The 120,163-nt window shown below is 38.8% G+C and overlaps 1 protein-coding gene across 11 annotated transcripts; it reads right to left on the bottom strand.

Annotated features, from left to right (window-relative positions):
* Window positions 1-7,489: 7,489 nt before the first annotated feature.
* STK38L (serine/threonine kinase 38 like) lies at window positions 7,490-119,683 on the bottom strand. 11 transcript variants are annotated; one of them, XM_074006457.1, is made up of 17 exons: window positions 86,266-86,357; window positions 85,031-85,085; window positions 48,541-48,654; window positions 33,656-33,800; window positions 29,333-29,384; window positions 25,892-26,150; window positions 23,405-23,527; window positions 22,809-22,892; window positions 19,405-19,528; window positions 17,751-17,905; window positions 17,284-17,386; window positions 17,045-17,106; window positions 14,950-15,067; window positions 14,388-14,511; window positions 12,992-13,087; window positions 10,346-10,437; window positions 7,490-10,252 (listed from the first exon to the last, which is right to left on the bottom strand). In XM_074006457.1, the coding sequence occupies exons 8-17, from the start codon at window positions 22,848-22,850 to the stop codon at window positions 10,125-10,127; spliced, it is 1,044 nt and encodes a 347-aa protein (XP_073862558.1). In that variant the 5' UTR covers window positions 22,851-22,892; window positions 23,405-23,527; window positions 25,892-26,150; window positions 29,333-29,384; window positions 33,656-33,800; window positions 48,541-48,654; window positions 85,031-85,085; window positions 86,266-86,357; the 3' UTR covers window positions 7,490-10,124. The 11 variants fall into 11 exon arrangements, with proteins under 11 accessions (XP_073862558.1, XP_045220830.1, XP_073862560.1 ...); XM_045364895.2 differs by lacking the exon at window positions 25,892-26,150 and having other exon boundaries at window positions 85,031-85,090; XM_074006459.1 differs by lacking the exon at window positions 48,541-48,654 and having other exon boundaries at window positions 85,031-85,090.
* Window positions 119,684-120,163: the final 480 nt, after the last annotated feature.

Genomic DNA, 120,163 nt, shown 5'->3' with positions numbered 1-120,163 from the left:
GAAGGGCTTAGCTGCAGAGACGAGGGTGTAAATAACAGAGAGAGGGTCCCGAGGAAGCCGTTTTGCCGCGTGGAACGGTTGGGTAAATCCAGAAACATGATCTTTTGGGGATCACTTGACAGCCCTACATCCTATGGCCACGTGTCTAGAATACACTGGTTTGCTGCCCTCCCACTGGTCCCTAGACCCATTCCTTGGTAATCTAGTAGGAGTAAAGGGAAGGCACAGTAGAGAAGACACCAAATCAAACTTTGCAACCAGCCTAAAGGTAATAATTTTCCTACAAGGACTCAATTCCAACGTCTTAACCAGCACCTTATGTGTCCTCAGGGCAGTACTTAAGGCCATTGTGAAAATCTGGGCAAGGGGTTTGGAAGTGTGTTCCCAAGCGGAAGTGGGCATGACAGGAGAAAACTGTTGCAGGCTTAAGCAAGGGACTAGGACTTTATGCAGCTAGAGGTAAGGGAGACGTCCTGAAAACTGTGCTGTCCTCAACACACACCAAGACACGTCCCTAATCAAAACCATTCTTGAAACGTCTCATTCCTAGCTTTGACTTGGAACTCCACCCCAAATTCTACCAACACCAACTTCTCCTGTCAGCTCAGAAACAGTAATTCCATACAGGGCTCCTCGAATGTGATCAAACCTTGGCTTTCCAGACAAGTGTACGCTATTTTGAGGTGGTTTACCAAGGGGTAACAGGTAGAATCAATTAGACCTGGGCTTTAAGATCTTGGTTAAAATGTAAATACTATTCTATACATGGCCTTGCTTACAATGCATTTTACCCCTTATTGGCTCAGTGAGCCTCACAACCTCTTTCTTAATTCCTGTCTTAGTAGGGAAACAGAAGTTCAGAGATGATGAGTATTTTGGCCAGGATCACTCAGCTAGTAGACAGTAGAAGCAAGACCATGAAAGTCAGGTCTCCTTCTTAGGAGTTCGTATTGTGGTGTCCAGTAAGCTTGCCTGTGAATCATTGCAGTCCCCGTTTCTTAGAAACGATGATTCACTTCCACCAAAGCCTGAAAGCAAGAGAAGGGGAATCCAGAATCTAAAATACAAAAGCAGGAAGGGTAATGCACAAGCAAAGCCGACCCACAGGATTCCATGGGGCACAACCCTTTCATTGTTTAATCGGTATTCCCCTTATTGCTCAGGTGTAAAGCCTGCTTGCTCTCTTTTTTTCGTTATGCTCTGGAGCTTTACTTTCTAAGACATGATTTTTTGTTTTTTAAAGAGTAGCTATATAACCCATGGGATGAGGCAGAGAGACACACAGTGTCTTGCCAGATGGATAGGAAGATAATCTCTCATTTCCAATGAGTGGTTTTCTCATATTTTCAACCTGGAAAAAAAAAAACGTGAGAAAGGTGATTGGATGATTTGTGCAATAGAATGCAAGAGCATTTGTAGAGTAGAATGCACACAGTTCCTTCTGGTCAGCATGGTTCGCCTGCCAAAGCCCTGGGGCTGCCTTGCTCTCCAGGAATCATTGCTTCCCTGTCACTAATTGTTCATTAATTTTCTTTCACTGCTAAGTACTTAGGCAAGAACAAATATTTTAAAGGTGGAACAAATATTCCTTTGTCCATCTGAAATTAGGAACAACTGCCTCACAAGCTGTAAACTCCTTTTAACCTCCTGCTGGGATTGTAACAATATAACTTAGTCTAGAGAGGGGTCCCTAAAGCCACTTAGATATTTTATTTGGTCCAACAACAACAACAACAACAAAACCAAAACAAAGCAAAACAGCAACAAAAAACCACACCTGCTTCAGAGTGTAGTTAAATTGAAGATACTATATCCAATGATGCATAACAATAAATAACGCAGAAGCCAGGAAGGGGAGAGAAGAGGGGGTGGAAAACAATAGCGGGGGAAAAAGGCTATATATATATTTATTACTATTGAACTGTACACTTAAAATGGTAAAGATGGTAAATTTAAAAAAAAAATTACATAGGCCAGGTGTGGTGGCTCACACCTGTAATCCCAGCACTTTGGAAGGCCACGGTGGGTGGATCATGAGGTCAGGTTATAGAGACCATCCTGGCTAACACGGTGAAACCCCGTCTCTACTAAATATGCAAAAAATTAGCCGAGTGTGGTGGCACATGTCGGTAGTCCCAGCTACTTGGGAGGCTGAGGCAGGAGAATTGCTTGAACCCAGGAGGCAGAGGTTGCAGTGAGCCGAGATCACGCCACTGCACTCCAGTCTGGGTGACAGAGCAAGACTCCATCTCAAAAAATAAATAAATGAATAAATAAAATTAAAATTAAATAAATAGCAACTACCCATTATTGATTTCCTAAGTGACTGGGGGAAATAAATTATTAGTGTTTAAAACTACCTTTTCTTCCTACCCTGCCCCCAGCATCATGTGGAGGGTGAATTCAGGGGAAGATGCTTGGATTTGCTGGGCAGATTGATGAGTGCAGTTTGGACAAACAAGGAGGCCAACACTCTCCCGTATGTTTAGAGAGAGAAGGGGGCCTATGGTGGGCTTCTGGTACAGGCAAGATCAGCTTGAGTGTGGCCTAAAGAAAAGAAGAGAGGTAATTGGAGGACAGTGCACTCCTGAGAGGTGGTAGGGCGGTAAAAGGGATGGTGGCAGCTGCCATGAGGAGAGGAAATTTGCATCTTTTTTTAATATATATATATATATTTTTTACACAGAGTCTCACGCTATCGCTCAGGCTGGAGTGCAGTGGTATGATCTTGGCTCACTGCAACCTCTGCCTTCCTGGGTTCAAGCGATTCTCATGCCTCAAACTCCCGAGCAGCTGGGATTACAGGCATGTGCCACTACACACAGCTAATTTTTTGTATTTTTAGTGGAGACGGGGTTTCACCATGTTGGTCAGGCTGGTCTCGAACTCCTGACCTCATGTGATCCGCCTGTCTTATCCTCCCAAAGTGCTGGGATTACAGGCATCAGTCACTGCATCCGGCCAGGAAATTTGAGATATCTTAAAGGGGTATTTAGGGAACTTCACTGTGTAATGCAAACCCTCTTACATTATTTCCTTAGAAAATAACAACTTCAGCAAAATATGCATTCCTTTTCTCAATGCTTTTGGAGTCGTATTTAGGTTTTTATTAAAAGTGAAAATATTTTGAGATTGGCCTTAGGTGGAAAGCAGGGCCACCCACAAAAAATCATTTAATTCACTTGTTCGCAAGTATTTATTGAGCGCCTACTGTGTGCCAGGCACTGTTGTAAGTACTGACTTCTGTATTTTACCTACTGTGCATCAGTTACTTATATATATTTTCTCACAAAAACCAATGAGCAGGTATTAGTTTCTTTTTCTGTTAGCTTAGTGTTTCCCAGAATTCACTGTGCATGAGAATGTGCGCAATTTTAGACCCACCCCCAGAGACTGATTTAGTAGGTTTGGGGTGAATCACACTAAGTCCTTATTTCAAATGTACCCTGTAGCTGATTTTGAAAGTTGCTGTGAGTACTCTAGGAAATACTGCTTTAACTTGTCAAAAGTGAATTTTCTTAAGCCTGGGTTGTTGTAGTATGGTATGTACAGTGGGGAAGTGGCGGGGAGAGAAGCAGTATTTCTTAGAGAACAGGAATAGCAATATACTAAAATTCTGAGCAAACTGCAAGGACGGACAAAACTTAGGACAAGAATGAGGGAATAGTTGTGCACACATCTCTTTTTATGTGGAGTTACTTACACTTCTTTTTCCCTTAGGGATTATGTGTTTGTGTGCGTATATAAGCATCAATGACTCAACTAATGTTTACTTTTATAGGTTTTAAACACTCTTAAAGCAGGTATGGTATCCCAAGTCTTCCTTAGTCCTCTTGGTATTATATAGAATTGTACAATAGGGTTCTCCAAATTCTGTTCCTGATTTTTTTACCCAAGAAGACAAAAAGACTGGGCGCAGTGGCTCACGCCTGTAATCCCAGCACTTTGGGAGGCTGAGCGAGCACATCACTGAGGTCAGGAGTTGGAGACCAGCCTGGCCAACATGGTGGAATCCCGTCTCTACTAAAGATAGAAAAGTTAGCTGGGCACGGTGGCAGGCACCTGTAATCCCAGCTACTTGGGACGCTGAGGCAGGAGAATTGCTTGAACCTGGAAGGTGGAGGTAGCAGTGAGCCGAGACCACGCCACTGTACTCCAGCCTAGGTGACAGAGTGAGACCCCATCTCAAAAAAAAATGTTAGGCTGAGTATTGACAGTTTACCTTTCCTAAAGGTAAGTGTTGACAGTTCCTAAAGGTAAGTATTGACGGTTTCCTAAAGGTAAGTATTGACAGTTCACCTTTCCTACCGTGATTTTCTCCCTTTGGAAGACACTTAAAAGTCTTCCTGTGTTTAGGAGTTTGATCATGAATGTTTTAATGAGGAGGTAAAGTAATTCAGGTAACTTGATGGTAGTTAGCAATCTCACCTGAGAAATGTTTGATTTTCATTAGCCAGAGATCATCTTCCCAATTTTGACAAAGCAATTGAGCTAACAGTAATTAGACCACCCCACCCTTGGCTGGATCTTGGGAGAAAATAAGTTGATGAGGGTGCCTATTTCTGATACGAGCTCTAGAGGAGATGAACCAACAGATTATCTACTCTGATGAATAGTATCTGGGAGGAATGGAAAAAGCACGAAAAAGACCAAGGCCTGTTTGTATGATGTCCATCCTGCTGTATGATGTCCAGAGACCCAATCCTGTTCTGTGAAAAATGTTAATGGACCAGCCTTCAGTTCCGATGTAGGCAATAGCAGATCCAACACCACAATCTAGGTGCAGTGGCTTCAGGTACGAATCATTGCAATAAACCTGTGTGGCATCGTCTTGATTACCTTGTAGTTGTCTAAAGCACCATAATTTGGTTCTGGTATCATGTGGCCATGTTCTTTAGGTTAGCCTCATCCCAGTAGAAGGGACATGATGCTTGACTAGTTTTAAATCAATTGCCCATCAGGTACTGGTTTAGGACTATATGGATGGCATAGTCATGGACAATAAAAGGTAAGGGTTACTTTGCTTAGAATGCTTCTGGAAAAGATTTTCCTTGCTCTTAAAAAGTGGAGATGGAAGGCCGGACACGGTGGCTCACACCTATAATCCCAGCACTTTGGGAGGCCAAGGGAGGTGGATCACCTAAAGTCAGGAGTTCGAGACCAGCCTGGTCAACATGGTGAAACCCTGTCTCTACTTAAAATAAATAAATAAATAAATAAAAATAAAAATAAATTTAAAAAAAAACCACTAAAATTAGCTGGGCGTGATGGTGCACACCTGTAGTCCCAGTTACTTGGGAGGCTGAGGCAGGAGAATCACTTGAACTCAGGAGGCAGAGGTTGCAGTGAGCCAAGATCGCACCACTGCACTCCAGCCTGGGCAACAGAGTGAGACTCTGTTTAAAAAAAAAAAAAAAAGTGGATATGCAGAAGTATTTCTCTTTTTAAGGCCTTACATGTTGTGTAAGGATTTGATGCTTAGAGTCTCTGTAGTCATCTAGCTTCTCTGAGAAAACAAGACCAAGGACAAAGCCAACACCCTTGTCATGACAAAGTAGAGAAATGGAAAACAGGGTCTTGCTATGGTTGCCCAGGCTGGCCTCAAGGGATCCTCCTGCCTCAGCCTCCTGAGTAGCTGCGACTACAGGTGCATGCCACTGCTCTTGGATTCCTTGATGTTTCTGAGATGCTAAAATGACTACTCTAGAAGCTATCTTGTGTCTTAGTGTTACATAAGATACTCACTTTCTTTATCATTGAAGCCATTTTTACTTGTGTTTTCTGTCACTTGTGGTCAAAAGTATGCAAAGTAATAATCTGGCCCTATCATTCCATGTATACTCCTGAGATCCCAGAAGCATATGAGTTAATTTGTCAGTGAAGCTCACTCTATGATTTGGAGGAGTAGGGAACACTGGACTTGGGTTCAAGGGCAATTTATTACTTGTGTTTTAGGCAAGTCACAATCACTCAGCCTCATGTTCATCATCTATAAAATGATAGTAATTATGTAATTACAGAATAGTTGTAAAAAACAAGTGAAGGCATTTTGTGTACAAATATAAGTTCTTTGTATCACTAGATGTTTTTGAAAGATGAATTTAGAGTCTCCAAGTTTACTGTAATGCCCAAATTTTAACATTCGGTGTTTTCACTGTTGTGTCTTACAGTGGCATTATTGAAATGATGTATGTCAGGGAACAGCTGGAGAACAATGAGGCTGAATGGGATTCCCAGTGGCTCCCTCGAGGCTCAGTGGAAAAAGTCATGATGATTGTCAGTGTCTTCCACAGAACAGGAGGTAGTGGAACCTGGGCCACATATTCCTATGCTATTTTGAGGCATTTTCAACTTAGTGCTTGCTAATTGGTTTTGACCAAGTTGGGTAGTTGTATATAAGCTATACATCCAATAAGTACCTAAAAGTATAGCACAGTTTGTGTAGCCTATATGTTTTAGCTACAGATTTGAATGGAGATTTTAAATATAAACTTCAAATATTTTGTTCTTGATGTGATTTTCAAGTGTAAAAGTCAGTAATTTACATTCACTAAATAGTCTTTCTTGAGTTTTGGGTAACACCTATCTCAAAACTAAAAAATAAAACCAAAAAACCTCACCAACAGAAATTTTGTAAACATAGTTTTTATTCTTATCTTACCTTCAATGGAAAAGTCCTCATGCCACCAAAACATTTTTGAAACTCAGTAACTGAACACCAAACTCAGTAGCCTGATGATTACTTTTCTAGACAATTGCTGAATTATATTGCTTTAAAAAAATAGCTAAGATATATTTTTATTACTTTATTCCTTTTTAAAGCAGCAATATCCCCACATTTTTTTCATAAAAATCTAAAATATCTCTAGTAGTCCCAAGTGTCTTATATTTATGTTTGTTCTAAGCATTTGTTTCATTCAGATTTTTCAGAAATAAGTGCACTTCTAAAGAGAAAATAAATTTAAATAAAGACAGCAGGAAAATAATCATGGTTGTAGCAAAACAGTTACTTTGAATGTTCTGAGTTTTAACAATTCAAAGGAGAATGTGTTTGGTAACCAGGGACCTCTACGGACTAAATTCTCAATTCATTTATTTGTAGATCAGCAAAAGACAGATAGCTGCTGCTCCTGTCAGGAAGGACTGACTGATTGATTGTCTAAGGTTGTATACAACAAAACACCAAAAATAAATGTACTTAAAAATATTTTAAATTTAGAGATTTACACAAAAAGATGCAGGTGTTTAAAAAACAGAAAAAGTATAGAAATAAATGCAACCCTATCTTAGGCCTTACCAACCAAAGAACATTTTTAATACTCCACACTTATTTGCCATTCACTAACTAGCTTATTAAATCAGCTATCTACGGTATTCAGAAGTGGCTGGTTTATAAGCAATTCCTTATTTTCAGACAGCACAATGTTCAATACATTTAAAGATTTAAAGCTATGTTAGTAATAAATGCATAAAAGAAAAATAACATAACTTGCTTTAATACAAAGGTTTTTAATAAAAAAGTCAAAGTCTACATTAAATCAGGAAATCGATAAATCTGAATTATACAAGCTTTCTATATACTTAGAAAAACCAAAAACACAGTTTATAATAAAACTCTTTTAATTCAAAATAGAGTCTAATTTAAAGAAAATGTCATTATGCCCAGTTGATTAGATAGGGTTTTGTCATTTAAATTAAATTATTCACCTGAAGTATGGGAAATGTGTAATAGAGAAAATTCAATCTCAAGGGTACTTTGCAAATTATCTAGTTAATTTGCATCATGAATTCTTAGCTTCCAAAGGGCAGACACAGTCTTTAATTGCTTTTAGATAGGCACTTAAGAAATGCTTTTGATGAGGAGAAAACCCCAAAGATTGTGAATCACTCTATTAACTCCAGGGAAGAATGAGACTCAACAAAGTAGCTTTCCAGAACTACCCTTCCAGTGCCAAGAAAGTAAAACTATTTGCAAGCTCTTTCTCGTAATAAGAATGAGGGAACTCAAAACAAAAAATGCTCTATTATGCAATTAAAAAGTAAACTTAGGTAAATCAGTTTCTTTTTATCAATCTCTGTCAATTTGAATTAATGGTATTTTTCAGTACCATTTCAAGAATAGTTACCATACTAGAACTAGACAATGTTGCAATTATTTCATATCTTACCTATTCATTATCACACTAGCAAAACAGTCCTTTTTTTAAAAAGGGGAGTGATGTGGGGTGAGAAAATCTCATAAACCTCAGCAAAAGTTAGTATTATTTAATTAAAGGCAGTTATAATTAGAAAAATTAGAGTTAGTCAAATTGAGAAATCCACAGAGTTTTTAATAGCTCTCTCCCCTAAATACTCAAAAACTCCAGACTAGAAAAAATGGAAGTGAACTGTTAGATAAACACATAAGTACTCAACAAATATTTAAAAAGAAACAAACCAAAAATGGGAGAGTTGGGGGAAGCAGGATGGTCTTTTGAAAACACTGTGGAGCTACCTAGCAGCAACATTTATAAAAGCTTTTGTAGATTTGCATAATGCTCCTATGCAATCCTTCCCCAATAGGAAGACATTCCTACAAATAATTCATCACGTTAGATTTTGATCACAGATCATTTATAATGGGTATCACGGTTGTATCTTTAAAAAATTTCATCCATTAACAGTTAAGACAAACATTAGGCCGTTCTTTGCTAGCATATTATTCCTCAGCTACTACTAATGAAACCAAAACCTCAGAGAGTTGTTTGAATTAGAATTAAAATATTAAGCTAGAAAAGATTATTTAATTCTTAGGGAGATACCCAAAGAATTTGATGCTGATATTCTCTCTCCTCTCATCACAACCCCCTGGCCTGCATTTACTTCCTTAATTCCATCTATATTCACCACAGTGATGTAGCTAAACATGAACAATATTGCCCTTTAATAAGCTGACCTCTATCAAAGATCTGTCAGGTCTGAATACACCACGCCCACAGGAAAGGAAAATTCTACTCAGTTGTGAACATCCATTCTGTTCAAGATCTTTGGTACATTTGGAGCATAAGAAAATAATGGCACAATAATACAAGTACTATCAAAGGAAAAATTTTCATCAAAAGAAATAAAAGTTAACCAGCCATGATATGTAACAACTTTCTAGAAAACCAAAGTAAATAGCTTTTTGTTCTCTGCAAGTCCATTTACATGATAGAAGTTTGACATTTAAAAAAATAGTTTAATAAAAATACACTAATTCTACAAGCAGCCTTCATGGTCATTTCTTAATTTCAACTCACCATAATCAAATTAAAATAATGCCATGTCCTCTTGTTAAAAAAAGAAGTCCTCTTGTCACAAGAAAATCAACTTTACATGTTATATAATACAGTACATCTCCCTATGAGTATACAGACTACATATATAAAGGTCATCAGTATTTCTGAATGCAACGTAAATATATTAGTGGAGTGCTTGAGTGAAGGTGTTAAACTTTCTCTTCCTTATTATAAACTTGTCACTCCTTACTGTGGAGTTCGTGTAATAACTTGATGATAAATTCTATTTTTTAAAGAACCAGTGAATTTCTTTTTAAATCTCTTAAAACCATCACAGAAATTGTCTTCATATATATTCTACAGATGTCCAAACCAATAGGGCAATGTTCTAACACCAACTATGGAAGATGGCTTTTACTGATTATCTAGACCCATAAGATTTGCAGTAAAACATCAATACTGCAGTGTTACCTACAGGTTAGCCTATGTTGCTTTAAATGATATGTGTTTCTCCTGAATTAATTAGAGGTGTTACAGTTCAAAGCCACAGCACACACAGGCAGAATGGACCTTAAGACGCACGTAGGCAGTGCAGTTAGAAAGGGATGTCCGTTCCTTTTATTCCAGTACCTTCGTATAATAAAGTTAACAAAAATAATAAAATATTAAAAAAAAAAAAAGAGCCAGCTGGCACTGCCAACCAATTCCTATAGTAGTCTCAGAAATCCTAATCCTGTAGAATTTCCTCTTGTAGTCAATAAGCACCACCGTCTTCAGGAGTATTTCAGTGTATTGTTATCTACGCCAAGCAAGCCTGGTGATGCAGCTACCTGAGTTCTCTTGGTTATGGGTGAATGTTATCTTCATTCATAATTTCCCAGCTTTCATGTAGGTAGGAATAGAGCCACGTTGAGTCAACCCTTCAAACCTTTTATAGGTATAATTGAGAAAAACCCAGTCTTTGGATTTGTAGTCCGGTTCTGTGGTATTTGGCACTAGAAAGAGAAAAATTAAAGGAATTTCATTAGTGAAATGCCATCATCTTCACAGACTTTTAATAGTGGTAGTTACATTATAGATTGTCTTACCTGGTTGTAAAATATCAGACTCAGGGAAGTCATCAAAATTTGAAGTATCATCAATGCTTTTGATTTCTATAGGGATTGCTGCTGGCCTTTCCCTATAAAAAGGTATGGAGTAGGCATGAATTCTCAATTTCCAACAAATAATTCTACTTGTAAATTCTGCATACCATTTTATAGATATTAGAAAAGCCAAGGAAATTTGTTGTGGATTTGAGAATAAAGGGAGTTCAAAATAGTTGAGTATAATTTTTTATTAAAATGTTTTCATTTACTTAGAATTTAAAATTTTTTTTTAATTTTTGTGGTTATGTTGTAGGTATATATATTTATAGGGTCCATGAGATGTTTTAATACTGCCATGAAATGGGTAATAAGCACATCATGCAGAATGGGGGGTCCATCCCCTCAAGCATTTATCTTTTGAGTCACAAACAATCCAATTACATTCTAAGTTATTTTTAAATGTACAATTATTATTGACTATAGTCACCCTCTTGTCTATTAAGTAGTAGGTCTTATTCATTCTGTTTTCTTTTTGTACCCATTAAGCATCCCCACCTACTTGTCATTTTTATATCTCTGTACCAAGCCTTTCTCATACTATTTTTTTTAAGAGGAAAAATGAGCTAATGAAAAGTAAAAGAAGAGGTTTTATTTAAAAGATTGTATAATTGTATAAAGTATGTGAGATATTATGAGGACGGGATCCTTCTTAATTGATTTAGGAATAGAATTCTACTAGTAGACAATCCATAAAATGTCATTTGGGAAAATAAGGGGCACATAGGTGAAGGAACTATATATTTGTGATGAAATCTGCATGTAAAAATTTCTGTCATATAAATTTTAAGAGAATCAAAGATACTCAGTTAAAAAGAAATCAGTCAAGAAAATGCCTTCTTATCATGCTAAAAAGTTTAACTACAGAAATGGTCAAAAGAAGCTATCAGTTTTTATTGCTTCTGTTTTTTCAACAAATATTTATTGGATTTATTAGGTGCTAAGTTTACCAAATTATGTAAAACCATATATATTTTTTACCTGAATTATTCCAAGTTTATACTTAGTATACTACTTTAATAAACCTAGTTTAGAGGAAAGAACCCTGGAGGCCTGAGATCTGACCTTCTTTGTTATTAACTAGCAGTATGACCTTAGGCAGCCAAGTCCCTGCTCCATGACTGTTCCCTCCTTATAAAACCAAAAGAACTGACAGTCTCTAAGCATCCTTCCCACTGTAAAATGGGGGGTATCATAGTTCTATTGAATTAAGTTGTGTGTGTATAGTATTATACAGCATAGTGGTTTAAGAGGCCTCCACACTGTGGCACTATAACTTCTCTGTGCCTTAGTTTCCTCACTTGTAAAACAGGGATAATAACAGTTCCTATTTTATAGAGCTTATATGAAGATAAGATGAGAAATGCAAGTAAAGTACTTAAAACAGTGCTGGACACAGTAAATGATTTTTAAACATTAGCTATTATTACAACAGGCAGAGTGGGCTGGGCGCCTGTAATCCCAGCACTTTGGGAGGCCAAGGCAGGTGGATTGCTTGAGCTCAGGAGTTCAAGACAAGCCTGAGCAATTGGGCAACATAGTGAAACCCCATCTCTACAAAAAAAAAAAAAAAAAAAAGCAACAAAATTAGCTGGGTGTGGTGGCACGCGCCTATAGTTCCAGCTACTTGGGGGGCTGAGGTGGGGGGATCATTTGAGGCTGGGAGGTCAAGGCTGCGGTAAGCCATGATCATGCCACAGCACTCCAGCCTGGGCGACAGAGTGAGAGACCCTGTCTCAAAAAAATAAGTTAATAGTAATAGGCAGAATGCCTAGCACACAGCAGGTTCTCCAGTGAAGAGCTGTACCAAGGAAATGACACACAAGCTATCTTGGAAGATGCAAAGGAGCCAGCTAGGCAGGGTAGGGGTAGAGGCAGCGGGGAAAGGGCATTTCAGTCAGGATGAATAGCAAATGGCAAAACTTAGAGGTGGGAAGAGGAGTAGGAAAGGCCATCCAAGATGCAACTTCTGCAGATGAGGCAAGCGCTATATCCTGCAGTCCTAAGAAAGCAGTGAAGGCTTCTTAACTGTCTTCCAAGTGCAAAAGGATGCAGCAAAGTGGCATGGCCAGATTTATGCTTCTAAACTGTTGCTGTGTGGAGAACAGATCAAACCTACTGACGGCAGTTTGGCCATAAACTGAAAAAAAGCCAATGCTCACAATTAACAACTGTAAGCAAATTCTTAAAAGTTACTTGTATAATGCCCAACCAATGTTTAAAGAAGGTACCTTATTATAAATTAATTAAGGAGACACTGTGCTATATTACAGCAAGGACAAAAATGAGGGGTCACTGTGTGAAATGTAAATACATCTTTCACGTGCTAACAGCCTTCACTGTGAGTATGAACGTGAGAATTTAAAAAGGTGCCCAATGTTCTTCCCTGAAAGTGGATGTTAGCCTAAAATGAGTCATTTGGCTGTAGCCACAATAGTCCCATTCACTTACATAATCCAGAAAACACTGCACCAATGACATTATATGTTACTTTTGTATTTAATCTAGCAGAATCAGAGGTAAATTAATTGTCAACTCTAGAAATTTGTTTTTACTCAGACCTTTCCCATTCAAAGCCTAGGAACATACCTTATGTGCTCCCAGTCGACACCTTCAAAAAAGGGATGACCTTTTATTTCTTCTACTCCACTATTTCCAATTCTGTTTTCAGAATCAATACAAAATCTACAACATGGAAGCAGAGAAATTATCATACAAAAGTTACATCTAAAGTATTCTAGCTGCATTACTTCAAATATTTCTTTTTTAAAGCAATATGTTTTTCTTTTATTGATGTTAACTATGTTTATTGTAGGAAATGTGGAAGAAAATAAAAATCATCTGTAAGCGCATTATTTAGCGATAACTACTGTAAATATTCTAATCTAATCTTTTACAATATTTAAATACTGTGTTGCTACCATGGTTACTATGTTAGGTCTACTTTTTTTCACTTGATATACTGAGAAAATTTGCCAAAGTCATTAAATATTTTTCAAGAATTTTTTTTTTTTTTTTTGTGAGACAGAGTCTCACTCTGCCGCCCAGGCTCCAATGCAGTGGCGCGATCTCGGCTCACTGCAAGTCCCACCTCCCAGGTTCACACCATTCTCCTGCCTCAGCCGCCCGAGTAGCTGGGACTACAGGTGCCCGCCACCACGCCCGGCTAATTTTTTGTATTTTTAGTAGACGGGATTTCACTGTGTTAGCCAGGACGGTCTCAATCTCCTGACCTCATGATCTGCCCACCTCCGCCTCCCAAAGTGCTGGGATTACAGGTGTGAGCCCCTGTGCCCGGCCAATAAACTTGTTTTCTAAAACTTACAAATAGAAATATTATAGCCAGTCTACTATTGAGCCAGTCCACTATTGTTGAACAGTTAAATAGTTTTCGATTTTCACTATTAAATACCATGATAAACATATTGTACTTAAATCTTTATACATATCTGATTATCTGCATAAGCGAAATCCCTCGAACTTCTGGGTCAAAGGTCATATATAGTTTAGGGATTTTAAAAAAATAATATGCTGCCAACTGCTATTCCCACAAGTTGTTCCAATTTATATTCCTTCCAGCCATTCACAGCAGTACCAAACACTTCATATTAGTTGAGGAACACATGGAATTTTTTGCTTAGAAGATTTCACATATATACTTTTCATGACAGGAATCTGCTATTAACATTTTCCCTCTTCTCTTTAATGGAATCAGGTCATTGCATTCTAACAGAAGTGACCTTCTGCTTTTATATATATCAGTAACTGAAGCAATACAAGACCTCCTCCCTCTTTTTAATTCCTAATTTTTTTTCCATATACTTCCTTTTAAGAGTTTACATTTTTAAAAACACCTTTATTGATCTCTTTGACTGTATACATCAGTGTATACATCCCCCCTTCCCCCACAAAAGTGAAATGAGTCTTTTAGGTTGTTAGGAAATTTTAAGACACTATGAACTCCTCTAGGAATTTAACCACTAACCTGAGAATTAAGTCCTTGGCTTTCTCAGATATAGGTACCTCTGGAGGAAATACCAGAGTTTCTTTCCAGTTCATCACTTTTCTGTATGTTTCTTGAGGTGTTTCAGAGCAGAAAGGTGGATATCCTAGGTATCAAATAAATAAAAAACGTTTCATCAGCTTTGTGATCAGTGAAGTTATACCCACCAAACATGTGCTACAAGAAACCAAACAACCCTGAGTGCCTATTTAATAGTCAAAAATGCCACCATTCATCAATTTACAATAACATTGCTAATAAAGTCAATAAAATAAAGGATTTAAAGCACTGCCTCCCCTTTTACCTGAAAAGCTATGAAGATAACCACTTTTATACGTGGGAGTCTGGGTTAAATACCCACCTTCCTGAAACAGGATCCCTGGAGAGCTCACTGGTATTGATCAGTATGTATTTAACATTGGGGGAGCATCAGAATTAAGTTTAAAAGACCTCAAATATTTTAGTCAATGATATCTGTAATATATTCAAACAGTGGCACTCAAGGAAATATACGTTTTGTACATAAATGAATGATAAAACATACCTATTAGCATTTCATACATAATCACTCCCAAAGACCACCAGTCACACAATTTGTTGTAACCAGTCTGCATGAATACTTCTGGAGCAATGTAATCTGGTGTCCCAACTGTGGAATATGCCTACAAAGGAGCAGCTTGTCAAACCAGCATTCTTAACATTTAAAAACTATCTATCTGAGGATGGCTTAGTACTAGAAAAAGCAATATATAGAGGAGTTAAATTTTCACTTATATTTATTTTGCATTTAATCATGTGCAAGGCTTAGTGGTAGGTAGTGAGTCAGATAATATGTTATAGCCTATTATTTTTCAGTCTGTTGACTTTCCTGAGGGAATGCTGAATTAGTTTTCCTTTCCCCACTTGGTTGAACAAATATTTATAGAGTGTCCATATGTGCCAGGCATTTTAAAAGAATATATTATTTCTGCCCCCACAAGAAGCTCAATGAAGTTTTTTTATATATAGCCTTCAGTCTATTTCAAAAAGAATGAAAAAGTTGAACCTAGAAGACCTGGCTCCCCCACTCACTACTAATGTGTTCTTGGGCAAATTATTTAATTTCTCTGAGGCTCAGCTTCTGCTTACATAAAACTGGAATAATAATACCTGCCTTAATAGAGTTGATATGAAGATGAAATGATAAACGGATGTGTTTTGTACACTACCAACTATAAAAATAAGCATGAGGTATTTTCATTATAAATGTAGTTCCAGGGTACTGCTTATCTATTAGGAAGCTATGCAGTTTTTAATTCTTAATTCATATAAAATCTTACAAAAATGATTTCTACAAGGCAGTAATTGTCAACTAGGGGTAGTACTCTTGGGGCCATGGCAAAATGTATGACTGCAGATTTTGTCATCTCAGTGACATGACTGGCATTTAGAGGGCAGGGGATCCAAGTGCTAAAGAAATTTCCTGCCCCAAACACTGAGTCCTCTCTACTTCTCCCTTGGGAAACACTTGATCTAAGGCTTGGCAACTACTGGCCATGAGAATAATAAAACACATACCTGAGTAATCACCTATGAATATTTTGTAAATGGGGGGGTACAGAATTCCCCCACCATAATTTTAAGCAGTATTCAGTTTTTCCCCTTTAAAAATAGGGAATATTGCAATTATTCTCAATCGCAAAACCTAATCTAAAACTGACACATTTTAAAAGTAAAACAAAGTGTCTCTCCTTAATGTGTAACTGAATACATTTAAAAATACTGAAATGTTTTTACAAGCATAGGAAGTTTGCAGTTACTTAGGTTAATGATATTATAAACTCAATAATGCAAAGGTCATTTTATTTGGTTTTAGAGGGTATTAGCCTGTTATTTTTCAGTCTATTGACTTTCCTAAGGGAATGGTGAGTTTTCCTTTCATCACTTGGTTGAACAAATATTTATAGAGTGTCTGTATGTGCCAGGCACTTTATAAGAAACGAGGAAAACAAAATCCAAAGGCACATTCTTAAGCTGTAGACAGTTCATGGACCATGTTAACAGGACAAAGGGAAAGAGGAGGAAGGGGAAGCAATTATTCTATCTGCTCAGTTACAGAGAGGAAATAGTATAGGGTGAAAAATCATGTAATTCTATATTAAAGGGGTAATTAAATTTATCTGTGGCAAAGCCAGCTTTTTCAAATTTTATCTGTTTTATTGTAACAGTTTACATCCCAAACTTCCTGTTTACTTTGTCTATAAAGAAGTTCTTAGAAACTCACAACCACTTTACTTGCTGATTGATATTTGTTGTATCAGGATTTATAACACAGGTATGAAAAATGGAAATCACAAGGCATTCATTACAATTGCATTCACCTCAGTGAGTTTTATTTAAAGTGCTAATTACTAGTAAACAGCTTACTCATAGGTATGCTCAGTCAAGTACTCTAAAGTTATAAAGTAAAAACCAACACTTTGCTTTACAGGCAAGGAAACTTAACAGAGAAACTAAGAAAACCGTGTGATTCCAAAACAAGCGCTTCATTGTTACGAAGTAAATACTAATTATTATAAAGATACAAATAATCAAATTAAAACCAGTTAAGATTTTAGAACCAAGGCACAAAATTCTTTCTTAAAAACTGGTTGACTCACCAGTTGTCTCCTGTTCTTCTTCCAAGTTTCTGCTTTCCTCTTTGAGTTCATGTTCTGAAATGCTAATTTCAACAATATGGAATTGTAATCACGAGAGAAAAATGCTCTCCACAAAAACAAAATCACATATACATCTAAAACACAGTGGATTAAGGAGTGGGGAAAGGGAAAGAACCTTCCGTTCTCTACAGTATCTTAACCAGGGAAAAAACAAAACAAACAAACAAAACCAAACTTACAGAAGTCACTTGGTGGGTTGTGTGTGAGATTTCTATAAAATTCAGTCCTGTGAGCTTTCTTTAATCCCGTACACAAACCAAAATCGGATAATTTTACATGACCCTAAAAAAAATCCAGTAAAATTAGATTATATTAACTTTGAAAACAAAAAGCCTTGTTATAAACTCCTCTGTTAAATGCCAATTGTTATAACAATTCTTAGCTTGGGATTTATACAAGTAAAATGTAAAATTATAAGTATCTGATGATGATGATTTTTAAAAGTAGAAAATGGAGGGAGATAAAAAGAGAGCCATATTCCCTGTTGTCATTTCATTCTCAAGTTGTCTCCTAGTACCTTATCATACAAAATAATGTTGTTTAGCAATATTCTAAATTGCAGTTGCTGATATCCACTCACAAAATCAGCTCTACTGCTCTAAAAAAATAATCAACAGCCTAGTAATTCACCAGTTTATTCACATGCCTTGGCATCCAATAAAAGGTTGTCTGGCTTAATATCCCGATGGATGAAACCCAACTGGTGGATCGCATCTATTGCCAGAACAGTCTCTGAAATGTAGAACTGTGTCTCCTCTTCTGTCAAGGTGTCTTTCTTCATTAGCAATGTCATCATGTCACCTAAATAAAGGGAAGTCAAATATATTATTATTAAAAATGTCTCAAAGGTGGAATACCTTGTAAAAGCTTTCCTGAATTTTTTTTTTTTTTTTTTTTTGAGACAGTCTCACTCTGTTGCCCAGGTTGGAGTGCAGTGGTGTGATCATGGCTCACTGCAACCTCCACCTCCTGGGTTCAAACAGTTTTCGTGCCTCAGCCACCCAGGTAGCTGGGATTACAGGTGTGTGCCACCACACCCAGCTAATTTTTGTATTTTTAGTACAGACGGGGTTTTGCCATGTTGGCCAGGTTGGTCTCAAACTCCTGGTTTCAAGCTATCTGCCTGCCTCAGCATCCCAAAGTACTGGGATTACAGGCATGAGCCACCATGCCCAGCTAGCTTTCCTGAGTTTGCATTTTATGATCTACCCAGTATATTTCTAACCATACCTTGGGCCAAATAAAAGTGCCATTGCATAAGCAGAAATTTCATGACTTTTAATGGTTTTAAGGCAGACGCCATGTGAAATCAAATCACGAAAGAGCTGATAATGAAATAATATATACCACTCAACTAACTGCTGAGGAAAATGTCAAACTGCAAAAAAATCAGAATAGTGCGCCTGGAAACCAAATATATTCTTTTGGAGTTTAGTGGGACATTATCCCACTAAAAAAAGGCACCTGCAGACATTCTTTTATTTTCAAGGAATTTTAAAAGTTTTAACAGTTTTAACTGTTGTAAACACTGGTGCACTTACAACACAGAATTGACAACTGATTACATTTTCTTCATATGTTTTTTGAGGCTTAAAAAAAAAATAGGGGGGTGGGGGCAGTGGCTCACACCTGTATTCCCAACACTTGGGAAGGCTGAGGTGGGTGGATCACTTGAGGTCAGGAGTTTGAGACCAGCCTGGCCAATATGGTGAAACCTTGTCTCGACTAAATACAAAAAAATTAGCTGGGCATGGTGGCAGGCGCCTGTAATCCCAGCTACTCAGGAGGCTGAGGCAGGAGAATCGCTTGAACCAGGGAGGCAGAGGTTGCAGTGCGCCAAAATCATACCAATGCACTCTAGCCTAGGCAACAGAGCGAGACTTCATCTCAAAAAATAAAAATTAAAAACAAAACAAAACAAACAAGCAAGTATTCTTTGCCCTCCATTGCCATTCTTTTCCCCTTGCCCTCTTTGCTGAGCAATGATTAAACCTGTTTTCTTTATAAATTACACAGTCTCAGGTATTTTTTTTGTAACAACACAAAAGAAACTAACATAACTTCACTAACCATCAGTGAACCCAGAACGGTAATATTTAAAATGTGCTAACTTTATCATTCCTTTAAAACAATCTGTTTGTGGTAAAAATGAGCATCAATATGGTAGTAAATATTTCTAAACTATGACACTGTAAAGCCTCAGAGCAAGGAATATAAAAGTAAACCTCACCAATAAAATTATTATTGCATATAAAGATGTGCTTGTATCAGTCTGTCATTGATACAATGTTTCCTTTTACCTCCAGGGAGAAATTCCATGATTAGATAAAGATTCCTCTTATCCTGAAAACTGTAAAACATCTTCACCACCCAGGCACCATCTGCTTCTACCAAAATATCTCTTTCTGCTCGGATATGGGCCACCTAGATGAATATATTTTTGAAAAAAAAAATCGTAAGCACATCACACATTTGTCAAATTCATCTCTTACACTTATCCATCCATAACAGTTAATGAAGAAAAGATGGAATTTCAGAAGATTTGATACATATATGAATCATCATATTCTCATCAAATATGGAGAATCTCAAGAAATAGTTTATTTTAGCTTATATCTTTAGGTCTAAAAAGGTGAGGTCCACAGGTATATTATGTGAGGCTAAGGCCTCTGAGGTAGAGCAAGAATCATTCTAACAACTTTTTAACCAGAATCTCTACCCAGCCTAGGATCCTGGCTTTGTCATATAAAAGTCATAGTGTGACTTTTAAAGTTAAAAGTAGTAAGCCGGGCTGGGCACAGCGGCTCACGCCTGTAATCCCAGCACTTGGGAGGCCAAGGTGGGCGGATCACGAGGTCAAGAGATCGAGACCATCCTGGCTAAAATGATGAAACCCCGTCTCTACTAAAAAATACAAAAAATTAGCCAGGCGTGGTGGCATGCGCCTGTAGTCCCAGCTACTCGGGAGGCTGAGGCAGGAGAATCACTTGAACGTGGTAGGCAGAGGATGCAGTGAGCTGAGATCACGTCACTGCACTTCAGCCTGGTGATAGAATGAGACTCCATCTCAAAAAAAAAAAAAAAAAGGAGTAAGCAATGCCCTGTAAATTGGTATAGCAAAGCCAAGGTTGGCAAAAAATAGCACACTATTTTTAATTGTTAAAGGTCCCAGCTTGATCATTATTTGGTGTTTTTTTAAGAAATAGTGACAATTATAGTAACTTTATATTATATTTAGTATTATAACATAAAACCTCTATCGTATCTATAAATGTTAGCTACAGCAAATTCGTGTAACTTTTGGGGATTTTGCCACTGATTTCTCGGACACATAATTACTAGAGATATTATTATGTGAAAATGTTATAGACTGGAAAATTTTATAAACTGGATAATTTATGGGGTTGGTATAACTGGTCAGTTTGCAGAAGCTTTTGCATTAATATATTTACACACTTTTTCCAAAGGTTAATAATAAGATCTGATTTATACTTTTGCTATTTTCACTGTGAAACATTATAAACTCTGGTCCAAAGCACATGAGAACATACATTTGTAAACCGTTTTATGATAATAAAATATGATCTGCTTAAAGTGTCATATTTGGAATTACTCCTAGTGCAGTAAATATTCTGAGATCAAAGCATAAGAGTTGAGGAGTAAGAACTTGTTTTCTGGCATGAAAATACTTTATAATTTCTGTGGATCTGTTTCATTAAGTGAAAAGTGGTAGCAAGAGTGCCTCACTATTACCTTTCATGAAGCAATTTAAGGTGGTAAGGGAAAGCCCTAAACTTTGGTGTTGCATCTGGTGTGTAAGGAAAACAGCTACAACATAAATATGACTTGATTATTGTTAAATGGTTTAAAGCCAAATTACAGGATCTCTTTCCAAAACAGGATGCAGAGGTTGGAAAGTATGACCTGTGGTAATCTGGTACAACAATAGTGGGGAGATCAGTTGCTACTTAATTTTGCGGGGGTGGTTTGCATTAAAATAAATGTGATAAAAGTTAAAATACTGCTGTATTAGAACTAAGTAGAAAAAAGCTTTCTAAGACAAAATTCAGTGGTAACAAATGCAAATTAATTTATACAGGGGTAAAAACCCCAAAATGCAAAAGCAACTAAACGTTGGGCTACAGTGAGATTTCCGCCCCCCACCTCCCCACAGGAAAGAGCAGTGGTCCAGAGGCTCCTTAACTTCCCACAAAATATTCTAGACCAAGGGTTGTCCAGTACAGATGTAACGCAAGTCATATATGTAATTTTTTAATTTTCTAGAAGCCACATACAGAGTGAAATTATTTTTAATAATATAGTTTATATAACCTAATATATCCAAATATTATCACTTCAGTATGTAATCAATATAAAATCATTGAAATATTTTATGGGTTTTTTTTTTTTTGCACCAAGTCTTATTTGCTAGATATCTCAATTTGTGTCCAGCAGCCACATGTAGCTGGTATCTACACTACAGCTGGAACTAACTGCTTCCTTCTGTCCTTCCTATTATACCCTAGTAGGACTAATCCCATTATGGCTAAGTTAGATTCCTGTTGACCTCCTTGTCTCTGAGCCTATGCATCTTTACCCACATCCTTATTCCCATCATTATCTACAGTTCTCTAATCCAACTCATATCTCAACCTTCCTTGCCTTCCAAACCTCTTCCCTCTGGAGAATCATAGCCTGTCATCAACAAAATCCCCTATAACCCTGTCTCCAGATAGTTCCTATTACCTTCCTACCCTAACTGAAACTACGGTGAAAAATCACCCAACTATGCCAATGGGTTTCACTTTAAATTCAGGACTGCAACTCTCAATGAGCCTTCAATTGCATTTCTTTAGCAGGTCTGCTCTCCCACACCTGAAAATGACCATTTCACAATTTCCCTCCTTAAATCTTCAAAAAGCCATCACTCCTTTACTCAAAGACACCCCCTGTAACTGCATTAAGGCACAGGAAACATGGAGAGAGCCCAGAATATTTATAAAGTTACAGATTTTAGAAATATGTAAAATCAGCAAATTTCCAGGAGACTAGTTTTGATTATCTGATATGTGATAGGGATTCTGGGAGCCAAGAACTGTCCTTTATTTTCACTGTAGTCAGAAAAGAAGGTATTTTAGAAGGTACGGACTGAATGTTCATGCATCTACAAAATTCACAGAGTAAAGCTTTAATCTCCATTGAGCCTGTATTTGGAGATGGACCCTTTGGGAATTAATTAAGGTTAAATGAGGTCATAAGGGTGGAATTAGTGTCCTTATAAGAAGAGACACCAGAGAGTTCTCACAGGAGTGTGTGTCCCCGCACACACCAAGGAAAGGCCATGTGAAAACTTAGTGAAAGGTGGCCATCTGCAAGCCAGGAAGAGAGGCCTCACCAGAAACCAAAACCTGCCCGAACTTTCATTTTTGACTTGTAGCCTCCAAAACTGTGAGAAAATAAGTTTCTGTTGTTTAAGCTAATCAGCCTGTTGTGTTCTGTTATGGAAGTCTAAGCAGACTAATACATAGATTTTAAACTTGGAAGAAACCTTAAAAGAATTGAGAAACACTAAAACAGGCTACCAAAAAGTTAATAACTTATGTAGTAAGATGTGTAAATTGCTTCTTAAAAATTCTAATATAAACACTCTTAACACCTCGTCAGTGGATGCTCCTTTATATTACATGTGTTAAAGAACTCATACCTGCTCTTTTTCAAGCATATCAGCCTTTCTCAATATCTTCATTGCATAGATATGGCCTGTATCTTTCTTCTGGACCAACCGCACCTAAAATATAAAAATATATATTATAAATGTTACATAGTCACTACTATTTGTTCAGTAATGAAAAGCAGCTTCCCTTAAAGAAAGCAGGAATTTGCCAGTGTTGGCATTTCAAGAAATATATATATATATTTTTTGAGAAGGAGTTTCACTCATGTCGCCCAGGATGGAGTGCAATGGTGGGATCTCAGCTCACTGCAACTTCCGCCTCCTGGGTTCAAGTGATTCTCCTGCCTCAGCCTCCCAAGTAGCTGGGATTACAGGCACCTGCCACCACGCCTAAGTAATTTTTGTATTTTCAGTAGAGACAAGGTTTCACTGGCCAGGCCGGCCTCAAACTCCTGACCTCAGGTGATCCACCCACCTCAGCCTCCCAAAGTGTTGGGATTACACATTAATATAATGTGTAATGTAACACACATTACATTAAAATGTGTGTTAATATTTTAACACACATTTTAAATTATCTTAAGATACATATTTGTAGCAGTAATGACTTTTAAAAAGAAGCACACCTCTCCAAAAGCTCCTCTTCCTATAACTTTCAGAGACTCAAAGTCATCCAAGCCAAGTCTGGTCCTTTTGAGCCGTAAGAACTCTGTTTCTTTGCGAGCGTGTTGTGATCGACGTAACTTTTTCTATTTAAAAAAAAAGACAATTTAAAAGGATGATTTTATAATCAGGTTTTTTTGAAGGAGCTTCTAGTATTAAAAGATGATGCACATAAAAATAAATGATAGCACTAACATGTAATATACTATTAGGCTAAAACATTTTAAGGAAAATTTTAAAAATTTTTAACAATTGATAAATCTTTACTCTTGAAGTGGATGCCGTTAAATATGTAATCTAGTCCATCATATTTGTCTATATATATGTATAACTTATTCTTTCATCTATATGGTAACTTAATTCCATAAATAAAAATTAAGTGTCAGGAAATTTGAATAGTATTCAGATACTGATTTTTATTGTCAGGCAATCTGCTTTGCTTCAATCCCTTAACTTCCAAAGTTGCTCTTTCACAACTACTGAGACTTGTGACAATAAAGTAACAACATAATCGTAGTGTTTCCAAAGAGATTTACTTGTGATATAATTTACTCTTGGGCAAATTTTAATAAACTGCTTGAGAACTGGCATAAAACTTCCTGAAAATATAAAATTGCAAAAACAATTACAAGAAGAAGTCATTAAAATATCCAAGTCGGTAATTTTATAACTGATTCTACAAAGGCCACAAAAAATAACTTCCATTAATAAGCAACACTGTGAAATACCTGAAGGTTACATTTCGAACAGGCATTTATTTTATTATTCCAAACTTCATTTTTCCCCCCTCACCAATCAAAATTCTGTTTTTTGACACAGTTAGCTCCTCGTAGAGGAAACACTAAGTGGAAAAGAAACAGTATCTGTGAAAAAATTTAACTCCTGTTCATCTTCAACTGAATCCTGTCAAGCTGTTAGTGGTTCAGTTCGGAGGGACAGACAAGTCAAAATGACAGTAACAGCTTAGAAACACTGCTTCTAAATGCAGCTCATGGTATAGCCTCTCCCTACTCCTGTGTATATCTGTTTTTAAAAGGGTTAGGTGAACTATTAATTAGAAATATGTATGTAAACATGTATTATCGATGCAATGGAATTCTGATACTTCTAACAAAGTTCATCTAAGAAGATAAAATTAAGAAATGTCTTCAAACAGCTAAATGAAGTTATACACTAAGGCACACCAATGGGTAAATTACGACAGTAATGAAGATAAAAATCAAGCACATAAATTAACAGGCTTTGCCTAATGTCTTTTTTTAATGTCTTTAATGTCTTTTTCCACATCTGATATTGAGTATAAAATACAATAGTACTATGGAAAAAGTAAGCAAACAACAATGAAATATAATTTTTTTCATTAAGAAGTGAGGCAATAAGCCCGGCACGGTGGCTCGCGCCTTACTGTAATCCTAGGACTTTGGGAGGCCGAGGTGGGTGGATCACCAGGTCAGGAGATCGAGACCACCCTGGCCAACATGGTGAAACCCCGTCTCTACTAAAAATACAAAAATCAGCTGGGCGTGGTGGTGGGCACCTGTACTCAGGAGGCTGAGGCACGAGAATCGCTTGAACCCGGGAGGCGGAGGTTGCGGTGAGCCAAGATCCCGCTGTTGCACTCCAGCCTGGGTGACAAGAGCGAAACTCCGTCTCAAAAATATATATATGTGTGTGTGTGTGTGTGTATGTGTATATATATATATCCTGAAATAACAACATCTTTAAGGGAAGCTACTTAAATATTTTAACGGAGCTAAAATTACATTGATATAATTAAGAAAACAAATGTGGCCTAAAACAACAGTGAAGACTATTTTTTGCTGCTTTTTACATAAATGCAATAACGAATACCTTTTTTTGCACGTATGTATTCAAAAATACCTTTTGAATAATAAATTACTAGTGAAACAAAAGATAGCTCCAAAAAGTATCTGATTTAAAATTTTAAGACTAATTTTTAAAAGGCCACTTGGCGGCGCTATAGTGTCATGTCCTTTAAAGAAGTGCTAAGGAGGGCTTTTTTTATTACATAAATAAGTATAAGAATTTTGAAAGATATTTTGAATCTCTCCCTTTATAGATTATAAAACAGTACAGTTGGATATAGTTGCAGAAATCCTGCCTAATCTGAATGGAAAAGATGACCTCGCTATACACAGTTTCATAAATCGTCTACTAGTTTGTATAATGCAGCACTCAAACAATTTATGTAGTTTTGGCCACAGCCATTTAATAGCAAAAAGAGAGAGTCACAAGTGTATGGAACACATAATTCTATAAAAATGAGCATCACCTATAACATTGTTACATTATTTTTAAAAAATCGATTCCATGATTTTTGTCTTAGAATCAGTGTTGGGGTCCAGAGGTAGCTGAAGCAAATTCATGTTAAACAAACAAACAAACAAACAAAAAAATTGGTGAAAAAGCCTGTTGATATATTTACTCACAATCTGTATAGATTAAGTAGCCTTGAAAGACAAATAGTATCCTTCTGGTAATCGCATCCTTTCCTCTTCAAAGAAGACAACAAAAATCTGTGGATAGCTTAACATTTCACGACTCTCTTTTATAGCTTGATCTTGCCTATTTAGTTTTTTGTTAAATAACAATCCATGTTGAATGGGATTTTCGTAAGTGAGATGAAACTAGAAAGTAATTTTCTTCCTTTCTCCCTTCTTTTTTATATAGGTGCTCCTCAAACTCGATCTGTAGGGTGGCCAGTATTTGTATAAGACAGACATGCATACAAAGTTTTCAGATGTAAAAGCGTTGAGCTAGCAACTTTATCTATTTTATTTTTATGAAACAATTTTATTTTTTATCAAGCCCACCCCATATAAAGATGCTGTAACAGACTTATATTAAGGTTGAGAGAGCTTGTCTATTTTATAGAATTTGATATAATCCAGGCTCTAGCATGGGGCCTAATAATAAGCACTTGTGGAATTAAAAACATTTGTACAGAAAAACATTAGAAGTTTTATAAACTGGAATCATGGGCCACTGACTTTTTATGGAAAAATCATCTCCTATTTTCTACAAGTTATCCAAAAAATTAGAGAAAATAGCTGTAACTGTAGTTACTACTTGCTGATGCGGACCAGAAGTTGCAAACAGGAAGCGACAAACTATATTCAGCCTACAGATATATTTGATTTGGACTGCAAGTTGGTTTTCAAAAACAGGTGATTGGTTATTCCGCAAAAAAATCCAGATTAACAGCTTCTCTGGAAAAACAGGGCTTTGGCCACAGGGCCCAATGGTAGCAATCCCCTTTAGATGAGCCTTGGTTCCCTCATTTGTCAGTCCCCACCACTGATGCCAGTCCCCAGGAGACATGTCCAAGTGGACTGGGACTCTTATTACAGCAATGTGAAAAGTGGCATGTCTTTGCCAACAGATAAACTGTGAGGCTCAATATTTAAGAAAATAATAAATATTTTTTAAAGAGGAAAAATATTAATATATTTCTTTGTGGAAGCAAAAAAATCATATAAGTTGAATATGGAAACAAAGTATATCTGGATCAAAAGAATATATAACCCTAGATGCCACTATGAAACTAACCTGGCCAGCTTGTCTCACTTCCGTCACCTGCTTAATATGCTTGGGCATCTGTTTTTGCGGTCTCTTCCCTACACTTCAAATTAAGATCTGATATTTAAGATTTCTGTATCAATATAATGATGTATAATATATAAATGCAATTATATGGTTATTAATTATAAGAAATTTATAATTCTAATTTTAAAATGAGGAAAGATATGCTCAGTCTTATTTTTTCTCTATAGATTGGAATACAGATTTAAGTCACTACCTTTCTCACTAAAATTTAAAGGACATAAATGAGCTTTTAAAATATTAATGTTATGTAAATAATAATAGATAATTTTAAATGTAAAAACATTTGAGTTTTCTAGATTGAGTCAACTGATTAGCAAAGTTACCACCTTTAGTATAAATCATAAAACACTGTATTGGATTTAAACATTGCAACTATAAGGAACAGGTACAGTCCTAGGAAAGGCACAGGGAAGATTAGATACTGATTTGATTTCAATTAATCATTTGATGATGGTCTACTCTTTAAATACAGAAACTTTTTTTTTTTTTTTTTTTTTGAGACAGTCTCTCACTCTATCAACCAGGTTGGAGTGCAATGGCATGATCTCAGCTCACCGCAGCCTCCACCTTCTGAGCTCAAGTGATCCTCCCATCTGAGCCTCCTGAGTAGCTGGGACTACATACATAGGACACGATGCTTAATTTTTAAATTTTTTTGTAGAGAACAGGTCTTACTATATTTCCCAGGCTGATCTTGAACTCCTGGGCTCAAGTGATCCTCCTATCGTGGCCTCCCAAAGTGCTGGGATTACAGGTGTATGCCACTGCACTCAGCATGTTAAACTAATCAATCTAGGTTGTGACTCCCTATTGCCTAGTACTAAAATATACCTTCTTTAGTAAACTATTCTAAACCTAGCTTTCCATGGTGTGCTATCAACTTACTTCGCTATTTCCTTTTATTGCACCCTTTATAGCTCAAATGTAAACTCATTATTCTGTATACGTATTATTTTGTATACACCTCTTACCTCTAATGTAAATTCTACCCATTCTTTACAATTCAAATCAATTGTTACTTCTTCTATGAAACCTTTTCTGATCCTCTGAATTAGAGGAAAAATCTTCTCTATATTTTCAAAGTTCACCACATTCTATCATGCGTACGTATTTTTACACACACACACTCACTCTGCCTCTCCTAATCTAAAACTCCTGGAGGGCAAAAGTCATTATTCATTTATTCACCAAATATTTGTTTTAGCTCTGCCAGACAGCTGTGGAGATGTAATGCTCAACAAGACGTTACAGTGTCTAGTCTTTGGGAAGACTGTATTTTAAGGCTCCCATGGGGATAGGAACAGTAGAATACAGAAGGCACCTTGAGAGGTTAAGGAAGATTTCCCAGTGGAAGTGATGCCTGAAGTGAGGCCTAAAGCTGCTTCTTTGCCCAGGCTGGAGTGAAATGACGTATCATAGCTCATGGCAACCTCAAACTCCCAGGCTCAGATGATCCTCCCACCTCTACCCTACCAAGTAGCTAGGACTACAGGCATGCCCCACCATGCCCAGCTACGAAAGATTCTTAAGAATAATGGGAGTTGGGTAGGAGTAAGGAAGAGTTCCAAGCAGCAGAAAGAGCATGTGAAAAGGTCCACAGGCAAGACAGGGGACATCAAAGAAATTCATACTTGTCAGCATGAGGGGTGGGTGACAAGAAGTGAGGCTAGAGAGAGAGAAGCAGAGGCCAACTAGTGAAGGGTTGTGTACACCAATGTTAAAGAGCTTGCCCATATCCTGAGATAAGGGAACCAGTGAAGGGTTATTAAGCAAAACAGTGATGTGATCAAATCTATTTTTAGACTGATTACTCTAGCTGCAGTACGCAGAAAAATTAGGGGTGGGAAATGGGGAGACCAGTTGGGGACAGTTATTTTTCAGGTTAAAATATATAGTAGTTTCAACTAGGGTAATAGCACTGAACTAGAGAAATAGATAGCTTTAAAAGAATATTTAGAAAAAATTTTTAGAAGAATTGGCAATTGGTTAATTCCTCCTGTAGCTTGCCTTTCTTGTTCCACACACCTAAAATACAGTAGGCAATGTTCTCTGAATATGTGTTCTTGGAATTAAAAAGAAAAAAAAAAAGAAAACCTGCCTCTTTCTAAAGATATCAATAAAAGAGATCCATGACAGCAACAAAGTAAGAAGCCCATATTCAAATGATAAAATGCACATTATTTAAGTTATAAAATAGCTGATGTCAAATGAATGAAAGGTCACTGGGGGTGCTTTTGTACGGTAACTATAGGTAATGACATTACCTCTTCATCTGCTAATCCTTCTTCTTCCATGGCCACTTCTAGTTTCTTCTGCCTTTTCAAAGGAAAAAAACAATTTAAATTTTAAACACATTCCTAACTATTCCCACTTAAGAAATATACATTTATTTATTCAAGTTAACCACTTCAGCTTGCTAGGCTTAAAAAAAAAAATCTTTCAAGTTGGATCAGGATAATCACTAAGAATAGTTTTCTTTCTCAAAAAACAAACCCAGATTTTGCTTTCTCATATGGCCAAATGAATAATTTACTTCTAAAGCTTACTTCACTCTCCTGCCTAAATGAAATGTTGGCAATGACTGATGTTCTAATATGGAAAACTCTGCTATTTAATGTTCAATCCACGAATATCATTAATATTTCACAATGCTTATATTAGAAATACAAAAAGATGACTATAATGACTAAAAGTATAAAATTTTAAGGTAGATATCCCTGGTTCTAACACTTATTAGCTAAATGAGCTTGGCTAAGTCCCTCACTTAAACTCTAAACTCAGTTTTCCTTAATTTATCAAGGAAAAATGTTCAATGCAATTGCATTTATTTTATTGTATTAAAATTATTTGAAAATTGGGAAGTCATACATGTGTATTTGTAAAAACCCACTAGCGGCCAGGCACGGTAATCTGTAATCCCAGCACTTTGGGAGGCCAAGGCGGTGGATCACGAGGTCAGGAGATAGAGACCATCCTGGCTAACACTGTGAAACCCTGTGTCTACTAAAACTACAAAAAAAATTAGCCAGGCATGGTGGTGGGCGCCTGTAGTCCCAGCTACTTGGGAGGCTGAGACAGAAGAATTGCTTGAACCCGGGAGGCAGAGGTTGCAGTGAGCCGAGATTGTGCCACTGCACTCCTGCACACTGCTCTGGGCGACAGAGCGAGACTCTGTCTCTAAATAAATAAATAAATATTAAAAAAAAAAAAAAACACCACTAGCTACCACAACATTTGCTTTTCTAGGTACAGCCAGGTTCAGTTACTCATTTTTTTTTTAAACAGCACCCTTGAAGTTAGTTAAGCTAAGCATTTGACGTAAGGGCAGTATGGATGAAGTAACTAAAACTACAGAGATGGTTGTGGAACACATTTTGCAACTCATTTCCAAGTGAATATTACTATTTTATTTCTATTGTATTGGTTTTCCCTAAATATAAACCTAGTAGAACTCCTCCTAATTAGTTTTGGAGTGTGTCAGAATAACAGTAACTTTTCAGGATTTAACTGAATGGGTATAAGGGTTAAGGACTGAAACCCTCTCACAACTTTTTTGATATTTGTTATTCATGGCTACATGTCCAAAGGTAAGTTTTTTCCTAAACCATCATTAAGATCACTTATTTTTCCTTCTTATAGAAGAGTTGTAACATTTAAAGGCTGTTGATACATCAGCACCCCACTGGAGAGGATGAGGCCTAAGAGCATATCCTCCATCACATGTTTCCTCAGTGCTTGTCACAGGCACCTACCTTGGTGCTTATTACACTGATTTGTATCTTTTGTTTATGCATTATTTCCCCTAGACCCCAACCCTTAGATGAGAATAATCTCCTAACATCAGCGTCTGTGCTGCCATCACCTACCCCCAGGCACTTCAGTGCTGCTTGTTGAATGATTTTCAGTTTTCTCCTCTGCAGAAAGCATCCAGAGAGTAAGAGGACCATTATTCTGGGAGGAGCTATCAACCTAGAAGCAACTTTATTCTTCTGTTGAATTTCCACTGTCCCTTTCCTCAGTTATTGCCAAGACTAACACTTCATGAAATCATTCCTCATTCTGGAAGAGATACAGTAACTTTTATCCATTTCTACCATATCTAAACAGGAAGATCCATGATTTCTGTTGTACCTTTTTTAAAAATAGTTTTCCACCTAAAATGCTCTTACGCTTTGCTCTGATTAGAAATTTATTGGGCTTATGCATTTCTCCAATTAGTTAAGCCTTAAAAATACAACACATATTTTCTTAAAGTATAAGCTTTTAGAAAATATGAGCTGATTGTTTGACTTCCACTGGCACCAAGCTGAGACGACTTTTTTTTTTTAATAATGCAGATAATTTTATTGTTACTTTCCTTTATTTGGAAATAGAAAGTGAACTGAATTACTTTAACACCGCAGCAAGTAAAGACAATGAACCTTCGAAATTCTGAGGAATTTTTTTAAGTGCCTGCTTTTTCTTCCTTGGTTCTCTTCTACTTTATTCACTCTCCCAGGATGATATGATCACTTCCAGAGACTTTAATTACCTTATCATTCATTTAATTATTGATATATTTATATTTATTTCAAACTTATCTTGCACTTTTTATTTTGGTATTTCATTTTTTCCATTTTTGGTATTTCAGTTTTTCTTTCTCTCTTGCATTCTTTTGAACTGACTTTTTTTTTTCTCAGTCCAATTTTTTCCTTCTGCTAGTCTGGAAATTACAAACTCTATTTTTATCATTTTATGGTTACTCTAGAAATTACAACATAATTTGTCAAACTCTGAAGCTAATCTCTATGCCCTTTCTACTAACATCATTCTAATTACTTCTTTCCTGAATTATATTTTGCTGTTGGAAAATATTATAATTCTATTTTTAATGTGTAAGATATTATTGCTATTATTTCTGTTGCTTTATAGGATTTTTGTTGAGATTTATCCACCTACTTACCATTTAGATCTTCTACTTGTGATCCCTTTCCTTCTGCCTAAATGGAACCTTTTAGAATTTCTGCTGATGCTCTTTTTTTTTATTTGTTTGCCTCTGCTCCATTCTCGTTCCTCTCCTCCCTTTCAAAACTTTTAGAGATATGTCAGCTTTTCTCATGATTCTCTGTGTTTCTCAACTCTCTTTCGCATATTCCTATTTTAGGAATTATGTTTCCTGAATTATTTTCCACTTCACTAATTCTCACCGTACCTGTATCTAATCTGCAGTTAAATCCGTCCAAAATTAAATTAGACTCTTCCTCTCTATTTCATTTAAACTGTACCACCCTCAGTTTGCCCAGGCATGAAATTTCAGTGGCAACATTGACTTATTTCCCTCATATTGCATATCTGGCTAGTAGCCACATTTTATCAATTTTTCTTGTTAGTTCTCTGTTGTCACGATTCTAATTCAAGCCTTCTTTCCATTTACCTGGACCACATCACTAGCCTTTCCTGTTTCTAATTCCCACCCTGACCCCAAACTATTCTCTGTATCACAACTAAAGTTCCCTTCCAGAGAAACACTTGTTTTCATTTGATTCTTCTGCTCAAAAACATCCAAAGTTCTCCACTACCATGAAAAGAGCTACATTAACAAAGAATCCAAGGCTCCCAGGATGTTGAAATCTAGCACATCCTGTGCTTGAGCCAAATTGGTCACTGCCTGACCTGGTGATTTCGTCTGTCTCTAATATCCTTCCCTCCTGCTCTTTTGCCTCTGTCTCCTTCCTTTTATGCATATATAAATAGTTTTCTTCCTTTAGAGCCCTGTTTAAATGCCACCACTATTTACAAAGCTTTCCCAGTTGCCTAGACAAAAGCACATTCTCCCTTCCTTGTACTTATCTTAATATTCTTCACCCTTTCATGTAATATTTATGTGTGTTATCTCCTTTACTATAAGTTTTCTAAAGGCAAAATAACATGTCATTCTTTTTTTATTCTTCTATTCCCACCGATATGCACACAACACTGTAAAAGGTTTTGGAGTAAAGTCAGTCATTCATAAAGCATCCTTTTTGAGTCTCACTCTGTTGCCCAGGCTGGAGTGCAGTGGTACGATCTTTGCTCACTGCAGCCTTGGCTCACTGCAACCTTCAAGCAATTCTCCTGCCTCAGCCTCCTGAGTAGCTGGAATTACAGGCACCTGCCACCACACCCGGCTAATTTTTTGTATTTTCAGTAGAGATGGGGGTTTCACCATGTTGGCCAGGCTGGTCTTGAACTCCTAACCTCAGGTGATCTGCCCACCTCGGCCTCCCAAAGTGCTGGGATTATAGGCATGAGCCACACCACACCCAGCCAGGCGCCCCTTTAAAAGAAAATGTAAAAACATATCATAATTTCCTGTTTGGAAAAGGTTTGTTGAAAACATAATTGACATGTGATATGGGTATATAGATACACAAGACTTGGGGCACCTCAGGAAACTACTCTGTGAAAATAAAACACGTGTTATGTGCACTGTCAGTACAGGAAACTTAAAAACAGCATGCAGGGATCCATAATATTCATATTATTCATGGAAAACAAGTTTCTATTCCACTCACAGCACAACAGCTTATTTAACTAAAAAAAAAAGTTTTGATTAGCCCTTACTATACCTGGTTTCTCTCTCTTCATGCTGTAAAATTAGGTTGCTATAAAAATTCTCCAATGTGAGCTTGGCTACAGTCACTCTTTCCCGGGTATGGTTGCTCATAGGAAAGGTTGTTGTAGTCCCTGCCGTCATTGCCATAGTAACAGAAACTGAAACAACATAGAAAAACAAATTATTCAGTGGGAAAAAAAGCTATCTTTTATAATAAACTCTGGAACTGTTTAATTTCAACTAAGAAAAATTCTACCTTAACAGTTAACACAGCCAAGTATTTCACATGATAAATAATACAAAGCTAGGGAAGAAAGAAAAGCACTATTTCCAAAGCAAGAGAAATTCATTTTGTGGTGGCAAAACCAGGAGTTAATGACAGCAAAGAAGAACTGGCGGCATTCATATATAATATAGACACATTTATATACAAAGGTCACATTCAACAAGCATTCAAAACAAGAAAAGTTCCATCTATTTTGTCATTTCATTACTAAATAAAATCTGTAAGATAGTGCTAATAGTTATGTCCCTGATAAATGTCAGTCTCCTAAGAGTTAATACAGTTTAGTTAAATAGTAAGAAGTAGCTTCTGCCTTATGAATTCTATGAAACATGAAGTGTTGTATCAAATATGCATATAAACACCAGCCTAAAGCAGTTTTTACATATATTGTAGGGGGAAACTACTTTTAGAAACAGGCCCCTTAGGATAGGGCTCATAGCTGCCCTATTTCATTCTGAATTCTGGGTCATTCCAAAAAGTGCTATAACAAGGTATAATATACTTCTCCAGACTGTGCAGCCCATTGCATTTTCAAATGAAACTCAAATGCCTATAGGAACAAAGAAGGAAACAGAAATGTATGAATGAAGCCAGGTAACAATAGGGAAGCTCTGTGGCCTTAACTGGACAATGGATGTCTGCTTAAAGGCATTCCAGTGCCAACGTTTAGAGATCACTGGGCCACACAATCGAAGTACTGGTTCAAAGAAGATAATCTGGACTATTAGATAAGGAGTGTGGCAAAATGGCCACTTGACGGGGGGAAGACTGAACTCTGGTGTCTGCGGCAGGTGAGCACTGACCCTAAGAGACTTGCCTACCGTGGCCACATCTGGATAAAAAGACTAGAACAGTTCATACATTAAAGAGGCTTTGCTTATCTAGATGATGATCATAACAGATCAGTCCAAAGACACAGCCTGCCAAGAGTGACCATCCAAAGCATTCTTAGTTGAAAAGTATTCCCCAAACCTGCCACCTATGCCCCAACATCCATCTTGCTTTAATTATATGAAGATACAGAGTCCTGGATGTGGACCTGAAGTGGACTAGATTCCAGGGTTGATGGAATGAACCAAAAGATGTCAAGCAAGTCAAGTATAGGTTGAAAGCAAACAAGTATCTATGGCAAACTCCCAGTTCTACTGTTGTCCTGTTAGGCGTTTATACCTCAACGTACTGCTTGAGCCTGAGAATCATTATGTCTAAAACTGCATCGATTATTTTGGCATTATAAATTTGTTCCTCTGCTGACTACTTTAAACGAGAAGCTGATCGTGTCACTTGTTTAGAATCAGTCATGGCTCCTCATTGCCTTACTGCAAGTCAAATTAGCTAAACATGATAAAGAAGAACAACTCACATTCACTGAGTGTGGTTATATTTCAGGAACTTTATGATATTTTCTTCACTGATTTCCCCTTTTTTTTTCTCCTGAGGATTTAAGATAGAGGCACTTGCCATGCATGATTGCATTTCATCCTCGTAACAGCCCTGCAAAGTAGGGAACTGAAGTTTGGAGCAGTCACACAGCTAGTGTGATGTGGAGTCAGGACTCTAACTTGCTATCCTTATCTGTTGCTTTTAATCTTTTCGATCCTTATCTGATGCTCTTCCTCACCACTCATTCTTTTCCCAACATACCCAGCTCCTTCATGCCTCCAAGCTCTTGCATGGCCTATCCCTAAAGCACTTATATCTACCAGTGATATCCACCACTGTCTCTGCAGGAATCTGCTGATCCCTTATGGCCCAGTTGAGCTGAAATCTTACCGTGGTGACTTCTCTAACATGCTCTACCGGAAGAGATATCACATCTCTCATTTTTTGGGTGCATATTCTCTAACATTTGTAGTCAGGTACCGGTGCTTATCACTCCTAAGAAAAATTCAACCCTAACGGTTATTCCACCAAACCAGGAACACCTCCAAGTAAGAACTCTTTCTGATTCATTTTTCAAAACACCACACCACCACTGCATCTGACTCAGAGTAGCCATGAATGAATGAATGAGACAACCTATTGACTGGGGGGAGGGAGGGGGCGCAGTAGGAGTAGTTGAAAGAATTAGCCAATAGTAAAGTACTCTACAAAGACTGGCTAATAAGCAACTGTGGAAAAAGAAATTACAGAAGGTAGAAGTCAGAAATTAAAAGATCTAATCCTAGCCTTGTTGCTAAATGATCATATGGTCTTATTCAAATCACCAGAACACCCTTAACTCAAGTCACTTTTCCCGAAACAGGGTTTAAAATATTTGCTCTGCTTGGTTCACAGGCCTAGTCTATGGCCATCTGAGATAATACACAGGAAAGCCACAATGGCTTATACAAATGTAAGATACTATTCTAGGCACCTAGTTTAATCTTTGTATTGTGCTAAATGCTTTAATAATAATGAGCATTATTTTTAAAACAATAAATAGTGAAAAATAAACTCAAGAATTATCACCGCCAAGTGATTTTTAAGGATTAAGCTGCTCTTACTGGATTGCTAAGACAATGCTGCCAAATCATTTTTGGAAATTTCAGAATCATTGGGTTCATGTTCTATGTTTCAGGATCAGATGCAGAAAGGTCAAAGAATGCCAGGCACAGTGGCTCATGCCTCTAATCCCAGCACTTTGTGAGGCCAAAGTCACTTGAGGCCAAGACTTTGAGACTAGCCTGGGATCTCCTCCTCTCTACGTTTTTTTTTTTAAATTAGCTGCGTGTGGTGGTGCACACCTGTAGTCTCAGCTACTCTGGAGGATGAGGCAGGAAGACTGCTTGAACCCTTGTTCAAGGTTACAATGAGCTGTGATTGCACCACTGCACTGCAGCCTGGGTGATGGAGCAAGACCCTGTTTCTAACTGAAAAAAAAAAGAAAAAGAAAGGTCAAAGAAGGAAAAGTGAAACAGGGATGGTGCACAGAAAACATCTCTGAAATCAAATCACATTTGTTAATTGGGGCTTGGGGTGGGAGAGGAGAGATGGACTGGAAATTGAGGAATTTAAGTAAATTTAAGAAACCCAGACTACACAAAGTTAAATACGTTTCTTACTATAAGATTTCCCAGCACTTTTTTTTTTTTTTTTTTTTTTTGACAATTTCACTCTGTCGCCCAGGCTGGAATGCAGTGGTGCGATCTCCGCTCACTGCAACCTCCACCTCCCGGGTTCAAGCAATTCTCCCACCTCAGCCTCCCGAGTAGCTGAGATTACAGGTGCACGCTAACGTTTGTATATTTAGTAGATATGGGGTTTCACCAAGTTGGCCAGGCTGGTCTCAAACTCCTGACCTCAAGTGATCTGCCTGTCTTGGCCTCCCAAAGTGCTGGGATTACAGGCACGAGCCACCTTGCCCAGCCTTCCCAGCTTCTTTAATATGCTAACATGCATCCTGAATCCTCAAAAGGAGGACAGGTATACAATTTGCAGTAGTATTCCAATGAACCTTCCCTAGGCATATAAAATTGAAGTTCATGGATACTTTTCTTCAACTGCCTGTTACTTTTTCAACAAATATTTGGGGGGGAACCTTAAAAGTTCCATTAAAGAGCAACACCCTACGATTGTAGAATGATTTCTGACTTGCCTTATATTTGTTCTAGCAAGCAGATATTAATGAACAGAGAAAATGTCCAGAAGATCTGTAGCTAATAAAAATTTATAAAGTGGTTTGCCACTTTATAAGTTTGCCTTTACAAAAGGTCAAGACCCAACTCTAGTTGTCCAAGGCCTTATATAGTCCTTTCAAAAAATGAATGGTGAAAAACATAAAAAACCTTTTATAATGCCTCTTGAAAAAAGCAAAGAAATAACACATCACTCACAGAATTATGCTGTTCACAGTTACGCTTGCAGAAGTTGGAGAGAAAGATGTATGTTGAACTTGGGGTGTGGCCTTGGAGGGAGCTGACTGCCAAGGGGCCTTGTCGAGCAGGCTGCCCTGCTCAGTCTGCCAAGTGGCAAGGTCTGGCCCTCAGCTGCCAGTGTCTCAAGGCAATCAAATTCTGGAAGCCACTTTATCCTAACAAAGTTCACAAAAGACAGATATACAAGACAGAATGGCAGTTTATTGATTTACACAGTAAGAAACTGAGTCACAAGAAATTAGGTTCAGAAGATTGCTTGGTGAGCATGGCATCAAAACAAAGAGAACTGTTATTCAATTTAAATGTTTAATAGTATCAGGATAAGGTGGAATCTAAAACACACAAGGCTGATGGCTATCTTGCCCAGGGCGCCTATGCCCACTGGAAAGTGGCTGTAGGAGATGGTCTGCTACCGACCAGGCCTTCCCAGAAGGAAGCCAAATTGGGGGGCCAGAGGTGGACAAAACTTTTGAGGAACATTATTGAGCAAAACTTTTGAGGAAATTTTTGTGAAACATAAAGAAGTGTTAGGGAATTCAAAACAATTCCAAACAACAGAAATTATCTGCATTTAACAGTATAAAAATAGGGCCAGGCATGGTGGCACATGTCTGTAGCCCCAGCTACTTGGGAGGCTGAGACCGGAGGGTCATCTGAGCCCGGGAGTTCAAGGCTGTGGTGCACTATGGTGACGCCTATGCATAGCCACTGGACTCCAGCCTGGGTAACAGAGCGAGACCCAGGCTAAAAAAACAAAACACCCAACAGTATAGAAATACATATGAGGTCATTTTACATAAATATTTATGAACCTGAGGTCTTCAAAAAAGAAGGTAAACAGAAGATGTGGTTTCTTCCATCACAAAAAGGTGTAATGAGTTTTACTCTAAAATCAGAAGTGGATGTCAAGTAATGAAATACTACTTTTAGACACTGTATAATTTATCATGATTACGATGTTCTTTCCATTGCAGTTATACATACGTGTATGCCTTGTTTAAAAACCAAATAAGAGCAAAATCTCCATCTATTTATCTTTGTAATGAAAGCATCATAGTACCTGGCAAAGTGCTGAGCACACAGTAGGCGGTCTGTAAGTGATGGTAACTCAACTCTAATGTTATAGATTTTAAATTATATGTGTGTTTCATTATAATAATTTCATTTGGGTTAAGAAATACAGAATCATTTGGTATTCTATTAGTCTTCAGAAATAAATGTTACTTAAGAAATACATTTGCAGAAAAAACAAAAATTCCACCCTTACTCATGATTATACAGTATCTTTGCAAAGATTAGTTTTAAAAACAAGAAGAATTTATTTCCTTCTTACCAGACACAGACTTCTAAAAATTTAAATTATACAAAACTAAGACGTGATCAAATTATTACAAAGAATGGTCTAGATGACTGGCACTTATTGTATTGCAAATGTATTCCTTTAATGGATTTAACACTGTTCTTTTTGTTTTATTAAAGCCCTTTCTTTGGCCAGAAAAAGAACAGGATACAATTTGCAAGTCTAGAATTCCTGGACTGATAAAAACAACACAAGGTGCCCTTGAATTTCCTGTTCACTTGTGTTTTCTCCAGACTGCTCTATTCATTAAGGGAGACACTACCAATAGTTAAGTCCAACATTCTTTAGTTTATCAAGCCTGGGGGAAAGGAGATAACAAATCTGGCACTCAGTCCATTTATAAATAGATGTGGTATCTCCAACCATTTACCATCAAACTTCTAAAGGAAGAAAATAGAACTGCTTTACCTGGCTGTAAAACAAATTATTTAACTGGTGATTTCACCTTAGTTTTCACATACTGCATTTCAGAGGGAGTATCCTTAATGCTACTATAGTGCCCTGTAGTATAAAAATTCTCCTAAATTCAATTCACTCGTTGCAATCATAATGCCCTAGGCTACAATTAAGTCCTTAGATTGGACACTGTATAAACTGAGTCCCTAATGAAAGGGCAGCCACAGCTTCTTTCCTCTCTGAGGCACAGTCTAAAAAGCAAGAAATTCATAGTCAGGTGAAGGTTCAAATCCCAGCATTAACTTTTACTAATTGTATTATTTTCAACCAACATTTATTGCAGATATATACTATGACGCCTGTATGAAGTGCTGAGAACAAGAAGACTGATAAAACACAGTTCCAGCCCTTAGGGAGTTCATGATCTTATGGAGACACAAAGTAGGGAGAAATCAGTGCTTCAAGACGAAGGGTAATCAAAGGTTTAATAGAGGAGGTGATGCCTGAACTGAACCTTGGAGGGGAAGGGGCTATAGTAGGAGTTGACCAGTCAGGTGTACTCAGAGGAGGAAGAGCTGTAAGGCATGAAATACACTGACACACTTAAACATACAGATAGACTGAGTATATTTGGTTGAATGGCAGAAGACGAAGGTAGAAATAAAGACCTTTTCTGTCATGTTAAAAACTTATCCTGAGCATAAATGGGAATCACTCAAGGCTTTTAATTTAGTGAAAACCTTACAGCCATTACAGAACATTTATTGAGTGTTTACCCAAGTACCAGTAATTCTTCTAAGAATATTACATTCTTAGAAGCATTTAATTCTCCCAACCAGCCCTCAAATCCTATCTGATTTGCACTTCGGATAGATTATGCTGGTACAGGGAAGATGGCCAAAAGGCTGGAAGTCCAGATCAGACTAGAGGAAGTAAATCTGCTCAGGAGGCCTTAATAATGAATAGTCAGGGATTACAACCTGGTAGCCTGCAGACTTACTTTGTAAGGCCTGTACTACAATCTAGAAAGTAGAAGGTTAGAAGGTTTCACATGAAAATCCAGGTTTCTGGTTTCTCCTGAAAAGTCTGATCTGTCCACAATGAGCTCTCATTCCTGCCTGCAAAGAGACAGCTGGAGCAGAGCTGCAGCCGGCCCCTTACAATACAACATCCTACCCGTCCACCAACTCTCCATTCCCGCGTGTCCAGACTCATTCACTTTTTATTACCCACATTTTATTACCCACCTGCTTCCTTTACAGCACATTTGAGATTACCGAATAGTGAGGGCCTAATTAAGATAGTAGCAGAAGTGATGAAGAGAAGCCTCAGTCAGCTGGAAAGACTAAAATCTCTAATTATCTCTAAGTTTCAGATTTGGATGACTGGGTAAATGATGTAAGGACAGAAAGGACATCAGTAAGGACAGAAAGTATAAGAAAAGCTAGTTTAAGGCTAGTTTAAGAAAGTTAGTTTGGCCGGGCGCGGTGGCTCAAGCCTGTAATCCTAGCACTTTGGGAGGCCGAGGCAGGTGGATCACGAGGTCAGGAGATCGAGACCATCCTGGCTAACATGGTGAAACCCCATCTCTACTAAAAATACAAAAAACTAGCCGGGCGAGGTGGCGGGCGCCTGTAGTCCCAGCTACTCGGAGGCTGAGGCAGGAGAATGGCGTGAACCCGGGAGGCGGAGCTTGCAGTGAGCCGAGATCGCGCCACTGCACTCCAGCCTGGGCGACAGAGCGAGACTTCGTCTCAAAAAAAAAAAAAAAAAAAAGAAAGTTAGTTTAAGGCTGATCCTGTCTCAGGATCCACATTTCTAAAGTGGAGATCATAAATGCCAGCCTTATAGGGTTGATATGACACTTTGATGGTGGCAGAGCTCAGGATGAAAGGCCAGATTGCCTGGATCTGAATTTTGGTCCAGCCATTCAGTAGCTCTGTGACTTTAGGCAAATTAAACTTTAAATTTTCTGTGTGTCAGTTTCCTGTTAAATAAATATAATAATAGCCAACTTGTGTGCATGCTTATTACGGTAATATAAGACTTAAAAGAATTCTAAAAGTACTTGTAAAAGGACTGAGATATGTCATGTGTTTGATAAACCAATAAAAAAGAGGAAAATATTTTTAAAGTATCTCCTGGCACATATTAATGCTCAAAAATTATTATTTTCTTCCCTTCCCTGCTCAATCTTCCTGCTCATCCCTCCTGCCTTGGGCTGCTGCCATTGTAAGTTAGTTTGTAAATTTAATCTCTAATAGATATTCCCTCTCTCTTCTGATCTTAGCCTACTTCTTTGACAAATTAGATTGGTTTTAATGGAGAGGGGAGAGAAATGTATCAAAAAGAAATATTTAAAGTAAAAAAAGAACTCTTGTTAGAAGCCTTACTAGAAGTTAGTAGTGACTTAGGGTAGAACTAGAGGTAGAAGTGTTCCAGGGAAGAGCTAACGCTTTCTCTCACAAAAGAGTGATTCTCATGAGGCAACACACACCAATTGATTAATAATCTCTTTACTGTGTCTGCTGTTAATAGCTTTTGTTTTTATTTAACGTGGCCCTTTCCATGTGGCATATGCCCTGACCATTAGACTAGAGGAACGCATTTCATAAACAGACACACTTGTCTTTGCTCCTTCTGTGAATCAGAAGGTTGGTGATGATGGCACAGTGGTGCTGAACTCAACATTAGCATTCTTATTTTCAAAATTGTTTTAGAAATAGACAGTTTTCCTATGCACAAAAATATGGTTCAGTGGTTGAGTACCTGAAAGCTTATTTGGCTATAGTAATGTTGTTCATGGCAGAATACCTGAGTTTATTGGTCCAAATAATTACTAAAAATTCCTCTGAACTTTTTTTTTTTAACTTGCAATGAGAAGGGAAAGTGTTTATAAACCAAATGTAAACAATTAAACTACAACGTAAATTTACCAAAGCAGCAATTTTATTTAAAATTCTATTTACCGATCTTAATGTTTAACGTATCACCCGGTCTTTCTCAAAAACATTAAGAAGCAGTCTATTCTTGTAATATTTACAAAATGTAATTGTTCTATTGCTATGTGCCTATCTAGTAGTGCATTAGATTTTGTCTGCAAAAAAATGTTCAGCTGAATCAAGTCATAGTTAACTTTAAAAAATTACCTCAGCAGAAATGCCATATAACTTCAAATATTTATAATCTAGCACCACAATGGGAAAAAAAAAAATCAATGCCAACTTTTAGATAGTCGGGGCATCCCTAAAAGAATTTTAAATCAGTTTCTATTACTGGCACACACATGAGCACATACAGAAAAGTACTTACCTTGATTGACATAAAAGAGAGAAAAAAAAGCTACAATTTGCAAGAAGGGGGAGTAAATGGCAGGGGGGAGGGAGATGACGGGTAATGAAGGTGAGGGGGGACCAGAGTGAGTATGTCAACATTATATGTAAAGGAGGAAATATTCAGAGGTAAGACAAAATGAAAACAACTGGGAAAAAACAAAATTATAAATATATATATATAATGATATATATTTATGTTATTCATATTTCATTATAAAAAATGTAGAGGGAGGGCTGGGCGCGGTGGCTCAAGCCTGTAATCCCAGCACTTTGGGAGGCCGAGACGGGTGGATCACAAGGTCAGGAGATCGAGACCATCCTGGCTAACACGGTGAAACCCCGTCTCTACTAAAAAATACAAAAAACTAGCCGGGCGAGGTGGCGGGCGCCTGTAGTCCCAGCTACTCGGGAGGCTGAGGCAGGAGAATGGTGGGAACCCGGGAGGCGGAGCTTGCAGTGAGCTGAGATCCGGCCACAGCACTCCAGCCTGGGCGACAGAGCGAGACTCCGTCTCAAAAAAATAAATAAATAAATAAAATGTAGAGGGAAATTTATAGAATTTATAAAGATGAGAATTAAGTAGCCTAGGGAAACTTTTGGAGAGCATGAGAGCATGCTGTGGGGACAGACAGATATTACAGTGATCTAGAGAATCTGGGGCCAGCAGGTTTAAACTATGGCTCTAAATTGTGGGTTTGGATGAGTGAGATGATAGCTAGTACACCCAGAAGGATCTATCCTTCCCTTTGCCTTGGCAGCTGAGCCATGCTTCCATCTATCAATACATCCAGTAACCCAATATCATGAGTTTTCTTCTATATTTTTCACTTTTGTTATAAAGAATATGGGTCAGTAAAAAGTAAGATGAATGATTTTTTAAATAGGGGAATTTAAAGTTTAAAATAAATGTATGCTTTAAAATGTTAATTTTAAAGACATAAATTTAGAAATGGAAAAATAATCCTGTTCACAAAAGTAGCAAGGAGGAGGAGATGGAGTACAACATTCATAAAATATGTAAGAATAATCTTGGCTGCGCGCAGTGGCTCATGTCTGTAAACCTACCATTTTGGGAGGCTGAGGTAGGTGGTTCACTTGAGGTCAGGAGTTTGAGACCAGCCTGGTCAACATGGCGAAACCCCATCTCTACTAAAAATACAGAAAAATTAGCTGGGCATGGTGGTGCACACCTGTAGTCCCAGCTACTCGGGAGGCTGAGGCACAAGAATCACTTGAACCCAGGAGGCAGAGGTTGCAGTGAGCCAAGATCACGCCACTGCGCTCCTGCCTGGGTGACAGAGTGAGACTCTGTCTCAAACAAAACAAAACCAAACTTTGATTTTAAAAAGTCTTGGCTTCTAATGAGGCAACGTAATCATAGATTATGGGAAGAGGAGAAGAGGAGAAGACATTCAATTAATAGTATTGGAACAACTGGGTATCCATTTGGGGAAAAAAATCAAGTCAGGCATTCATTTCATTCCAGAATGCAAAATAAATTGCAAATGGTTCAAAAGGACAAACATAAAAATTAAAGGAAGGAAAGAATGAAGGAAGGAGGGGAAAAAATTAAAGTTTAAAAAAATTGAACTTCAAAAAAATTAGAGGAAAACATAGATTACTGGACCTTCAGAAGGAATGAGCTTTCTTAAAAGGAAATCATCACAATGAAAACTTGTGCTACATTTCATTCTACAAAAATTTATAATATACATATGTACATACTGCGTATCAAACAAGATTTAAAAAATAATTTGGAGAAAAACACTGTAAAATAACAATGTCAGTTATAAGTATATCTAAAAGCGCCCAGATGCAGTGGCTCACGCCTCTAATCCCAGCACTCTGAGAGGCTGAGACAAGTGGATCTCTTGAGGTCAGGAGTTTGAGACCAGCCTGGGCAACATGGCAAAACACTGTCTCTACTAAAAATGCAAAACAAAAATTAGCCAGGTGTGATGGCATGTGTCCGTAGTCCCAGCTACTCGGGAGGCTGAGGCAGGAGAATCGCTTGAGTCTGGGAGGCGGAGGTTGCAATGAGCAAAGATATAGCACGCACTACTGCACTCCAGCCTGGGAGACAGAGTGAAAGTCCATCTCAGAAACAAACAAACAAACAAACAAAAAACAAAGTATATCTAAAAGCATATATTTAAAATACATATATATTTATCAAGTAAGCTCATAGCTTTTTTTGATATTAAAGTTGTAAGGAGACAATAAAGACCCTAATAAATGGATAAATAACACTGTTTGACAATAAATAGGAATAGTTTAAAACACATGAAAAATGTTCAATTTTACCAGTAAAGCAAAGACAAAGAAACTTTAAAATTATGCAATATGTTCCCTATATGAAAGTAGTCACAATACAAGGGGAAAACACCCCCTTAGTGAGGTCTAGTCTGTTAGGAGGTACCTTTCTGTCCACCCTATGCATTTGTGTTAGCTGGCAGAGATGTGACCCTTTCTAACAGGGAATATGGTAATTTATACCAAGAACCACAGAGATATTTTTTATTTTTTGACATAATTCCAACTTTAGGAGTCTATCCTATGGAAATAACCAAAATTCCTGCAATGATTTTTTTTTAAATGAAAGCATTATTTAAAATAGCAAACAACTTAAACCAAATGTTTAAAATTAAATGAAATGATTGATGGAATGATGATAGTATAAAACACCACAGCACTGAAGAAAATTTTCCCTGCAAATTTTAACATGGAAAATAATGTTAAGTAAATAAGCAAGATACAAAGTTGTATTTTCAAGTACAATGTGAACTCAACTATACAAACACAGGAGAGGAAGTTAAATTGTGACGAACAAACAGTGTGAAATTATGGATGATTTAAATTTTGTCTTTTATCACACTTTGAATTTTCCAAATTTTCAATAATAGGAAAACCACCATTTTATAATCAGAGAGAAAACATTTAAGAGTGAACCTGGGAGAGTGCTGGACGTTTAGGGGCGGGGGGAAAGGGGAATCAAGTTGCACTTTTCAGCACTCAGAGGTGGTTTTTCAGGTACCTCAGTACTCAAATTTTGTTTCCTATAAACCAAATTCTTAGTTCTGGTTTAGTGGAGGATTACAAAGAACAGCAAAAAAAAAAAACAAAAAAAAAAAAGCTGGATGTCATGGAACAAAACTCAAGACAAATGAGAAGAATAATAAAGAGAATTTTGAAGAAGTTTTCCAGTCATATCTTACACGTGGACTTTTAGAGCAACCATTTTTTGGTGGCTTATACCTACCTGGGCATATTTACGTAGGCTCAAACTATCACTGTCTTCTCAAATAGCTTTTCCAGTGGTGACTAGAAAGGCCCATATCAAAACCAAAAAGCAGGACTGCACAACTCCTAGCTAAATTATCTTCAAGTCTTATTTAAGGTAAAGGAAGTACTCCTTCAAACTCATACAAATGAGAGAGACAAAATGAATGTTCTAGCTTTAAGGAAGATGCCCACTCCCTTTTACTCTTTCCTTGCCTGTTTTAAGGGAGACAACGCCTGATTCAAAACATCAGTATGCCCAAAATGCATATTTGGAGCTAAAAAGTGAAGGTTTGGTGTGACCAGAGAACAACTGATGAATGGATAAGGCAGGAAAAGGATGAGTGGTGAGAGGTGGGGACACCCTGGCAAAGAGAAGGGGAGAAGCAAGCTTGGGAAGCAGCCCGCACACATAAACCTATACAAAGCTTGGGCAGCTCTGAACACTTGCTTTTCATTTTCTTAAAAGTAAACTTTGAATAGGAACGAGAGAGAGAGAGTGAGGCAGACAGACCAACCAGACACTTGCACACACAATAAACTTGAAAAATAGACTGAGTTTAAGTGAGTATGTAAAATATAAATTTCAAATATAAACTCAAATTTTAATGTTCCCATTCATTCAAAACATTCAAAGCTTCTGCATCACTGAACAGCTTCAGGAGAGAGTCGCAAGCATTTCTCAGTTGTACCAATTCCTTTTTTATTTCTTAATTTTAATTTTTAAATTGCTGTGTTATTTTGTTTGCTGTTCCTTTTCAAATGAAAACCACCCCCTGAAAGAAATCAGACCAATGTTTTAACAACGTAAGAGCCAGAAGCAGCAGTCCTTTGGGGGTACAAAAATTAGATAAGACTAAAATTAAAATATGGTATCACGAAGCTTACAATTTTAAGACCTAAGTAGCTATGAGCTATGTTTGGTTATTTTGAGTCATTTAAACTCTCCCAAGAGACTTTTTTGACCATCACAACTGACCAAAAAAAACTGTTCCCAACTAAAAGCAGACATACCATGTGACTCATCAGACTCAGATATTGTGTTAAACACACAGACCATTTGACTTCCGCAACCATGAGAAAACAGAGAAGGCATCCATCTCATTAAGATACCAGAATACAAAAAACTTTGAGGCAGGAAAGAAATTTTTATGTGGTAATGACCTTTATCATTAATACCTGAACGGCTTACTACCTAAGCAATGAACAGGACCACACTATTTTATTGACTTGTGATCTTTAGAATACAATTCTGGATTATTGGGCAAACAAATCTAGGAGAGGGAAAAAATACCTAAAATGGAATAAAAAGTAAAGTGTAGAGTTGGTTGTCATCAAGGATATCCTGTAATTCAAGTCAGCACACTGGCAAACACTCCCATAAATCAGCTTATAAGTTCAATTCTATTTAGCAACTTTCTAGACTTTACTACAGGTCTAAGATTGCAAATTTAGTTCATCAAGAGGCAAGGCTGGTAAAATCACAAAACTTGAATTCAATTTCAATTACAGAAGGTGGTCACCATTAAGTGATGTACAGACCATCTTATCTGTCATTAAGTGAGAGAGACTATATTATCTAGTCCATCTCCCTCATTTTAAAGAAGTGAAGCCCAAAGACATTTAGCTATTTGGTGGAAAAGCTTGGATTAGACCATGTCACTTAACCTTCAGGGAAAGCTCCCATTCTAGCTGAGAGTCCACAGTGCAGTGACCACTCCAGGACACTGTACTGCCCCTGCAGCAAAGTTGGATATCAGAACATTAATAGCCAGGGCTGAGTCCTGGATTATGTAGCATCTAATAGCCCTAACATTGATGTCCATATCTAACACTAAGTCACTGCTTCCCATCTTACAATTACTGATCTGTGGATCAAACAACTGGCTTCTGCCTGCCTTCTTTGGATGACCAAAGAATGACAATTTTATCCCAAACTTGCTGGAAACCAAAATATTATGACTAAATGTTTCTTGAAAGCTATTAAGATTTCAATTACAGAAGTTGATCATCATTCAGTGATGTAGATTTAGCCTGGGACTGTACCTCTAAATATGTATTTGACTCTACCTCTAAATATATATTTAGCTGTGCGCCCCAAAGTTAGGGTCTCAAAATCTTATACAGTGTATGAGGTCATGGGAACTCCTTGTTCAGGACCCTTAGCATGAGGGCAATCTAAGTGTACATGTATTCAGATCTCTGGAATATGCTATAGGTAGTAAAGAATAGAGGGGAAAAAAAGATTTCTAAAATATAAAAATGCACTATTTTCTTTCCAAACTGGATATCTTCTGCCCCATATATAAAAATAAAATGTTTCATGTAAAAATATCCATAAGTATACAAATTGCAAAGTGAAAGTGACCTCACAATCCTACCTACCATAATATCCAGTTTTAACTGTTGAGTGAGAGACTGGAGTTACACTCCCTGGATTTAAATTCTGGCTCTGCCACTTACGAACTGTGAGAACTCTCAGGGTGTCAGCGTTCTTATCTACAAAACAGAGATAACGACAGCATATGAAAATTAATAACTAATGTTTATTGAGTGTTTTATAAAGCATAGGCATTGTTCCAAGCACTTAAAATATATTAACTAATTTTAATCAAGTGACTGATATGTGTGAAAGTCCTTAGAATAGTGCCTAAGACTCAGACAACTGTTGCTATGTCCTTCCAAAACTGTAATGCATAAACACACACACACAGTTTTAACATAAATGGGCTATTAATACAAATAAGTTTTAATACAGCTTTAAAACAAGCCGTTGTGTAAACTGCTTTTTTGAAAGGTGTCTACGATCTTATAGACACCTTTCAATATTAATACAAATGGATCTACTTCATCCTTTTTAAGGAGCACATGGTAATAATAGTTGCTAACATATAATGAGTTACTTTGTGCTAGACACTGCGCTTTATGTGTATCATTTCACTTAATCCTCATGATATCCTTAAAAAGCATGTGCCACTCTTCTGATTTATAGAAGAGAAAAGTGAGACTTAGCTGGATTAAGTTACTTACCCAAAATCATACAGCTAGACATGGTGAAGCCAGCTTTTGAACCCTGGCTTCTCTTAAACGAAGCAATCAGGCATACTGTACCTTCTGTTAAGCGCCATAGTTTTAAACTAATGCCCATTAACAGATGTTTAAATGGTTTCTATTTTGGGGGGTATTTTTAGTTATGCTGTAATAAACATCAAGGATCACAGACTATGCACTCTTTCTCTTATTTCCTTATTATATACTTCCAGATGTGCAATTGTTGAGTCAAAGAACATTCACATTTCAAATTCTGATATACATGGCCAGCCTGCTTTCCAGACAGACAGTACCATTAATAGTTGATATAAGAGCACCAACACTAGGCAATGTCCATCTTTTTAAACTTTGTCAGTTTGACAGGTTAAAACAAACAAACAAACAAACAAAAACCTTAGTTTTGCTTATACATTCCCTTTGATTACAATTACTTAAGCCTATTTTTACATTTTTTAAGTAACTATTTCTTTTGTAACCTGCATGATTTAAGACTGTTGCCCACTTTTCTATTGAAAAATTCATTATTTAAGAGATTGCAATTATAATTGAACAATGTAACTATCACAGGCCATTTTAAATAGCTGACATCATACCATAATGCCAATATTTAAATAATTTCAACTTATACAACAGAAGAAAAAGAGTGTGCTTTAGCTCTTGCAAGAACAGTATTTATTACACGAGAAGTAGATATTTTCCTATAAATCAATAGGATCAAATCAAAACTACCATCACCCGACTCAAAAGTTGAGAATGTAAGTAGAAACAGTTTTCCAAACTAAGATTTTCTGTTATTCAGATGTGACATTAAGACTTCATTGTTTATTTATTTGGACCAGCATATATCATTTCTTTTTAAAAATTAATGTCAGTTTACTCTGGTGTTCTGTTTTTGGTTTTGAGACAGAGTCTCCCTCTGTCACTCAGGCTGGAGTGCAATGGCGTGATCTTGGCTCACTGCAGCCTCTGCCTCCCAGGTTCAAGCAGTTCTCTGGTATCAGCTTCCCAAGTAGCTGGGATTACAGGCACTCATCACCATGCCCGGCTAATTTTTTGTATTTTTAGTGGAGATGGGGTTCCACCATGTTGGCCAGGCTTGTCTCGAACTCCTGACCTGTGATCCACCAGTCTCGGCCTCTCAAAGTGCTGGGATTACTGGCCTGAGACACCGTGCCTCGCCTCAATTTACTTTTTGACAGAAAACTTCCCAGCTTAGATCATGATTATCTGGAAATCAACTAAGCATTATCCTTATCTCCGTCCTTATCACCACTGTCGTCGTCATGGATACCATTTATAAAACATCTTCTCTGTGCCAGGCAGTACTGTGTACATTATCTTACATCATCTTCACAACAACTCTATGAGGTAGGTACTATTTCTCCATTTTAGAAACGGGAAACCGGGGCTCAGACAGGTTATTTACCAGAGGCCTCTCAACTCAAAAACATCAGAGCAGGGATGTGAACCTTGCTCACACTAGAGCTGTTGTAATGACCATGCCTACTTTTTACAACCAGAGTCAGTTAAATGAAGCTAAAGCCAAAAATAAGTCTGTAGCTTCCTAAAGGCAACTCAAGAGAATTACTGGTCTTCTCTTACATGATCACCTTATTTATTCTTAGTAAATCTTAAATGGTTTTATAATTCCTTATTTTAAAGAAACCTAAAAGGATCAACTCGTCTAACCTTCTAACAAAGACAAGGCTGTGTTGCCATGCCAGATTCAAACTGTCCTTCTTGCCCAAACAGCTCTGTACGCTTTTTAAAGAGTTTTATAATCTGTTGGAAATCTATGCAATTATTTCAGACTATTTAAAATATGTGTTGTCTATACTATGCTATCTTCATTTACTTATCTAAATAGGAAAAAAGTATCAGAATGCTTTCTACATGAACAGCAAGACTAACCAACGTTGAGCCAGAATCCTGGCAAAGATGCCATCACAGGAGTCAGGGTTGAAGTCTAGGTTTACGGTGCATCTAGATGGGTTCCCAGGACGCCTGAAGTAGCCTTAGGAGGCCCAAAAGAAAAAGCTCCGCTGGCACAGTCTCCTAATGGTGACAAAGGACTCCCTCTCAGCTGCTTGGCAGCCTTACAATCAGAGCGTTCTTACATCTAACCTAATTATTTCCCACTGAAATTCAAACCTAATTCATTTATTTTTTATTCTCTATAAAAATGAAAAACATTACTAGCAAGTAACTTGCTCAACATCTCACAGAAAATAAAGAAAAGGTAGCTGGAATCAGCACTGATTTTGAGTCTCCTTCATCGCATAGTCAAAAGTTATTTTGCTAAGGGAAGAATTGCTTATCTCCCTCAAGAAAACTGTGAAATTGATTTGAAAACAACACTGCCTTTCTGAAATGTTCATGACTACTATATATCTTAGAATTTAGAAACAGAAACCCTTCATAGTACTTTTAAAGGTCTTCTTGTCAAAATAATAACCATGGGTAACTTTTATCAACACTTCTGTGTTAGGTACAGTACTAAAAGTTTAACATGCATGATGTTCTTTGATCTTTACAGTTCTATAAAGTAGGTGCTTGCTTCCCACATTGACAAATAAGGAAGTAGGATTAGTTAAGTCATCATCCCAAAGACCTACAGCCAGTAAATGGAACCTGTCTCCCTAAGCTCAGAACCCTCAGCTATATGGTCTCTCACCAGACTTTTATTTTTCAAATGTGTAAGCTTCCCTTTTTAGGGTATGTTGTTCTAGAAAACATCAAGTTCTTTATAATGACTTGTATTTTTCTCATCCCTTTCATTATAAACCTTGCATAAAAACAACAACCTCAAGGTTTCACAAAGCTAAAGAGAGTCACACTTAAGAATGTAGCAATTTTTTTTTTTTTTTTTTTTTTTGAGACGGGGTCTTGCTCTGTCGCCCAGGCTGGAGTGCAGTGGAGCGTTCTTGGCTCGCTGCAACCTCCGCCTCCCGGGTTCAAGCAATTCTCCCTGCCTCAGCCTCCCAAGCAGCTGGGATTACAGGTGCCTGTCACCATGCCCAGTTAATTTTTGTATTTTTTCATAGAGACAGGGTTTCGCCATGTTGGCCAGAGGCGTCTTGAATGCCTGACCTCAGGTGATCTGCCTGCCTCGGCTTCCCAAAGTGCTGGGATTACAGGCGTGAGCCACCGAGACCAGCCAGCAAACATTTTTTTTAAACTAAGGGAAAAAAATATGCGTACTAAGACTTAGAAGCATGAATGTAAGTATAAAGTTTTTGCGCCAGAAACAGTCCATTTTGAGACTCTGTTCCTTTAATCTATTTAGACATTTATTATCACAGCTAAACCAACTATTTTATTTTCACAGCTGTATAATAAAAAGATGCTCCTTGACTTTCAATGGGGCTACATCATTGCTAAGTCAAAAGTGCATTTAATAGCGGTAGCAGAACAGACATTCCCCAACTTACAATTTTTCAACTTTATGATGGTCCAAAAATGGGGCACATTCAGTAGTAATCATAAGGACCTCCTTGATGGGCTTATATCCCAATAAACCCAAACTGAAGTTGAAAAATCCTAAGTCAGGGACTGTCTGTATTTTGACATCTATTTGGGCAGGCCCCTCCTCTTATGGTTTAAACTATCCAGCCTCAGCTGATTTCAGTTTCAGGGCTGACTTTAGCTACTTTGCCAAGGTATTTCTGCCAGCCAGGGGACAAGTATCCAAACTGAGAGTTAAGGTTTTTAAGGTCCTTTTAAAAAACTGCATCCAAACTTACAGTGTCTGTTACTGATTATAGAAAACAAAATGAGATCTTCAACAAACCTAGTAGATCGTGTTTGCAAGACACTTAGGCTTTCAGGGTGACCAAATAAAGACAAATCTTGAAGAAGCCAACTAAGCTAATAGTTTCATCGGCTTTAGGTAAGGCTTTAGGTACTAGCAACTATCAATGTACCACGCAATATGATAGTAGAAAGAGACCCAAATAGTAGGAGACATGATATGAGCATGCTAAGATCCTATAAAATTGTCGAAGAAAAAGTTAAAACTAACTCATATAAACAATTAGCACATAAACAATTAGCCTGGGTGGGCCTTTCTGATATAAGCAGGGCTTTAGAACAGGGGAAGATCAGTGTGGGCTGCAGTGTCCAGTAAAAACTAATAGATCAAATGGCTCAGCTCTAGCTTAACTAAATGCCTGGTGGTAATCAAAATTTAGTGACAGCTATTCAGAAGTCCATGTGAAAAGAAACAGTGATTATGTCAAGTTGGTTTATAAATCAAGGCTGGGCTACACTTACAGCCTTCCAATAAAAGGGCAAAGATCCTATAAGAAAGTCTCTCTTAATTGCAGCAACTACTCTAGATCATATGCCTAAACTGTGGCCAGCACTAGATTAACCCAATGGGAAAGCCCCATGCTTTGTGGCTTATAGGTTATTCAAAACCAGAATCTGATCCTACTCTCCTTATACGTGACCTGAAAAGTCCCTCCTCCACTGGACTTGCATCCATAAAAACTCCACCCAGTTTCCTGACATCACGGAAATTTACTAGCCCACTTGGAAGACCTAGTATGTAAGCTCATCTATTTGTGGAAAGAGGCAATTCTTTCCAAAATTACTGAGTCAGAAATTTTTACCAGCTCTAGACTTTTTTTTTAAGGGGGGAAAGTTTTATCTTTTTTTTTAAATTTTACTTGAATAAACAGGATGAGCACTGTATCTCCTTCCAAGGAGCAAAAAATATGGCTCAAATAGCTGGAAAAATTGGTCAGGAGGAACTGGAGTGGAAGCTTGCTTTAAATTTTTTAAGTTATATGCAAACTCCATGGTTATTTAATTTTTAAAGAATTATGAGATAAGACATCTCCATGATTTCTTTACTCATCTGTCATTCGAGAAAACATTACTTAGAGAGGGTAGACAGCTCTTCCTTCCTCAATTATGTCCTTTGAAATGAACAGAAAACTTACCTGTGACTTGGTTTTAAGGCGGTTTCACTAAAATCAGGGAGTTAAAGACTATTTAACCCTCTGAGGTTCCTTCCAGTCCTACTGCTGTGTGTGTGTGTGTGTGTGTGTGTGTGTGTGTGTGTGTGTGTGTGTGTGTTGAGATGGAGGTCTTGCTCTATTGCCTAGGCTGGTCTCAAAGACCTGGGCTCAAGAGGTGCTACCACCTCAGCTTCCCAAAGTGCTTTATACTTTTGAAAGGTAATTACTGGTACTTTAAGTTAAACAGAGGAATAAAGCAGGGTGTGAAGTTTTCACACACATGCCTCAGGACTCTATTTCTAATGAGATGATACACTGTAAATCATGAAACACTAATTCACTTCATACCTTATAGCTTTGTATTAAGTGAAATTGGGATAATTTGGTGGGCTGGTGACGTAAATACTTCAAGAGTTGTGAAGATCAAATGAGAGAGGTAAAATGCTTTATAAAAGGCAAGACGCTATGCAACGTAAGGTTATACATGCTTTAAAACAATAAATCTAAATCCAGGATAACGGTTATTTCTGGGAGAGAGGAAAGGGAAGGATTACCAAGGCATCTTAACTCTACCTGCAATGCACTGTTACTTAAAGAAAATCTGAGGCAACAGGGCAAAATAGAGACTTGGTAAAGAGATGCAGTAGACACATGAATGTTCCTTGTATTTTTCTCCATAACTTTGTGTATGTTTGCAATAATTCAAAATATAAACTTCAGTTACTATACTGTAATTTTTATAAAACAGAAATGACAAAGATTCCAAGGAATTTTAAAGGTTTCTTATGGATGATTTTTAAAAACTATTTAACCTTATACATAAATAGAGTATCTTGCTTTTTACTAACTAGTATCTACTCTCATTCATATAATCACCATTGCTTTTCTTCCTTGCACCTCCACCTGGCACGATTTAAACAACAAAGCACAACTCTCTCCAGGGCATGTGAACAAAAGGAATTTCTAGGAGATGGGCTCTGCGGAAGTCGTGGTCCTGGGAACAGCTTCACAGAGAAGGAGAAAGCACAGGGACAGGCTGCCAGATTTCTGCAGTTGTGTCTTCAATGGGCTTCGTTATTTTGTTTCAATTATCATGACTTCCCAGAATATCAGAGAAACTCATATTTAGAAGTTTAAAAACCTATCCTGTACATACTAAAATATTTCCAGATGAAATCATACAACATCAAGGATTTACTGCAAAATAACGTGAAGAGGAGTAGGCGTGGGAATAGATGAATCAAGACTGGTCATGGTTTGAGAACTGTTTAAGCTGGTGATGTGCACACATGGGGATACAGTTTACTCTTTCATTTACTTTTGTGTATACTTAAATTTTTCCTTAATGAAGTTTTAAAAAAAAAAAAACCTCAAAGCTAAAATAAATGATTTAAATATCAATCTATTAAGTCTTGCACACATTTCAATTTGTTAGGCCTATCCATGGCAAGGGGATCAGGGAGCCAGGCCAGGTTAGTCCTGAGGCACTGTTAGTCAGCTGTGTGCTCTTGTCTAAGTTACTCAGTCTCTTTGATTTTGAGTTTATGGATAAGATATCTATGTTCCCTTTTAGCCATATCACGATTATTGGATTTATAAAACTGGCTTACAGATATTATATCATATAGTAAGAATTGCAAATGTTATAATGGTACACTGTGACCACATGGGAGTATCTTTCATCCCTCATTTATGTATTTGAGAAACATTTAGGGAATGCATACTATGCACCAGGCAGTGTGACATGTGGGTATAATTCAAAGTTAAGTGGCACAGAATCTCTGCCTTCAAGATGCACTCTAATCAGGCCGGGCGTGGGCTCACGCCTGTAATTCCAACAGTTTGGAAGCCCAAGGTGAGTGGATCACCTGAGGTCAGGGGTTCAAGACCAGCCTGGCCAACATGATGAAACCCCATCTCTATTAAAAATACAAAAAAATTAGCCAGGCGTGGTGGCAGGTGCCTGTAATCCCAGCTACTTGGGAGGCTGAGGCAAGAGAATCACTTGAACCTGGGAAGCAGAGGTTGCAGTGAGCTGAGACCACACCCTGCACTCCAGCCTGGGCAACAAGAATGAAACTCCATCTCAAAAAAAAAAAAAAAAAAAAAATGCAGTCTAATCATGGACTGACAGACAGACAGACACAAACAAATGAACAACAACACAAACTAAGTAGGATGATGGGGTGATGGAGCTGAAAATACCAAAAGGCCTTAGTAGTGTGAGAGAACAAGGAATTTGTAAATAATTTTGTATGAAGGGGTGAGAGAGGAAAGTGGCAGAAGATGAGGGAGGACAGGAAAGTAGGAACCAGATTGAGAAGGACCATGAACGTGATGCCATAGAATTTGGATGGTACCCTGAAAAGTGGTAAGGAAGTCATTTAAAGGATTTTAAGTCTGAGAATGATGTGGTCCAATTTACATTTTAGATTAATTGTTGGGGCAGGAAGGTGGATTTGGTGGTTGCTGGCAATGTTTGAGGAATGAAGGAAGAGGGGAGGAATGGAAGGGAGGTTTACTGTAATTATGAGATAACTAAAATGGCCTACCAGGATATGACTGAACTGGGGCAGGGTTATCAGAGATGACCGAGATACTGTTAGAATGCCTTCTTGGGTTTGGAAGTAGAGAAAAGAAAACATAGTGAGTTATATAAGTAATCATTAATGTACAATAAAGGTTACAAGTTCCTTCCTCAAAGTATAAAAGTGATGAGTTTGGAAATGCAAGTTGTAGGTGCTCTACTTTTTCTCCCTCTGTCTTTCAAAATAACATACGAACTGCAGCATTGAACAATAGTATGTATTCATCATGAATGGCTTATGTGCTTCAAGCACAGCATCTATAGGTACTGAATAAATGTGGGTTATATGTGAACGTGATAAATTACTAAACACATGAAATGGACTGGACCTGTTTTCTCTGGTCACGGCCACATAGTACAGATGGTAACTCCCTGCTGGCCAGATTAGTAGTGATTTGATAAAATGCACAAACAAAAAGGATTCTTTTTCAGGTGATTTTTACACCATTCTGTAACCTTTCCCCCCAGATTTGAAAACCGTATCAGCAATGATCCTCACCATCATTTCTTAAAATAATGGAGAGGATAGTTAAGCTCTGGTTACTTAAGATTTAGACACTCCCGACATGTAGACTCCAACAGGACACCTTTTTTTCTTACAAATTACATAGTGTCTTTATCTGAGCTCCAAAAAGGGCCTTTCTTTCTTTTTTTTTTTTTTTCTTTTTGACAGAGTCTTGCTCTGTTGCCAGGCTGGAGTGCAGTGGCACGCTCTCGGCTCACTGCAATCTCTGCCTCCTAGGTTCAACCGATTCTCCTGCCTCAGCCTCCCGAGTAGCTGGGATTACAGGTGTGCACCACCACGCCCAGCTAATTTTTGTATTTTTAGTAGAGACAGGGTTTCCCCATGTTGGCCAGGATGGTCTCGATCTCTTGACCTCATGATCCGCCCACCTCAGCCTCCCAAAGTGCTGGGATTACAGGTGTGAGTCACTGCGCCCGGCCCAAAAAGGGCATTTCGAAGAGAAGTATCAGAAGCGATCAGTCAGTCCTCAGTGCCACAAACCATACCTACTTATGTTTCAATTTTTACAAAACAATAGCAATATTGTTTCCTCAAAACACGTTATCTTTAGTTGAATAAAGATAAAAAGGCACAGAAAGGTAGATTATCTAGACAGTGTCCTGCTGTTAATGACTATTATTCTGAAATTAGAAAATTCTGCCTATCTTTTAACCATTACCTCCTTATACTTCCCAGATTTTCTCAGCAGTGAGGCTATAGTATCAAACATCAAAACCTAGAAATCTGATCATTCTATTCCATACCCAGAACTTTATTCAATGCTAACACTCTATGTTATTGACAATAATAAAAATAAGTAATTCATAATAATTAACTATACATTAATTATGTGGTAGGTAATATGCTTAATACTTTATATACATTATCTCATTTGGTTCTGATCCTCACAGTAGCCCTAACAAGTGGAACGTAAGGTTACTGCCATTTTGCAATAGAAAAAAATGGGCTCAGACATGTGTACGTTATAAATGTTATAAAACCAAAACAAGCCTGTCACACTCACTAGCCCAGGACTCCTCACACTATGCATACTACTCTCCCAAGCCATGTGTAGGTGGGCAGGTATTAAAGATTAAAAAGCTGAGGCTCAGGAAGTTGGCAAGCCTTGTCTAGGGTCACATATTTAGAAATGGAGCCACCATTTGGCTCCCAGTCCAGGACCCCTCCCACTCTGCCTCCAATACTGGACCTTCTCAATAAAATAAATCATAGCCATTTACAGGGATCAACAAAGTAGAAAAACTCCACCCTTGTTTAAAAGAAAAAAGATAAACATACAAAATAAGGAAGAAAAAATATCAAACACAAACTGGCTTTGTCAACGTAGCATAAAGGTCATTCCATTTTTGTTTTTCCAGTATTTCTTTGTATGTTTCTTTTACAGTCCACATTTAACTGCCAAAGTTTTCAGTACTTATCAGAGACCTGGTAAAAGGTTAAAGAGTACTTTTCTGTTCCCAACCCACATAGAAAACAATGCCCACAGTCAATCATCACGGAATCTATTGCCAAGTAGCAGGCAGGTGCAACTTTTCTCTGCTGTACTGTGTGTTGGGGGAGGAGAGGTTTTGAAAGAAACATTAAAAACAAACCACATTTGCGGGGATAATTTCTTCTAAGTGACTTACAACTTGTAAGACATTTGGCTGTTGACAAGATGATCCCACCCTTGAATACACGGAAGTTGCACCCAGTCTCACAAAGCAGATTCAGTCGCCCCAGGCGGAAGTCTGGACTTCCCTCCAAGACAAATATGGAATTCAATCTGTGTGATGCCTTGAATGCAGCTAATTAATTTGCAATCCTTTATTATGACCATATAAAGGAGGGAAAAGAGCTACTTTCCCAGTCCTTCCTTGTGGGGAAGTCAAAAGGAAAAAAAAGCATAATATTTAAATCCCATGGCAAAGTTCTTAAACTTTTCCACTAATATACACACCCTAGCTAATTCATCAGCGTAATACCCTACAGCGGATCACCTCAGTACTGTCTTTCCTATACATGCTCATTCCAATACTATGCTCATTCTACTCAAAACTGAATGGATAAGAAGCTATAATGTCTCATTCTTTTTGCTTAGCCACTTAACCCTATAATTTTTAGAGTACATGAATTGACCTTAATTCATTTTATTATTTATATTTGCTTACAGCTAAGTAAACAAACCACAGCTGAGTGAAAACTCTATCTAAAAATAGCCAAGAGCCGAAGCAGTAACAGCAACCTAATGAAAACTGCTTTATGAACCAATGAGAGCGTTTAACATCCAAAATAAAGGTTCAGAGGAGGAAAATACTTTTAACCTCACGCCTGTAATCCCAGCAGTTTGGAAGGCCAAGGCAAGTGGATTACTTGATGTCAGGAGTTCAAGACCAGTCTAGCCAACATGGTGAAACCCCGTCTCTACTAAAAATACAAAAATTAGCCAGGCGTGATGGTGTGCGCCTGTAGTCCCAGCTACTCGGGAGGCTGAGGCAGGAGGATCTCTTGAACTTAGGAGGCAGAGGATGCAGTAAGCCGAGATCATGCCACTGCACTCCAGCCTGGGTGACAGAGCAAGCCTCCATCTCAAAATAAAAAATTCAAAAACAAAGCTAATGAGTAGACACATTTCAAATACGGTTAGCTATCTCCCAAATAGCTGTAGTCTTTCAGAATGGCTCTGTCTCAACTGGACAGTAACTATACAAGCTCAAAAACCAGTTGGGAGTCCTCTGTGGAATATTTAAAACCATTCTCTATTAACTACCCTCCAAACATTTGCATATGGCATATAGGAAACTGAATTACAAGTTATAAATTTTCTGAAATCTTTCAGAGGCCAGCAACCACTCATGAGGAGCCAAAACTATTCATAATGAAAGCCTGATCCACTATACACTTCCATTAGGCAACTCCAGCTCCAAGTTCTGCTCCTTCCTTAAAAGTACTGGATCCCACCAACTACACTGAAAATGTATTTTCCCATTCTCTCATCATCACATTTAAAAAACAAAGTTTTAGGTGAATTCTTCTTTTAAAAACTAAAAATGAATTAGTGTTTCTTCAGATACCAAGTTGATAATATCTATGAATCTACTTCTAAAACTCTGCCACTAGACTGACTGACTTTGAATCCCTAATTCCATTCTTGCTGGCTGTGTGATCTTAAACAAGTTACTACATCTGCCTGTGCCTTGGTTTTCTCACAGATCAAAAGGATTGTTGTGAGTTAATACATGTCATGCACTTAGGGCAGTACCTGATTCATGATATAATTTGAAGAAATTATAATTATCATTATCACTGCTATCGTCACTGTTACCTTTACAGTTACACTGTTAACGTGTCCCTTTTGTCATCCTCCAGTATTCGGAAAAATCTACCAAAAGATAATTAGGATCTCTCCACTAAAGGAAGTAATTCATAGACAGTTTGGTCAGCAAGTTACATATCACAAATAACATCGTAAAGATTCAACTAAAATCACAGTTTAAGATTCAAGCCAGGCATGGTGGTTCACACCTGTAATCCCAGCAATTTGGGAGGTGGAGGTGGGAGGATCCCTTGAGCCCAGGAGTTCAAGACCAGCCTGGACAACAAAGCGAGACCTTGTCTCTATAAAAAAAAATGTAAAAGGGCTGGGCGTGGTGGCTCATGTCTATAATCCCAGCACTTTCGGAGCCCAAGGCAGGTGGATTACTTGAGGTCAGGAGTTCAAGAACAGCTTGACCAACATGGTGAAACCCCATCTCTACTAAAAATACAAAAATTAGCTGGGCATGGTGGCATACTCCTGTAATCCCTGCTACTCGGGAGGTTGAGGCAAGATAATTGCTTAAACCCAGGAGGCAGAGGTTGCAGTGAGCTGAGATCATGCCACTGCACTCCAGCCTGGACGACACAGTGAGACTCAAAATAAGTAAGTAAATAAAAAAGAATCAATCAGGTGGGTGTGGCGACACACTGGTAGACCCAGCTGCTCGGCAGGCTGAGGGGGGAGGATCGCCTGGGCCTGGGAGGTAGAGATTACAGTGAGCCACGATCACACGACTGCCCTCCAGCCTGGGTGATGGAGACACTGTCTCCAAAATAAAAAATAAAAAAGAGATTCATTTGGATCCCTTATAGGCAATTGTTGCAGACTTCAGGTAGTTCCTAAAGTCTTAAGATTAAACTTTTGAAATCACAATGCCAAAAACGTTTTGACTTCGAAATAATCACTGTACATTTGGAGAGATAAATATCTACAACTAGGCGACAACACCGAAAATAAAATTGTAGCAGTTTGAACAGGGGATTAAATGGGTTAATTTTTTTCCTGGGGTTCAAAAAAAGAAACAGCAGCAAAAAAATGGTACTTAAAAGTTGGCCTGGTGCAGCTGCTCACACCTGTAATCCCAGCAACTTTGGGAGGCCAAGGTGGGTGGATAACCTGAGGTCAGGAGTTCGAGATCAGCCTGGCCAACATGGTGAAACATCGTCTCTACTAAAAATACAAAAACTAGTCAGGCGTGGTGGTGGATGCCTGCAATCCCAGCTACTTGGGAGGCTGAGGCTGGAGAATCGCTTGAACCCGGAAGGCGGAGGTTGCAGTGAGCCAAGATCACGCCACTGCACTGCAGCCTGGGTGACAAATCAAATCTCCATCTCAAAAAAAAAAAAAGATTGAAAGTTATGGGTTATGACACAGAACATATACAACATGAATATGCCATGGTTATGAACATGTAGACTATTCAAGATGGCGTATTTTTGAAATAATACAATACCACGTTAAAAAATTAGCATCACAGAATGAAAAATAAGCCACAAACTAGCAGAAGATAATTGTAACACATAAAAACAAAGGATTAAATACAATGGTAATACAATGATAGCTATTCTTACAAAGTTGTTTCTATGTTTCAGGTACTATTCTAAACAATATCCACGCATCTTGAATGCATGAAGAATTCCTATATAAGAAAAACACAAACAACAAAATTTAAAATGAACAAAAAACCCAAATAGGAATTTGACAGAAGAGAAAACATAAATGGCTCATAAACACAATAAAAGATGCTCAACTACAATTCTAATCAGGAAATGAACATTAAAACCCCAAAGAAATACCACTTCATACTCCTAGTTTAGCAAAAACCTAAAAGGCTGTGAATATCTAATTTCATTAAGGAAGAACAATGGAAAAACTATTCACTGCTGGTGAGGGTATAGATTGGTATAACTGCTTTGGAGAACAGTTTGATGCCACTCAATAAAGCTGAACACACACGTGCCCAATGACCAAGCAATTCCACTCCCGGTACATACTGTAAAAATAAACCTGCACATGTAGAATAGGAGACACTGCATAACAATGTTCAGTGGAACATGAAGCTGAGTTGGGAAGACAGCTTGAGGCCAGGAGTTTGAAGCTGCACCAGTAGCTGGGACTACAAGCATGTGCCACCGTGCCTGGCTAATTTTTTGTTGTTGTGGTTGTTGTTAGAGATGAGGTCTTCCTTTATTGACCAAGCTGGTTTCCAACTCCTGGCTTCAAGTGATCTTCCCACTTCTGCCTCCCAAAGTGCTGGGATTACAGGCGTGAGCCACCATGCCCAGTCAAGTTCTGCTTCTTAACCTGTCGTAGATACTTTGATGTTTCATTTTCCTTTATTGTACAGATATACTTCGTATTCTCATCTGTGACACAAGTCAAACTTTTTTATTTTTTATTTATTTATTTTTTTTTTTTTGAGACGGAGTCTCGCTCTGTCGCCCAGGCTGGAGTGCAGTGGCCGGATCTCAGCTCACTGCAAGCTCCGCCTCCCGGGTTCACGCCATTCTCCCGCCTCAGTCTCCCGCGTAGCTGGGACTACAGGCGCCCGCCACCTCGCCCGGCTAATTTTTTGTATTTTTTAGTAGAGACGGGGTTTCACTGGGTTAGCCAGGATGGTCTCGATCTCCTGACCTCATGATCCGCCCGTCTCAGCCTCCCAAAGTGCTGGGATTACAGGCTTGAGCCACCGCGCCCGGCTAAACTTTTTTAAAAAGTTAACATTTATTCCCTTTAGATGAATGATTGGCAAATTTACGTAATGAATTATTACTGAAACAATGTATAGATTTCAGACTAGGAAAGTAACTATTTATAAAAGAAAAGCTTAAAACCTGCAACAGAAACAAAATCCTGAAACTGTAAAATTCAGTCAAATTAAAATTTAAAAAACAAAGCAATGATATAAAGTATCATTTGTCCAAATGTGGTCTACAAAATGCTTTTTTCTTAAATATGTCTGAGGAAAAACAGGTTCCAGGAGTAAAGTATGTTTGAAAAACACTGGGTTAAACAACTGAACCTATGAAGGAAGGAACAGAACTTCTCAAGCTCTTGACTCTGGAATCATTTTTACATGGCAATTAACACCATGCTTCTTCTTAGATTTGTAGTTCAGATAAACACAATCTGGGAAACATTTTATAACACAGAGGCCACACCAGATTGAATACTGCCCCCAGGAATGAAATGAAAACAGGAATGGATACTCCAGTAAGAGGTACCCAGATATCCTAATCTTCAGTAGCTGACATAAACCCTGGATAACTGGGATCAAACCCCATAACCAAATACAACTTTTTAGGAACTAAGTGGATATTCACTCTGTGTTGTATGAACATGTGGGCAATGTGTTTCCTACACAGCTTTTCCATGATTTCCCTGAGGGGCAAAAAAAAAAAAAGTACAACAAAAAAAGATCTAGGTGTAATATACAGAATTTCTACCACTGTTAGGGTAATGGTGGACTGACTGGCAGAGGGTCTTAGATGTGACTTAAGTAAGTTCAATAGAAGCTTCCAGCACAGAAATTCATGTTTCAAATTGGATTGCTCAGTCAAAAAGTTTTTGCATTAGACTTCCCCTAATCAAATTAGAAATTATCTAACTTTCCACTACAGTTTTCCCCAGGCACAAGGAATCTGTGAACTGGACCTAAAAAATTCTTCATCATGTGCTTTTATCACCATAGGAAAAGATGCACATTTATTTTAAAAACTTCTCTACACCACTGTCATAAACCTTTGCACACACCTATTCCTTTTGGAAGCTAACTTCTGAGTGGCAACAAATATATTCTTAAGAAAAAAGTCTGACACAATGCCTTTACATCTTAAAATATGTCAAAATACTATTTGAAAAGAGTCAAACATCTGTCTTTTCAGGGCATCATAGGTAGTCAAACTGGAAAACGTGGCACTGCCAGGATTTCTACCTGGTGAAGGGTGGCAGACTGTTCTCTTCAGAGGGCTCTCGACAGGGCAGCATTCATTATCTTGCCAATCTACCACAACTGAGGCCTAATCCTCAGTCGTACAGGTTCAGAAATTTATTTTTATCAGCATCAATAGGGTAGCTGCATTGCTTAGAAGCAAACAAAATTAACCATGCTTCAATAGAAATCAGGATATAGATGCATTAATACAGAATGACAAATGATAGAAATAGGATTGCCTGTTTACGGTCATACATGTGATAGAAATAGGAATGCCTGTTTATGGTCATACGTGGCCAATACTTTCATTACAGCCAAACTCATATATGCAGCCAAATAAGAGGCCCCTGGATACACAGGGAATCAGAATAAAAAAAGAGGATCTGAACATTTAATAGTCTTCTTTCATTCAATCAATAATTTTTTTTTAATTAAGCAACTACTATGTCCAGGTAACCTTCTAGGTTCTGAGAATACAGAGGTCTCTGCTTACAGAAGTCATATCTGAGTAGCAGGCAAGAGTATGTGTTTCACAGAAGTTTATTATAATATATTAATAAGAGTAAAAACTTTTGGGAGCAATCTAAATGTTCAATAATAGAACTCCAATTAAATAATGATAAATCCAAATAACGAAAAATAATGCAGCCCTTTAAGAATAGCACTTGCAAGCCATAATTCATGACATGGGAAAATTATCATGATGGGAAAAAAAGCAAGCTATATATAGTGCATGATCCTATACACACACATACATACACACATATTTCCTATCCCTTTATATGCATAAGAAAACAAGTAGAAGGAAAGTCTATCTTTAGACAAAACTTGTTTACTAAAGTACTATTAATGATTATTTTTTCTTTTTCTTTATACCTTTTTGCATTTTTCAGTTTCCTAAAACAGCCTTACATGCCTTTTATCACCAGGAGAAAAATTACTTCTAAAGTAATTTCAGTCAACATGCATACTAAGAACTCTTCAGATTTATCTATTAGAAGCTGTGCATGAATGCCAGTCTCTGCATCTGTCTTGGAACTCAGAGAGGTCTTTTCCCATGGCTTTAAGCAATACTCAAAAAGACTAGCATACCTGAATTTCCTAGTCCTATGTTTTTTTCATCCAACAGTCAGTCTTATAGTTCTACCTGTTTTCTAAACACTTCAACCAAAACATTTTACAGATAACTCATACAGTCATCCTTTGCTATGCATGGGGAATTGGTTCCAAGATCCCCCATGTATACCAAAATCCATGGATGCTCAAGTTACTGATATAAAATAGTGCAGTATTTGCATATAACGTACACATATACTCCTATATACTTTAAATCACCTCTAGATTACTTATAATACTTAATATGATATAAATGCTATGTAAATAGTTGGTATACCATGTTGTTTTATATTTGTATCTTTTTTTATTGTTGTATTGTTTTTTCTGACAATTTTGTTCCACAGTTGTTTGAATCAGTGGATGCAGAACCCATGAATATGGAGGGCCAATTGCATTTCATTATGCCCAAAGGCAAATGCATAATTTTTTCCCCACAGCTAATTTTCTAGCAACCCCATGGCTGTCCATGGCATAAACTCTCTTCCAGTCAGAAAGTTTGGGAAGCAGGCTTAATTAATCTCTCCCTTTTCCATTTCAGGTTCATTAAAAAGCTCTTGTCAAAATCTCTTTCATCCCACCTTATTCTTTATTCTCACTTCCATCAGCATATCAGTCCAGGCCCTAGTAACATTAATGTTACTAATGGCAGTGTTAGTAACATTACTTACCAGCATTCAAGTGGGTCTTCCTGGTGCCATTCTCTCCCATCCTGAAATCACTGCTCTTTATACAGAACTTGTATGATGTCATTCATTGGCTCAAAAACTTTTAAAGTCTTCCTTTTTCTACCACCCCAATCTAAATTTCTATGCCTGGCTTTTATTAAAACCCATAATTTGACCCCACCCTAGCTATTTAACTTTATTTTCCACTATTTGCCAGTCTCCTCCCTCATCAACGAGAAGACATAACATAATCAACCTCACCACTAACCCTTGGAATATCTAAACTTAAAAATGGTCCTTCCTTTCCCCTTTATTTGTATTTAAAGAACCTGACAAATTATTCCTCCTCTGCTAAACTTTTCACAATTTCTTCAACCTCATTTATGTTTCACGTTTTCAGAACCTGTCTTGCATTTATTAGGAATCTCACAATTAGGCACTCTCATGTAGATAGATTTACAGTCATGTACATTGTCATCTTCTATTAAATTCCATACTCCTTGAAGGCAGGAGCCACGCCTTATTCTGTCCCCCAAAGTACTCAGAACGATGCAGAGCCCACAGAAAGTACTGAAATCTTGTTGACTGATCCAGTGAGAAACGACCAACTTCAGTTTCAGCCTCTCTTTAACATGTACATACCAATTTGGGCAAGTCAGGCTCCATTCTAAAGGACATAATAGGAGACTCTTTAAGCACATTACTATGAAGGCCATTTAGGGATAACACTAGAGTGATGAGGTGCTCCATACTAGGGATAATGGAGACAGAGTTCTTGGGATTCATCACTGGGGTTCTCAAAGCATCTTCCAAGGGGATAATAAGGAAGGACTCAAACACCCTTGAATCTCCATGAGAACAGGCATGAGGTCTTCTGAAAGAGTTCTTTAACTGGAGTGAATGTCAAAGGGAAGTATAATAAAATAAAAGACCTGAGTAGAGTCCTGCTTGTTCACACAATGACACTACCTAAATCACCAAATCTCACTGAGCCTTGGTTTAACTCAAGAGGTTCCATGCCACTATAGAAGTGGTAACTGCCAACTGATAGGAAATATTTTCATATGCATAGTCGTAGTGCCCCATATTTATGAACTTAAGAGTCTTCAAAAAGCTTTCTATATACATGATCCTTTACTTTCTAACTTTTCTAAATACAAGGTGAGAGAGACACAAAGTGTTCTATCAAAACAGTCTTGGCCAGGCACAGTGACTCACGCCTGTAATCCCAGAACTTTGGGAGACCGAGGTGGGCGGGTCACCTGAGGTCAGGAGCTCGAGACCAGCCTGGCCAATGTGGCAAAACCCCATCTCTACTAAAAATACAAAAATTAGCCAGGTGTGGTGGTGCATGCCTGTAATCCCAGCTACTCGGGAGGCTGAGATGGGAGAATCGCTTGAACCTGGGAGGCAGAGGTTGCAGTGAGCTGGAATCCCACCATTGCGTTCCAGCCTCGGCAACAGAGTAAGACACTATCTCAAAAAAAAAAAAGCCAAAAAAACAAAACAAACAAACAAACAAAAACACCTCAAAGTCTACATATAACAAATATTTTGTTTTATTCTTAGTGTACTTTAAATACATTTACCCATATTATTCCTTCTTTTATTTATTTATTTATTTTTTAAATTAGAGATAGAGTCCCACTCTATCACCCAGGCTGGAGTGCAGTGGTGCCAACATAGCTCACTGAAGCCTTAAACTCCTGGCCTCGAGTGATCCTCCCACCTCAGCCTCCTGAGTCACTGAGATTATAGGCGTGAGCCACTGCACCTGGCTGTTTACCCATATTATTCTAAAATTAAGAAACATTTCAGAAATCAACTACTCAATGGTTTTATGAGTTTTCTGCCATGGAAAATGTAATGTTTGAGGATTTTTTAACCTTAATACCTAGCAAAATTTCTATAGTGCTTTCTCAAGAGGTATTTTGACTTAAACCTTTTGTACTGAATCAGTGAAAATATATGGAATTTACCAAATGTAAATTATAAAAACCAATTTTCAATAAAATTTCTATTTTTAAAAGTTGAAATTTTACTTTAAATTTAAAGACATAATTTGTATTCAGTTTCAGTGTGTAATAGCTGGCTTCTCAATAATAGCATTATTATTGTCTGGGCTCTAATCCTTTAAGAGAAGGGACTACTGTAAGATTCCTGTGGTTTCTTCCAGCAAATGAATAGTGTCAAAAATGGTACAAATGGTACACAAATGTCTGGTTCATACCGTAGTATACAATCATCTGTAACAGACTTTTTGCTGGTGAGGAAGTATACCTTGCAAAAACTAAGAAAAGAGTGTTTACCCAGAGATGTGCTGCTGCTGCTGCTGCTGCTAATAAAAACTAACATTTACTGACTGCTTCCACGTGCCATGCATATGCTAATAAGCAGAACTGTATACCATATATACTGTATTAGTTAATAATATGTAAGGCTTGTAAGACAACATCTGACAGATAGTAAACCCTCCATAAAAGTTTATCATCATCATCTTCATATCACTTAATTCTGAAAGCAAAGATTAATGACGCAAGAAGCAGGCATTACTGCTCCCCACTCCCCATTTTACAGATATGAAAAGAAATTTAGAGAAGAACTTAAGAAATTTGTTCAGGTCACACAGTTAAAATGGTGGATGGATCTAGAGCTTTTTCTAATCACTATGTAATTTTGATTAACTGATCAAGTAGACCTTAAGCTGATCATGGAAGAAGAGATAGAAAAAGTTCAGATATTACTGTAACAATGAAAGAAGCTGGCTGGGCATGCTCTGAAAAAGAAAACTGAAAATAATGGGAATGCTTGGGTCAATTATTTGTTGCAGAAAAACAAATAGGAGAGGTGTTAGCAACAATGTGGTCTCAGGTCTGTGGAAACCCAAGCCCAGAATATGGGTATTAAATGAAGAAAGAAAACTGACAATTTACAAATAAGTTAATATACTATTAAGCATCACTGAGATTTGATGAAACAGGACTCTGCACTAGAATAGGGCAAAAGCAAGGAAAGTAGAAGCTTAAAGAATTGCTGGTATTCTAGACGCTGAGGCAGACACAAATAGGCTGTGATGGGGACTTCGACTTTTGGGATATCTGCTAGAATTCTCCCACAGCTAAAATCAACATCTCTGATAAATGCCTTGCTAACCCTTCCACCTCTCAAATATGAAAAGAAATATTCTGGACATGAATGTGACCACTGGGAAGAAATTCGATGATAAATGGAAGTACTGGGAAATGGGAGATCAATTTACCATGGAATTTTCAAGTTTGTTACAATAGCTGGGAATGGAAACATGGGACACAATTAGGCAACAAAAATTACAAAATGTTCAGAGAAAAGAAAAGTAAATCCTGCCTGAGACTCAAAAAAGAAAGATGAGTCATCTGCTTTAGGAAGCTCTCAAGAACAGAAGTCTAGTTAAACTGGCCTTGATTAATTAATTCAACAAATATTTACTGAGCATCCACTAGGTGTCAGATACTGTTCCTGGCACCTTATAAAATACAAGTGACATAAAATACCAGCCCTTACGGATCTTATATTCCAGTGGGGTAAGGGGATGGATAGAAAGTATAGGGGCTGGGAGAGGCATTAAAATTTTAAATGAGGTCATCAGAAGAAGTTTCATTGAGAAGGAGGTTTGAATGAGATGAAAAAGAATGATTTAGAAATCTGGAGGAAGGAGGGTACCGCACAGCGTGTACAGTAAGTGCAAAAGCCCTGAAGCAGAGGTATGGGGTAAGAAATAGCAAGGAGTTCAGTATGGCACAGATAGAGTGAGGGGGAGTGGTAAGCAAGAGTTCAGAGAGGTGACAGGGGCAAGAACATGTAAAACCCTGCAAAGACAGTAAGGACTTTGGATTACTCCTGAAGTATGCCCGTAAGAATTCGCACTTATTAGGCTCCCTTTCACTAAATGCTCTCTTATATAAATTACCTATATTTGACTAGGTGTTATGAGAAAAATACAAAAGAAGGTAAACATGATTATTGCCCTGAAGACAGTGTCATTTTAAGTTCTGTTGGAAGAAAATTATAAATTGAAAATGAATTTAAAAGAATAACAAGGGAAATGTTCTATATCTACACATGATCTGATAAAATACCAGACTGAAACTTGTGAGCTTTAGAATAACTCTTAAAGTTATATCACAAGAAGAATCCAGAAAAGAAAGATGAAAAAAAGAGACAAAGAAAGAGAATGAGTGAGAAAAACGTGGTGGTGGTGGTGGGGTACTTGTGTAACCAAACAAGTGATGCAGAGACTGACATAAAACCGGTATTGCTCCTATCCTTTCTTCTAGTCACAACTAAAAGATTAAAAATTGGTATAAGAAACAGAGTTCTGGCTATAAACGGCAAAGGATATTAATGACAGAAAATGGGAAGATTCTGAAAAGACTGGTTGCACAAAGAGCTCTTCAATGAACTCAGATTTTCAAAGACACAGAAAAAGAAAGGAGGGACACGTAACATGGATGCCTGTAAAAGAAACACAGGATGGTATCAGGAAGTAAAATGTCCACAATGAGCTGAACTTAAGAAAATCATTGGCCGGGCGCGGTGGCTCAAGCCTGTAATCCCAGCACTTTGGGAGGCCGAGACGGGCAGATCGCGAGGTCAGGAGATCGAGACCATCCTGGCTAACACGGTGAAACCCCGTCTCTACTAAAAAAATACAAAAAAAAAAAAACTAGCCAGGCGTGGTGGCGGCGCCTGTAGTCCCAGCTGCTCAGGAGGCTGAGGCAGGAGAATGGCGTGAACCCGGGAGGCGGAGCTTGTAGTGAGCTGAGATCGCGCCACTGCACTCCAGCCTGGGCCACAGAGCAAGACTCCATCTCAAAAAAAAAAAAAAAAAAAAAAAAGAAAATCATTAAGGGCTACAAAAGAGACTTTTGAATTTATATCTGGAAGAGAAAGTTTACAAAAGGCCTGGTATACACAAAAGGCTGAATATGTTGGTTAAAGGAAATGCTGTACTTAATACATGACAGGAAAAAAAAGGGAAAGAAACCCTTCTATTTTGCTTTTTAAAAATTCTACACTCGAATACCCCCTCACAGTTTACAAAGACCTTTTACATATTTCCACCTGAAGAGGTAGGTATGACGCCTATTTTCTAAAGAGAACGTCCAGTCCAGTGTCCATCACTCAAGCCCTGCCTCTCTTCTTAGTCTAGGAGAACGACAGCAAAAACTGGCGTGTTGGGATGAAAGAACTGATGCCCGTGACACGTGACGCGGCCATAAAAGACCTGCCCCCGACAACACTGCAAATCTGACTTGACCAGTCGTGTACTGTGAGCCTGCATGAGAATTCTGCTGAATGCTACAATAACTCTTTAACAAGTAAGGAAGACCAAAGAGGTTAAGACGGGAGACAAAGTACTCCATCTTTCAGAGTGAGGACAAAACACAAACACAACAAAAGAATATGAACATGGCAAAAGATTAACTCCGTGTTTATCATTCAGCCCGAAGAAAATCCTAGAACAGATTATAAAAAACAGTTTCTGAATAGACAAAGATGGGCGATCACTGAGAATCAGTGTAGGTTCAGGAAGAACAAGTCTTGCCAAGTAACTTTATTTCTTTTGTTGGCAAAGCTATAAGACAAATCTATGTGATTATCTGAAAGGTATTTAACAAGCTCCACTCTCCAATTCTTTCTGAGACGAAAAGAGAGACGGGCTGAGTAACATGTATACAAAACCAATTAAACAACAAAACTCAGAATGCTCATAAATAAGTTCTGCAGTATTCACTGGGCTTGGGCAATAGTGTTACCAATGATCTGGACAAAACTTTTCCCAACATCCTTATCAAAATGTAGGGATGACTAGAACCTGGAGAGAATAATGAAACAAAAGAGAGCAGAGTCAGATCTAAAACAATTTTAACAGAATATTAACTTTAATAAATAAAATTTAAAAGAGAAAATGTAAAGAATTATATTTGGGTTAAAAAAAAATCAAATGCTAAATATAAATTGTGAAAACTGTTGTATACATAAAAAAGCAACTAGGCTGGGAGCGGGGGCTCATGCCTATAATCCCAACACTTTGGGAGGCTGAGGCGGGCAGATAGATCACCTGAGGTCAGGAGTTCGAGACCAGCCCGGCCAACATGGTGAAACCCCATCTCTACTAAAAATACAAAACTTAGCTGGGCATGAAGGCAGGTGCCTGTAATCCCAGCTACTTGGGAGGCTGAGACAGGAGAATCACTTGAACCTGGGAGGAGGAAGTTAGTTGCAGTGAGCCGAGATCATGCCACTGCACTCTAGCCTGGGTGACAAAGTGAGACTCCGTCTCAAAATATACACACAAAAAGGCAACTAGCCCAGCACCTTGGAAGGCAGAGGCAGGAGAACTGCTTAAGCCCAGGAGTTCAAGACCAGCCTGGGCAATATAATGAAATCCCGTCTCTATTAAAATATTTTTTAAATTACACTTAAAAAAAAAAAAAAACACTAAAGAGTTTTGTCAAATAAAAGTTTGACATAGGCTGGGCATGGTGGTTCATGCCTGTAATCCCAACACTTTGGGAGGCAGAGGTGGGTGGATCACTTGAGGTCAGGAGTTCAAGATCAGTCTGGCTAACATGGTAAAACCCCATCTCTACCAAAAATGTAAAAATTAGCTGGGTGTGATGACGCACACCTGTAATCCCAGCAACTCAGGAGGCTGAGGCAGGAGAACCAGATGAACCCAGGAGGCAGAGGTTGCAGTGAGCTGAAATTGTGCCACTGAACTCCAGCCTGGGCAACAGAGCAAGACTCCACTTCAAAAAAAAAAAAAAGCTTGACATAAATTAAAGTGTGAAATGGCTGCCTCTAAAATTTATCCAATCTTAATCTTAGGCTAAGTTGACACACACATGTAAATAAAGTCATGCACAAGGAAGGTGAATGCCATACTCTACACTGTACCAGCTGGCTCGTATCTGAAGTTATTCAATACTTAGTAATGCCCTATAGTCATACGAAGGGCAAAATAAATGTCCTCATAATTTGAAAATTAAGTCATCCTCTGGGAGTAATACCGGCCTGAATCAAATAGAGTGATGGAATTTAGCCATAACCATAAGTAATTCCAAGAAAATATGTGACTGAAAAGGCTGGGGATACCCAAGTCTGGTCAAAAGAGAGTAGGGTGTAGTTTCTGGTAGGGAGGATTGGAAAGTGAATTAAGAAAGCTGAAACCTTGTCAACTATGTTGACAGAAGGGGGTTATATTAATCTGGGGTAGTGGGGAGAGCGGGAGTTTAACAAGGAAGACTTTGCCTATGTGCCCCCAACACTGTCTGAGGTGAAAGCACACTGACCACATCCCCAGAGCGGCGCTGGACAGCTGCATCCTTATAAAGACTCTCCATCGGGTTATCCTGGCTTAGTGACACTCCCCATTAAGATTACCCATTTCATTAGAAGGGCTGGCTTCCCCTGTAGATTCTCCTATAGTGATGAGAGTGTGCTCATCCAACCATAAGCTGCCATTCCATTCACAGTTATACTAATATATTCACTAACTGGCATTCTTGGTTTTATGTCAGTCTCTCCATCACTTGCTAAATATAAGTAAATTCCCATAATTCTGATGACTTCTGGAAAATGTTCAGAAAAATGTTCACAGCTAAGGACCTAAATAAGTGAGGTCTATACCTTAAATATGACAATCCGTATCCAGTTTCTACCCATCCGAGAAGCCCTACATTTCTTTATGACAACTGCATTTGATGTAAAATGGAACCACATATTTTAAGAGAGAAAACTAAATAAAACACACGGATGGCAGTGACCAGGAAGGCAAAAGGTCTGAAATCCACATTTGAACAAATTCAATGAAGATACTTAGCCTGAAAGAGAGAAGATGTAAGACAGCCATCTTCAAACATTACTCTTGCAGTGACATAAAATTATCTCTAGAGGCCGGGCGCGGTGGTGGCTCAAGCCTGTAATCCCAGCACTTTGGGAGGCCGAAGCGGGTGCATCACAAGGTCAGGAGATCGAGACCATCCTGGCTAACACGGTGAAACCCCGTCTCTACTAAAAAAAAAATACAAAAAACTAGCTGGGCGTGGTGGCAGGTGCCTGTAGTCCCAGCTACTCGGGAGGCTGAGGCAGGAGAATGGCGTAAACCCGGGAGGCAGAGCTTGCAGTGAGCTAAGATCTGGCCACTGCACTCCAGCCTGGGCGACAGAGCGAGACTCTGCCTCAAAAAAAAAAAAAAAAAAAACTATCTCTAATTCTGTGATGAGAACCAGTTGAAAATTATATAAGGAAACACTTTCCAGTTAGCACTGTCCTATGCCTGGCACATAGCAAATGCTCAACAAGTTTTGACACATAGTCAATGCCCAACATTATTACCTCTTACTGTAGTATGGATATTTAAAAAACATGAAAGAAATACATACTAGACACTGTCAGAAAACCTAGGAGAGGCACCTAACCCTGCTGAAGGTAAGAGGTCAAGCAAGGTAGGCCTCCCTGAAAGAGATGCCTAAGCAGAATACCAAAGAAAGCACAGGAATTACCCAAAAAGTATAGGAAAGGGCATTCCAGAAAGTAGTGTGTGAGACCAAAGGTACAAGAAAGCTAGTGGTTCAGTGTGGTTTGAGAGATGAGTAGGGGAGTGATGGAAGGTAAGGCTGGAAAACAAAAAGGAATTCATGTGTCACACTAAAGAGCCCGGAAGAGGCCATGGGGAGTCACTATAAATTTTAAGGATGAAAGTTACATAATCAGATTCAAGTTTAGGACAGTCCTTGAGGCAGCCACATGGAAGATGGACCAAAAGAAGGCAAGATTGGAAGCATGGAAAGATGGCTAGTTCAATCATTGGGCACCTGAATGAATATTCTGGCACTGGAGGAAGAGCAAAGGCAGAATTCAAGACGTAGTTAAGGAAGACCTAAAAAATGACTAGCTGTCAGTCATAAACAAGAAGAACGAGTCAAGGGTGATTTCTGGGTTTACAGCTTAAGAACCAAATAGAGAACAACGCCATGCACTGAGAAAGCTAAGGAGCACAGGAATGGTTCTGGGAAGGGAGAAGATAAAGTCAGCTCTGGGAGAGCAGAATCCAAGTTATCCATGGAACATACCAAAGGTGGCGAGTATCTAGAAGACAGATGGACAATGGGGTCTCAAGCTCAGGAAGGGGACCTGAGCAAGATATACCGGTTTGGAAGTCATCATTGCAGAGCAGTTATTGAAGATACCAGAGCAAACGAGATCACCCACACTCACAATGCAGGGAGTGAGAAGAGGATTGGGACAAAAGAGCACATTAACCATTTAAGGGAATGAAAGTTAGCTATCTTGTGATCTGTTAAGTTCCTTGTCTTTAGGCAAGTTCCTAAATATTTAGGCAAAGACTAAACATCCACTTGCTGGAGATGATGTACAGGGAATTCACAACATAGTTGGGCTAGATGACCTCTAATGCATCTTTCAACTCTGAAAATCAATCAAAAACTTCAATTCAATACAGTATTTCTTACAATCAGAAATAACTTTTCACCACTATTACAGAAAAGCTAAAATCATAAGTATTTTCGTTTTTGGCTTCATCAGTCCAATATTTTGTGTAAGTTCTAAAAAATACATTTTTTGCGTTTGATAATGTTTTCTGAAAGGGAGAGAGTACTTGGTGTACTCGAACAGGAAAGCACAGGCTCTAATTTCTTCACCCTATTTTTCCTTCTGTGGGTCCAGTTACACTCCTGGTTAGTATGAAAATGCAGTTTTACTACAGTAAAAATTCAAACACACGTTCTCAGCTATTCAGCCCTTTACTTTCTGCCACCTTGTGCCTGAATTGGGCTATACAATGGGGCTAATCTATGGATTTAGATCTTAAAGCTTTAACTACATTTCAGAAATGTGCCTATAATTTTCATTGATATTTGAAGTATGCTGATTTCTGTCTCCTTTTCTGCTCAATTCTAAAAATAGAGAGACACAGGTCCATACACAATTTTAAAAATTAAATCCAGAAACGTTTGATTAAAACAAACTGCCATTTTTGGCATAAAAATACAACCAGAGTATTTTCAGACAGTACTGCTGGGAGTTCAACTTAATCCTTAAATATGGCACTGGTCCCACTAAGTGGTACCTGGAATAGGTGTGAGAGGTACTTGACCTCTTTTAACCATATGTACTTTTTCTCCTGCCCCCTCTTTATGCCTCTCCCACCACCCCGCAAGCCTGCTTTTTCTCCTCCTGTTCCTTTCACTTTCCTCCTGAGAGTGCCCATAATCTTTTAGTACTACCAGTAATGCCACTAAAGCCAACACAGCTGCCAACCCCTGGCCTAGAAATACAATGGATATAATTTGAATTACAGACTACCATTAACTTTTTGGTTGTCCTTAGAAAACGACTTTATATTCTGTTTCAGTGGCCCAATCCACAGGACAGAAAAAAAAAAAAAAAAAGCCACTGTAGAAAGTAAATCTATGTAAAAAAGAAACCTGTAGTGCTTTTTAGCTCTAGCAAACTAATGTAGATTACATACAAAGTTTATAATTACGATTTGCAGGTACAGGTCTCTGAATGACCAAACAAGGATAGAGGAAGACCAGAGATGATGTCTGACACCATTTGAAGTTTAGGATCATGTTAGTTATTAAACTGTGTTATTTTTTAAAAATAATAAGGCTTAGAGTAGAGAAGAGGAAAAGAATCAAGGCTAGAACTAAAATGAAAGGACCTCAGTATTAGGTATTACAGTCTTGGGAAATTTTTTAAAGTTCCATAAAACCCTACGGGAAAGGTGAATAATCATGTCCCCACCACAATCCCCTCCCTCAAGTCAAGTGCTCTCGAAGCTGTGCTTTGATGCAGCATTCTGTTTATACAACAACCTTGGTGGTTCTAGGCTTCAATAAAGAAAAGGATTTCAGTGGATTTACTTTTCTCTTTATCTCTCTAGCTGATGGCATCTTTACTTTTTCTGTTTAATTTCACAAAATGGAAGCAAGGGACAATTTATCAGCAGCACTGCACTCCAGGTTGGGAGTGGGAAGCACAGAAGAGGTGCTTCCAATAGGCTACCAGAGGCAACAGAAACACTTTCTTACAAAAGCTCAGAGTGCTAATGCTGGATAAATATAAATACACAGCAAATAAAAAGTTCATTGATCCTGTCCAGCATCATGGCAACAATTCCGGTTCCTGTGGCTCCCTAATATGCTTCAGTGTCTTTATCACTATGTGATAATACCTGCCTAAGGCTTCTTGGCCTGAAAAACTCCTCCTCACCCTTCAAGTCTACGCTCAAACACTCACACATCTTTGGAAAGCTTCTCTCACTATCCCAAGCAGGTGCCCCTCTCCCTTAGGTGTGCCTCTTACTGCTCTTTCACGACAGCTGCTATTCCTGACTGCAGCTATTTCTACCCCTGTGAATGTAGCTCTCCAGTCACCTGTCCGGCTTCTGAGGGAGCACTGCGTGTTTCCCTTTCCGTATCTCCTGGCACATGGTGTGTACTTTGTGTACAATTCACAGTGAAAGAACTCCCTAGCTTCTTTCACTAGAAAGGAGAGACACATCCATGCAAGTCTCTCCTTCCCAATCTCACCTAGTTTAGAACTTCATTATTATTACCTAGATTATTTAAATTTGTCTCTTCACTGGTCTTCCCATTTCTGGTCCCTCTTTCCTTGAATTCACTCCATATACATTACTGCCACTTACAACTCTAAGTAAATGTACCAAGTTGAGCAGGTGGTGAAGTAGAGAATGAAAGGCTGGCAAACATCAGTTCTCTAAGTTCAATGGGTTCAAATACAATAGGGCAGAAAGAGAAGTAGATAATTAACAGAATTTACCAGGTGCTGTACAGATACACCCAATTTATGCTAATCCCTCTGCCTGGCATGTCCTTCACTCTGAAAGGGTCAATTCATAATTCACTTCATATAGGAAGCTTTCCTAATCTCTCCAGCCAGAAGCAATCTCCCTTTCCTTTGCTCCCACAGTACCCTGTTACTCCGTTATCACTTTGTTTGAATTACAGTTATTTGTACCCATACGTTATACGTCTTACTGGATTGAACTTTTCTAAATGGAGGGCCAGACATCTATTTGTCTCTATTTTGCCATGGTACCTAACACAGTGCCCTGCAAATAGCTGATAAATAATGCATTATGACGATTAACCTCACTAAAATATTATGAGTCTGTAATTCCTCTAGGATTTGCCAGTATTAAGAATATCAATGGGTCATATACATGCAATTCAGTCCTAAAATTTTCCACTCTAGCCACAAAAATAGAAAAAGTCTATTCTGTTTGGCCAGATAAGAGTCGACATATGGAGAACATCCTCAACCAGATCCGAAAACGTCCAAATGAAATGGATCGCTGTTGTAAAAAACACAACAAAGGGCAGCTCCCTAGTACTACAATAAACTGAGCAACCAGCCTCAGCTGCCAAATACAGAAAAGCCATAAGGGGCAAATGGTGTGGTGTTTCCACAATGGGAGCAGGTCAGTGGGTAGAGGCCTAACTAAGTAAAAATGAACACTGCTAGTAAAATTTAATGAAACAAGACACTAGTACAAGATAGTGTGTCAAAAATGGATCATTAAATAAGCTGTCTGAGCTTTCAAATATTATCACTTTCCAGAAGTGAATAGTACTTGCAGCTTATCCATTCTTTTAAGGATCATATTCAATTTTCTACAAAAGTGCTACTGTAAGATACCTCAACAAGCCCTTGTTAGGATTCCCAGTTCCTTAATTTCACTGTTTATGTCTGTCCTCCCTTCAACCTATTCTTTTATCATAATTGTTTTTGTTAGAATGTAAGCAGTTGAGTACACAATGAGATAGACAATAAGAATTAAGGACTTTAACATTTCATGATTTAAAAATCAGAACTATAAAATTCCAGCTTCTCAATTCTTACAAAACAAAACAAAGCTCAAGGCTTAAAACTTTAGAAAATGCCATGCTATAATGATATTTCCCCACTCCTAATTGGTTTAAATGAAGTCAGAACATTTGATTATATCATTTATTTCAGCACCGTAATCGCTGAGGGCAAAAACCTTGCCTCACCAACTAATTTTGTAGAGCCCTTGGTGAACAATTTGCCTGTAGTAGCTTTTACTCTACAAGGAAGACCAGTGTGTTAAATAAAGTGTTTATATTAGAGTTGAAAGACTTAAGTTTAAATTCAGGCTCTGTCTATTATTTTGAGATCTCAGACAAGTCACTTAATCTGAGTTCCTCTCTTTACCTGAAAATAGGTGTAATAGTCATACCCTCACTGCCTATACCACGTGACTGGTATGAGGATTAAGTAAGGAAATGTGTAAAAATGCTTCATAAAACTATAAAGTGTAATATAAATAAAAGGGCTCCTGGTATTATTCTTAAAATAAGTGCTAAGAGCAAATCCCTCTCTATAAGAAATCAGAATATAATTATTTCTGCATCTTTTCCCAAGAGAATTTATGTCTGACATACAAAACTGCAAACAACTCCTAAAGGGGAAATTATCAAAAAAGGAGGGGAGAAAAGAGAAGAAAGAAAACTTGGGGTGGGACTAGAAGAGGGAGGTAAATTAAAGAGAAAAGGAGAAGTTTTTGTAGTAAAATAATGCAATATAAGAGAAAGCAAACCTGATTTGAAGAATCAACTTCCAACTCTACCACTTATGGTCTACCTGTGTGACCCTGGGCAAGTCACTTCACCTCTCTAAGCTCCAGTGTCCTCATTTGTAGGTAGAGATAATAACTCACAGGATTGCTATAAGGATTAAATGAGATAATATATACAAAGTACTTAGCACTATGTCTGGTGCATTGTAAGCGGTAAGTGGTTACTGGCATTGACAAAATTATTAGACCTGTTCCCCAATGGGTGACTTTCAGAAAGACAAAGGAATCAAGAACATTGAAGAGGGGAAGATGATATTCGGAGAGCTAAATCTATATATTACCACCGGGAGACAAAGTTTAAGAAATATAAATTACACAAAGTTTTCTTCATATTAAATGTACAGATTACTTACTGTGTCTCTAGAATTGGTGAGGAATCAAGAGAAATGTAGTCAAAATCTCCAGATCATAAAAGCAGAACAGTAATAACTGTATTCATAAAAGCAGAATGGTAACGGAAGAACTAGGCCCCTGAAAAGTGCTTATTAACGTGTACAGAGGCTTCTCTGTCCCAAACTCAATTTTTTAAACTTTCATAACAGAACGAAAGCTACACTCTGCAGCAAAGGCACAGCAACCCCAAATGCCAAAAATACACGGTATTAGCTATCATGCTCTCATGTTAGTTTCTGCCATCTTGTTCTTTATTCCGGGTGTCTTGTATTTGTGGTTGATTTGTGATGTTAAACGTTATTAACTCCAACCTATTCAGGAACTGCAAAAGCAGTAAAAGTGTCCCAGGAATCAGGAAAAAGAGGAATAAAATCTCCTGAATCAGCTGTAGAGATAGTAAATAACTCAAAGAGGTAAGAAAACAATGGATGTTATCTGTGCATATGGGATCAGAGACTTATATATTATAACGTACAAATTCTATACCTGTGGAATCAATGAGAATCAGCAAAAGGCAAGGAAAACATGAAGCCTTCTGTATAAATGGCCAGGGAATCAACAATTTGGGCTACCAACTGATTCGGTGTTAATTCAGGGAAAGGCAAGGAGCTGTTAAGAATTTAAAAGGTAAGCATAGGCCAGGCGCAGTGACACACACCTGTAATCCCAGCACTTTGGGAGGCCAAGGAGGGTGGATGATCTGAGGTCCGGAGTTCGAGACCAGCCTGACCAACATGGTGAATCCTTATCTATACTAAAAACACAAAACTTAGCTGGGCATGGTGGCGCATGCCTGTAATCCCAGATACTTGGGAGGCTGAGGCAGAAGAATCACTTGAACCCAGGAGGTGGAGGCTGTAGTGAGCCGAAATTGTGCACTGCACTCCAGCCTTGGCAATAAGAGTGAAACTCTGTCTCAAAAATAAATTAAATAAATAAATAAATAAAAGCTAAGCATAAGTGTTATCATCACAAACCACAGACAACTGCCAAGGCTCCAGGCCTGTTTGAATTTGTACAATACCACAGTGAATGATCAGGTCACCACATGACCTATAACTGTTAAGGTCTTCCCTAAGACTTGCAGAGCTCATCTAAGGGCAGGCTACCTGCCTCCATGGATTTTCAGTGCAGACTAACTATTCCTGGTGGGAGAAGATGACCCCAAAATTGTATTAGCAAGGAGGTAACAGTATGACTGGTTTCCTTTTGATAGACCAACTCACACACCTTTTTACTAAGACAATCTTCCAAAACTACCTGTACTTAGAAGAACCTGTAAACTTTTTATAACAAAGCAAAGTCTACATCTAAGTATCTCCATGAAGTGATGGGCTAAAGATCTGCCAATCAGGGCATGGTAAATGGAAATGATATACCATCACTACTAATTTAAGGCCTGTTTTTAAAAAAAACTTTTACAATTTGTTTTGCCATCTTTGTCTTATTTCAATTATACAAATACACATGCTTTAAATCTTGGCTTTAGTTCTGCTACTTTTCCCATTAGGTTTTAAACTCATCAACCATCAACTGTCCTAGTACAAGTGTCTTCTAGAACCTACCCCATTAAGTCAAGTAGAGGATACTTATATTCGTTCACAGAGACTATGACTCTGGAGCTGTACTTAAACTACGAGTACGGTCAACTGCGGGCACTGACAAAGAAGCTGAAGAGTCTGGATCCTGCTGGACAGTTAGGAAAAGGTAGGCAATACCTCTCCCACTGCTCACCTGCTGCATTCCCTGCCTAGATACACTTTTTTTCTAACCTTTAAATCCAATTGAATTTGTGATTCCAATTCTTAAACAACAAATATGGACTATTCTCGAAACTTCATAAATAAAATCAGGTGGACATTTACACAAGACACTGCTCACTTCTATAGCACCTTTTATTTCACAATCCCAAAGAACTGTCAAAGTTGCCCCAACAGAAAGTATCAGTGATGGAACTTCTATCATTTTATACATGTACAACACTCTATTCACCCTGTTTCTGCCATTATAAGCATAGCTATTCATGCAAATAAACTAAAAGGGCTGAGACCAACATTCAATCATTAACTAAATTTCAACTTCATAATTCAACCCCAAAACTATTCAGTGCCAAGTGGTTTAAAACATTACAGAACAGGGCTGGGCACATTGGCTCACACCTCTAATCCCAACATTCGGGAGGCCGAGGCAGCAGGATCACTTGAGCCAAGGAGTTTGAGACCAGCCTGGGCAACATAATGAAACCCTGTCTCTACAAATAATTTAAAAATCAGTCGGGCATGCTTGTGCACACCTGTAGTCTGAGCTACTCAGGAGGCTGAGGTGGGAGGATCGCTTGAGCCTGGGAGGCAGAGGTTGCAATGAGCCATGATCGCACTACTGCACTCCAGCCTAAAAGACCAAGACTCTGTCTAAAAAAAAAAAAAAAAAAATACAGAACAAAGCCAAGCACAGTGGCTCAGGCCTATAGTGCCTGTTACTTAGGAGGCAAAAAGATCATTTTAACCCAGAAGTTCAAGTCCAGCCTAGGCAAGATAGTGAGGCTCTGTCTTTAAAAAAATAATAATTACAGGATAAAATATACAATGACTCAAACATTCCATTAAGCAAAAGAGTTAATATGGAATAACTTCTCACTTCTAAGTCCTTATGAGTACTTACAGGTAATAAGTCAAAATTATTAAAAAGTCCCACTCAATAGTTATATTTAATTTGTACCACGAATAACTTCCAAAAATGGATTAAAATAACATGTCAAAAATAACTCATTTACTTGGGTGTTCCTTATTTTGGAACTGTTTCTAGAAAACTGACCCCAAAATTTAGATGTCAGAAGAACGTATTTCCCAAGTCAAGTTTTTGAAACTACAGACCTGAGGAAGACCATCATGAACGGGAGAGAAAATATGGATTGCAGTTAAGCACGCCATAGGGTACAAGACAGAATGCCTGGGTCAGAATCCTGGTCCTACCACTCAGTAGCTATCTAACCTTAGTACCACAGTTACTTCATCTACAAAACGGGAAAAATAAAAATACCTACTCCATACAGTTGTTGTGAAGATTAAAGCCAGGCAAGTAAGTAGTACATGTAAAGGGTGTAGCAGGAAGCAGCATTATATATTTACTTATCATCATTATCATATGACTAGATCACTTAAATCATCCACAGAAACGCCTTTTCCTATTTCAGTCTTCCTTAATTGGTCTAGTAGCATTTAATCCCTCCCTCCTTGGCTTCCTCATAAAACACATTTTCTATGGTATTTATTTGGGTAGGTACATTTCTCTCCCACTGGATCACATCTCCTTGAAGACAGCAACCACAGTTCGTCCGAGAGTACACAGCAGCAAACACTGTTCACTGCTGCCTTTGATTTCTTTCCCTCTAAAGATTCTGAACAATAATACCCTGTCAATTAGCAAACCTTTACCTGGAGACAGAAGGCTTATGCAACCAGTGCACTTAAGTACTGGTCATACCTTGCTAAATACTTTCTTAAGACTTAAACAAAAATTTTGGGGGGAATAAGAGGAGGATATGCTTCATGTTTTTAAACTACTAACCAAAGATATATTTTTAATTTTTAAAAAAAGTTATGTCTCAAAAGCTTGCTTTCATTATTTCATTCAAAAAGACAATGGTGCTTTTAATATAAAAATACAGTAGCATAATTTCTGCATATGTCAAGTCTAACCTAATCGTAACTTGCCCATCTGCTGATTTTAATGTAATCCTAAGGATGCTAGATGACAATATGCTTGTTTGATTCACCCTACACTATTTACATAAAATAAAAGCATTTTAACAATACATCGAGATGCAAGTCTTTCTGGCTGTGATTTGTGCTCTCTCTCTTAACAAAAAGTGTCACACACACCAAAAAAAGTCTGCAACTTATCCTGGATCACTGGGGAGGCACTTTCGAAAGGGCATTATCCAATTTCACTAACACAATGATGCTCTCCTTACATTTAAGAGAACAGAACTTTTCTGAAAGCAAAGAGCTGAACTGAGTCCATTGCTTTGTTATCATTTTTTAGAAAGTCCAATTTTTCCTTTGTTCTTATAGTGTACTACCTTTAGAAATCAAGTTTGCAGCATAAAAATTGGCAAGGACATCTATTTGTTGGCACAAATCATCTTAGTCTCTATTCTTTGACTTATTTTAAAACAAACTCAAGAGCAAATGGCTAGAGAAGAACTGCTCCTATTTAATGTGGGTTTTCTAAGTCTAATTTTTTCATTCCCAGTGGCAGGGCCTTTCAAAAGAGTACAAAAACTACACCCAACTTTGCTTCTCATTCTAAACACATCCCAACCAAATGGGAAACATTATCAGCCATCTTAACAAGGAGAAAACAAAGCTAAGTGAGGTCAAACCAAAGCATTTTTTAATTCATTGTACCTCTTTTGAGATCAGGATTTTTTCAGATGTAAGTAGTTCGATGAACTTATGCAATAAAATTATGTAATATCATAATTTAACATAATATTTTAGACTAACTTCTCTCTCCTCAAATAGTCACAAGGGTGGCTAATTCACATACAATACCTCTCAGCCACTGGGGAGAGAGTATAATAAACTTAATTGTTTTACATATCCTGAGGCACAGAGAGAAAGGCCAAATTCAAAGAGGTTTACAGTACCTTATATACACAGATGATTGAGACAAAGAACTTTCAAGAATCTGTACTGAGGAATCTGTACTGAGGAAGCAAAAAGAGGCTTAAGTACAATAGACCCTGCCTTAAAGTAGAGAGACCGGTCAAACGCAAGCCCCAGCGCCAAAAAGGATCTCACTCATCAATCCCCATCTTACAATCAAGAGGTAGAACTTAAATCACTTAAAGCTGTTTTTTCATATTTGAGCGGTAAAATAAGCTAACAGTCAGGCCATTTCCGATTAAGTGGCCTCTCTCAAAACTTACCACAAGTTATGTGAAATAGGCAAGAGCGTTGGTTCTGCATTTTATCAAGTGAGAAACAACAGCATCCTACTTTTGGACAAGCCACTACTTTCAGAGCCACTAGCCCTCCCCCACCTTCCATTTCTTTTTATATCATTCCTCCAAACTTAGAACCCGAAAAGCTATTCCACAAAACAAAAGCAGCACCAGTAAAAGGAAAGGCCACTGCTTTTGAAAATAAAGTTTGTTCTTTTGCTGTCAACCTGGCAACTTTTTAAAGGTGAAACGTGCCCTACTCAATTGGTTATAATCTTTTCTATTCCCACATCAAATAACCACTCGTTTGACCTCGATACTAAAGGTGAAAAAAGGAGTGGGAGAAAATGATTTTGAAAGGAAGGGGCTACGGGTGCAATGGTAAAGCTAGACTCTAAGACTGGTTTTGAGCACTCCGTGGCTTCTGGGAGCTGGGAGGCTTTCCTGAGTCTGTCTTGAGAAATGTTTGGCAATCTGACGCATCAGTTTTTAGGAACGGTACACAAACAGCCCCCACAATTGAAGAGCCATGCCTCGGATCCTGGCTCTGGGTGACATAGGCTGGAGGGCACGGGACGGGAGCGCTGGGGCTACCCGGAGAGGATCCGAGACATTTGTTATTGTTTATGAAGCCCAGGCGGGGACCCGGAGTGGGGTGCTCTGGGGCTGGGGAGTGGAAGGAGAAAGGAGCAGAGAGAAGGACAAAGATTCCTTCCCGGGCGCGAGGCTCCCTCTCCGGACACACGGGGCCAGTATCACCCCGGGGAATAAGAGGGCCAAGGCCGTCGCCGCAGGTTCCCCGGAGACATTTCCAGCCCCGGAATTAGCCCCGCTTTCCCTGGACACTCAAAGACACCTAAGATCTCCTCCTGCTCTCAGAGTTGGGGCTGGCGCGGCGAGCCCGGACCCCCAGCCGAGCGCCGCATCCGCGAACTCACCTGCCTCCGGTCGCGCCCGCGGCCGGCTCAGCCTCCGCACGGACCGCAGCCGGCCGGGCGCCCGTCCGCTCCCTTCTCCCCGCTCCGCCCTCGCCCCGCCCCCGGGAGGTGGGACCCGCGGCCTCGCCGGAATCTCGGGGCAGCCTCCCTGAACTCTCGCGAGCCCTCCCTCCTCGGCTTCTCGGTGGCTGGGTCGGTCCGACTCGCCCTGACGTCATACGCACCACAACCGGAAGTAGTCTTCTGTCGTCAACGCCGCTCTCCCCCGCCCCACCCATCTCTGGCTGGTGAAGTTCAGACTAGTTCTGAGGGAGTTGATTCTCACCGCTTCTCCTCTCACCAGCCTCACCTCACTGCCGTTTTTACTCAAAACCTGTTCAGGCCTCTCTTGAGGGTGGCCTAGTGTGTTGCGACATTAGTCACATTCTAAATGTCATCCGAATTTTTCAAACAATGTAATGCAAAGAATGTTAGAAATGGAAAGAGAATTCACACATTTTTCAGATGGGGAAACAGTGGTCAACAAAGACGGATCAGCTAAGTTGCTCAGTCGGTAGCTGTGGGGACTCGAAGCCACCCAGGTTCCTTGATGCTTCCATTTCACCATGAGGGGACTCCAGAGACTGGAAAGGAACTAGGATTTGGAAATGCCACAAAAAATACATTAAAAACCTGTTTGGGTTTTCTTGGAAAATCTAAAATAACTGACAGCACTGGCCAGCTTTATCATTAGGATTTGAGAATTGTGCAGAAGAGCACTCCCCTATAGGATGACCCAAAAGGGACAACTTTGGGAAGGTTGATGCAATTTGCGTATGGGGACAAAACTGGCCTTTGGGAAAGCCAAATAAGAGAATGACTACCAATTATTGTTGACAAGTTTATCCTCAATATGAGTATTGGAGGTTTTATAAAATATCCTTAACTTTTAGTTTATTGAGACAATATATGAAGCTGGTACTGTGCTTGCAAAAATTATCACTTAGAAATGCCACCTGTCATCTTTAGGTTTCCCAAGAGCAGGTGACACAAGCAAAACACTTAGGAAAGAAGCATTACATCATTTCTCTTTCTTACACGGTGCTTTTTCATTCTTTGCTCAGTAGTGGGAAAAGCTCTAGTTTGGTAATTAGTGTATTTTGGGGGAGATTAGCTCCACTTATATGGTCATTTTGAAACTCAAATGACATTTCTCATATACAAGCATAGGAGGTTTAATTGTGATCAGACAAGCTTGACAGAGGCCTATACACCCTTCTCCCTGTAGTGCACGCATACACATACCATTCAAATGCTACAGTAGGATTGAGAATAGTGTATGGTTTGTTCCATAGCAAATTTATGTCTTCAAATGCGCCATGCTAGAGTAATATGAACTAGTGTAGAGTAGCAGTCTAGGTTAATATGAGATAGGCTAAGACTTTGACCTTTAGTTCCTAAATTTTCCTAAATTGAGACCATTGTAAACAAATTTCCCTGGGAGGTTGTTGAAAGTACCTCAATGGAAACAAATCAGAGCTATGAACCAGAATTTTGGTGGTCTATGGACCCCTTTTCAAAACAGTATTCTTAAATGCATAAACTACCTAGGGTTACAAAGGAAATTGATAATGTTAACATACAGTTACCAGAAATACTAAAAAGTGAGTTTGTGTTATAATTATGTGGTAAGTGGTAGCATCTAAGATGGCTGTCAATGATCCTGTGCTTCTGGTATTCCTGCCTTCTATAATTCCCTTCTCTAGTAACTTAGTTCTTAAAAAGGAAATACAGCAAAAGCGATTGGGATATCATTTCTATGATTAGGTAACAAAAAGATTCTGGGCTCCATCTTGCTTGTCCTTGCTCTCTCACTTGCTCGCTTTCATGGAAGCCAGCTGCTGTGTTGTGACCTGCCTTACAGAGAGGCCCACGTGGCAAGGAACTGAGAGATACCCAGTCAACAGCTACCAAGGAATTCAGGCCCCCAGTCCAACAACCTGTGATGAACTGAATACTGCCAATAATCACGTGAGTAAGCTTGGAAGTAGATTTTTTCCCAGTTGAGCCTTGAGATGACTGCAGCCTTGTAAAACCAGATACTGAGCCAGCAGGCCCAGTATCTAGCCAAGCCCAGATTTCTGGCCCACAGAAACTGTGAGACAATAAACATTTGTTGTTTTAAGCCACTAACTTTTGGGGTACTATGTTACACTGCCATAGATAACTAAAGTGGTTATATATTTGCCTCTTTATTAATGCATTAAATAATAAGATCAAGACCTACAGTAATTCTGTAGTAATATAAACAATATTTTGAGATATCTACAACAACTTTAATGGGGTAGAAAATATGTGTGATTCCTATTGAGGAAAAGTCACAGGTATTGCTAATATTCCTGTGGTTTGCTGCGTACATTTATGATGGAACAAATGCTAATTTTCAGTTTGAATTTAGTGAAAAAATTATATAACTATATAACTATATAGTTTTATATATATAATATATATATATATTTTTCTTTGAGGTTCACAGACCCAGGTTAAGAACCATTGACCTAAGTAATAGATCATTTGTAGGAACTTCCAAAACTCTTATCACCAACTATCTGATACAGAATCAAAGTTCAGGTAATAAACATACACTATGGCCACTGCTAACGTTATTAGCCTACAGCTGAATATGACTTTGTATCCCCTTCCTCCACTTATTCCCTCTTCTTTGAGTTTATGCTAAATGTAGGCAGACAGGCTAAAATTGTAGGCCAGAAAGGATGAGAAAACTCATGATGAAAACCTTTTTAGCACTCAATTTATCTAATTTTTGTTTTTACCATTTGAAATTGTTAGCTCCTTGATCAGAACTCTTTGGTATTACTTTTACTCTCTTAGGCCTACCACATAGTAAATAAAAATGAATGCCAAATGGCAGTAGTACATAATAATAAAAGGACAGCTATTGAGGCCGGGCGCGGTGGCTCAAGCCTGTAATCCCAGCACTTTGGGAGACCGAGGCGGGTGGATCACGAGGTCAGGAGATCGAGACCATCCTGGCTAACATGGTGAAACCCCGTCTCTACTAAAAATACAAAAAAACTAGCCGGGCGTGGTGGCGGGCGCCTGTAGTCCCAGCTACTCGGAGGCTGAGGCGGGAGAATGGCGTGAACCCGGGAGGTGGAGCTTGCAGTGAGCCGAGATCGCGCCACTGCACTCCAGCCTGGGCGACACAGCGAGACTCCGTCTCAAAAAAAAAAAAAAAAAAAAGAAAAAAAAGGACAGCTATTGATAAAACCCTTCCACCAAATGAATAAAGCAACTTTTCCATTTATGCAATTTTGCAACTGTGGGATATACCCAAAGCAGTATTTAGAGGGCTATTGTTTTAAATGCACTTCACAGAAAACACAAAAATGAAAACAAATGAACAAAGCTTTCAACTCAGGAAACCTGAAAGAGAAAACAAAATAAATTCAAAGGAAGAAGGAGGATATAAAACTTAGAGCAGAAGCCCCTCCATTACCCTTATGTCCACCAAGGAATGTAAATCAAATATATAATCATTCCCATATATACCTCTGTTTTTCAAATGTATGTAAATTTTGTTATGATTAATAATTTAAAATATAATTTTAAAGATAAAGGCAGAAATTAACTATTAAAATTGACAATAACCAAAAACTGATTCTTTGGAAAAGTAAAGGAAATAGGAAAAAGCTTGACAAGATTAATCCAGGGAAAACAAAAAGACACAAACAGTAACAATGATAATGGAGATGCGACTACAGATAAGGAGACTTTAAAGAGCATAAAAGTTTATGATATGCAGTGTTATGCCAATAGATTTAAAAAGGAGAGAGAATAGGTACTTTTTCATTCTCCTGGAAGTCTCTCCTGATGAAAAGCTAGTAAAGTTTTTACCATGGAAAAAAATTGAAAGTTTACAAGATTTTTTAAAAAGCTGAATGGGCCTTTCCAGTTTGAGACTAAAGGTGCTTGACTCCTGGCTCCTCTTCTCATATCCATGACTTTCAAAAGGACTCTAACCAAGACCAGACAACTAAGTGCAGTTGAGTTTGTTTGAAAATGAAGACTCTATTTTACAAGCTGCATGGGACTTTCACCGGGCCATTTAATCATGCACATGACAATCCATTCAGAGCTATCACCAGACTGTCTTCTGCAAATTACTTTATAAACCTGCAAGCAGTGATTTCTAATTGATCCCTGATTTCTTTTTTAACTGACTTGACTAGACTGAAAAAAAGGCTGAATCACATTAGAGATTTTTTAGCATTAATTTTTCTTGATATTATGGATTGACATCCCTCAGTTCACATTTGACATTACATCACAATCACATAGAGGGTCACTCTTGAAAAAGTATGTTTCTGAAGATTTGATATTCGTGGTTTTTAAAATTCTAAACCATTACTTGCAACAGTTTCCACTGTGTTAAAACAGTTGAACTTCCTTTTCAGTTATCTCCTCCTACTAGAGAATGTGAACTTCAGGGCAAGCTACTAGAAGTGACTCAAAGGCAATGCACACTTTACATTTCTGAGCCTGTTACCAAACTACCATCCAGAGGTTACACCAATTTCCACGCTACCAGCAGGCAGTGCAAGAAAATTCCCATTTCCCCACATGCTTGCTCACATTGGGTTTTGTTTATATTTTTAATCCAGCCAGTGAAAGAAAGACTAAGACCTTGACAGGAAAGCCACTTCACAGGCATGCAATCTATGTTCCTCTTCTTCCTTTCAGCTCTGGCCTTAGGGTTGGGGATAAGGCTATGTAGGGAAGTCAGTTACAAAACCTGTGGCTTGTTTAAATGTAGCGAATCCTAGTAGAGTCTGGGGCAGGCAAGATCATTCTTGGTGTCAGCTGGTGCTGTGTTGATAATTTTGGCTGAATGATTTTATAAAGCTACAGAGAGGAATTGTCAGGGAGAAGTTACTGGGTGTGCTTCTCATTCATTCTGCTATACTCTCCAACCTCCCCAGGAATCAGGTGATTGCTTTCAGCGGGTTAGCTTCGTGCATTTTTATGCTGATTTGATTTCCTGGAGAAAATAACCCAAATAGGGCTTTCAAGGAATTTTTTTTCTCTGATTAAACAACACAGGGCCTTGTGGAGAAGGTTAAGAAATTGTTGTCGTTGTTGTTGTTATTGAGACAAGATCTAACCATGTTACCCAGGCTGGAGTGCTGTGGCTATTCACAGGTGTGATTATGGCATACTGCAGGCTCAAACTCCTGGGCCTAAGTGATCCTCCTGCCTCAGCATCCTGAGTAACCGAGACTCCAGGTGTGTGCTACCATGCCCAGCTAAGATTTATCTTCATATAATAACAATAGGAAGCTGTTGCAGAGCTTTGGGCAGAGGCGTTTTATTTACAACTATTAAGTTGTATATTGCAAGCTGTCTGGGGCAAGAGTACCTTGGCAAGCAGAAATGAATATCTGGTCTACTCACGGTATGCGCTACCAGGGCTGAATGCTACAAAGGTTATCAGATAAATTGGATAAATTAAAATCAGGTAAATCAATCATTGTATTCGTCAAGTAAATTTCTGATTTGACATCCCATGTAGATTTTCTTATGAGGTGAGAGTATGTCAATTAGCCAATAGAAATTTTTGGTTTGCTTGGCAATTACATTTCTCATTATAAATTCCCACTCTCAAATTGCCACATGTTCTCCTCTCAGTTAGACTACCCTTACTCTGTATTGGTTTCTCTGAGTTTGGTCACGTCTGACAAAGTTAAATTTCTGGACATGAAAAGCTAAGTATCAAGCTCTGACTATCCTAAGCAATCCAGACACAATCTCTTGTTAACATCTTTGTGTTGTTACTCTCAGACTACAACAGTTCCTAGGGTAGAATTATAATGAAGTAAAATTCTTATAACAAGATTAATATGCATACTTCCTGGGAAATTTTAATATATTAAAAATGTTTGTAAATAGACCTGTTTTACAACTTGAAATGCCTATCAAAAGCCCCACTCACATATGTAAAATGGTCATTTACATAAAATGGTTCGCTCTTAGGTCAGCTTTCCTGGGAAATCTGAAATACTCAGATTCATGTGCAGGAGATGTATTGGAAAGTGGTCTCTGGATCAACTCAGGTGAGAGAGAGAAGACAGCAAGATCAGGCAAAGAGAAGTTGAAATATAATGCAGTTGCAACAGAGGCTTCAGCCTCTCCCACAAGGGGCTCTGGAGTAGGGATGGCTCTTCAGAGTTGTCCCTGTTGAGGCACAGGACCAGGTCTTTGTACCCCAACCTCAATCAGTCATTGGATGTGGGAGATAAAGCCCACCTGGCGAGGGCAGTAACTAGAGAAAGACTCGGCTGGGGACTCTGAAAAGCCAGCAGTTCCGGCGGCTGTAGTAATGACAGCTGCAATCCTAGAAGGTGGATTTTGGTGGTGCACCACAGCATCTGCTACCAGCCCACTGAAAGCTGCTTCCTCTATCTTCAGTTTGTTATATTGCAGATGCCAATAAAACAGTCATAAAAGCTGCTCCAGCCTGGGTGTGGTGACTCATGCTTGTAATCTCAACACTTTGAGAGGCTGAAGTGGGAGGATCACCTGAGCCCAGGAGTTCGAGACGAGCCTGGGCAACATACAGAGACCACAGCTCTACAAAAAAAAAGTAAAAATTATAGTGGTGCCATGCACCTGTAGTCCCAACTACTTGGGAGGCTGAGGTGGAAGGACTGCTTGAGCCCAGGAGGTCCAGGCTGCAGTGAGCTGCGATGGCACCACTGCACTTCAGCCTAGGTGACAGGGGACCCTGCCTCAAAAAATAAAAAATAAAAATGAAACTACTCCTTAAGAATGTCCCATTCTGCCTCCTGGTGTGCTGTACTAAGGTCACATCACTTCTATATTACCCTGCTTACCCTCAATCTAATCATGAAGAAACAAAGTGGATATTTGACAAATTAATTGACCTGTACTGTTCAAAATGCAAATGTCATGAAAAGCAAAGATCAACCAAAACACTGTTCCCAATTTTAAAAGATTAAAGCCATAGTACAACTAAATGCAATGTGTAATTCCCAATTAGACCCTTGACCAAATTTTTTTTTTTTTTTTTAAACTATTATTTGACAGAAAAGACATTGTTGAGACAACTGGCGAAATACGATTAAGATCTGTAAGTTAGATAATGTTAACATAAATTTTCTGGTTTTGATCATCGTTCTGTGGTATAAGAGAATCTCCTTGCTCTTAAGAAATGCAGCAGCATTTAAGTATAAAAAGGTAAGATGTTCTGCTTAAGCAGTATTATTTAATTTTATCTCAAATATTCCCAGTTTTGCCCCATGAAAAAACTTCGGTGTCTGTCAGTGGAGAGGAACATGACATTTTCAGTAACTAGGACTCATTGTGCTGCACAGAAAAAATGTGTTTACCTGGAATGCCTACAAGGAGAATAGATGTTGTTCTCTAAAAGGGCCCTTTCTTATAGCTTTTTACAAGATCCAGGTGGCTTCACTTTTTTTAGACTTGTACAGCTACCTCCTTCCTGCCTATGCATTTTGTTATTTAGGTCCAAAGGCTGGTTTCACTTACATTCTCTCTGATTTTTTTTAAAAGAACAATTTGTTGCGTACTAGTTCCTTATGATGGAAGTATTGTTAGTGAACTTCCATGGGGATTACAGTATCTAAATAATCTATGTTCAATCAGTAAGAGGCTTTGAATCCTGCTGCATCCTTCAGTGTGAAATAATATTGCTATAAACCTTTACAATCACTTGACGTTTTCATCAAAGGATCCCAAAGCTATTTATAAGCATTAATTTAGCAATTCAACACACCTGTGAGCACATTGAATATTCTCATTTTAAAGATTGATTCAACTAAAGAAAAATTAAAAGGATAGTTGATAGATGTATGCAAATAATGTATATGTCTTATATGGGATATAAAATACATTAGAAAACAATTTGAGCATGAGGATTAGGCCTAAGCCCATTATTTACTTTTTTATATATTTCCAGTATACATAGGGTGAACAAATCCTCCCAGTTTGTCTGTGACTTTGTTAGTTTTAGCACAGAAAATCCTGTGTCCTGGAAATTCCCTCAATTCCAGACAAACCAGAATATTTGGTTACCCTAAATATACCTTCTGTTTTTATTTTAAGTTAAATTAATAAATATTAACTATATACTGTAAGAGCCAGGCATGGTGGCTCACATCTGTAATCCCAGCACTTTGGGAGGCTGAGGCAGGAGGATTGTTTGAGGTCAGGAGTTAAGACCAGCCCAGCAACATAGTGAGACCCTGTCTCTCTCTACATAAATTTTCTTAAAAATAGCCGGGCATGGTACTGTGCACCTATAGTCCCAGCTACTCAGGAGGCTGATGTGGAGGATCACTTGAGCCCAGGAATTCAAGGTTATAGAGATCTATGTTCGTGCCACTGTGCTCCAGCCTGGATGACAGAGTGAGACCCTGTCTCTAAAACAACTAAAGTTATAGACTGGTCAGCTCACTTGTAAACTTAAACTCACACTCTCTTAGTGAGACTTATGAAATTTACATGGGCTTTTTCATTTTCCACCTAAATTTTTAATTTTTTTAAAGAAATGAATATGTAAATAGTGATACAAAATAAAATTATGTGTTGTTCTCAACTTCTTGTGAGCCCAGTCTTAAAATTCATAACACTAAGAAATAAGTTATTAAATTTCAGAGCTTGAAACTTCATAATGGAAAGGTTCATTAGGAAAAACATAAAATATCAAAAAACACATCAACAGAATTCTCAGAGATGTTGTGAGGAATAATAAACTCTGGGGACAAATACCATATATATATATAATATCACATATGCAGAGGGATTATGGCCTGAGAGGGAGTAGACCAGATGGCCAAAACTCTTTAGAGTTCTATTTTCATGGGCTAGAAAGTGAAATGAAAATCCATGATTATTTGAAGGTCTGTAAATGGAACTATCACTTTTTTCCTACTCACCTCTTCCACATGTTTGGTAGAATGTCAGGTAGCCAGGCCCTTATCTGCGATCCATGTCCCCCTCGCGGTGGTAAGGTGGTCAGATGAAATACAAGATGTTCAGTTCCGTTTGAATTTCATATACACAATGAATTGTTTTTTAGTGTTAAGGGTGTCCCTAAGTATTGCATGGAACATACAGTACTATTAATATATAATGGTTTCTTTTTTGTCTGAAATTCAAATTGAACTGGTTGACCATTTTTCCCCCCCTAAATCTGGCAACCCTACTTCTTGGTCACAAAGTGGAGGATTTTTTTTTTTAATAGAAAGAGAACAAGAGCAGCAAGCGTATGTGTTAGACTTCCATAGTGCTTCCCCTTTCATTCAGCAATCTGGGGGCCAACCAGTGTATTGGCTGGATCCAGAAGTAAAGTCTGCCAGTAAAGTCTGGAAATCCCATCCATATTCACAATTAAATTTCCTCTTATCCCATTCTTAAATATGAATAGATAATGGGCCTTTTCATGAAAGTCCATAATATTAAAGAGAGAATTCAAGATAAATAAATAAATAAATAAATAAATAAGGTGATCCTGGAGACAACAACTAATGCATGGAATAGGTTGGAACTTTTTAAAGATATATATATATATATATCTTTTATATATATATATCTTTATATATGTTTTATATATCTTTATATATAAAGTATATATAGTGTTTTATATAGCTATATATATAAAGTATATATAGTGTTTTATATATATATATCTTTATATATATATTTTATATATATATCAATTTCAGAGAAATTGAGATGACACTGTGTTATGGGTGGAATCATGTCCCCCCCAAATTCATAAGCTGAAGTTCCAACTCCCAGTACTTAGAATGTGACAGTACTTGGAGGCAGGGTCTTTAAAGAGGTAATTTTAGGTATGTGCCCAAAAGAAATATCAAAGAGATATCTGCACTCCCATGATTGTTGCAGCACTGTTCACAATAGTCAAGATTTGGAGGCAGCCTAAGTGTACATCAGCAGATGAATGGACAAAGAAAATGTGATGCATATACACAATGGAGTACTATTCAGCCATAAAAAAGAATGAGATCCTGTCATTTGCAACAACATGGATAGAACTGGAGATCATTACATTAAGTGAAATAATCCAGGCACAGAAAGACAAACAGCACATATTCTCACCTATTTGGGGAAGCTAAAAAATTAAAACAATTGAACTCATGGAGATAGAGAGTAGAGGGTTACCAGAGGCTAAGAAAGGTAGTTGGGGCAGGGGGATGGTGAGGGGAAAATAGTGATTGTTAATGGGTACAAAAAATAGAATGAATAAGAACTAGTATTTGATAGCAAAACAGGGTGATTATAGTCAATAATAATTTAACTGTACATTTAAAAATAACAAGAGAATATAATTGAATTGTTTGAAATACAAAGGATAAATGCTGGAGGTGATGGATATCCATTTATCTGATGTGATGCCTGTATCAAAATATCTCACATAACCCATCAATACATACACCTACTATGTACCCACAATTTGTTTTAATTTGGCAGGGAAAAAAAAAAAGAGGTAATTAAGTAAAAATGGGCCCTTATCCAATTTTACTACTGTCTTTATAAGAAGAGATTAGAACATAGCCATGTACAGAGAAAAGATGATGTAAAGACACAGGGAGAAGACGGCTATCTATGAACTAAGGGAGAGGCCTTGGAAGACACCAGCCCTTCTGACACCTTGATCTCAGATTTCTAGCCTCTGGAATTGTGAGAAAATAAGTGTCTGTTGTGCCCACCCAGTCTGTGGAACTTTGTTATGGAAGCCCTAGCAGATCAACATACACTGTATTCCTAAAATAGGAATATATGCTTTGGAAAAGGAAAAATCAGAAAACAAATCTTACTCTTGGAATTTGAAAATACAACTGACAAAAAATATGTAAAATCTTGGAAAGTAATGTAAGGAAATCTTGCAAAAGTGAAAAATAGGTGAGAAAGTTAAGAAATAAGGGATCATTCACATTAAGAGGAGAGGAATTTACTCAACTCATAGGTATTTGAAGGTACAAACCCATGGCAGGGCTCAGTTCTAAAACTGTCTTATCTAAGATTCCTTCTATGAAACAGAGTTCCATCAAAGTCAATTTAAAAAGAGCTTATGTGGAAACTAATAATTATCGCTGTACTTTGTACAAATAATAGGCCAAGTATAATAAAGCAAATCAGTCTTACCATGATTTGTCTTTAGTAAAAATGGGAAACTGGAGAGAGAAATACTGTTTCAAGAACTATGGACACTTGTTATTAAATTCTAGTCTCATCAGTTGTTTTTAAGTTTGTCTCTGCAATTTAGGCTAATGCTGCTTATTCCTGTGAACCAACAAGTGATCTCTGACTGCTGCTCGGAAGAAACAAGAAGGATGGGTAATGTAAAAATCTGGATCAGTATTCTAATTCTGGGCACACTGGAATCAGCTAGTGACCCCATATCAGCTTGGTTCCAACAGTTGCCCAGTTCATGGAGAGCCTTCTCACTTAGTTTACTTGGGATAATTTTACTTATTTTGGTTTACTCTTGTGGAATATATTGCTGTTGTACTCTTTGTGTGGAAATGCAGAATAAGCTTACTTAACATTTTCTTACACTGAAATACTTATTAATCTTCCAGATATTACCTTTTGTCAGAACTCAAGAGTCATGAATGACCCTCACCATACTGACGTTTTCTGACCGAGTTCCTCTCTACTTTGAATACGAGAGACCCTAATAGTTACACAGGAATATCATCACATCTATTCAGCCTGAAGAAGTTAGAGAAGATTAATCTTCGTTCCTCTGCAACGCTTAGGATTAAGGGCTCTCTTAGAAAAAGGAGTGAGGAGCTGGGCAGGATGGCTTATGCTGTAATCCCAGCACTTTGGGAGGCCGACGTGGGTGGATCACCTGAGGTCAGGAGTTTGAGACCAGCCTGGCCTACATGGCAAAACCCTATCTCTACTAAAAATACAAAAATTAGCCGGATGTGGTGGCAGGTGCCTGTAATCCCAGCTACTCGGGAGGCTGAGGCGGGAGAATTGCTTGAACCATGGAGCAGAGGTTGCAGTGAGCTGAGGTTGCACCACTGGCCTCCAACCTAGGCCACAGAGTGAGACTCCGTCTCAAAAAAAAAAAAAAAGAAAGAAAGAAAAGAAAAGAAAAGGGAGAGGGGAAATGTCAGAAGTCTTTAAACCAGAGCAACTCCATCTTGAATAGGGGCTGGGTAAAATGAGGCTGAGACCTACTGGGCTGCATTCCCAGATGGTTAAGGCATTCTAAGTCACAGGATGAGACAGGAGATAGCACAAGATACAGGTCATAAAGACCTTGCTGATAAAACAAGTTGCAGTAAAGAAACCAGCCAAAACCCACCAAAACCAATATGGCCACCTCTTGTCGTCCTCACTGTTACACTCCCACCAGTGCCATGACAGTTTACAAGTGCCATGGAAACATTAGGAAGTTACCCTATATGGTCTGAATCCACCCCTGTTTAGCATATCATCAAGAAATAAACATAAAAATGGGCAACCAGCAGCCCTTGGGGCTACTCTATGGAGCAGCCATTCTTTTATTCCTTTACTTTCCTAATAAATTTGCATGAGAAAAGGAAGGAAGGAAGGAGGGAAGGAAAGAAGGAAGGGAGGGAGGAGGGAGGGAGGGACTTGTCTTCACTTTAAGAGAAAGAAGAAAGGAGAGAAAGAGAGAGGGAGGGAGGGAGAGAGGGGGAGAGGGAGAGGGAAGGAGAGGAGGGGAGAGGAGAGGAGAGGAGAGGAGAGGGGAGGAGAGAGGAGAGGAGAGGAGAGGAGAGGAGAGGAGAGGAGAGGAGAGGAGAGGAGAGGAGAAGAGGGAAAGAAAATTTCAGAAAGTCCAAAGTGGCTACAGAGCATTTCAGAAAGAAAGAATAGCAAAATAATAGAAAAGCTAAATGAAAAAACAAACTGTCTTCAAGTTGAAAAAGCCCTTTGATTGCAGAGCAGGATGAGTGAAGGAAGAAAAGGAGAGAGAGAAGGAAAGAAAGGGAGGGAGGAAAGAAAGAAAAATCCTAGGTATATTATTGAGAATGCATAAAGATAAAACCCTAAAAGCTTCTAGAAAGGAAGGTCAAACACACACACACACCCCCATCACCATCAAAGGAATGAACGTCAGAGTAGCTGCCAGAATTCAAAGAGAAATGAGTTTCAACCCAGAAGCCTATGGCCAGGCAAACTATCAATTAGGTTGAGGCAGAATACAGATGTTGTCAAATATGTAAGGATTTGGAAATTTTATTCCCAATGCATCCTTCCTTAGAAAGTCATTTGAATATATTCTCTGGCAAAATGGAGAAATGGAAGTCCATGGGTCCTATCGAGGAAAGCAATGAAGGGAAGTGCCAGGATAGCATTCTATTTAGCAAGTTTAAGAGAGAAACTCCTTCATTTATTCAGCAAGTATTTATTGTGCACTTGCTACATGCTAGGCGGTCTTCTGGGTGCTGGAGCTACAACAGCAAGTAAGAGAGAAGAGAGACACCATCATGCTTGCCTTCCAATGAGGGACATAGAAAAAATGTAAACAAATACGTGTGTGAGCAAATCGTAGGTATTGATAAATGCCATGATGGAAAACAAAGCAGGGAAAGAAGCATGCTGGTGCAGGTGGAGTGGACAAGCAAAGTCTCTCTGAGGGATGACACTTGGGCTGAGGCCTGAGTGAAATGAGGAACTAACTGGGCCATAGGAAACTCTGGGAGAAATGTATTCCAGGAAGAGGAAACAAAGTGTGAGGCCCAGCTGTAGAAATGAGCTTTGTGTGTTTGAAGAGTGAGAAGAAAGTAACTGCTGCAGGAATGTTGGGAGTGAAATAAGTGTGGTAGGAGATGATCTCTGAGGAATAAGCAGGGCCATTCTCTACTGTGTTGGCTGGGACAAGACGTCATTGGAGAGTTTTGAGCGAGAGCATAAAGTGAGCAGGATAATGGAAGAATATGGGAAAAGGGGGCCTTAATGAGCTAGAAGTATGATTGAAATGATAGAAAGTGTTAAGGATCAGGGCAAACAATAGAAGGAAAAAAATGGAAGACCATTCGAAACTCGAGGGAAAAAGGGTTGTACAAGAAAATCGATATAATCTTAGCACATTACATGGCTCTCCATTGAAAACAATAATATAAGCAGTGTTCACTGACTTTTAACTTTTAGGATCAATCTTTCATGAAAGTAAAATATATTTCATTATGTTTGCATAAAAGGTAAGAAGAAGGATGAGGCATTAACAAAATAGGGAGTTGGGAGATCTTATCCATAAGGTTAATGGACAAGAAATAGAGGTTTAATTATTTAAAATTTCAAAAGTAAGCAACCGAAGAACTAAAAATGTTTAGTTAAATATATTGGCAAGAGAGGAGAAAGGTGAGTATAGTTTTGGAAGGGAACTAAATTCTCCATGATCATAGCAGGAAGTCAGTAGACAATGTCTGAAGTTGATCAGTCAATCAAAAATGTAAGTATAAGCGTATTATTTACAGAAGTGCAGGTAACCATCAGAATTACAAGTTCTGACCTCTGGAGAGAGGTCCAGAGAAGAAAAGTGAGGGGCACAGGATTCTTAATTATTATTATAAGTCCTTGAGTCTTTAATTTTTTTCATAGCACATATATTAGTTTGAATTTAAAAACATTTTAGGCCAGGAACAATGACTCACGCCTGTAATCTCAACACTTAGGGAGGCCAACGTGGGTGGATAACTTGAGGCTGGGAGTTCAAGACCAGCCTGGCCAACATGGTGAAACTCCGCCTCTACTAAAAATACAAAAAAATTAGCCTGGTGTAATGGCACACACTTGTAATCCCAGCTACTCGGGAGACTGAGGCACCAGAATCACTTGAACCCAGGAAGTGGAGGTTGCAGTGAACTGAGATTGCACCATTGCACTCCAGCCTGGGCAACAGAGCTAGACTCTGTCTCAAAAAAAAAAAATTTTTAATTTTATTATATCAGTCAATCAATCAATCTAGACTCACCAAATCTACTATTTGTGTACATGAAGTCAAGATTTTATTTTATGATCCAGCAATAGGTCCAAGTGAAATAAAATGATCTACTTTTTTTTTTTTTTTTTTTTGAGATGGAGTTTTACTCTTGTTGCCCAGGCTGGAGTGCAGTGGCACGATCTTGGCTCACTGCAACCTCTGCCTCCTGGATTCGAGTGATTCTATTGCCTCAGCCTCCTGAGTAGCTGGGATTACAGGCACCTGCCACCACACTCAGCTAATTTTGTATTTTCAGTAGAGACGGAGTTTCTCCATGTTGGTTAGGCTGGTCTCGAACTCCCGACCTCAGGTGATCCACCCACCTTGGCCTCCCAAAGTGCTGGGATTACAGGCATGAGCCACCATGCTGGCCAAAATGATCTACTTCTAAAAGATCCACCCTGAAGTGTCTATATATGAATGTAGGAGGATGGGAGTGAAGAAGCATGAAACAGAGCTAGCGGAATAGCACAGTAGTTAGGAGCATGGCCTCTGAAAGCAGACTCTGTGAATTTGAATCCCAGCTTTGCCTTTCATTAACTGTGTGACCTTGGGAAAGATACTTAACTTCTCTGTTCTTCCGTTTCCTGTAAAATGGGGTGATAAAAGTACCTACCTCATATGGCTTTAAGGAGTAAATAGGTTAATCTTTGTAATGTATGGTTAAAACAGTGTCAGCAGGGTGCAGTGGCTCATAATTGTAATCCCAGCAATTTGGGAAGCCTAGACAGGAGGATTGCTTGAGCCCAGGAGTTCAAGACCAGCCTGGGCAACATGGTAAAACCCTAACTATATAAAAAATTTAAAAATTAGCTGGGCATGGTAGCACACAGCTATAGTCCCAGATACTCAGGAGGCTGAGGTAAGAGAATAGCTTGGGGCCAGGAGGTGGAGGTTGCAGTCCAGCCTGGGTGACAGAGTGAGACCTTGTCTCAAACAACAAAACAAAAAAACGGTGTCCGCACATGGTTGGCATTAAATTCATATTTCTTTAAATTACAAAGCATGGTATGATTCGAGGGCAATAGAAGAGTGTTCCATCCAAATTTCTCTGTCCTACAGGTATGAAATTCCATTATGACAGATTTTGTTGAAGGATTTACAATATTTTAGAATTCTCTGTGAATAAAGAGTTCTCTTGAGAGGAATTACATCTTAAATTCTCATTTGCTGCAAACTTGTTTGAATTAATCAAACCCTTTCCAACCTTGATCCTTATCTGAACATAGGGCATCCTTGTTAGGTAGCTGAGATAGGGGAAGGGGCTGGTTTGCCAAAAGAGTAGAAAGCATCAGAAAAGGAGGTGAGAAGCTAGTTCCACAGGGAACTAACTAGGAGGACTCTAGGCAAACAACCTCATGTTTTGGCCAAGGACCAGACTTTAACAAATAGTCTTGGCTCCTGTTTCCCTATGGCCTGTCCTATTCCTGTCTGTCTCACACTGACACGTTTGAACCAGGATAGACCAGGGAATACATTCCGGGTTTGGCACAGGTTCAAGTTATTTATTACCAGACTGAAAAGAAAAAAAAAAAAGCCATGTTGTTTCTGGATCTGTCGTGGGGTCAAACCCCAAGGACTATGTTTTTCACATTTATTTTTGTTCAAGACTCACTGGCCACTGCAATAGACTAGAATCCCAAAGCGTGGTCCCTGAACCAGTTCAGCCTTGAGGCCTTGGGAGGGGCTGTTTGTTCAGGCAGGAAACAGCTCACAGAAACTCAACCCGCCTTTGGGAGTGGTTGCCTTGGGAGACCTTTCAATCCCCTCGGAATGGGGCCTCTGGCTGGCTGACCTCCTCTACTCTTTCCACAAGAACAGTGTCTGCATTTGAGTGGAAAGAACATGTGTACAAGTGAGGACTTGCCCCACTTCAAGATGAGAATTTCTGAGCCACAGACAGTCTGCTTTACGAGTTGATGAAATCTGAAGTGTGGCCTTTTATAGGAAGCTTTTTCAAGATTTTAGGTTTCACTTTGAGAGAAACATGATATATGAGGAAACTGGGCTGGATCAGTCACCGTCTGTATTTGCATTTAACATATAGAAATCATAAAATTTTAAGGCTGGAGAAGACTTGACCAGATGTTAATCTGGTCCTTCTCCCTTATTCCTATACACGAGGAAGATCTGAAGGAATTAAGTCATGAATAACCTCAGTCACCATCTATTAAGTAACTGAGATTAAACTCAAGTGTACTGACATCCAGGAATTAATTCAGTTCATCTTACTCCATTTGAAACCTAAAAGGCATTTGGGAGAAACTATATAAGACTTGGAGAAAATATACAGCTCAGGCCTGTAATCCCAGCACTTTGGGAGGTCAAGGTGGGTGGATCACCAGAGGTCAGGAGTTCGAGACCAGCCTGGCCAATATGGTGAAACCCCATCTCTACTAAAAAATACAAAAAATTAGCTGGGAGTAGTGGCAGGCACCTGTAATACTAGCTACTTGGGAGGCTGAAGCAGGAGAATCACTTGAACCTGGGAGGTAGAGGTTGCAGTGAGCCCAGATCATGCCATTGCACTCCAGCCTGGGCAACAAGAGCAAAACTCTGTCTCAAAAAAAAAAAAAAAGAAAAAGAAAATATGATATTTTCTTTGTATGATTATTACCTATAAAATACAAAAATAATTTCAAATGCTATAATTTTTTTTTAAGTTTCTAAATGGTTTAACATCTGTTAAAGCCATCTTTGTCTCATAAACACCTGTAACCTATGACATGTTCACTGAGAAACCTTCCAGAAGCAACTTGCGCTGGGAGTTGGTCTAGCCCTCTGAAGTGGAGTGTAACTGATAAGGAAAAAAGAAGCTCTAGATGTCTCTCTTGAACCCCCATTCCCACCAAAAAGGCCAGGCTTATATGTCTGGGAGTTGCCAAGGGCAAAAGAAACTTGGAGGCTTAAAACTGGCAATGGCCAGGCCAAGGCAGTCTAGCCCAGCATGTCCATTCTACTGTGGGTCCAAGGCAAGGATTCTAGATCCAGAGTACCTGGGAGCTGGGGACAGAATAAAAGGAGAGGGGACAGGAAAGTTTGGGAGCAAACAGGTAGGAACCAGACACAGAGAACTGTTCTCACCTAGGAGTAAGCCCATCACTCTGGACTATCAGCATGGGTAGTCTATGGTCTAGGGTGTAAAGTGTATCCATCGTAAAATATGCAAATACTAATATAAGATCAGACTTTGACAAAATAAACACATGGGGACTACAAAGTGACTGAATGCTTAAAAGGGTGGAAGTAGGAACAGAGTGGGGAATGGAAGATGCCAGAGAAGAAAGCAAACTCTTCTTAATGGAGCAGTATTGATAAAAATGAGCCTTTGCTACTCAATGCTTTTATCTGCCTTTCACTGACTCATCACTTATACCTTTTTTTTTTTTTTTTTTTTTTTAGCTAATACATTTTTAATAGGCTTCATTTTTTAGAGCAGTTTTAGGTTCACAGCAAAATTGAACGGAAAGTACGGAGAGTTCCCAGATATCCCCTACTTCCCCACACACAGCCTCGCCCACTACCAACATCTAGCACCAGAATGACATCTTTGTTATAATCGATGAGCCTACATTGACACATCATTATCACTAAAAGTCCACAGTTTACACTAAGCTTCACTCTTGGTGCTGTTCACTCAATGGGTTCTGAAAAATGTATGATGACATGTGTCCACTATTATAATATTATACAAAACAGTTTCACTGGCCTGAAAATATTATGTGTTCTACCTAGTCATCCCTACCTCCCTGCTAACCCCTGGCAAACACTGATTGTTTTACTGTTTCCAAAAGTTTTGTATTTTTCCAGAATGTCCTATAGTTGGACCATACAGTATGTAGCCTTTCAAACTGGCTTTTTTTTTCACTCAGTGACATGGATTTAAGGTTCCTCCATGTATTTTAATGCCTTAATAGCTCATTTCTTTTAGCAATGAATAATATTCTATTGTTTGGATGTCCCACAGTTTATGTATCCATTTATGCACTGAAGAACATCGTTGTTGTTTCCAAGTCTTGGCATTTATGAGTAAAGGTGCTGTAAATAGTCATGTACAGGCTTTTGTGTGGACATAACTTTTCAGCTTATTTAGGTAAATTCCAAGGAAGGTAACTGCTGGATCATACGGTAAGAGTATGTTTGATTTTGTAAAAAAACTGCCACACTGTCTTGCAAAGTGGTGCAGCCACTTTGCATTTAGTAGTTTGCATTTTTCTAATGGCATATGATATTACATTGAGCATCTTTTCATATACTTATCATCTCTGTATGTTCTTTGGTGAGGTCTCTGTTAAGGTTTTTGCCCATTTTTTAATCAAGTTGTTCATTTTTTAATTGTTGAGTTTTAAGAGTTCTTTGAAGATAACAGTCCTTTATCAGATATGTCATTTGTAAATGTTTTCTTCCATCTGTGGCTTATCTTCTCATTCTCTTGCAGAGCGGAAGTTTTAAATTTTAACGAAGTCCAGCTTACCAACTTCTTATTTCATGGATCATGACTTTAGTATTGTATTTTAAAAGTCATTGCCACACCCAAGGTCATCTAGATTTTTTTCCAGGGTTATTATCTAGGAGACTTTAATAGTTTTACATTTTACGTATAGGTCTATGATCCATTCTGAATTAATTTTTGTGAAAGGTGTAAAGTCTCTGTCTAGATTCAGTTTTTGTTTTCCATTTGGATATTCCATTTTTCCAGCACCATTTGTTGAAAAGTTTATCTTTTTCTCTATTTCATTGCCTTGTTTACTTTGTCAAAGATCAGTTTATTATATTTATGTAAGTTATTTCTGGCTTCTCTATTCTGTTCCATTGATCTATTTCTCTATTTTTTCACCACTATCACACTGTCTTTGTTACGGTATAGTGTTGGTTATCTGATTTTGTTCTTCTTCTTCAATATTGTGTTGGCTATTTTGGGTCTTTTTCCCTTCCTATAAACTTTAAAATCGGTTTGTTCATGTTCACAAAACATATTGCTGGGCTTTTGATTGAGAATGCATTAAATCTATAGATCAAGTTGGGAAGAACTGACATCTTGACCAGGTAAGTCTTCCTGTCCATGAACATGGAATATCTTTCCACTCATTTAGATCTTTTTAAAGTTCTCTTATCAGAGGTTTATACTCTTCATTATATAGAACTTCTGCATGTATTATTAGATTTCTACCAATTTCATTTTGGGGAATGCTGATGTAAATGGTATTCTGGTTTTTATTTCAAATTTCATTTGTTCATTGCTGGTACATAAGAAAGCAATTGACTTTTTTTTTTTTTTCTTTTTTTGAGACAGGGTCTTACTCTCTCACCCAGGCTGAAGCACAGTGGCGTGGTCATGGCTCACTGCAGCCTTGACCTCCCAGGCTCAAGTGATCCTCCCACCTCAACCTCCCAAGCAGCTGAGACTACAGGCACATGCTACAATGCCTGGCTAACTTTTCTATTTTTTGTAGATACATGGTTTCACCATGTTGCCCAGGCTGGTCTCGAACTCCTGGGCTAAAGCAGTTTACCACCTCAGCCTCCTAAATTGCTAGGATTATAGGCATGAGCCACTGCACTTGGCTGCAATTGACTTTTGGATGTTAACCATATCCTGAACTAGTTCCAGGAATTTTACTTGTTGATTCTTTCAGATTTTCTAAATATACAAATTTTAAAGTTTTGTTACACCAATTTTTTCTTTCAGTTATTGTCACTGAAGCAGCAGAGGTAGGGGAAAGGGGTTAGTGGACAGAGACCATTTTTCCTCTAATTTCCCCAGGATGAACTGAGCAGAGCTGGAATTCAGATCACAAGATACCTGGAAGGGTGGCCAGTGGAAAGGAGAGATAGTGGTGGATAAGATAATTACCCATTTTCCAGATATTTTTGCCTGATTCTCAGCTATTGTTTCCCACCTCCCTCTCCACGATGTTTTCCTTGCCCAGACAACCGTGGATAGTTGGAGATCTTCTCTCATTCTCAGGGCTCTGGACAATGCCTCCAAAATTTCTAACTCTGAACTGTCTGGTCCTCAAGTTTGTTCTTTTTCAATCCTGGCTACCCAACTGGTCTCCAAAGTCTCTTCAGTTAAGCAGTCTGGGGCTGGAGGGTGGGGAGATCTTTGCTGATTTATCCTACCCTTCACTTCCAACCACCCAGCAGGCCTGGGCCAAGTCAAGCAGCCCCTACAAGCAGTATCCTACGAATGTGTATTCAACATTGATTTGGTCAGGATATGGAGAAATGTATTATTTTTTATCAATAAAAAGTCTAAGTAGAAACATATTTAAAAAATAATCCACTTCTACTAGCTGAAGAACAGGAAATGTGCTAAATAAAAGTTTAATGATCGGTTCCCATTTTTCTGAAGCTCATCTCTCTTCAGTTTTGTTTATTCGTAATTTTAAGAATAAGAAATCATTTTGAGAGGTATATGAAAGGGTGAGTTAAACCATTCATTCTCAGGAAACAGTACTAGGCCAACTACTGTTGACTCAGAAGTTTCAACTGACCAAGAGTGCACAGGTGCATCTCAAAACTATCCATCTTAGATGCACTGCTGCTAATAAAGTGTTGTTTTCATTTCCTTTTGAGAACTGTCAAAAGACAAAACTACAACAAATTTAGTTAGGTGATCTAATTGGCTTTTCTTTGTGATGAATGGATCAGGGTACTATCTCCCATAAAATTTTAGAAAAGGTGGCTGGGCACCATGGCTCATGCCTGTAATCCCAACACTTTGGGAGGCCAAGGCAGGAGGATCATTTGATCCCAGGAGTTTGAGAACAGCCTGGGTAACATAGAGAGACCCCCATCTCTACCCAAAATCAACAAATAAAATAAAAAATTTAGAAAAGGTGATCTGATGAGCTAAGCAGAAGAGGTGGGCTTTATAGGCAGAAAAGGGGTTTAAAAAAAAAAAAAGCCGAAATAAGGAACAAAAAGTGAATTGGTCATTTCAAAGTTACTTTCCTTGTCATGTTAAAGCAGGGGGGACTCCTTTATCATGTCAGCCAAAACTGGCCTTGTTAGGGGATTTGGCTACACTGTCTTTCCCTCTTTCCCACCCCTCCTTAGTTTCTTGGAAGGTAGACGACTTAGTTTCTGTTTGGTGACATGAAACTTTAGCATGAGTGACTCCATTTTGGTTTGATCTGTAGAGGCCCAGTCCAAATCAATAACCTCCCACAAATTTTAGTTAAAAGAATACTGCTGCCAGGCGTGGTGGCTCACGCCTCTAATGCCAACAATTTAGGAGGCCGAGGCGGATGAATCACTTGAGGTCAGGAGTTTGAGACCAGCCTGGCCAACATGCTGAAACTCCATCTCTACTAAAAATACAAAAATTAGCCAGGCGTGGTGGTGTGTGTCTGTAGTCCCAGCTACTCAGGAGGCTGAGGCACGAGAATCGCTTCAACCTGGGAGGCAGAGGTTGCAGAGGTTGCAGAGATTTCATCACTGCATTCCAGCCTGGGCAACAGAGCGAGACTCTGTCTCCATTAAAAAAAAAAAAAAAAAAAGAGAGAGAGAGAAAAAAGAATAGTGTCTACCTCAGTGTTACTGGAACCAATTTTCATCTCCACAACTACACAAGTTGATAGAAAAACTGGAGTAATGAACACTGTTTTCCAATTCATCTCACTGGTGTGTGGAGTTGATTTGGTTTTGCCAGTGTTATTTAGCATCCTTTTAAAATCACCCCTCTCCAACCCATCTCCTCGTACAGCTGCCCACAGGCCTGGCTCAGAAATCTGTCTCAGAAACTGAGTCCCACCTAGTCTAGTCACAGTTTCTTTATGAACTACTCTGCCTTGGCTCACTGACTTGAAGTTGACAACTTACTCTTGAATAATTTAACTCCTTTCTTGGAACTGACTCCTTCGTCAGACTTCTCTTAACTTTCACTTCTGCATGTGGGAAGAAAGTAAAGGTATTAGAGACCCACTATGTAACTGGCTGCAGGGTACATGGACCCTATTTCCCCATCCCTGACAGCAAGGGCTCGTACTCAGCCTGATGTCTGGGCATAATATAAACCTAGCTTGATCTCTATTCATCCCAATCTCCACCTTTGCTTACTTGAGTGTGATGATTTGTTTAAGATGTTTTGCTTTAGTCAAGAGGGTATGGAAATATGAAAAAAAGAGATAGATTGACTCATACTGTAGTTCTACACTGACACATTGCAGCAATATTAACATTAATTTAAAATTCCACATTCCACAAGTGTATTTGGCAATGTAGTTCTGGGAGGTAATATGGAAATACATATCAAAACCTTAACAATAGTTATATTAATCAAGAGCCTTGATTGCCAAAGACAGAAAGCCAGTTCAGATTAGTTTAAATAAACAGGGGAATTTATTAGGTCAAATAATTGGACAAGTCTAGGGAAGCACCTTGCTTCGGTCATGGCCGAGACCAGGAACTGAAATGATGGCATCAGGCTGGGCGCAGTGGCTGACACCTGTAATCCCAGCACTTTGGAAACCTAAGGCAGGAGGATCGCTTGAGGCCAGGAGTTCCAGACGAGCTGGGGCCAAATTGTGAAACCCTATCTCTACAAAAATAAAAATAAATTAGCCAGGGTAGTCGTGCACACCTTAGTCACAGCCACTGGGAGGCTGAAGCAGGAGAATGACTTGAACCCGAGTTTGAGGCTGCAGTGAACCATGAACACGTCACTGCACTCCAGCCTGGGTGACAGAGTGAGACTTTGTCTCCAAAAAAAAAAGTTGTCAGTAGGAATTCCCCTTTATCGCTTCATTGTTCAGCTCTGCTTTCTTCCATGTTGGCATCAAGAGGGACCTCATCAGTCCCAACCTTTAATGGTTTTTGGTAATTTCAGAAGGAAAGAGATGTTTTCATCCAAGAGTTATTATCAGACCTAGAAAAATTCCCTCTTATTGGCCCTACTCAGATCATATGCGCACTCCTGGACCCGTCACTGTGCCTGGAGTGGTAGGAGACAGGGCACTCTGATCAGTCCCAGCCGTGTGATGAAACATTTTACCAGTTGTGGGAGAGGCAGATACTAAAAGGCAATGAGAGAGTGAGGTAGGAGGTCAGTTCTATCATGTGAAAATGAGAAATTCTGGGCAGGCAGAAACAAGTGATACCAAAATACAATGTTCATCCTCGTCTATGAATATTTACCCTTAAGAAATAATCAGAAATGTTAGAGAGTTATGCAGTTATTCCTCACAGAATTATGTATGATAATAAAAATTGGCTGAACATGGTGGTTCATACCTATAATCCCAGCTTTTAGGAGGCTGAGATGGGTGGATCACTTGGGCCTAGGACTTCAAGGCCAGCCAGGCAACATAGGGAGACCCCTGCAGTGAAAAAAAAAAAAAATTAAAATTAGTCAAGCTTGGTGGCACATGCCTGTAGTCCCAGCTACTCAGGAGGCTGACGTGAGAGCATCACTTGAGCCAGGGAGGTTGAGGCTGCAGTGAGCCATGATCACGCCACTGCACTCCAGCCTAGGTGACAGTGAGACTTTGTCTCAATTCTAGAAAGAACTGAAATGTTTAATAATAAGGGATTTCTTGAATAAACTGGTACGTGGATTCAACAGAACATTATGTGGCCTTTGAAAAGTATTACAGAGGAAAACTCAGCGACATGAAAAAATGTTCAAGGTATCTTGTTAGGCATAACAACAGTATGCAGATCATGATCCCAATTGATCTTGGGATTATGTACACACACACACACACACACACACACATATCTTTTTATATACATTTTATGCATATTATATACATTTTATCTGTTTAAAACATAATATAAATGTTATGAAAGAGTGAAATAATATACTTTACAATGTTGATTACTTCTAGTTGTTGAAATTAGGGATACTTTTCATCATTCTGGTACTTTTCTCTATTTTCTACAGTAAATATGTCTTTTTAAAAATTAAAAACATTATTGAAAAGCCTTTAATTCCTCCCTACCAATTTAAAACTGATCATACTATTCCTGTCTGTAAGAAAAGGAGCTGAAATGGAGGGTCTAATTACTGGTAAATAGCAATCATCGGTTAGACATTAAGCAGAGTATTTAGAATAATAAATTATTCACCAGTATTTTAAGATTAGCTGAAACCCAAATGTATTCTCTATTATGTCTTATTTCCATATTTCAAGGCTTTATTTGTATGCACACCGCTGACTTTTTCAGAATTAATCAACCAGCCAGCTCCATGAAGAAAGTAAAGGCCCAGATATCAGCACAGGGAGCAATTCAGGGTATCTTTTCTAAACTTCATAATTACTCTTGACTGTATCTGTAGAAAGCTGAATGCATTTCCGTGCTGCTAGAGACAGGGAATTTTTCTCAATAGCATCAGTAACATTCAGATTAGAGGAAACTACTTCAGCAAAATAGAGAACAATAAACATCCTAAATGACCAAACCTGTAGCTCCTAAATTGCTTGCTCCGCTCATTTCAGTTTTCCTTGGAGAATTCTGATTTTGAATGAGACTTTGCACCATCCAAAGAGCCTCTGCATTATTCACTGTCAGGAGAGAGGATTGAATAACTGGTCTCTCCCCAGTTTACCAACCAAGTATCAATGAGCCAAGTCTTCATACACCCAAAGGGAAAAACCTTAATTATGCCAGTGACTACAGAGATGTACAAAATTTAGGAGGAAGGACAAAGAGCGACACTCTTGTTCACTTATTTCCACCACTGTCCCTCACTGACTTGTGAGCTAGCCCCATTTCTTTTCAGATTACCCAACAAAAGAAGCAACTTGATGCCACAGGAAGATGGAAAACCCGGGTGCTGTTCTCTAATGCAGATGACTTGTTTCTTGACATCCTTCCACCATGGGGCACAACTACTAATAGAAGCTTGTTCAACAAACAGTCCTCTTTCTCTGGCAAGACTGTTCTTGTCTCCTGAATAGGAAGCTTAACAAAGGGTGTCAGATACAACAGTGGCCCACTTAACACCCTTTCTTCTTCCTTACTAACAACTCCAAGTTTCTGTGGGGCGGCAATGTGCCTAACTTACAAACTCTATTTCCCAGGGTGGCATTTATAGAGATCTCCTTGCTTGGAGAAAGGACTTGGTACCCACTGTGAGGAGCATGGTTAGCTGACGGCCTCCAGTTATTAACTCCTGGCAGCTTTCAAGCTGAGGTCATGCGTTTCTCGGGGCAGCCCCCAGCCAACAACTAAGCAAGATGGTAGTATGAAGGCCTGCCCATTTGTACCCGACATAGGACTCCCCCAGCAGGCAGCCTTTGCTTTGGAGCTGCATGGTGGGCTGATAGAGTCTTTGTCAGGTCTGTATCAGGGAACGATGGCTCCCCTGCCCAATCCTGCTTCCTTCTTTCACAGATGTTACTCCCCATTAAACCTTTTGCACACCCAATTCCATCTCAAGCATCTGCTTCCTGGAAAACACTACTGGTGATACCCAGCTTCTCCGGTGACTTTGGCAGGCAGATGACACCATTCTGGCCAGTGAGATGTAAGTGGAAGTTGTTGGATGGGATGCTAGGAAAGTTCTTTCCTCGAAAGCTTTCTCAGCTGACATATGCTGTTTTGCTCTTTGCGTTTTCCCTTCTTTTTTTTAGCTGGAATACAGATGCGTTTTGAGGGGTAGAGCAGCCATCTTGTGACAATGAGGTAACAAGCACAAGGTCTAAGACCATGTGCTATGATAGCAGAGTAGGAACATGGAGGGAGCCTGAGTCCTGGGAGGCACTGTGAAGGGATCATACCAGCCTTGACTGCTTACCTCTGGATTTCTTATTTGTGCAACACATAACTCCCTTACTTGTTTAAGCTTTGATATGTCAAGTTCACAGGGCATTTTCTTATGTCCTCTTCCGAATTCACAGGACGTAAGAAAATGTTCATGCAAATATAGCAGGTTATAGAGCAATGTACAGAGCAGGTTACCAACTATTTATTAACATGTATGTGTGTGTGTGTGTGTGTGTATATATATATATAAAAGCACACAATACATACATATGCCTTTTATATATGTATATTTTTAACACATATTATATACATTTTATCTATATAAAGATAAAAGATGTGCTTAAGAAGAAAAGGAGGATGGTAATACCCACCTACGCAGCTGAATGGGATAAATCAACCTCCTGCCACAAAGGGATTGGGAGTCACATCCAGTTTACCTGTTTATTCCTTCTCCCGTAAGGTTTTGACTCATGAGAAATAAAACAATCAGTATGTGAAAAAAAATTCATACAAAACAAAAAGCGTATATTTACGAATTGTATAATACACACTGATTTGTCTAGAAAACTGCAAAGCCCTATACTATGTATAATTCAAGCTAAGAGGTTATTTTTCTATTAGAGTAAGAGAATTCCAAATTTTTACTTTGTTGTCATCTGAGAGTTCCCAGTGAGAAGGTGAGACACTCAACCTTTAAATTACTGAACAAGAGAAGCCAGGCAGCTACCCATGCATGGGGTAGGAGAAAGGGATTTGAACCAGAAATAAGAAAATTTAAATTGTAGACAGTCCACTATTTGTAAATTTTATTCCTAACGAATTAAAAACCAGGCAGCTCCCCATGCATGGGGCAGTAGAAAGGTTTTGAACTAGAAATAAGAAAATTTGAATTGTAGACAGTGTACTGAAAAACTTTATTTGTAAAGAGGGTAATATGACTTGTCTTACTTTCTTCACAGGATGTTGTAAATTCAAATAAGATAGTTACTGCAAAATGCTACACAAATGTAATTTTTTGTTTTTGTTTTTTTTTTTTTTGAGATACAGTCTTGCTCTGTTGCCCAGGCTGGAGTGCAGTGGCGCCATCTCGGCTCACTGCAACCTCCACCATCCAGGTTCAAGCCATTCTCCAGCCTCAGCCTCCCAAGAAGCTGGGACTACAGGTGCGCACCGCTGAGTCCAGTTAATTTTTGTATTTTTAGTAGATATGGGGTTTCACTGTGTTGGCCAGGCTAGTCTCGAACTCCTGACCTCAGGTGATCTGCCCACCTAGGCCTCCCAAAGTTCTGGGATTACAGGCATGAGCCACCATGCCCGGCCCACAAATGTAAATTAATAGCAATACAAACACCAGGCTTCCGCACGCCAGGCACTGCGCTCCATACTTTATAGATTTCTAACTCATTCAATCCTCTCAAATAGCCAATGAGATGATGCGATGTGATTATGGGGCCCAGAACACTGGGCCCCAAAATACCCTGAGGTCAGTTCTCCCTAATGTATGCATTTTAGAGGTTGTCGTACTTATGTTTAACAAATATGGTTCATTAGTATTTTTGTACATTAATAATAGCAAGTATGTTTAATTATGATCTAGTTAAACACTGAGCCACTTCTATTTCTTGTGATTCTAATTATTATTATTATCATTATTATTATTGAGACAGGGTCTCACTCTGTCACACAAGCTGGCGTGCAGTGGCCTGATCATAGCTCACTGTAACCTCAAACTCCCGGGCTGAAGTGATCCTCCCACCTTGGCCTCCTGAGTAGCTAGGATTACGGGTATGCACCACTACACCTAGCTAATTTTTTATTTTTTGTAACGAGAGATGGTCTCACTATTTTGCTCAGTTGATTTCAAACTCCTAGCATGAGGCAATCCTCCTGCCTCAGCCTCCCAAAACACTGGGATTAGAGGTAGTATAAACCATTGTGTCTGGCCCTGCTTCTAATTATTTTTGAGATAAGAATAAAGAAAGAAAAGAAAAGGAGACTGTTGGTTGAAGAGAGAAGGCCAGACATGGTGGTTCATGCCTGTAATTCCAACACTTTGGGAGGACGAGGTGGAAGGATACTTGAGGCCAGGAGTTCAGCCTGGGCAATGTAGTAAGACCCCCATCTCTACAAGAAAAAAAAAAAAAAAAAAAAGAGGAACCCTCTTTCACCTTTTCCTCATGTATTTGTTTTAGCCCAAAGAAGGGGAAGCCTCTGCTGTACTTCTGCCCTCTCTTAATTTATCCCTTCTTTTTTTCCTTCTCATAGGAGTGACTGAGATGATAGTTGGGGGCATTCATTGCACCAGTTTCACTAGTGGGCTAGACCAATATTGAAGGCTAAAGATCAGTGCTTGTGACTGTTTCGTCCTCTCGTTCACTTCTGAGCCCATGTCCACAGATTCTATTTCACTTCCTGGAAGGGCGGCAAGCACACGTGGATGGGGCTTGAAAACCACATTTTAGAAGGAGGCTTGTGGTCTTTGCCTTTTGTCTGCTGCTTGGGTAAGTAGAACCAGGGTCTACTCTGAAGGTTCTACCTGTGTCTTCATAGAAGCATGCCTGAAGATGCAGGTACCAAGATCTTCTCTGCCAGAAGGTTTTCCTGGCCTTTGCAGCTCTCAGCAGACAGGGTATCTCCACTCTGCGGCTAGTCCTCCCGTTCTACCTCCTCTGCCCTGCTGTGGCTGAGCCCAGGGCTTTTATGGACCTCAGAGGCGAGGAAGTGTTTGCCGATTGGTCCATGCGCAGCCAAGGGCAGGCCCAGAAGAGGCACCACAAGTCCCCACTCCCGTCCTTGGGACTGGCAGCTCAGCTCCCAGCCTTCAGGCCTTCCTTGACCTGAAGGAGGGGCCTTACTGGGGACCTGCCCCCTTCCACCCAGGAATCTCTCTGCCTCCTGCTGCCATTCATGGCCCCCAGGCTCACGGGACTTTACTCTGAGATCCAAGCAGGCCATCCACAGCACGGAGAAGCCAGGCAGCAGGGGCAGGCACCTCTGAGCCTGCAAGAGCAAGGGGTCCTTCCCAGCACCCGAGAGTGCAGGGATGCCTGAGTCTGCAGCCTCGGTTTGGGCAGCTGCAGCGGAGGCCTAGGGAGCTCCTGCCCCATCTTGGAAGGGGTGTGGCTCTCTCGGGCTTCATGGACCGTGCAGCCCCAGCGGCGCCTCCCTGCTGCAGCTGGGGTGACGGCAACAGCAAGCTGTATGGAGCAGTGGCTGCCATCAGTGGCACCCTAATCCCCTAACAGAAATCCAAACTGTAATTTGTGAAACTTCATCTCTTCTGCTAGAATGGAACTGCATATTCTTCTCTGTCTCTGGGTATGACGTAGGATTTGACCCATAGTAGTAGTGACTTAAAAAATGCTTATTGGATAAATTAATAAAGTATTTTTTAAGTAAAGTTTGAAAGAAAATTTGTAAAGGAGCATAGATTTCCAGAAAGATGAGAAGGTAAACTTAGCTTAGACTGGGCAAGGAGGGCTATAGACTTTCATAAAACCAAGCCAAAGTACTCTGGACTAAAAACAATACTGAACTTTAGAACTAACAGAAGGATACAAACTGAAGGGCCAGAGTCAGAACAGAAGAGCAAAAGTCCTCAGGCAGTAGCAGACATGAAAATTAGCTGTCGGCAGGTGAGCTGCTCTACTATTCACCTCTCTCTATGGGTAGGAATTTGAAATATCCACTATCTGCCTCCTGGCAGTGAGAGCATCTTCAGAAGTACAGTCAAGATATCTGTCAATATCATGTGTTTTACATGTCAAATGGAAGCAAACTAGCATGTTACAGCTTAAACTTTTTAAAACATATGTGAAAAGCGTAGGCAGATTCTACTTTTTAAAAATATTGTTTTGTGAGTTAATGGAATTTTTATCAAAATAATAAATGTACTTAAAAACAAATATGAAAAAATAATAGTTCCTGCTGCACCATTCACCAGTCCCCAAAAGCATATCGCAATAGTCAACTCTTCATTTTTTTATCTATTTCTTTTAGCATATTTCTCAATAATATGATTACATTGCTATTTTTGATTTACTAGCTTTAAAAATGTATTGACTTCCTTTGATGGAGAATAAAACTCACCCCCAATTTCATTTTTCAACAGAGCTCACCACTTGGGGACAAATCAATAGTATTATTATAAATATGTAATTATTGTTTACTGTTGAAGATAAATGACTTATGATTATGATTTTGGGTTTCTTCTGTTTGCTTTACATCTCTATTTTTCCTAGAGTTAACCACTGCCTTATTTTTTCATTTGTTTGATTTTCTTTCTTTTTTTTGGGACAGAGTCTCAGCCTGTCACCCAGACTGGAGTGCAGTGGTGTAATCATGGCTCATTGCAGCCCTGATCTCCTGGGTTCAAGCAATCCTCCTGCCTCAGCCTCCCAAGAAGCTGGGAGTACAGGTGCACAGCACCACACCTGGCTAATTTTTGCATTTTTGGTAGAGAAGGGGTCTCATTGTGTTGCCCAGGCTGGTCTAGAACTCCTGGGCTCAAGCGATCTTCCCTCCCCGGCCTCCCAAAGTGCCGGGATTACAGGTATGAGTCACTGTGCCTGGCCCAGCTTTTCACTTTAAAAAAAGAAAAAAAAACCCATTAGCTATATCTCTTCTTCAAAATCTCGATTTTTTGCCTTAAAAACCACTTTCTCCCTCCAGCATTAAGCCTTCCTAACAAGTATTCTCACCTTCCGGGATTTCTTTCCTGTTCCCTCCCAAACTCTCTCTTATGCCAAACACTTTAGCTCTGCCCCAGTCTAGTGTTCTTAACTTGGTGTGACACCATTTGTTTCTACTTACACCAGTAAGGCAAAGGCCCCTAGATTGATTCTCTAGTTAATTAGGATCCATTTTTCTTAGAAGTCAGTGAAGGTTTATTAATGATATATTTTCCTCTTTCAAGATCAAATTCAAAATAATGAATTATTATCTACACTAAAATAAAAATTGAACTAATTTCAGTTTTTCCCTTTATAAGGAGATGCACATAAAAATCTAGGTTTACATAGCACCGAATTTCCAGTTTCTTTTCAGGTATGTTAGATTCATGCACGGGTAGCTGTCCAAGCAATCCAACAAAGAGTGGGTTAGTTGAAAGTGGAACAAGTGAAATCAAGACTGTCATGGAGTCTTCCAGAGAAAGCAAGTGAAATGGAGCACAGCTGGGGGTGGGATTGGGGTAGAAGGCAGTGTAGCATACAGTGGTTTGATTTTCTGGGCTGCAAAGAACTGTTAGAATTTCAGGTAGAGAATTAGGTGGGGACTAGATTACAGAGGGTCTTGGGGCCAAACTGAGGCACTGTGGGTTTTTTTTTTTTTTTTTTTAATCAATAAGCAATGGCAGCAAATTCCTGTGGAATGTCAAAAACTTATCTTGGTAAGTACAAATGGAAAGAAGTGTGAAAAAGAAGGAAGAAAAAAGGAAGAGGAGAGAACCAAAGACAAAAAGAAATAAAAGAATCCTAAGAGTTGGAAGAAATCTTGGTATGTACTTTTTTCCTTTTTTTTGAGACGGAGTCTCGCTCCATCACCCAGGCTGGAGTGCGGTGGTGCGATCTCGGCTCACTGCAAGCTCTGCCTCCTGGGTTCACGCCATTCTCCTGCCTCAGCCTCCCAAGTAGCTGGGACTACAGGCATCTGCCACCATGCCCTGATAATTTTTTGTAATTTTTTTTTAATAGAGACTGGATTTCATCGTGTTAGCCAGGATGGTCTCGATCTCCTGACCTCATGATCCGCCCACCTCTGCCTCCCAAAGTGCTGGGTTTACAGGTGTGAGCCACTGCGCCTGACCTTTTTTTCTTTTTTAAGTTAAAAAAATGGGGGTCTCTCTATGTTGCCCAGGCTGGTCTCAAACTCCTGTGCTCAAGTCATCCTCCCACCTTAGCCTCCCAAAGTGCTGGATTACAGGGGTGAGCTGCCATGCCCAGCGGGCATTTATTTATTTAGCCCCACCTCCTGCCCAGTGCTGGAATCCTTTCTTCAAATCCAGTGATCAGAGTTCTATATCCTAGAGCTTGCCTAGAATTTTAATTTTAACTTTTTATTTTGAGAAAATTGTAAATTAACCTGCATTGTGAAAAATTCTGTATACTCTTCATCCAATTTTCCATGATGATGACAGCTTACCTAACTATAGTACAAAATCAAGCCAGAAAATTAATCCTGATATAATCCATCAACTTTATTCAGATTTCATCAGTTTTATAGGTACTTGTGTGTGTGTGTGTGTCTGTGTGTGTGTGTGTGTGTGCGCGTGTGTATTTTGTTCTTTGCAGTTTTATCACAGGTATAAATTTGTATGACCTCCACTACAGTCAAGACACAGAACGGTTCCATCACAGGGATACCTTATGCTTCCCTATTACAGCCACTGATACCTCCCTCCCTATGCCACCTGCCTTAACCCCTAGCAACTACTAATCTGTTCTCCATCTCTATAATTTTCTAATTTTAGTAATGTTATCCCATTAGGTCATTCTTACATTGCTGTAAAGGAGTACCCGAGACTGAGCAATTTGTAAAGAAAAGAGGTTTAATTGGCTCACAGTTCTGTAGGCTGTACAAGCGTGGTGCTGGCATCTGCTCAGCTTCTGAGGAGGCCTTAGGGAGCTTTTACTCATGGTGGAAGATGAAGCAGGAGCAGGTACATCACACAGCCAGGCAGGAGCAAGAGAGAGAGTGGGAGGGTAAGTGTCACACACTTTGTGAAAAACCAGATCTCATGGGAACTCACTCTCACGAGGACAACACCAAGCCATGAGGGAATCTGTCCCCATGATCCAAGTGCCTCCCACCGGGCCCCACCACCAACACTGGAGATTACATTTCAACATGAGATTTGGGGGAACAAGTGTCCAGACTGTATCAGTTATATAAATGGAATCATGCAGTATGTAATCTTTTGAGATTTGGCTTGTTTCACTCAATATAATTCCCTGATAACCCATCCAAGTTGTTTCAAGTATTAATGTTTTACTCCTCTTCATGGCTTAGTAGTATTCCATAGCACATGTGTACTACAGTTTATTGTGAATAAAGCTGCTATGCACGGAAGGGAAGGATAGGAAGAGATTTGTTAAAGGATACAAAATTACAGCTAGACAGGAGGAATAAGTTCTAATAGAACTATAAGAT

This window comes from Macaca fascicularis, chromosome 11 (genome assembly GCF_037993035.2).
Source record: "Macaca fascicularis isolate 582-1 chromosome 11, T2T-MFA8v1.1".
In the NCBI taxonomy this organism is placed as follows: Eukaryota; Metazoa; Chordata; class Mammalia; order Primates; family Cercopithecidae; genus Macaca; species Macaca fascicularis.
This window is presented reverse-complemented; position numbering and strand designations above follow the sequence as displayed.

Excerpts from the sequence above, each read along its gene's own strand:
- STK38L (XM_074006455.1), bottom strand. The coding sequence starts at position 33,789 with ATGGCAATGACGGCAGGGACTACAACAACCTTTCCTATGAGCAACCAT. Across the intron at positions 22,893-23,404 it reads GAAGAGGAGCTTTTGGAGAG|GTGCGGTTGGTCCAGAAGAA; the intron begins GTGTGCTTCTTT and ends TTTATATTTTAG. Across the intron at positions 15,068-17,044 it reads AGAAGAACAGGAGACAACTG|GCATATTCCACAGTTGGGAC; the intron begins GTGAGTCAACCA and ends GCTCCTTTGTAG.